Raw genomic sequence first — 144,179 nt, forward strand, 5'->3', positions numbered from 1 at the left:
ATTGAAAGCAATGGAGAGCCGTTGAGAGCCCGACCCCACTTATCTGGCGTGTTCCCCGAGGGACGGCAAACTCCTCAAAGGTGGTTAAATTGCAAGTGCCTGCTTTTAGTCCTCTTAAATAGCTTTAAACTATCTGTTAGTACCTTAATTAACTGGCCCGCCGCTTGGTATCGTGTCTGCGATACACAGGCAGACCCAACAGTTGTGAATCTTGCATGGAGGCGGACTTTCGCCCGCTGTCAATCAGGGCCATTTTGACAGCAGGCCCCGCCTCCAAACCCGCACTCGCAGGGCTGGCAAGATTCCGGCTGATGTGTGGGGTAACACTTCCTCAAAGCAACTCCAATTTAATGAAATTTGAAGCAACATTTTCAGGTTCACCACGATATTGGACTGCTTTCTCGGCTGAATTTGTCTTGTTACTTTAACCAACAGATCACAGGCATACAGTTGTAACAATGCAAGATCAGGTCTGTATTGAGACACCGTACATGATTCCTGTGAGTGATGCTATACAGTGATTCACTCACTCTCTTGTATACCGTTATTACCTTTGGATCTCTAATTGGTGTGCATGGAATGTAAACACCAGTGACGAGAGAATAACATGGACCCAGCAAAAATGTAGTTAATCCATCTGATCATTTTATTACCTTGGTTATATTGCCCTCTATCTGTGGCGATTTAAACCTCCTAACACAGGACATAACTTACAATGTACTGTACCATCATGTGTTGGTCCCACAGCCTGCCCAGGACTTTGAGGCACCTGGGTGATGGACAGAGAATGGGTGAGGGGCTTCAGAGTACATTCTGTGCCCTTGCTGCCCTCCGTGCTTACATAAGAACAAATGGTGTTCAACATGTGGTACTGATTACCAGCTACTGGCTCCCCATCAGCTGATAATCCTTGTTCATGTTTGACCTGATGCCATGAGACTTCATGGGGTCCGGAGTCAATGTTGAGGACTCCCAGGGCCACTCCCTCCCTCCCGACTCTACACCACTGTACTGCCACCTTTGGTGGGTCTGTCCTGCCGGTGGGACAGGACATACCCAGGGATGGTGATGGAGTCTGGGATGTTGGATGAAGGGTATGATTTGTCAGGCTGTTGCTTGACTAGCCTGTGGGATAGCTCGCTAGATGGCAGTGAGGAGGACTTTGCAGGGTTGACTGGGCTGGGTGTGCCTTTGTCATAGGTCGCTGCCGGGTAGTCTATCCAGTTTTATTCTTCTACTTTGCTGTAGGAGTTATGAATGGCTTGCTAGACCATTTCAGAGGGCAGTTAAGAGTGGGTTGAAGTCACATTTTCAGTCACTATGACTGATACTAGCTTCTTCCAGATTTTTATTGAATTAACAATTTAAATTCCCCAGCTGCCGTGGTGGGATTTGAGCTCCCATCTCCAGATCATTAGTCGAGACCTCTGGATTACTAGTCCAGTAATATAACCCCTTGCTACTGTACCGCATGTATATGCAAACACATGCACCGCATCAGCTGCCCTCTGTGGCCTCCTTTTTCTCCCCCCCACTCCCTCCTTGCGGGTAGAGGACATCCCTCCTCCTCCAGGACCACACTGGAAAACCTGGGCACCCCCTCTTCAGCTCCTTCAGACTTCCTTCCACTTCCAGCCAGCACACTCGGCAGGCGACATAGAGCTCCTGGAAAATTGTGTCTAATCAGCGCTTGAGTGCTAAACCTGCCGCTGTCAGTTTCAGCGCCTGCGGGCACATTTAAATCATGCTCAAATTGCGTGCTAAATTTGGACTTTCAGACACGCCAATTAGAGATCCAAAGGTAATAACGGTATACAAGAGTGAGTGAATCACTGTATAGCATCACTCACAGGCGTTTCTTATTACAAAGTGATATACCTATCAATTCGTCCAATAAAAAGCGACGAGTTAGGAACGTAACTAAAGGTTTTTATTGACTAAATAACAGAGCCCACCCTCGTGGGTGATCGGGTCCAACAAGGAGGAATACCAGCCAGTCGACTACCTTTATACCTGGGCAGGTAGGTGGAGCCATGGGCAGAGTCGGAGGTGGTCAGCCCAGGTATAACAGCGCGACAAGAGGCGACCTCGTATAGTGATACAACAGTGATAACTATAGTGTAACGATAGTGAACGATAAAAGTGGTTTACCACATTCACCCCTTGTTTAGATTTGAGTCCGGCGGGGTGAAGTGTACTACCAGTTCTGGTATGTCAGTCTGTCCGGAGGCCTCGTAAGCCTCTCCGATCGCCGCAGCGGCGGTGCTGCATTATCCGGTGTTAATGCTGGTGTCTGCGTGGTCGGCGAAGGCTCGTGGAGTTCCGGCATGCCGTCTACCTGGGCTGGAATTGAGGGGGGTGGTGGGTGGTGGGGGGGGTAGTAAAGGTGGTGTCTCTGGAGTGCCCGAGGGTGCAAGGTCTCGTAAGGAGACAGTGTCCTCTCGCCCGTCTGGGTAAGCCACGTAGGCGTACTGGGGGTTGGCGTGCAGGAGGTTCACCCTCTCGACCAGGGGGTCCGTTTTATGGGCCCTCACGTGCTTTCGCAGCAAGACGGGCCCCGGAGAGGTCAGCCAGGTTGGTAGAGTGGTTCCCGTAGTCGACTTCCTGGGGAAAACAAACATTCGTTCATGGGGGGTGGCGTTAACGGCAGTGCAAAGTAGTGAGCGGATGGAGTGCAGCGCTGTCGGGAGGACTTCCTGCCAGCGGGAGGTTGGGAGGCCCTTAGACGTTAAGGCTAAGAGGACGGCCTTCCATACCGTCGCGTTCTCTCTTTCCACCTGGCCGTTCCCTCGGGGGTTGTAGCTGGTGGTCCTACTTGCTGCAATACCTCTCGTTAGTAGGAACTGACGGAGTTCCTCGCTCATGAAGGAGGAGCCCCGGTCACTATGTATATAGTTCGGGAACCCGAACAAGGCGAAGAGGTCGTTCAGGCACTTGATGACCGTGGTACTGGTCATGTCTGGGCAGGGGAAGGCAAAAGGGAAACGGGGTACTCATCAACGATGTTGAGGAAGTACACATTGCGGTCAGATGACGGTAGAGGCCCCTTAAAGTCGATGCTCAGGCGCTCGAAGGGGCGGGTGGCCTTGATCAGGCCGGCCTATAGAAGTGCGGTTTGCACTCGGCGCAGGTCTGGCAGTTCCTGGTCATGGTCCTGACCTCCTCGATGGAGTAGGTCAGGTTGCGGGCCTTAATGAAATGGTAAAGTCTGGTGACCCCGGGGTGGCAGAGGGTCTGAAGTCTATCAATATGCGCGCTGGCGCATGTAATTCGTGAAAGAGCATCAGGGGGTTCGTTCAGCTTACCTGGCCGGTACAAGATATCATAATCGTAGGTGGATAGCTCGATTCTCCACCTCAAGATCTTGTCATTCTTGATTTTGCCCCTCAGCTTGTTATTAAACATGAAAGCAACCGAACGTTGGTCGGTGAGGAGGGTAAATCGTTTGCCTGCCAGGTAATGCCTCCAGCGCCGTACCGCCTCCACAATTGCCTGGGCTTCCTTCTCGACCGACGAGTGTCGGATCTCGGGGCCCTGTAGGGTCCTTGAGAAGAAGGCCACCGGCCTCCCCTCCTGGTTAAGGGTAGCGGCTAGGGCGAAGTCGGATGCATCGCTCTCCACTTGGAAGGGGATGGACTCATCCACTGCGTGCATTGTGGCCTTGGCTATGTCTCCCTTGATGAGGGAGAAGGCCGCGCACGCTTCCTCCGTGAGGGGGAAGGATGTGGACTTCATGAGGGGTCTGGCTTTGTCCGCATAATTGGGCACCCATTGGGCATAGTAGGCGAAGAGCCCCAGGGTTCTCTTGTGCCTTAGGGCAGTGGGGGAGGGGTAGCTCCATGAGGGGGCACATTCTTTCGGGGTCGGGGCCGATGAGTCCGTTCTCTACTACACAGCCAAGGATGGCAAGGCGCGAGGTGTTAAACACACATTTCTCCTTATTGTAGGTGAGGTTCAGCCGTACGGAGGAAGTTCTCCAGATTCACGTCATGGTCCTGCCAGTCGCGACCGCAGATGGTGACGTTATCTAGATAGGGGAAGGTGGCCTGCAGTCCGTTCTGGTCAACCATCCGGTCCATCTCCCTTTGGAAGACCGAGACCCCGTTGGTGACACCGAAGGGGACCCTAAGGAAGTGGTATAGGCGCCCATTCGCCTCGAAGGCGGTGTACTGGCGGTCCTCGGGGTGGATAGGGAGTTGGTGGTAGGCCGACTTAAGGTCGATGGTCGAGAATACGCGGTATTGTGCAATCTGATTGACCATGTCAGATATGCGGGGAAGGGGGTATGCGTCCAGCTGGGTGTATCTGTTTATGGTCTGGCTGTAGTCAATGACCAGGTGATTTTTACCGCCGGTCTTAACGACCACGACCTGGGCACGTCAGGGGCTGTTGCTCCCCTCGATAATGCCCTCTTTCAGGAGGCGCCGCACCTCCGAGCTAATGAAGGCTCTGTCCCCAGCGCTGTACCGCCTGCTCTTGGTAGCGACGGGTTTGCAGTCGGGGGTGAGGTTAGCGAACAGGGAAGGTGGTGGCACCTTGAGGGTGGATAGGCTGCAGGTGTTACGCGGTGGGCGGTTTAACATTCGCTGGTTGTCGACTGTGAGTGGGGGGAGGGGTCCACCGTATGCTAGGGTTACACTTTGGAGGTGGGATTGGAAGTCCAGCCCTAGTAGGACGGCAGCGCATAGCTGGGGGAGGACGAGGAGTTTAAAATTTTTATACTCCGTACCCTTAACCGACAAGGTCACAACACAGTAGCCGCTAATGTCCATGGCGTGGGACCTCGATGCCATCGAGATTCGGTTGCACGTTGGCAGGACAGGGAGGGAGTAGTGGCTCACCGTGTCTGGGTGGATGAAGCTCTCCGTGCTTCCGCTGTCGAACAGGCAGGTCGTGGCGTGGCCGTTTACTTTGATGTCCATCATCGAATTGGACCAGTGGTGTGGGCGGGCTTGATCCAGAGTGACGGAGGCTAGTGTGTAGGTAAGCGAGTCGTTGTCGTCGGGTCCGGAGGCCCGGTGGCAGTCGGGCGTGGTGGGTAAAATGGCGTCTCCCACGAGGTAGGACAAAATGGCGGAGAAGATGGCTGCTCCCATAACTCACATGAGGCACTATTGGGGTCGGTTGCCTTGATCAAAGATGGCCGCCCCCATGACTCACGTGTGGGGATGCTGGCCTCAGTTGCCTTGAAAGAAGATGGCTGCCCCCACAGTTCGCATGAGGCACTGCTGGCCTCTGAAGATCCGCTCCTGCAGGCCTTAGAGAAGTGGCCTTTCTTCCTGCAGGTTGAGCAGTTAGAGTTCCTGGCTGGGCAGCGCGACCTCGGGTGCTTCTGGCCGCAAAAGAAGCAGCCGGCGGCCCGATCACGGGTGCCCGATGTCGGAGCCGGTACCGGGGGTGGCGGTCCCGGTCGGGTCCGGGACGCCGACGCTGAGGTAGGTCCCGGGGGCGGCGCTGCAAAGGGTATTGCGGTAGGGGTCGGGCCCGAGTCCCAGGGTCGCGAGCAGTACCTGGAAAACGCCTCCTGGTCCTGATGGGCCACCTCTAGGGAGAGAGCGAGGGCTTCAGCTTTGTCCAGGTCGAGGTCTTTAGCTTCAAGCAGTCTTTGCCGTGAGTAGTCGGACCATAGGCCTTTCACAAAGGCATCGCGGATATTATCTTCCGTATTTTCAACAGCCGTCACCGCTTTAAAGTCACAGTTCCTGCCGAGTGCTCTTAGCGCCCGTAAAAATTCAGCTACAGACTCTCCTGGCTGTTGCGGGCGGGATCTTGGGAGGTGCCTGGTGTACATGTAATTTACCGGGCTCCGGTACTGCTGTTTCAGTAGGTTGATAGCGGCCTCGTATGTAGTCGTGTCCTGGATGAGTGCGTATACTCTCGGGCTCGCTTGGGCGTTCAGAACTCTTAGTTTGGATCTCTGAGGGATGCCGGATTCTTCCAGGTAGGATTCGAAGCAGCCCAGCCAGTGTTTGAAGTCGAGGGCTGAGTTTGCTGCCTGTGGGTTTAGATCCAGGTACGGTGGTTTGAGGGCTTGCAGCCAAGGTGGCTGGAGTAGCCCGGTGTCTGAAAGCTGCTGTGGCTGTGCTTCTGGGAGGGCTTCTGGCTGGCCAGTAGTAGACATCTTTAAAATTTAGTCAATAAAATTGACATACCTATCAATTCGTCCAATAAAAAGCGACGAGTTAGGAACGTAACTAAAGGTTTTTATTGACTAAATAACAGAGCCCACCCTCGTGGGTGATCGGGTCCAACAAGGAGGAATACCAGCCAGTCGACTACCTTTATACCTGGGCAGGTAGGTGGAGCCATGGGCGGAGTCGGAGGTGGTCAGCCCAGGTATAACAGCGCGACAAGAGGCGACCTCGTATAGTGATACAACAGTGAGAACAGTGATAACAATACAACAGTGATAACTATAGTGTAACGATAGTGAACGATAAAAGTGGTTTACCACACAAAGATACAACGAGCAATGACGGCCAGGTAAAGACCCTCTGGTCCATCCAGTGGTGGTGGGCCTCTGCCTCCAACCAGTCCAGTCCTTTGCAGCCGAGAGGCTTGCTAGTCCAATTCAGAAGCCAGTTAAGAGGCAAACACATCGGTATGGGACTGGAGTCACATATAGGCCAGATGGGGTAAGGATGGCAGGTTTCCTTCCCTAAAGGGCATGAATTGATTATTTACAGCAATCCGACAGCTTCATGGTCACTTTCATTTCCAGGTTTTTACACTGAGTTCAAATGCCCAAACTGCCGTGGTGGGGTTTGAAATCACGTTCTGTGGATTATTAGTCCAGAAACATAACCACTACACTACCGTAGCTCAGTGTTTCCCATCCATCTCTACTCCATGTTGAAACTCACCTCCACACTTGATTACACCAATATTCTCCTGGTTGGCCTCCCACCCTCTGGCCTCCATAAACCCAGCTGATCCAAAACTCTGCTGCACATCCCCTACACCAAGTCCTGCTCGCCCATCACTCCTGTCCTCGGTGACCTGGATTGCCTGCCAGGCCCCCAACACCTGAACTTTAATATTCTCATCCTCATATTTAAATGCCTTCATGGCCTCGCCCCTTCCTATCACTGAAACCCCTCCATTTCTACTATCCCACCGCCCCCCAACCTCAAACTCTCTGTTCCTCTTACTCTGGCATCTAGTACTTCGCCCCCCCCCCTCTTTGCCACACCGATGGCAGCCATACCTTCAGCCATCTAAGTCCTTCAAGCATCCCTCCCTAAACCCTCTGCCACCTTCTCCTCCTTTGAAGCCCTCCTTAAACCCAGCTCTTTGACCAAGCCTCCTCCTAATATCTCCTTCCTTGGCGTGATGTATGTTTTTCCTCACACCTCTGTGAAGCCCCTTGGGATGTTTTCCTACATTAAAGGCGCTGTACAATTAAAAGTTGTTGCTGTTGAGGCAGTAACAAGACTCAAATGGCTGCACATAGTATTTGAGCAGGAGGTGGCAACAAAAGCTGACTTATATCCTCCTGTCAAGACGTCCTTAACCCTTTCAATTATTTAACATTTCATCTCACACACTGTAAATTTCAATACTCAATATTAAAAATGGTACGGGGATATTAGGAGTTGCTATAGTCCTGTAATATTAGAATATAGATCATAAATTTATGAACAGTTGTAAAACATTACTTATCCTTCCACTCCCTCCGAGCTTTCTTCGATATTCTCTAAGTTACCTTTTTTATGTATTTATCTCAAAGTTGTTTTTTGTGTGTCTGTACCAATCATTTAGGACCACATTGCTCCCCTTTTTTTACAACCAAAACAAGTTAACAAATAAACTAACACAAATCCAATAACCCTTTAAATAACCCTTCACCAATCAAATTAAAATTTGGTTGTCTAAACTAATTATGCACTCCAGTCCCCGCGGCGCCCACCGGTCACGAAAAAGCTCGAGCGCGCCGGCGGACACCGCGTGCTCCATCTCAAGGGCCACCCGGGCGCGAACATGGCCACGGAAGAGGGGGAGGCAATCCGGTCGGACGACCCCCTCGACCGCCCGCTGCCTGGACCAATTAATGGCTTTCTTGGCCAGGCCCAGGAGCAGGCCCACGAGGAGGTCCTCCAACCTGCCCGCTCCCCTCCACACGGGGTGACCGTAGATCAGGAGCGTGGGACTGAAGTGCAACCAAAATTTGAGCAGCCGCCCCCTCAAAAAATGGAAGAGGGGCTGCAACCTCTCACACCCCATATATGTGAAATACGGACTCCTCCAGACCGCAAAACAAACAAGCGGTCTGGGAGTCCGTAAACCTGCTTAAAAATCTATTGCACGGAACTGCTCTGTGCAACACCCTCCAGGCCAAATCCCCGATAGAACAGGGGAGGACTCCCGCATAGAGAGCCCCCCATTGGGGACCTCCGCCTCCGTCCGGAGGTAAAACGGCACGCCACGGCGTGTCCGGACGGCAGGCGAAGATGGCAAAGTGGAAGGTGTGCAAGAGCAGCCCGTACAGGAAACCCCTCCGCGCAGAATGAAAAAGCACGGAGGGTATTTCCTCGAGACGGCTCAAGTTGTGAGGCGCCGATCCCCGAGGGGAGTCTCGGGGCAAGGCGCCGATAAGGAATTCCATCCGAACGGGAGTAAGCTCGGACGGGATCTCCCCACGTGCCCGAGCCGCCTCGACGCACCTCGTGGCGCCGGGGGGCAACATCGCTTTCACCGCCCCGATGGCATCGACCGCGAGCCGGACGTCGACCCACGACATGCGTCGTGCCAGCTCCTCTGGCGCCATCCAGCCCGCTCCTCCGCCATCGAGTAGGTCCCCGACTCTAGTCACCCTGCCAGGCACAGCCCTGCGCTCCGCCAGCCACCCGAACTCGCGGACGTGGAGGTGCGGATTCCTGAACAGCGGCTCCCGGAGGACAGCCGCCGCTCCTGACGGGGGAGAGCTCCGCCTGGAGGCGACGGAGTTCCAAACCCATAGTAGTTCCTGGTAAAAGACAGGCAGCTCCCGCAGGCTCTCACGCCTGCCGCTCACCTCCAAAAACAGGAGCTGCGTGTCGTAATTGAGGCCGTGCAGCTGGCGGAAAAAATACGTCGCCAGCGCACACCATCTTGGAGGATTCTCGACGTACAGGTATCTCTGCAGCGTCCGAAGACGGAAAGTCGCAGCCTGGGTGCGGAGGCACACCAACGCCTGACCGCCCTCCCTAAGCGGGAGACTCAGAACCGCGGCAGCGACCCAGTGTATCCTGTTGTTCCAGAAGAAGTCGACGAGCTTCTTCTGTATCTTGGCGACAAACGCAGGGGGGGGGATCAGAGTAACCAACCGGTACCACAACATGGCGGCCACCAGTTGGTTTATGACCAACGCCCGACCCCTGTAGGACAACACTCGGAGCAATCCTGTCCAGCGTCCTAAGCGAGCGGTGACTTTGGCCTCCAGCTCGTGCCAGTTCGCCGGCCAGGCGTCCTCGGCCGGGCTGAGGTAGACTCCCAAGTAGAGGAGGTGCGTGGTACTCCAGGCGAAGGGCCCGAACTCCTCCGGCAGAGAGTCCACCTGCCACTGACCCACCAGGAGTCCAGAACATTTCCCCCAGTTGATCCTGGCGGAGGATGCGTCCGAGTAAATCTGCTGGCATTCCCGCATCCTCCGCAAGTCAACGGGATCCGTGACCACGAGGAGCACGTCATCGGCGTAAGCCGAGAGGACCACCTCCACGCCCGGCCCTCGCAGAGCCAATCCCGCCAACCTCTTCCGCAAGAGGCGCAGGAAAGGCTCCACGCAAATAGCATATAACTGGCCGGACATGGGGCATCCCTGACGCACCCCCCTCCCGAAGCGAAGGGGCGCCGTCAAGGACCCGTTAACTTTAATCAGACACTCCGCGGCAGCGTACAGAAGTCGGATCCGGGCGACGAAATGCGTCCCGAACCCGAAAGCGCGCAGAGTCCCGAAAAGATACTCGTGATCCACCCTGTCGAACGCCTTCTCCTGATCCAGGGAAAGGAAGGCGACCGACAGACCAGCCCTCTGGGAATGGTGGACCAGGTCCCGGACCAGATGGATGTTATCGTGAACGGTCCGGCCCGGGACCGTGTAGGACTGGTCGGGATGGATCATGCGGGCCAGCACGGCGCCAAGGCGAACAGACATGGCCCTGGCGAAGATTTTGTAATCCGTGCTGAGGAGGGAGACCGGGCGCCAGTTCTTGAGGAGGCGGAGATCACCCTTCTTAGGCAGCAGGACGATCACCGCCCTGCGCCACGAGAGGGGCATCTCCCCGGTCGCCAGACATTCCCCCAGGACCCGCACGTAGTCGCCCCCCAGGACGCCCCAGAACGCCCTGTGGAACTCCACGGTCAGCCCGTCCAGCCCCGGGGACTTCCCCCTGGAGAGCTGGCGGAGGGCGCCGGACAGCTCCTCCAAACTCAGAGGAGCGTCCAGTTTTTCGGCGCCCTCCAGGCCGACCTTCGGCAGGTCCTCCCACAAAACTCCGCGCGCGTCCTCGCTGGACGGATCCGGAGAGAACAGAGCCCCGTAATAGGCGCGGGTCTCCGTGCGGATTCCCTCCGGATCCGAGACCGGAGATCCGTCGTCGGCCAGCAGCTCCAAAAGCTGCTTACGGACCCCCCGTCTTTTTTCCAGCGAGTAGAAGAAGGGGGAGCCGCGGTCCAGGTCCCGCAGGAACTGGATCCGCGACCTCACGTACGCGCCTCGGGACCCGACGAGCCGCAGGTCCTTCAGCGCGCCCTTCTTCTCTTCGTACGCCAGCCGCAGGGCCGGGTCCTCGGCGACTTGACCGAGACGGGACTCCAGGTCGAGCACCTCCTTCTCCAACTGCCCGACCCGGGCCTCCCGCCTCTTGGTCGACCCCTTCGCGTACTCCTGACAGAAGAGACGGATGTGAGCCTTGCCCACATCCCACCATAGCCTCAAGGAGGGGAAGCCCCCCTGCTTCCTTCTCCAGCCGGCCCAGAAAAGACCGAACGAATCCCGGAACCGCGCGTCCTCCAGCAGCAGGTTGTTAAAGTGCCAGTACGCGGACCGCCCCCCGGCGCGCGGCGGCACGCGCTCCGCCCACACCAGGTGGTGGTCCGTGCACGGCACCGGCCGCACGGAAGCCGTCGGAACGCAGGAGACGTACGCCCGGGAAATGTAGAGGCGGTCGATCCTGGACGCTCCTCCCCCAGACCTCACAAAAGTGAAGGCGCTGGAGTCGGGATGAAGATTACGCCAGACGTCCACCAAGTCGAGGGACCCGACCAGGTCCCTCAACTTCCCCACCGACGCCGGGCTCGGCTGGGTACCCGTGCGGTCCCTCGCCTCGAGGGTACAATTAAAATCCCCCCCGAGGACGACGCACTCGCCCGCGTCGACGGAGCCCAAAAGAGTGGACACTTCTTCAAAGAAGCGCGCTTGCTGCGCACCGGCCTGAGGGGCGTACACGTTCACTAGATGGAACGGCACGCCCCCCAGGCGAACAGTGACCTGGAGCAAGCGGCCCGGCACGAGCTCCTTGACCCCCAAGATCTCCGGCTGAAAATGCGGTGCCAACAAGATAGCCACCCCACTGGAAACACTGGAGAGGTGACTCATGTTGACCCCTCCTTGCCACTCCAGGAGCCACGTAGCCTCGTCTCCCGGAACGGTGTGGGTTTCTTGCAGGAAGCACACCGCATACTTCCCGTCCCGAAGGACCGAAAAGTTATGAAATCTGCGGCTAGCCTCCCTGCTGCCGTTGACGTTGAGGCTGGCTATGGTTATCTTCATTTCAGAAGCACAACCAACCCCTACTTAAAACTAACGGGGGAAGGGAGGGCGGCCGCTAGTCGACCGCCACTCCCTTAGCAGCCCGGTGAGGAATGCTCGGAACCGACACAGCTCGGACGGGCTCACGCCCGCGTCCGCACCCATGGTCTTGTAGGCGACGCGGGCCGACCCGACGAGCAGCGCCAGCCCCGACCATCTGTCGAGGGCCTGCTGGGTCCTGCGGCGACCCTGGCTCGTGGCCACAAATTCCCGGAGCTCCCTGATGGGAATAAGAACGAGGGGGGGCCCGGCGAGGGGCGCGAGGTCATCCATCGCCTCGTCGGCGATGGACTCTAAGTCTTCCTCCGCCCCCACCACCGAGTCCCCGTCCTCCTCCGGGGGGTCGCCACCGGCGGCCGAACCGTCCGCCACGCAGTGCGCGTCGGGCGGCCCGGCCGCGACAGCCGGCCCCGCCTCCGCCCCGATCCCACCCCCAGGATCGGTAGCGGAGGATTCCCCCCCGGGCTCCTTTAGGGGGGCCGGGCCAGAAGGCGGCGGCGGCCCGGAGACCCCCTCCGCCCCAGGCACCGGAATGACCGGAGAGACGGGAGAACACGTGTACCCGATCGTCTCCAAGTCGCCCGGCGCCGGAGACACAGACGGAGGGTCCCCCTCCGCCACGCCACCGGCCTCCGACCCAGCAGATGGGGTAATTTTCCCACACACCTCGACGAAGTCGAGCAGCACCTGGGAAAGGTCCGGGCCGCTCTGGGCGAGCTCATCATCAGAGGACTCGCCCGGCCCGGTCCCCCGGCCGCCCGACCCGTCGAGGGGCAAAGCCACCAGCAGTGGATCTATTTCCGCCGCGGCTCGTTCCGCGACCCCCCCCACGGGCAGGGTCTCGTCCCCATCCCCGGGAGGCACGAGCTGGGCAGACGCTTCTGCCTCAGCCTCCTCAGGGACAGGCGACACCTGCCGTTCGCCCGTAATGGTGTCAGCGGTGGGGTGGGGCGCAGCGCCCGCGGCGGGCGATGACTCCCCCCGACCGGAGGGACCTTCCTCCTCCCGGTCCTCCTCCTCATCCAGGGGGTCGCGCCTTCTTTTGAGCGCGGAGGGGTAAAGGGAGGCCTCCATTTCTTCAGGGGCCTCCCCTGCTCCTTCTGGAGGAGCGAGTTCTTTGGGACCCCCAGGCCCGAGCCCGGCCGCAGGTTCTGGCATTACCGCCTCGGCGGTCGCGGCCACAGGCTCGGCCACGAGGGCCCCCCCCCCCTCCGCACTCCGCGATTATCGCGGCGACGCTCTCCGGCGTCAGGGGCTCCATAATGTGGGGGACGCCCTCCACGGGGGGACCCACCCTACGGTGTTTAGTCTTGCCCAGCGCCTTCTTCGCGACCGGACCTCCCTCCTCCCCCCCGCCGGAGGCCAGGATGGCATCGACCTCCGACGACGACCGCGCCCCGGTAGCGTTGGATCGAGCGGGGGCGCGGCTAGACCCGGAGGGAGGAGCGGCGGCGGCGCCAGCCTTGGCCACGCCAGATGACTTGGCGGCCTTGGAGGCGGGGCAGTTTTTGCGCACGTGCCCCACCTCCCTACAGGCGTGGCACCGCACGCCGTCCGTGGTCCAGAAGACGCGGTACGAGGTCCCCCCGTGGAGGACCGTGAAAGCCCCGTCCGTCTCCCCCTCCCGCGCCAGCTGGACGAAGGCCTGGCGCCGGAAGGAGAAGACATGGCGAAGGCTGCCTTCCCGGAGCCCGAGCGGGATCGGGGAAATGCCCGACCTCACCTCCCCGAGTTGACGTAGGTGGGGGAGGAGGAGCTCACCGGTGATATAGGGCGGGACGTTTGACAAGACGACCCTCTGCGCGGTGGCCTCCAGCGGGTCCACCGGCAGGAAAGTCCCGCCCACGGTGAGCCCCTGGGCGATGGCCAGGGCCACCGCCCGCTCGGACTCCAGGAAGAAGACAGCCTTCCCGTACATTTTTGAGGCGGCGACTATGGCCGGAGGGCCGACAACCCCGGCCATAGCCTTGACGCACGCCTCAATAGTCATGTCGGGGTGGGTGTAGCTCTTCACCCCGAGCTTGATGGTCATCAATCGGAACGGCGACGGGGCAGCAGCAGCAGCGGGAGCGGCCGAGGCTTTGGCCGCCGCCGCCGCATATGTCATCGCCGGCCCCGTCGCCGCCGCGGATGTAGATGCCATAGTGGGGTGGATCTTAAACAAGAGCTACACACACCCCAAAAGTCACAGGCCTGAAGGTGTTAATGGCCTCGGTTATTATGTTTTTCCCAGAGCAGAGGGAGTGTAAATTAACTGGCCCGCCTCTCCCCTTGATGGTATTAATTGGGAGGGGGGCCCTTCCTTCCCTCTGCTCAATGGGTAATTAGAAAAAATAAGAAAAAGAGGTGCCTTTTGGAGAGGCAGAGAGAGGACAAGGAGAGAGAAAGAGGGGGATGGGAAGGAGGAGGGGGGGGGCCGCAAAGGCAGGGTCCCCACTTAAGGTGTTGGTCGGTGGGTGGGCGTCGGCTGGGTGCACTCCCCCGATGGAAAACAAAGTCTTAAGCAGGTCTTCGGGCAGGGGGAGAAGACGTCTTCACCTGGGCAGGCTGGAAAAAGCCCAGGCTCAGCCCACACCAGGTCTTCTTGATGCGCTGGAAACAAGCTTCACCTGGGCAGGCTCCAGCCAACCCAGGCCAGGCTTCCGGCCTGTCTTCTTTTCTCCCCCCGCCTGGAATGCAAAGTCTTTAAGGGGGAATGCACTAACACCCACCTGCAGATGTTCAAGATGCAGCAGCAGCTCCTCCCCTCCTTCCGAGTTGTAATGGAGTGGTATTCTCTCCCTCTCTCCCTCTCCTGGGCTGGAGGCCAAATGGGAGGCAGTGATGGAAGGCCTCTCCAGTTGTAAAGCTGGCCTCCTCCTCTGTCCTCTACTCCTCCCTCTCCAGGCACCTCTGTAGATGATGTTGGTTGGTTGTAGCTAGGTTGCTGGTAGTGGTGGCCTGGGGTCACTCCTTCCTTCCACTCTACTCCCAGGCCAAGGCAACCACACACTCTCTCCCCACAGCAGCAGGAGCAGCTCAGCAGCACAGCCTTCTCCACTCAGAGCTGGAAGAGAATGAGCTCTAATTGTCCTCGTCTCCTGTGTTAATTGTTCCAAGTCTTCCTCTCTCCCTCACTGGAGACCAAGTTGGAGGCAGTGATGGAAGTTGGCCTCTTGTTGTAGTAGGGCCGTCCTCTCCAGGCACCCGGTAGTTGTGGTGGTGCTCCCCACAGCAGCAGGAGCTCAGCAACAGCCACAGCACAGCCTTCTCCTCTCACTGCTGCAACACGTCAGGAGCCGTTCCTTGGGGAGGGGGTCCTGTGAGGGTGCCAGTCAGTTCCTTTTTGTAACCTCTAGATGGCACCTTCACTTGTTTGTTCCTTTGTTAATTGTCCTAGTCTCTGGTGTTAATTGTTTCTAACCCTGTGTTAGTTTTTAATCACCTCTTTTGTTGGAACCCAAAAAAAATAAACCCTTAAAGAAATAAACCCTTTAAATAACCCGATTAATCAAATTAAAATTTGGCCTCTTAGGTCGATTACGCACTCCAGCCCCCGCGGCGCCCACCGGTCACGAAAGAGCTCGAGCTCGCCGGCGGACACCGCGTGCTCCATCTCCAGGGCCACCCGGCCGCGAACATGGCCGCGGAAGAGAGGGAGGCAATCCGGCCGGACGACCCCCTCGGCCGCCCGCTGCCTGGACCAATTGATGGCTTTCTTGGCCAGGCCCAGGAGCAGGCCCACGAGGAGGTCCTCCGACCTGGCCGCTCCCCTCCGCACCGGGTGACCGTAGATCAAGAGCGTGGGACTGAAGTGCAACCAAAATTTGAGGAGCAGCCCCTTCAAATAGTGAAAGAGGGGCTGCAACCTCTCACACCCCGTGTACACGTGAAAAACGGACTCCTCCAGACCGCAAAACAAACAAGCGGTCTGGGAGTCCGTAAACCTGCTTAAAAATCTATTGCACGGAACTGCCCTGTGCAACACCCTCCAGGCCAAGTCCCCGATAGAACAAGGGAGGACTCCCGCATAGAGAGACCCCCATTGGGGACCTCCGTCTCCGTCCGGAGGTAAAACGGCACGCCACGGCGTGTCCGGACGGCAGGCGAAGATGGCAAAGTGGAAGGTGTGCAAGAGCAGCCCGTACAGGAAACCCCTCCGCGCAGAATGAAAAAGCACGGAGGGTATTTCCTCGAGACGGCTCAAGTTGTGAGGCACCGATCCCCGAGGGGAGTTTCGGGGCGAGGCGCCGATAAGGAATTCCGTCCGAACGGGAGTAAGCTCGGACGGGATCTCCCCACGCGCCCGAGCCGCCTCGACACACCTCGTGGCGTCGGGGGGCAACATCGCTTTCACCGCCCCGATGGCGCTGACCGCGAGCCGGACGTCGTCCCACGACATGCGTCGCGCCAGCTCCTCTGGCGCCATCCAGCCCGCTCCCCCGCCATCGAGTAGGTCCCCGACTCTAGTCACCCTGCCAGGCACAGCCCTGCGCTCCGCCAGCCACCCGAACTCGCGGACGTGGAGGTGCGGATTCCTGAACAGCGGCTCCCGGAGGACAGCCGCCGCTCCTGACGGGGGAGAGCTCCGCCTGGAGGCGACGGAGTTCCAAACCCATAGCAGTTCCTGGTAAAAGACAGGCAGCTCCTGCAGGCTGGCACGCCTGCCGCCCACTTTCAGAAACAGGAGCTGCGTGTCGTAATTGAGGCCGTGCAGCTGGCGGAAGAAATACGTCGCCAGCGCACACCATCTCGGAGGATTCTCGACGTACAGGTATCTCTGCAGCGTCTGAAGACGGAAAGTCGCAGCCTGGGTGCGAAGGCACACCAGCGCCTGACCGCCCTCCCTAAGCGGGAGACTCAGAACCGCGGCAGCGACCCAGTGCATCCTGTTGTTCCAGAAGAAGTCGACGAGCTTCTTCTGTATCTTGGCGACAAACGCAGGGGGGGGGGATCAGAGTAACCAACCGGTACCACAACATGGCGGCCACCAGTTGGTTTATGACCAACGCCCGACCCCTGTAGGACAACACTCGGAGCAATCCTGTCCAGCGTCCTAAGCGAGCGGTGACTTTGGCCTCCAGCTCGTGCCAGTTCGCCGGCCAGGCGTCCTCGGCCGGGCTGAGGTAGACTCCCAAGTAGAGGAGGTGCGTGGTGCTCCAGGCGAAGGGCCCGAACTCCTCCGGCAGAGAGTCCACCTGCCACTGACCCACCAGGAGTCGAGAACATTTCCCCCAGTTGATCCTGGCGGAGGATGCGTCCGAGTAAATCTGCTGGCATTCCCGCATCCTCCGCAAGTCAACGGGATCCGTGACCACGAGGAGCACGTCATCGGCGTAAGCCGAGAGGACCACCTCCACGCCCGGCCCTCGCAGAGCCAATCCCGCCAACCTCTTCCGCAAGAGGCGCAGGAAAGGCTCCACGCAAATGGCATATAACTGGCCGGACATGGGGCATCCCTGACGCACCCCCCTCCCGAAGCGAAGGGGCGCCGTCAAGGACCCGTTAACTTTAATCAGACACTCCGCGGCAGCGTACAGAAGTCGGATCCGGGCGACGAAATGCGTCCCGAACCCGAAAGCGCGCAGAGTCCCGAAAAGATACTCGTGATCCACCCTGTCGAACGCCTTCTCCTGATCCAGGGAAAGGAAGGCGACCGACAGACCAGCCCTCTGGGAATGGTGGACCAGGTCCCGGACCAGATGGATGTTATCGTGAACGGTCCGGCCCGGGACCGTGTAGGACTGGTCGGGATGGATCATGCGGGCCAGCACGGCGCCAAGGCGAACAGACATGGCCCTGGCGAAGATTTTGTAATCCGTGCTGAGGAGGGAGACCGGGCGCCAGTTCTTGAGGAGGCGGAGATCACCCCTCTTAGGCAGCAGGACGATCACCGCCCTGCGCCACGAGAGGGGCATCTCCCCGGTCGCCAGACATTCCCCCAGGACCCGCACGTAGTCGCCCCCCAGGACGCCCCAGAACGCCCTGTGGAACTCCACGGTCAGCCCGTCCAGCCCCGGGGACTTCCCCCTGGAGAGCTGGCGGAGGGCGCCGGACAGCTCCTCCAAACTCAGAGGAGCGTCCAGTTTTTCGGCGCCCTCCAGGCCGACCTTCGGCAGGTCCTCCCACAAAACTCCGCGCGCGTCCTCGCTGGACGGATCCGGAGAGAACAGAGCCCCGTAATAGGCGCGGGTCTCCGCGCGGATTCCCTCCGGATCCGAGACCGGAGATCCGTCGTCGGCCAGCAGCTCCAAAAGCTGCTTACGGACCCCCCGTCTTTTTTCCAGCGAGTAGAAGAAGGGGGAGCCGCGGTCCAGGTCCCGCAGGAACTGGATCCGCGACCTCACGTACGCGCCTCGGGACCCGACGAGCCGCAGGTCCTTCAGCGCGCCCTTCTTCTCTTCGTACGCCAGCCGCAGGGCCGGGTCCTCGGCGACTTGACCGAGACGGGACTCCAGGTCGAGCACCTCCTTCTCCAACCGCCCGACCCGGGCCTCCCGCCTCTTGGTCGACCCCTTCGCGTACTCCTGACAGAAGAGACGGATGTGAGCCTTGCCCACATCCCACCATAGCCTCAAGGAGGGGAAGCCCCCCTGCTTCCTTCTCCAGCCGGCCCAGAAAAGACCGAACGAATCCCGGAACCGCGCGTCCTCCAGCAGCAGGTTGTTAAAGTGCCAGTACGCGGACCGCCCCCCGGCGCGCGGCGGCACGAGCTCCGCCCACACCAGGTGGTGGTCCGTGCACGGCACCGGCCGCACGGAAGCCGCCGGAACGCAGGAGACGTACGCCCGGGAAATGTAGAGGCGGTCGATCCTGGACGCTCCTCCCCCAGACCTCACAAAAGTGAAGGCGCTGGAGTCGGGATGAAGATTACGCCAGACGTCCACCAAGTCGAGGGACCCGACCAGGTCCCTCAACTTCCCCACCGACGCCGGGCTCGGCTGGGTACCCGTGCGGTCCCTCGCCTCGAGGGTACAATTAAAATCCCCCCCGAGGACGACGCACTCGCCCGCGTCGACGGAGCCCAAAAGAGTGGACACTTCTTCAAAGAAGCGCGCTTGCTGCGCACCGGCCCGAGGGGCGTACACGTTCACTAGATGGAACGGCACGCCCCCCAGGCGAACGGTGACCTGGAGCAAGCGGCCCGGCACGAGCTCCTTGACCCCCAAGATCTCCGGCTGAAAATGCGGGGCCAACAAGATAGCCACCCCACTGGAAACACTGGAGAGGTGACTCATGTTGACCCCTCCTTGCCACTCCAGGAGCCACGTAGCCTCGTCTCCCGGAACGGTGTGGGTTTCTTGCAGGAAGCACACCGCATACTTCCCGTCCCGAAGGACCGAAAAGTTATGAAATCTGCGGCTAGCCTCCCTGCTGCCGTTGACGTTGAGGCTGGCTATGGTTATCTTCATTTCAGAAGCACAACCAACCCCTACTTAAAACTAACGGGGGAAGGGAGGGCGGCCGCTAGTCGACCGCCACTCCCTTAGCAGCCCGGTGAGGAATGCTCGGAACCGACACAGCTCGGACGGGCTCACGCCCGCGTCCGCACCCATGGTCTTGTAGGCGACGCGGGCCGACCCGACGAGCAGCGCCAGCCCCGACCATCTGTCGAGGGCCTGCTGGGTCCTGCGGCGACCCTGGCTCGTGGCCACAAATTCCCGGAGCTCCCTGATGGGAATAAGAACGAGGGGGGGCCCGGCGAGGGGCGCGAGGTCATCCATCGCCTCGTCGGCGATGGACTCTAAGTCTTCCTCCGCCCCCACCACCGAGTCCCCGTCCTCCTCCGGGGGGTCGCCACCGGCGGCCGAACCGTCCGCCACGCAGTGCGCGTCGGGCGGCCCGGCCGCGACAGCCGGCCCCGCCTCCGCCCCGATCCCACCCCCAGGATCGGTAGCGGAGGATTCCCCCCCGGGCTCCTTTAGGGGGGCCGGGCCAGAAGGCGGCGGCGGCCCGGAGACCCCCTCCGCCCCAGGCACCGGAACGACCGGAGAGACCGGAGAGACGGGAGAACACGTGTACCCGATCATCTCCAAGTCGCCCGGCGCCGGAGACACAGACGGAGGGTCCCCCTCCGCCACGCCACCGGCCTCCGACCCAGCAGATGGGGTAATTTTCCCACACACCTCGACGAAGTCGAGCAGCACCTGGGAAAGGTCCGGGCCGCTCTGGGCGAGCTCATCATCAGAGGACTCGCCCGGCCCGGTCCCCCGGCCGCCCGACCCGTCGAGGGGCAAAGCCACCAGCAGTGGATCTATTTCCGCCGCGGCTCGTTCCGCGACCGCCCCCACGGGCAGGGTCTCGTCCCCATCCCCGGGAGGCACGAGCTGGGCAGACGCTTCTGCCTCAGCCTCCTCAGGGACAGGCGACACCTGCCGTTCGCCCGTAATGGTGTCAGCGGTGGGGTGGGGCGCAGCGCCCGCGGCGGGCGACGACTCCCCCCGACCGGAGGGACCTTCCTCCTCCCGGTCCTCCTCCTCATCCAGGGGGTCGCGCCTTCTTTTGAGCGCGGAGGGGTAAAGGGAGGCCTCCATTTCTTCAGGGGCCTCCCCTGCTCCTTCTGGAGGAGCGAGTTCTTTGGGACCCCCGGGCCCGAGCCCGGCCGCAGGTTCTGGCATTACCGCCTCGGCGGTCGTGGCCACAGGCTCGGCCACGAGGGCCCCCCCCCCTCCGCACTCCGCGATTATCGCGGCGACGCTCTCCGGCGTCAGGGGCTCCATAATGTGGGGGACGCCCTCCACGGGGGGACCCACCCTACGGTGTTTAGTCTTGCCCAGCGCCTTCTTCGCGACCGGACCTCCCTCCTCCCCCCCGCCGGAGGCCAGGATGGCATCGACCTCCGACGACGACCGCGCCCCGGTAGCGTTGGATCGAGCGGGGGCGCGGCTAGACCCGGAGGGAGGAGCGGCGGCGGCGCCAGCCTTGGCCGCGCCGGATGACTTGGCGGCCTTGGAGGCGGGGCAGTTTTTCCGCACGTGCCCCACCTCCCTACAGGCGTGGCACCGCACGCCGTCCGTGGTCCAAAAGACGCGGTACGGGGTCCCCCCGTGGAGGACCGTGAAAGCCCCGTCCGTCTCCCCCTCCCGCGCCAGCTGAACAAAGGCTTGGCGCCGGAAGGAGAAGACATGGCGAAGGCTGCCTTCCCGGAGCCCGAGCGGGATCGGGGAAATGTCCGACCTCACCTCCCCGAGTTGACGTAGGTGGGGGAGGAGGAGCTCACCGGTGATATAGGGCGTGACGTTCGACAGAACGACCCTCTGCGCGGTGGCCTCCAGCGGGTCCACCGGCAGGAAAGTCCCGCCCACGGTGAGCCCCTGAGCGATGGCCAGGGCCACCGCCCGCTCGGACTGCAGGAAGAAGACAGCCTTCCCGTACATTTTTGAGGCGGCGACTATGGCCGGAGGGCCGACAACCCCGGCCATAGCCTTGACGCACGCCTCAATAGTCATGTCGGGGTGGGTGTAGCTCTTCACCCCGAGCTTGATGGTCATCAATCGGAACGGCGACGGGGCAGCAGCAGCAGCGGGAGCGGCCGAGGCTTTGGCCGCCGCCGCCGCATATGTCATCGCCGGCCCCGTCGCCGCCGCGGATGTAGATGCCATAGTGGGGTGGATCTTAAACAAGAGCTACACACACCCCAAAAGTCACAGGCCTGAAGGTGTTAATGGCCTCGGTTATTATGTTTTTCCCAGAGCAGAGGGAGTGTAAATTAACTGGCCCGCCTCTCCCCTTGATGGTATTAATTGGGAGGGGGGCCCTTCCTTCCCTCTGCTCAATGGGTAATTAGAAAAAATAAGAAAAAGAGGTGCCTTTTGGAGAGGCAGAGAGAGGACAAGGAGAGAGAAAGAGGGGGATGGGAAGGAGGAGGAGGAGGAGGGGGGGGGCCGCAAAGGCAGGGTCCCCACTTAAGGTGTTGGTCGGTGGGTGGGCGTCGGCTGGGTGCACTCCCCCGATGGAAAACAAAGTCTTAAGCAGGTCTTCGGGCAGGGGGAGAAGACGTCTTCACCTGGGCAGGCTGGAAAAAGCCCAGGCTCAGCCCACACCAGGTCTTCTTGATGCGCTGGAAACAAGCTTCACCTGGGCAGGCTCCAGCCAACCCAGGCCAGGCTTCCGGCCTGTCTTCTTTTCTCCCCCCGCCTGGAATGCAAAGTCTTTAAGGGGGAATGCACTAACACCCACCTGCAGATGTTCAAGATGCAGCAGCAGCTCCTCCCCTCCTTCCGAGTTGTAATGGAGTGGTATTCTCTCCCTCTCTCCCTCTCCTGGGCTGGAGGCCAAATGGGAGGCAGTGATGGAAGGCCTCTCCAGTTGTAAAGCTGGCCTCCTCCTCTGTCCTCTACTCCTCCCTCTCCAGGCACCTCTGTAGATGATGTTGGTTGGTTGTAGCTAGGTTGCTGGTAGTGGTGGCCTGGGGTCACTCCTTCCTTCCACTCTACTCCCAGGCCAAGGCAACCACACACTCTCTCCCCACAGCAGCAGGAGCAGCTCAGCAGCACAGCCTTCTCCACTCAGAGCTGGAAGAGAATGAGCTCTAATTGTCCTCGTCTCCTGTGTTAATTGTTCCAAGTCTTCCTCTCTCCCTCACTGGAGACCAAGTTGGAGGCAGTGATGGAAGTTGGCCTCTTGTTGTAGTAGGGCTGGCCTCCTCCTCTGTCCTCTCCTCCGTCCTCTCCAGGCACCCGGTAGTTGTGGTGGTGCTCCCCACAGCAGCAGGAGCTCAGCAACAGCCACAGCACAGCCTTCTCCTCTCACTGCTGCCACACGTCAGGAGCCGTTCCTTGGGGAGGGGGTCCTGTGAGGGTGCCAGTCAGTTCCTTTTTGTAACCTCTAGATGGCACCTTCACTTGTTTGTTCCTTTGTTAATTGTCCTAGTCTCTCCTCTTGTGTTAAATCAAATCAAATCAAAAAACAAATATAACTAAAAAACCAGTAACTTTTAAAAACTCAATCCGAAATTAAATTAAAATTTGGTCATTTGGACCTATTATGCACTCCAGTCCCCGCGGCGCCCACCGGTCACGAAATTGCTCGAGCGTGCCGGCGGAGACCGCGTGCTCCATCTCCAGGGCCACCCGGGCGCGAACGTGGCCGCGGAAGGGCGGGAGGCAATCTGGCCGGACGACCCCCTCGACCGCCCGCTGCCTGGACCGATTAATGGCTTTCTTGGCCAGGCCCAGGAGCAGGCCCACGAGGAGGTCCTCCAACCTGCCCGCTCCCCTCCGCACGGGGTGACCGTAGATCAGGAGCGTGGGACTGAAGTGCAACCAAAACTTGAGGAGCAGCCCCTTCAAAAAATGGAAGAGGGGCTGCAACCTCTCACACCCCATATATACGTGGAACACGGACTCCTCCAGACCGCAAAACAAACAGGCGGTCTGGGAGTCCGTGAACCTATTTAAAAATCTATTGCACGGAACTGCCCTGTGCAACACACTCCAAGCCAAGTCCCCGATAGAACAAGGGAGGACTCCCGCATAGAGAGACCCCCATTGGGGACCTCCGTCTCCGTCCGGAGGTAAAACGGCACGCCACGGCGTGTCCGGACGGCAGGCGAAGATGGCAAAGTGGAAGGTGTGCAAGAGCAGCCCGTACAGGAAACCCCTCCGCGCAGAATGAAAAAGCACGGAGGGTATTTCCTCGAGACGGCTCAAGTTGTGAGGCACCGATCCCCGAGGGGAGTTTCGGGGCGAGGCGCCGATAAGGAATTCCGTCCGAACGGGAGTAAGCTCGGACGGGATCTCCCCACGCGCCCGAGCCGCCTCGACACACCTCGTGGCGTCGGGGGGCAACATCGCTTTCACCGCCCCGATGGCGCCGACCGCGAGCCGGACGTCGTCCCACGACATGCGTCGCGCCAGCTCCTCTGGCGCCATCCAGCCCGCTCCCCCGCCATCGAGTAGGTCCCCGACTCTAGTCACCCTGCCAGGCACAGCCCTGCGCTCCGCCAGCCACCCGAACTCGCGGACGTGGAGGTGCGGATTCCTGAACAGCGGCTCCCGGAGGACAGCCGCCGCTCCTGACGGGGGAGAGCTCCGCCTGGAGGCGACGGAGTTCCAAACCCATAGCAGTTCCTGGTAAAAGACAGGCAGCTCCTGCAGGCTGGCACGCCTGCCGCCCACTTTCAGAAACAGGAGCTGCGTGTCGTAATTGAGGCCGTGCAGCTGGCGGAAGAAATACGTCGCCAGCGCACACCATCTCGGAGGATTCTCGACGTACAGGTATCTCTGCAGCGTCTGAAGACGGAAAGTCGCAGCCTGGGTGCGAAGGCACACCAGCGCCTGACCGCCCTCCCTAAGCGGGAGACTCAGAACCGCGGCAGCGACCCAGTGCATCCTGTTGTTCCAGAAGAAGTCGACGAGCTTCTTCTGTATCTTGGCGACAAACGCAGGGGGGGGGATCAGAGTAACCAACCGGTACCACAACATGGCGGCCACCAGTTGGTTTATGACCAACGCCCGACCCCTGTAGGACAACACTCGGAGCAATCCTGTCCAGCGTCCTAAGCGAGCGGTGACTTTGGCCTCCAGCTCGTGCCAGTTCGCCGGCCAGGCGTCCTCGGCCGGGCTGAGGTAGACTCCCAAGTAGAGGAGGTGCGTGGTGCTCCAGGCGAAGGGCCCGAACTCCTCCGGCAGAGAGTCCACCTGCCACTGACCCACCAGGAGTCCAGAACATTTCCCCCAGTTGATCCTGGCGGAGGATGCGTCCGAGTAAATCTGCTGGCATTCCCGCATCCTCCGCAAGTCAACGGGATCCGTGACCACGAGGAGCACGTCATCGGCGTAAGCCGAGAGGACCACCTCCACGCCCGGCCCTCGCAGAGCCAATCCCGCCAACCTCTTCCGCAAGAGGCGCAGGAAAGGCTCCACGCAAATGGCATATAACTGGCCGGACATGGGGCATCCCTGACGCACCCCCCTCCCGAAGCGAAGGGGCGCCGTCAAGGACCCGTTAACTTTAATCAGACACTCCGCGGCAGCGTACAGAAGTCGGATCCGGGCGACGAAATGCGTCCCGAACCCGAAAGCGCGCAGAGTCCCGAAAAGATACTCGTGATCCACCCTGTCGAACGCCTTCTCCTGATCCAGGGAAAGGAAGGCGACCGACAGACCAGCCCTCTGGGAATGGTGGACCAGGTCCCGGACCAGATGGATGTTATCGTGAACGGTCCGGCCCGGGACCGTGTAGGACTGGTCGGGATGGATCATGCGGGCCAGCACGGCGCCAAGGCGAACAGACATGGCCCTGGCGAAGATTTTGTAATCCGTGCTGAGGAGGGAGACCGGGCGCCAGTTCTTGAGGAGGCGGAGATCACCCCTCTTAGGCAGCAGGACGATCACCGCCCTGCGCCACGAGAGGGGCATCTCCCCGGTCGCCAGACATTCCCCCAGGACCCGCACGTAGTCGCCCCCCAGGACGCCCCAGAACGCCCTGTGGAACTCCACGGTCAGCCCGTCCAGCCCCGGGGACTTCCCCCTGGAGAGCTGGCGGAGGGCGCCGGACAGCTCCTCCAAACTCAGAGGAGCGTCCAGTTTTTCGGCGCCCTCCAGGCCGACCTTCGGCAGGTCCTCCCACAAAACTCCGCGCGCGTCCTCGCTGGACGGATCCGGAGAGAACAGAGCCCCGTAATAGGCGCGGGTCTCCGCGCGGATTCCCTCCGGATCCGAGACCGGAGATCCGTCGTCGGCCAGCAGCTCCAAAAGCTGCTTACGGACCCCCCGTCTTTTTTCCAGCGAGTAGAAGAAGGGGGAGCCGCGGTCCAGGTCCCGCAGGAACTGGATCCGCGACCTCACGTACGCGCCTCGGGACCCGACGAGCCGCAGGTCCTTCAGCGCGCCCTTCTTCTCTTCGTACGCCAGCCGCAGGGCCGGGTCCTCGGCGACTTGACCGAGACGGGACTCCAGGTCGAGCACCTCCTTCTCCAACCGCCCGACCCGGGCCTCCCGCCTCTTGGTCGACCCCTTCGCGTACTCCTGACAGAAGAGACGGATGTGAGCCTTGCCCACATCCCACCATAGCCTCAAGGAGGGGAAGCCCCCCTGCTTCCTTCTCCAGCCGGCCCAGAAAAGACCGAACGAATCCCGGAACCGCGCGTCCTCCAGCAGCAGGTTGTTAAAGTGCCAGTACGCGGACCGCCCCCCGGCGCGCGGCGGCACGAGCTCCGCCCACACCAGGTGGTGGTCCGTGCACGGCACTGGCCGCACGGAAGCCGCCGGAACGCAGGAGACGTACGCCCGGGAAATGTAGAGGCGGTCGATCCTGGACGCTCCTCCCCCAGACCTCACAAAAGTGAAGGCGCTGGAGTCGGGATGAAGATTACGCCAGACGTCCACCAAGTCGAGGGACCCGACCAGGTCCCTCAACTTCCCCACCGACGCCGGGCTCGGCTGGGTACCCGTGCGGTCCCTCGCCTCGAGGGTACAATTAAAATCCCCCCCGAGGACGACGCACTCGCCCGCGTCGACGGAGCCCAAAAGAGTGGACACTTCTTCAAAGAAGCGCGCTTGCTGCGCACCGGCCCGAGGGGCGTACACGTTCACTAGATGGAACGGCACGCCCCCCAGGCGAACGGTGACCTGGAGCAAGCGGCCCGGCACGAGCTCCTTGACCCCCAAGATCTCCGGCTGAAAATGCGGGGCCAACAAGATAGCCACCCCACTGGAAACACTGGAGAGGTGACTCATGTTGACCCCTCCTTGCCACTCCAGGAGCCACGTAGCCTCGTCTCCCGGAACGGTGTGGGTTTCTTGCAGGAAGCACACCGCATACTTCCCGTCCCGAAGGACCGAAAAGTTATGAAATCTGCGGCTAGCCTCCCTGCTGCCGTTGACGTTGAGGCTGGCTATGGTTATCTTCATTTCAGAAGCACAACCAACCCCTACTTAAAACTAACGGGGGAAGGGAGGGCGGCCGCTAGTCGACCGCCACTCCCTTAGCAGCCCGGTGAGGAATGCTCGGAACCGACACAGCTCGGACGGGCTCACGCCCGCGTCCGCACCCATGGTCTTGTAGGCGACGCGGGCCGACCCGACGAGCAGCGCCAGCCCCGACCATCTGTCGAGGGCCTGCTGGGTCCTGCGGCGACCCTGGCTCGTGGCCACAAATTCCCGGAGCTCCCTGATGGGAATAAGAACGAGGGGGGGCCCGGCGAGGGGCGCGAGGTCATCCATCGCCTCGTCGGCGATGGACTCTAAGTCTTCCTCCGCCCCCACCACCGAGTCCCCGTCCTCCTCCGGGGGGTCGCCACCGGCGGCCGAACCGTCCGCCACGCAGTGCGCGTCGGGCGGCCCGGCCGCGACAGCCGGCCCCGCCTCCGCCCCGATCCCACCCCCAGGATCGGTAGCGGAGGATTCCCCCCCGGGCTCCTTTAGGGGGGCCGGGCCAGAAGGCGGCGGCGGCCCGGAGACCCCCTCCGCCCCAGGCACCGGAACGACCGGAGAGACCGGAGAGACGGGAGAACACGTGTACCCGATCATCTCCAAGTCGCCCGGCGCCGGAGACACAGACGGAGGGTCCCCCTCCGCCACGCCACCGGCCTCCGACCCAGCAGATGGGGTAATTTTCCCACACACCTCGACGAAGTCGAGCAGCACCTGGGAAAGGTCCGGGCCGCTCTGGGCGAGCTCATCATCAGAGGACTCGCCCGGCCCGGTCCCCCGGCCGCCCGACCCGTCGAGGGGCAAAGCCACCAGCAGTGGATCTATTTCCGCCGCGGCTCGTTCCGCGACCGCCCCCACGGGCAGGGTCTCGTCCCCATCCCCGGGAGGCACGAGCTGGGCAGACGCTTCTGCCTCAGCCTCCTCAGGGACAGGCGACACCTGCCGTTCGCCCGTAATGGTGTCAGCGGTGGGGTGGGGCGCAGCGCCCGCGGCGGGCGACGACTCCCCCCGACCGGAGGGACCTTCCTCCTCCCGGTCCTCCTCCTCATCCAGGGGGTCGCGCCTTCTTTTGAGCGCGGAGGGGTAAAGGGAGGCCTCCATTTCTTCAGGGGCCTCCCCTGCTCCTTCTGGAGGAGCGAGTTCTTTGGGACCCCCGGGCCCGAGCCCGGCCGCAGGTTCTGGCATTACCGCCTCGGCGGTCGTGGCCACAGGCTCGGCCACGAGGGCCCCCCCCCCCTCCGCACTCCGCGATTATCGCGGCGACGCTCTCCGGCGTCAGGGGCTCCATAATGTGGGGGACGCCCTCCACGGGGGGACCCACCCTACGGTGTTTAGTCTTGCCCAGCGCCTTCTTCGCGACCGGACCTCCCTCCTCCCCCCCGCCGGAGGCCAGGATGGCATCGACCTCCGACGACGACCGCGCCCCGGTAGCGTTGGATCGAGCGGGGGCGCGGCTAGACCCGGAGGGAGGAGCGGCGGCGGCGCCAGCCTTGGCCGCGCCGGATGACTTGGCGGCCTTGGAGGCGGGGCAGTTTTTCCGCACGTGCCCCACCTCCCTACAGGCGTGGCACCGCACGCCGTCCGTGGTCCAAAAGACGCGGTACGGGGTCCCCCCGTGGAGGACCGTGAAAGCCCCGTCCGTCTCCCCCTCCCGCGCCAGCTGAACAAAGGCTTGGCGCCGGAAGGAGAAGACATGGCGAAGGCTGCCTTCCCGGAGCCCGAGCGGGATCGGGGAAATGTCCGACCTCACCTCCCCGAGTTGACGTAGGTGGGGGAGGAGGAGCTCACCGGTGATATAGGGCGGGACGTTCGACAGAACGACCCTCTGCGCGGTGGCCTCCAGCGGGTCCACCGGCAGGAAAGTCCCGCCCACGGTGAGCCCCTGAGCGATGGCCAGGGCCACCGCCCGCTCGGACTGCAGGAAGAAGACAGCCTTCCCGTACATTTTTGAGGCGGCGACTATGGCCGGAGGGCCGACAACCCCGGCCATAGCCTTGACGCACGCCTCAATAGTCATGTCGGGGTGGGTGTAGCTCTTCACCCCGAGCTTGATGGTCATCAATCGGAACGGCGACGGGGCAGCAGCAGCAGCGGGAGCGGCCGAGGCTTTGGCCGCCGCCGCCGCATATGTCATCGCCGGCCCCGTCGCCGCCGCGGATGTAGATGCCATAGTGGGGTGGATCTTAAACAAGAGCTACACACACCCCAAAAGTCACAGGCCTGAAGGTGTTAATGGCCTCGGTTATTATGTTTTTCCCAGAGCAGAGGGAGTGTAAATTAACTGGCCCGCCTCTCCCCTTGATGGTATTAATTGGGAGGGGGGCCCTTCCTTCCCTCTGCTCAATGGGTAATTAGAAAAAATAAGAAAAAGAGGTGCCTTTTGGAGAGGCAGAGAGAGGACAAGGAGAGAGAAAGAGGGGGATGGGAAGGAGGAGGAGGAGGAGGGGGGGGGCCGCAAAGGCAGGGTCCCCACTTAAGGTGTTGGTCGGTGGGTGGGCGTCGGCTGGGTGCACTCCCCCGATGGAAAACAAAGTCTTAAGCAGGTCTTCGGGCAGGGGGAGAAGACGTCTTCACCTGGGCAGGCTGGAAAAAGCCCAGGCTCAGCCCACACCAGGTCTTCTTGATGCGCTGGAAACAAGCTTCACCTGGGCAGGCTCCAGCCAACCCAGGCCAGGCTTCCGGCCTGTCTTCTTTTCTCCCCCCGCCTGGAATGCAAAGTCTTTAAGGGGGAATGCACTAACACCCACCTGCAGATGTTCAAGATGCAGCAGCAGCTCCTCCCCTCCTTCCGAGTTGTAATGGAGTGGTATTCTCTCCCTCTCTCCCTCTCCTGGGCTGGAGGCCAAATGGGAGGCAGTGATGGAAGGCCTCTCCAGTTGTAAAGCTGGCCTCCTCCTCTGTCCTCTACTCCTCCCTCTCCAGGCACCTCTGTAGATGATGTTGGTTGGTTGTAGCTAGGTTGCTGGTAGTGGTGGCCTGGGGTCACTCCTTCCTTCCACTCTACTCCCAGGCCAAGGCAACCACACACTCTCTCCCCACAGCAGCAGGAGCAGCTCAGCAGCACAGCCTTCTCCACTCAGAGCTGGAAGAGAATGAGCTCTAATTGTCCTCGTCTCCTGTGTTAATTGTTCCAAGTCTTCCTCTCTCCCTCACTGGAGACCAAGTTGGAGGCAGTGATGGAAGTTGGCCTCTTGTTGTAGTAGGGCTGGCCTCCTCCTCTGTCCTCTCCTCCGTCCTCTCCAGGCACCCGGTAGTTGTGGTGGTGCTCCCCACAGCAGCAGGAGCTCAGCAACAGCCACAGCACAGCCTTCTCCTCTCACTGCTGCAACACGTCAGGAGCCGTTCCTTGGGGAGGGGGTCCTGTGAGGGTGCCAGTCAGTTCCTTTTTGTAACCTCTAGATGGCACCTTCACTTGTTTGTTCCTTTGTTAATTGTCCTAGTCTCTCCTCTTGTGTTAAATCAAATCAAATCAAAAAACAAATATAACTAAAAAACCAGTAACTTTTAAAAACTCAATCCGAAATTAAATTAAAATTTGGTCATTTGGACCTATTATGCACTCCAGTCCCCGCGGCGCCCACCGGTCACGAAATTGCTCGAGCGTGCCGGCGGAGACCGCGTGCTCCATCTCCAGGGCCACCCGGGCGCGAACGTGGCCGCGGAAGGGCGGGAGGCAATCTGGCCGGACGACCCCCTCGACCGCCCGCTGCCTGGACCGATTAATGGCTTTCTTGGCCAGGCCCAGGAGCAGGCCCACGAGGAGGTCCTCCAACCTGCCCGCTCCACTCCGCACGGGGTGACCGTAGATCAGGAGCGTGGGACTGAAGTGCAACCAAAACTTGAGGAGCAGCCCCTTCAAAAAATGGAAGAGGGGCTGCAACCTCTCACACCCCATATATACGTGGAACACGGACTCCTCCAGACCGCAAAACAAACAGGCGGTCTGGGAGTCCGTGAACCTATTTAAAAATCTATTGCACGGAACTGCCCTGTGCAACACACTCCAAGCCAAGTCCCCGATAGAACAAGGGAGGACTCCCGCATAGAGAGACCCCCATTGGGGACCTCCGTCTCCGTCCGGAGGTAAAACGGCACGCCACGGCGTGTCCGGACGGCAGGCGAAGATGGCAAAGTGGAAGGTGTGCAAGAGCAGCCCGTACAGGAAACCCCTCCGCGCAGAATGAAAAAGCACGGAGGGTATTTCCTCGAGACGGCTCAAGTTGTGAGGCACCGATCCCCGAGGGGAGTTTCGGGGCGAGGCGCCGATAAGGAATTCCGTCCGAACGGGAGTAAGCTCGGACGGGATCTCCCCACGCGCCCGAGCCGCCTCGACACACCTCGTGGCGTCGGGGGGCAACATCGCTTTCACCGCCCCGATGGCGCCGACCGCGAGCCGGACGTCGTCCCACGACATGCGTCGCGCCAGCTCCTCTGGCGCCATCCAGCCCGCTCCCCCGCCATCGAGTAGGTCCCCGACTCTAGTCACCCTGCCAGGCACAGCCCTGCGCTCCGCCAGCCACCCGAACTCGCGGACGTGGAGGTGCGGATTCCTGAACAGCGGCTCCCGGAGGACAGCCGCCGCTCCTGACGGGGGAGAGCTCCGCCTGGAGGCGACGGAGTTCCAAACCCATAGCAGTTCCTGGTAAAAGACAGGCAGCTCCTGCAGGCTGGCACGCCTGCCGCCCACTTTCAGAAACAGGAGCTGCGTGTCGTAATTGAGGCCGTGCAGCTGGCGGAAGAAATACGTCGCCAGCGCACACCATCTCGGAGGATTCTCGACGTACAGGTATCTCTGCAGCGTCTGAAGACGGAAAGTCGCAGCCTGGGTGCGAAGGCACACCAGCGCCTGACCGCCCTCCCTAAGCGGGAGACTCAGAACCGCGGCAGCGACCCAGTGCATCCTGTTGTTCCAGAAGAAGTCGACGAGCTTCTTCTGTATCTTGGCGACAAACGCAGGGGGGGGGATCAGAGTAACCAACCGGTACCACAACATGGCGGCCACCAGTTGGTTTATGACCAACGCCCGACCCCTGTAGGACAACACTCGGAGCAATCCTGTCCAGCGTCCTAAGCGAGCGGTGACTTTGGCCTCCAGCTCGTGCCAGTTCGCCGGCCAGGCGTCCTCGGCCGGGCTGAGGTAGACTCCCAAGTAGAGGAGGTGCGTGGTGCTCCAGGCGAAGGGCCCGAACTCCTCCGGCAGAGAGTCCACCTGCCACTGACCCACCAGGAGTCCAGAACATTTCCCCCAGTTGATCCTGGCGGAGGATGCGTCCGAGTAAATCTGCTGGCATTCCCGCATCCTCCGCAAGTCAACGGGATCCGTGACCACGAGGAGCACGTCATCGGCGTAAGCCGAGAGGACCACCTCCACGCCCGGCCCTCGCAGAGCCAATCCCGCCAACCTCTTCCGCAAGAGGCGCAGGAAAGGCTCCACGCAAATGGCATATAACTGGCCGGACATGGGGCATCCCTGACGCACCCCCCTCCCGAAGCGAAGGGGCGCCGTCAAGGACCCGTTAACTTTAATCAGACACTCCGCGGCAGCGTACAGAAGTCGGATCCGGGCGACGAAATGCGTCCCGAACCCGAAAGCGCGCAGAGTCCCGAAAAGATACTCGTGATCCACCCTGTCGAACGCCTTCTCCTGATCCAGGGAAAGGAAGGCGACCGACAGACCAGCCCTCTGGGAATGGTGGACCAGGTCCCGGACCAGATGGATGTTATCGTGAACGGTCCGGCCCGGGACCGTGTAGGACTGGTCGGGATGGATCATGCGGGCCAGCACGGCGCCAAGGCGAACAGACATGGCCCTGGCGAAGATTTTGTAATCCGTGCTGAGGAGGGAGACCGGGCGCCAGTTCTTGAGGAGGCGGAGATCACCCCTCTTAGGCAGCAGGACGATCACCGCCCTGCGCCACGAGAGGGGCATCTCCCCGGTCGCCAGACATTCCCCCAGGACCCGCACGTAGTCGCCCCCCAGGACGCCCCAGAACGCCCTGTGGAACTCCACGGTCAGCCCGTCCAGCCCCGGGGACTTCCCCCTGGAGAGCTGGCGGAGGGCGCCGGACAGCTCCTCCAAACTCAGAGGAGCGTCCAGTTTTTCGGCGCCCTCCAGGCCGACCTTCGGCAGGTCCTCCCACAAAACTCCGCGCGCGTCCTCGCTGGACGGATCCGGAGAGAACAGAGCCCCGTAATAGGCGCGGGTCTCCGCGCGGATTCCCTCCGGATCCGAGACCGGAGATCCGTCGTCGGCCAGCAGCTCCAAAAGCTGCTTACGGACCCCCCGTCTTTTTTCCAGCGAGTAGAAGAAGGGGGAGCCGCGGTCCAGGTCCCGCAGGAACTGGATCCGCGACCTCACGTACGCGCCTCGGGACCCGACGAGCCGCAGGTCCTTCAGCGCGCCCTTCTTCTCTTCGTACGCCAGCCGCAGGGCCGGGTCCTCGGCGACTTGACCGAGACGGGACTCCAGGTCGAGCACCTCCTTCTCCAACCGCCCGACCCGGGCCTCCCGCCTCTTGGTCGACCCCTTCGCGTACTCCTGACAGAAGAGACGGATGTGAGCCTTGCCCACATCCCACCATAGCCTCAAGGAGGGGAAGCCCCCCTGCTTCCTTCTCCAGCCGGCCCAGAAAAGACCGAACGAATCCCGGAACCGCGCGTCCTCCAGCAGCAGGTTGTTAAAGTGCCAGTACGCGGACCGCCCCCCGGCGCGCGGCGGCACGAGCTCCGCCCACACCAGGTGGTGGTCCGTGCACGGCACTGGCCGCACGGAAGCCGCCGGAACGCAGGAGACGTACGCCCGGGAAATGTAGAGGCGGTCGATCCTGGACGCTCCTCCCCCAGACCTCACAAAAGTGAAGGCGCTGGAGTCGGGATGAAGATTACGCCAGACGTCCACCAAGTCGAGGGACCCGACCAGGTCCCTCAACTTCCCCACCGACGCCGGGCTCGGCTGGGTACCCGTGCGGTCCCTCGCCTCGAGGGTACAATTAAAATCCCCCCCGAGGACGACGCACTCGCCCGCGTCGACGGAGCCCAAAAGAGTGGACACTTCTTCAAAGAAGCGCGCTTGCTGCGCACCGGCCCGAGGGGCGTACACGTTCACTAGATGGAACGGCACGCCCCCCAGGCGAACGGTGACCTGGAGCAAGCGGCCCGGCACGAGCTCCTTGACCCCCAAGATCTCCGGCTGAAAATGCGGGGCCAACAAGATAGCCACCCCACTGGAAACACTGGAGAGGTGACTCATGTTGACCCCTCCTTGCCACTCCAGGAGCCACGTAGCCTCGTCTCCCGGAACGGTGTGGGTTTCTTGCAGGAAGCACACCGCATACTTCCCGTCCCGAAGGACCGAAAAATTATTAAATCTGCGGCTAGCCTCCCTGCTGCCGTTGACGTTGAGGCTGGCTATGGTTATCTTCATTTCAGAAGCACAACCAACCCCTACTTAAAACTAACGGGGGAAGGGAGGGCGGCCGCTAGTCGACCGCCACTCCCTTAGCAGCCCGGTGAGGAATGCTCGGAACCGACACAGCTCGGACGGGCTCACGCCCGCGTCCGCACCCATTGTCTTGTAGGCGACGCGGGCCGACCCGACGAGCAGCGCCAGCCCCGACCATCTGTCGAGGGCCTGCTGGGTCCTGCGGCGACCCTGGCTCGTGGCCACAAATTCCCGGAGCTCCCTGATGGGAATAAGAACGAGGGGGGTCCCGGCGAGGGGCGCGAGGTCATCCATCGCCTCGTCGGCGATGGACTCTAAGTCTTCCTCCGCCCCCACCACCGAGTCCCCGTCCTCCTCCGGGGGGTCGCCGCCGGCGGCCGAACCGTCCGCCACGCAGTGCGCGTCGGGCGGCCCGGCCGCGACAGCCGGCCCCGCCTCCGCCCCGATCCCACCCCCAGGATCGGTAGCGGAGGATTCCCCCCCGGGCTCCTTTAGGAGGGCCGGGCCAGAAGGCGGCGGCGGCCCGGAGACCCCCTCCGCCCCAGGCGCCGGAACGACCGGAGAGACCGGAGAGACGGGAGAACACGCGTACCCGATCGTCTCCAAGTCGCCCGGCGCCGGAGACACAAACGGAGGGTCCCCCTCCGCCACGCCACCGGCCTCCGACCCAGCAGACGGGGTAATTTTCCCGCACACCTCGACGAAGTCGAGCAGCACCTGGGAAAGGTCCGGGCCTCTCTGGGCGAGCTCATCGTCGGACGACTCGCCCGGCCCGGTCCCCTGGCCGCCCGACCCGTCGAGGGGTAACGCCACCGACAAAGGATCCGTCCCCGCCGCTGGTCGTCCCGCGACCCCCCCCACGGGCAGGGTCTCGTCCCCATCCCCGGGAGGCACGAGCCGGGCAGACGCTTCTGCCTCAGCTTCCCCAGGGACAGGCGACCCCTGCCGTTCGCCCGTAGTAGTGTCAGCGGTGGGGTGGGGCGCAGTGTCTGCGGCGGGCGACGACTCCCCCTGACCGGAGGGGCCTTCCACCTCCCTGTCCCCCCCCTCGTCCCGGGAGTCGCGCCTTCGCTTGAGCGCGGAGGGGTAGAGGGAGGCCTCCATGTCTTCAGGGGCCTCCCCTGCTCCTTCCAGAGGAGCGAGTTCTTTGGGTCCCCCGGACCCAAGCCCGGCCGCAGGTTCTGGCGGTCCCGCCTCGGCGGTCACGGCCGCGGGCTCAGGCACGGGGTCCCCCCCCGCTCCGCACTCCACTATCAGCGCCGCGATGCTCTCGGGCGTCAGGGGGTCCATGTTAAAGGGTACGCCCTCCTCGGGGGGACCCACCCTACGGTGTTTATTTTTCCCCAGCGCCTTTTTCCCGACCGGACATCCCTCCTCCCCCCCGCCGGAGGCCTGGACGACGATGGCCTCCGACGACGACCGCGCCCCGTTAGCTTTTGTTTGGGAGGGAGCGCGGCTAGACCCGGAGGGAGGAGCGGCGGCGGCGCCAGCCTTGGCCGCGCCGGATGACTTGGCGGCCTTGGAGGCGGGGCAGTTTTTCCGCACGTGCCCCACCTCCCTACAGGCGTGGCACCGCACGCCGTCCGTGGTCCAAAAGACGCGGTACGGGGTCCCCCCGTGGAGGACCGTGAAAGCCCCGTCCGTCTCCCCCTCCCGCGCCAGCTGAACGAAGGCTTGGCGCCGGAAGGAGAAGACATGGCGAAGGCTGCCTTCCCGGAGCCCGAGCGGGATCGGGGAAATGCCCGACCTCACCTCCCCGAGTTGACGTAGGTGGGGGGGGAGGAGCTCACCGGTGATATAGGGCGGGACGTTCGACAGAACGACCCTCTGCGCGGTGGCCTCCAGCGGGTCCACCGGCAGGAAAGTCCCGCCCACGGTGAGCCCCTGAGCGATGGCCAGGGCCACCGCCCGCTCGGACTGCAGGAAGAAGACAGCCTTCCCATACATTTTTGAGGCGGCGACTATGGCCGGTGGGCCGACAACCCCGGCCATAGCCTTGACGCACGCCTCAATAGTCATGTCGGGGTGGGTGTAGCTCTTCACCCCGAGCTTGACGGTCATCAATCGGAACGGCGACGGGGCAGCGGCAGCAGCGGGAGCGGCCGAGGCTTTGGCCGCCGCCGCCGCGTATGTCATCGCCGGCCCCGTCGCCGCCGAAGAAGTGCTCGCCATCGTGGGGTGGTTTTCAGGAAGAGCCACACACACCCCAAAAAGTCACAGGCCCCAAGATGTTCAATGGCCTTGGTAATTTATGTCTTTCCCAGAGCAGAGGGAGTGTAAATTAACTGGCCCGCCTCTCCCCTTGATGGTATTAATTGGGAGGGGGGCCCTTCCTTCCCTCTGCTCAATGGGTCAATTGGAAAATAAAAAAGAGGTGCCTTTTGGAGAGGCAGAGTGAGGACAAGGGGAGAGAAAGAGGGGGATGGGAAGAAGGGGGGGCCGCAAAGGCAGGGTCCCCACTTAAAGGTGTTGGTCGGTGGGTGGGCGTCGGCTGGGTGTACTCCCCCGATGGAAAAGCAAAGTCTCTTAAGGTGGTCTTCGGGCAGGGGGAGAAGATGTCTTCGCCTGGGCAGACTGGAGACAGCCCAGGTTCAGCCCACACCAGGTCTTTTTGGTGAGCAGGAAAAGCAGCTTCACCCGGGCAGGCTCCAGCCAACCCAGGCCAGGCCTTCGGACCGTCTTCTTTTCCTCCCCCCGCCTAGAATGCAAAAGTCTTTAGGGGGGAATACACAAGGACACCCACCTGCAGATGTTTGGAATTGCAGCTCCTCCCCTCCTTCCAAGTGGAGCTGTTCGAGTCCTCTCTCCCTCTCTCCCTCTCCTGGGCTGGAGGCCAAGTTGGGAGGCAGTGATGGAAGGCCTCCTGTAGTTGTAAAACTGGCCTCCTCCTCTGTCCTCTACTCCTCCCTCTCCAGGCACCTCTGTAGATGATTTTAGGTTGCTGGTAGTGGTGGCCTGGGGTCACTCCTTCCTCTCCACTCCCAGGCCAAGGCAACCACCACCTCCTAAGCAGCAGGAACAGCAACAGCACAACCTGCTCCACAGGCAGCAAGGAACAGACTGAGCACCTTCACTTGTCAGTCTCCTCTGTTAATTGTCCTAGTCTCTCCTCTTGTGTTAAATCAATCAAATCAAAAAACAAATATAACTAAAAAACCAGTAACTTTTAAAAAACACAAATCAGAAATTAAATTAAAATTTGGTCATTTGGACCTATTATGCACTCCAGTCCCCGCGGCGCCCACCGGTCACGAAATTGCTCGAGCGTGCCGGTGGAGACCGCGTGCTCCATCTCCAGGGCCACCCGGGCGCGAACATGGCCGCGGAAGGGCGGGAGGCAATCAGGCCGGACGACCCCCTCGACCGCCCGCTGCCTGGACCGATTAATGGCTTTCTTGGCCAGGCCCAGGAGCAGGCCCACGAGGAGGTCCTCCAACCTGCCCGCTCCCCTCCGCACGGGGTGACCGTAGATCAGGAGCGTGGGACTGAAGTGCAACCAAAATTTGAGGAGCAGCCCCTTCAAAAAATGGAAGAGGGGCTGCAACCTCTCACACCCCATGTATACGTGGAACACGGACTCCTCCAGACCGCAAAACAAACAGGCGGTCTGGGAGTCCGTGAACCTATTTAAAAATCTATTGCACGGAACTGCCCTGTGCAACACCCTCCAGGCCAAGTCCCCGATAGAACAAGGGAGGACTCCCGCATAGAGAGACCCCCATTGGGGACCTCCGTCTCCGTCCGGAGGTAAAACGGCACGCCACGGCGTGTCCGGACGGCAGGCGAAGATGGCAAAGTGGAAGGTGTGCAAGAGCAGCCCGTACAGGAAACCCCTCCGCGCAGAATGAAAAAGCACGGAGGGTATTTCCTCGAGACGGCTCAAGTTGTGAGGCACCGATCCCCGAGGGGAGTTTCGGGGCGAGGCGCCGATAAGGAATTCCGTCCGAACGGGAGTAAGCTCGGACGGGATCTCCCCACGCGCCCGAGCCGCCTCGACACACCTCGTGGCGTCGGGGGGCAACATCGCTTTCACCGCCCCGATGGCGCCGACCGCGAGCCGGACGTCGTCCCACGACATGCGTCGCGCCAGCTCCTCTGGCGCCATCCAGCCCGCTCCCCCGCCATCGAGTAGGTCCCCGACTCTAGTCACCCTGCCAGGCACAGCCCTGCGCTCCGCCAGCCACCCGAACTCGCGGACGTGGAGGTGCGGATTCCTGAACAGCGGCTCCCGGAGGACAGCCGCCGCTCCTGACGGGGGAGAGCTCCGCCTGGAGGCGACGGAGTTCCAAACCCATAGCAGTTCCTGGTAAAAGACAGGCAGCTCCTGCAGGCTGGCACGCCTGCCGCCCACTTTCAGAAACAGGAGCTGCGTGTCGTAATTGAGGCCGTGCAGCTGGCGGAAGAAATGCGTCGCCAGCGCACACCATCTCGGAGGATTCTCGACGTACAGGTATCTCTGCAGCGTCTGAAGACGGAAAGTCGCAGCCTGGGTGCGAAGGCACACCAGCGCCTGACCGCCCTCCCTAAGCGGGAGACTCAGAACCGCGGCAGCGACCCAGTGTATCCTGTTGTTCCAGAAGAAGTCGACGAGCTTCTTCTGTATCTTGGCGACAAACGCAGGGGGGGGGATCAGAGTAACCAACCGGTACCACAACATGGCGGCCACCAGTTGGTTTATGACCAACGCCCGACCCCTGTAGGACAACACTCGGAGCAATCCTGTCCAGCGTCCTAAGCGAGCGGTGACTTTGGCCTCCAGCTCGTGCCAGTTCGCCGGCCAGGCGTCCTCGGCCGGGCTGAGGTAGACTCCCAAGTAGAGGAGGTGCGTGGTGCTCCAGGCGAAGGGCCCGAACTCCTCCGGCAGAGAGTCCACCTGCCACTGACCCACCAGGAGTCCAGAACATTTCCCCCAGTTGATCCTGGCGGAGGATGCGTCCGAGTAAATCTGCTGGCATTCCCGCATCCTCCGCAAGTCAACGGGATCCGTGACCACGAGGAGCACGTCATCGGCGTAAGCCGAGAGGACCACCTCCACGCCCGGCCCTCGCAGAGCCAATCCCGCCAACCTCTTCCGCAAGAGGCGCAGGAAAGGCTCCACGCAAATGGCATATAACTGGCCGGACATGGGGCATCCCTGACGCACCCCCCTCCCGAAGCGAAGGGGCGCCGTCAAGGACCCGTTAACTTTAATCAGACACTCCGCGGCAGCGTACAGAAGTCGGATCCGGGCGACGAAATGCGTCCCGAACCCGAAAGCGCGCAGAGTCCCGAAAAGATACTCGTGATCCACCCTGTCGAACGCCTTCTCCTGATCCAGGGAAAGGAAGGCGACCGACAGACCAGCCCTCTGGGAATGGTGGACCAGGTCCCGGACCAGATGGATGTTATCGTGAACGGTCCGGCCCGGGACCGTGTAGGACTGGTCGGGATGGATCATGCGGGCCAGCACGGCGCCAAGGCGAACAGACATGGCCCTGGCGAAGATTTTGTAATCCGTGCTGAGGAGGGAGACCGGGCGCCAGTTCTTGAGGAGGCGGAGATCACCCCTCTTAGGCAGCAGGACGATCACCGCCCTGCGCCACGAGAGGGGCATCTCCCCGGTCGCCAGACATTCCCCCAGGACCCGCACGTAGTCGCCCCCCAGGACGCCCCAGAACGCCCTGTGGAACTCCACGGTCAGCCCGTCCAGCCCCGGGGACTTCCCCCTGGAGAGCTGGCGGAGGGCGCCGGACAGCTCCTCCAAACTCAGAGGAGCGTCCAGTTTTTCGGCGCCCTCCAGGCCGACCTTCGGCAGGTCCTCCCACAAAACTCCGCGCGCGTCCTCGCTGGACGGATCCGGAGAGAACAGAGCCCCGTAATAGGCGCGGGTCTCCGCGCGGATTCCCTCCGGATCCGAGACCGGAGATCCGTCGTCGGCCAGCAGCTCCAAAAGCTGCTTACGGACCCCCCGTCTTTTTTCCAGCGAGTAGAAGAAGGGGGAGCCGCGGTCCAGGTCCCGCAGGAACTGGATCCGCGACCTCACGTACGCGCCTCGGGACCCGACGAGCCGCAGGTCCTTCAGCGCGCCCTTCTTCTCTTCGTACGCCAGCCGCAGGGCCGGGTCCTCGGCGACTTGACCGAGACGGGACTCCAGGTCGAGCACCTCCTTCTCCAACCGCCCGACCCGGGCCTCCCGCCTCTTGGTCGACCCCTTCGCGTACTCCTGACAGAAGAGACGGATGTGAGCCTTGCCCACATCCCACCATAGCCTCAAGGAGGGGAAGCCCCCCTGCTTCCTTCTCCAGCCGGCCCAGAAAAGACCGAACGAATCCCGGAACCGCGCGTCCTCCAGCAGCAGGTTGTTAAAGTGCCAGTACGCGGACCGCCCCCCGGCGCGCGGCGGCACGAGCTCCGCCCACACCAGGTGGTGGTCCGTGCACGGCACCGGCCGCACGGAAGCCGCCGGAACGCAGGAGACGTACGCCCGGGAAATGTAGAGGCGGTCGATCCTGGACGCTCCTCCCCCAGACCTCACAAAAGTGAAGGCGCTGGAGTCGGGATGAAGATTACGCCAGACGTCCACCAAGTCGAGGGACCCGACCAGGTCCCTCAACTTCCCCACCGACGCCGGGCTCGGCTGGGTACCCGTGCGGTCCCTCGCCTCGAGGGTACAATTAAAATCCCCCCCGAGGACGACGCACTCGCCCGCGTCGACGGAGCCCAAAAGAGTGGACACTTCTTCAAAGAAGCGCGCTTGCTGCGCACCGGCCCGAGGGGCGTACACGTTCACTAGATGGAACGGCACGCCCCCCAGGCGAACGGTGACCTGGAGCAAGCGGCCCGGCACGAGCTCCTTGACCCCCAAGATCTCCGGCTGAAAATGCGGGGCCAACAAGATGGCCACCCCACTGGAAACACTGGAGAGGTGACTCATGTTGACCCCTCCTTGCCACTCCAGGAGCCACGTAGCCTCGTCTCCCGGAACGGTGTGGGTTTCTTGCAGGAAGCACACCGCATACTTCCCGTCCCGAAGGACCGAAAAGTTATCAAATCTGCGGCTAGCCTCCCTGCTGCCGTTGACGTTGAGGCTGGCTATGGTTATCTTCATTTCAGAAGCACAACCAACCCCTACTTAAAACTAACGGGGGAAGGGAGGGCGGCCGCTAGTCGACCGCCACTCCCTTAGCAGCCCGGTGAGGAATGCTCGGAACCGACACAGCTCGGACGGGCTCACGCCCGCGTCCGCACCCATGGTCTTGTAGGCGACGTGGGCCGACCCGACGAGCAGCGCCAGCCCCGACCATCTGTCGAGGGCCTGCTGGGTCCTGCGGCGACCCTGGCTCGTGGCCACAAATTCCCGGAGCTCCCTGATGGGAATAAGAACGAGGGGGGGCCCGGCGAGGGGCGCGAGGTCATCCATCGCCTCGTCGGCGATGGACTCTAAGTCTTCCTCCGCCCCCACCACCGAGTCCCCGTCCTCCTCCGGGGGGTCGCCACCGGCGGCCGAACCGTCCGCCACGCAGTGCGCATCGGGCGGCCCGGCCGCGACAGCCGGCCCCGCCTCCGCCCCGATCCCACCCCCAGGATCGGTAGCGGAGGATTCCCCCCCGGGCTCCTTTAGGGGGGCCGGGCCAGAAGGCGGCGGCGGCCCGGAGACCCCCTCCGCCCCAGGCACCGGAACGACCGGAGAGACCGGAGAGACGGGAGAACACGCGTACCCGATCGTCTCCAAGTCGCCCGGCGCCGGAGACACAGATGGAGGGTTCCCCTCCGCCACGCCACCGGCCTCCGACCCAGCAGACGGGGTAATTTTCCCGCACACCTCGACGAAGTCGAGCAGCACCTGGGAAAGGTCCGGGCCGCTCTGGGCGAGCTCATCGTCGGACGACTCGCCCGGCCCGGTCCCCTGGCCGCCCGACCCGTCGAGGGGTAACGCCACCGACAAAGGATCCGTCCCCGCCGCGGGTCGTCCCGCGACCCCCCCCCACGGGCAGGGTCTCGTCCCCATCCCCGGGAGGCACGAGCCAGGCAGACGCTTCTGCCTCAGCTTCCCCAGGGACAGGCGACCCCTGCCGTTCGCCCGTAGTGTCAGCGGTGGGGTGGGGCGCAGTGTCCGCGGCGGGCGACGACTCCCCCTGACCGGAGGGGCCTTCCACCTCCCTGTCCCCCCCCCTCGTCCCGGGAGTCGCGCCTTCGCTTGAGCGCGGAGGGGTAGAGGGAGGCCTCCATGTCTTCAGGGGCCTCCCCTGCTCCTTCCAGAGGAGCGAGTTCTTTGGGTCCCCCGGACCCAAGCCCGGCCGCAGGTTCTGGCGGTCCCGCCTCGGCGGTCACGGCCACGGGCTCAGGCACGGGGTCCTCCCCCGCTCCGCACTCCACTATCAGCGCCGCGATGCTCTCGGGCGTCAGGGGGTCCATGTTAAAGGGTACGCCCTCCTCGGGGGGACCCACCCTACGGTGTTTATTTTTCCCCAGCGCCTTTTTCCCGACCGGACATCCCTCCTCCCCCCCGCCGGAGGCCTGGACGACGATGGCCTCCGACGACGACCGCGCCCCGTTAGCTTTTGTTTGGGAGGGAGCGCGGCTAGACCCGGAGGGAGGAGCGGCGGCGGCGCCAGCCTTGGCCGCGCCGGATGACTTGGCGGCCTTGGAGGCGGGGCAGTTTTTCCGCACGTGCCCCACCTCCCTACAGGCGTGGCACCGCACGCCGTCCGTGGTCCAAAAGACGCGGTACGGGGTCCCCCCGTGGAGGACCGTGAAAGCCCCGTCCGTCTCCCCCTCCCGCGCCAGCTGAACGAAGGCTTGGCGCCGGAAGGAGAAGACATGGCGAAGGCTGCCTTCCCGGAGCCCGAGCGGGATCGGGGAAATGCCCGACCTCACCTCCCCGAGTTGACGTAGGTGGGGGAGGAGGAGCTCACCGGTGATATAGGGCGGGACGTTCGACAGAACGACCCTCTGCGCGGTGGCCTCCAGCGGGTCCACCGGCAGGAAAGTCCCGCCCACGGTGAGCCCCTGAGCGATGGCCAGGGCCACCGCCCGCTCGGACTGCAGGAAGAAGACAGCCTTCCCATACATTTTTGAGGCGGCGACTATGGCCGGTGGGCCGACAACCCCGGCCATAGCCTTGACGCACGCCTCAATAGTCATGTCGGGGTGGGTGTAGCTCTTCACCCCGAGCTTGACGGTCATCAATCGGAACGGCGACGGGGCAGCGGCAGCAGCGGGAGCGGCCGAGGCTTTGGCCGCCGCCGCCGCGTATGTCATCGCCGGCCCCGTCGCCGCCGAAGAAGTGCTCGCCATCGTGGGGTGGTTTTCAGGAAGAGCCACACACACCCCAAAAAGTCACAGGCCCCAAGATGTTCAATGGCCTTGGTAATTTATGTCTTTCCCAGAGCAGAGGGAGTGTAAATTAACTGGCCCGCCTCTCCCCTTGATGGTATTAATTGGGAGGGGGGCCCTTCCTTCCCTCTGCTCAATGGGTCAATTGGAAAATAAAAAAGAGGTGCCTTTTGGAGAGGCAGAGTGAGGACAAGGGGAGAGAAAGAGGGGGATGGGAAGAAGGGGGGGCCGCAAAGGCAGGGTCCCCACTTAAAGGTGTTGGTCGGTGGGTGGGCGTCGGCTGGGTGTACTCCCCCGATGGAAAAGCAAAGTCTCTTAAGGTGGTCTTCGGGCAGGGGGAGAAGATGTCTTCGCCTGGGCAGACTGGAGACAGCCCAGGTTCAGCCCACACCAGGTCTTTTTGGTGAGCAGGAAAAGCAGCTTCACCCGGGCAGGCTCCAGCCAACCCAGGCCAGGCCTTCGGACCGTCTTCTTTTCCTCCCCCCGCCTAGAATGCAAAAGTCTTTAGGGGGGAATACACAAGGACACCCACCTGCAGATGTTTGGAATTGCAGCTCCTCCCCTCCTTCCAAGTGGAGCTGTTCGAGTCCTCTCTCCCTCTCTCCCTCTCCTGGGCTGGAGGCCAAGTTGGGAGGCAGTGATGGAAGGCCTCCTGTAGTTGTAAAACTGGCCTCCTCCTCTGTCCTCTACTCCTCCCTCTCCAGGCACCTCTGTAGATGATTTTAGGTTGCTGGTAGTGGTGGCCTGGGGTCACTCCTTCCTCTCCACTCCCAGGCCAAGGCAACCACCACCTCCTAAGCAGCAGGAACAGCAACAGCACAACCTGCTCCACAGGCAGCAAGGAACAGACTGAGCACCTTCACTTGTCAGTCTCCTCTGTTAATTGTCCTAGTCTCTCCTCTTGTGTTAAATCAAAAACAACTAAAAATCCAGTAACTTTTAAGAACTCAAATCAGAAATCAGAAATTAAATTAAAATTTGGTCATTTGGACCTATTATGCACTCCAGTCCCCGCGGCGCCCACCGGTCACGAAATTGCTCGAGCGTGCCGGCGGAGACCGCGTGCTCCATCTCCAGGGCCACCCGGGCGCGAACATGGCCGCGGAAGGGCGGGAGGCAATCAGGCCGGACGACCCCCTCGACCGCCCGCTGCCTGGACCGATTAATGGCTTTCTTGGCCAGGCCCAGGAGCAGGCCCACGAGGAGGTCCTCCAACCCGCCCGCTCCCCTCCGCACGGGGTGACCGTAGATCAGGAGCGTGGGACTGAAGTGCAACCAAAACTTGAGGAGCAGCCCCTTCAAAAAATGGAAGAGGGGCTGCAACCTCTCACACCCCATATATACGTGGAACACGGACTCCTCCAGACCGCAAAACAAACAGGCGGTCTGGGAGTCCGTGAACCTATTTAAAAATCTATTGCACGGAACTGCCCTGTGCAACACCCTCCAGGCCAAGTCCCCGATAGAACAAGGGAGGACTCCCGCATAGAGAGACCCCCATTGGGGACCTCCGTCTCCGTCCGGAGGTAAAACGGCACGCCACGGCGTGTCCGGACGGCAGGCGAAGATGGCAAAGTGGAAGGTGTGCAAGAGCAGCCCGTACAGGAAACCCCTCCGCGCAGAATGAAAAAGCACGGAGGGTATTTCCTCGAGACGGCTCAAGTTGTGAGGCACCGATCCCCGAGGGGAGTTTCGGGGCGAGGCGCCGATAAGGAATTCCGTCCGAACGGGAGTAAGCTCGGACGGGATCTCCCCACGCGCCCGAGCCGCCTCGACACACCTCGTGGCGTCGGGGGGCAACATCGCTTTCACCGCCCCGATGGCGCCGACCGCGAGCCGGACGTCGTCCCACGACATGCGTCGCGCCAGCTCCTCTGGCGCCATCCAGCCCGCTCCCCCGCCATCGAGTAGGTCCCCGACTCTAGTCACCCTGCCAGGCACAGCCCTGCGCTCCGCCAGCCACCCGAACTCACGGACGTGGAGGTGCGGATTCCTGAACAGCGGCTCCCGGAGGACAGCCGCCGCTCCTGACGGGGGAGAGCTCCGCCTGGAGGCGACGGAGTTCCAAACCCATAGCAGTTCCTGGTAAAAGACAGGCAGCTCCTGCAGGCTGGCACGCCTGCCGCCCACTTTCAGAAACAGGAGCTGCGTGTCGTAATTGAGGCCGTGCAGCTGGCGGAAGAAATGCGTCGCCAGCGCACACCATCTCGGAGGATTCTCGACGTACAGGTATCTCTGCAGCGTCTGAAGACGGAAAGTCGCAGCCTGGGTGCGAAGGCACACCAGCGCCTGACCGCCCTCCCTAAGCGGGAGACTCAGAACCGCGGCAGCGACCCAGTGCATCCTGTTGTTCCAGAAGAAGTCGACGAGCTTCTTCTGTATCTTGGCGACAAACGCAGGGGGGGGGATCAGAGTAACCAACCGGTACCACAACATGGCGGCCACCAGTTGGTTTATGACCAACGCCCGACCCCTGTAGGACAACACTCGGAGCAATCCCGTCCAGCGTCCTAAGCGAGCGGTGACTTTGGCCTCCAGCTCGTGCCAGTTCGCCGGCCAGGCGTCCTCGGCCGGGCTGAGGTAGACTCCCAAGTAGAGGAGGTGCGTGGTACTCCAGGCGAAGGGCCCGAACTCCTCCGGTAGAGAGTCCACCTGCCACTGACCCACCAGGAGTCCAGAACATTTCCCCCAGTTGATCTTGGCGGAGGATGCGTCCGAGTAAATCTGCTGGCATTCCCGCATCCTCCGCAAGTCAACGGGATCCGTGACCACGAGGAGCACGTCATCGGCGTAAGCCGAGAGGACCACCTCCACGCCCGGCCCTCGCAGAGCCAATCCCGCCAACCTCTTCCGCAAGAGGCGCAGGAAAGGCTCCACGCAAATGGCATATAACTGGCCGGACATGGGGCATCCCTGACGCACCCCCCTCCCGAAGCGAAGGGGCGCCGTCAAGGACCCGTTAACTTTAATCAGACACTCCGCGGCAGCGTACAGAAGTCGGATCCGGGCGACGAAATGCGTCCCGAACCCGAAAGCGCGCAGAGTCCCGAAAAGATACTCGTGATCCACCCTGTCGAACGCCTTCTCCTGATCCAGGGAAAGGAAGGCGACCGACAGACCAGCCCTCTGGGAATGGTGGACCAGGTCCCGGACCAGATGGATGTTATCGTGAATGGTCCGGCCCGGGACCGTGTAGGACTGGTCGGGATGGATCATGCGGGCCAGCACGGCGCCAAGGCGAACAGACATGGCCCTGGCAAAGATTTTGTAATCCGTGCTGAGGAGGGAGACCGGGCGCCAGTTCTTGAGGAGGCGGAGATCACCCTTCTTAGGCAGCAGGACGATCACCGCCCTGCGCCACGAGAGGGGCATCTCCCCGGTCGCCAGACATTCCCCCAGGACCCGCACCTAGTCGCCCCCCAGGACGCCCCAGAACGCCCTGTGGAACTCCACGGTCAGCCCGTCCAGCCCCGGGGACTTCCCCCTGGAGAGCTGGCGGAGGGCGCCGGACAGCTCCTCCAAACTCAGAGGAGCGTCCAGTTTTTCGGCGCCCTCCAGGCCGACCTTCGGCAGGTCCTCCCACAAAACTCCGCGCGCGTCCTCGCTGGACGGATCCGGAGAGAACAGAGCCCCGTAATAGGCGCGGGTCTCCGCGCGGATTCCCTCCGGATCCGAGACCGGAGATCCGTCGTCGGCCAGCAGCTCCAAAAGCTGCTTACGGACCCCCCGTCTTTTTTCCAGCGAGTAGAAGAAGGGGGAGCCGCGGTCCAGGTCCCGCAGGAACTGGATCCGCGACCTCACGTACGCGCCTCGGGACCCGACGAGCCGCAGGTCCTTCAGCGCGCCCTTCCTCTCTTCGTACGCCAGCCGCAGGGCCGGGTCCTCGGCGACTTGACCGAGACGGGACTCCAGGTCGAGCACCTCCTTCTCCAACTGCCCGACCCGGGCCTCCCGCCTCTTGGTCGACCCCTTCGCGTACTCCTGACAGAAGAGACGGACGTGAGCCTTGCCCACATCCCACCATAGCCTCAAGGAGGGGAAGCCCCCCTGCTTCCTTCTCCAGCCGGCCCAGAAAAGACCGAACGAATCCCGGAACCGCGCGTCCTCCAGCAGCAGGTTGTTAAAGTGCCAGTACGCGGACCGCCCCCCGGCGCGCGGCGGCACGAGCTCCGCCCACACCAGGTGGTGGTCCGTGCACGGCACCGGCCGCACGGAAGCCGCCGGAACGCAGGAGACGTACGCCCGGGAAATGTAGAGGCGGTCGATCCTGGACGCTCCTCCCCCAGACCTCACAAAAGTGAAGGCGCTGGAGTCGGGATGAAGATTACGCCAGACGTCCACCAAGTCGAGGGACCCGACCAGGTCCCTCAACTTCCCCACCGACGCCGGGCTCGGCTGGGTACCCGTGCGGTCCCTCACCTCGAGGGTACAATTAAAATCCCCCCCGAGGACGACGCACTCGCCCGCGTCGACGGAGCCCAAAAGAGTGGACACTTCTTCAAAGAAGCGCGCTTGCTGCGCACCGGCCCGAGGGGCGTACACGTTCACTAGATGGAACGGCACGCCCCCCAGGCGAACGGTGACCTGGAGCAAGCGGCCCGGCACGAGCTCCTTGACCCCCAAGATCTCCGGCTGAAAATGCGGGGCCAACAAGATAGCCACCCCACTGGAAACACTGGAGAGGTGACTCATGTTGACCCCTCCTTGCCACTCCAGGAGCCACGTAGCCTCGTCTCCCGGAACGGTGTGGGTTTCTTGCAGGAAGCACACCGCATACTTCCCGTCCCGAAGGACCGAAAAGTTATTAAACCTGCGGCTAGCCTCCCTGCTGCCGTTGACGTTGAGGCTGGCTATGGTTATCTTCATTTCAGAAGCACAACCAACCCCTACTTAAAACTAACGGGGGAAGGGAGGGCGGCCGCTAGTCGACCGCCACTCCCTTAGCAGCCCGGTGAGGAATGCTCGGAACCGACACAGCTCGGACGGGCTCACGCCCGCGTCCGCACCCATGGTCTTGTAGGCGACGCGGGCCGACCCGACGAGCAGCGCCAGCCCCGACCATCTGTCGAGGGCCTGCTGGGTCCTGCGGCGACCCTGGCTCGTGGCCACAAATTCCCGGAGCTCCCTGATGGGAATAAGAACGAGGGGGGGCCCGGCGAGGGGCGCGAGGTCATCCATCGCCTCGTCGGCGATGGACTCTAAGTCTTCCTCCGCCCCCACCACCGAGTCCCCGTCCTCCTCCGGGGGGTCGCCACCGGCGGCCGAACCGTCCGCCACGCAGTGCGCGTCGGGCGGCCCGGCCGCGACAGCCGGCCCCGCCTCCGCCCCGATCCCACCCCCAGGATCGGTAGCGGAGGATTCCCCCCCGGGCTCCTTTAGGGGGGCCGGGCCAGAAGGCGGCGGCGGCCCGGAGACCCCCTCCGCCCCAGGCACCGGAACGACCGGAGAGACCGGAGAGACGGGAGAACACGCGTACCCGATCGTCTCCAAGTCGCCCGGCGCCGGAGACACAGACGGAGGGTTCCCCTCCGCCACGCCACCGGCCTCCGACCCAGCAGACGGGGTAATTTTCCCGCACACCTCGAAGAAGTCGAGCAGCACCTGGGAAAGGTCCGGGCCGCTCTGGGCGAGCTCATCGTCGGACGACTCGCCCGGCCCGGTCCCCTGGCCGCCCGACCCGTCGAGGGGTAACGCCACCGACAAAGGATCCGTCCCCGCCGCGGGTCGTCCCGCGACCCCCCCCACGGGCAGGGTCTCGTCCCCATCCCCGGGAGGCACGAGCCGGGCAGACGCTTCTGCCTCAGCTTCCCCAGGGACAGGCGACCCCTGCCGTTCGCCCGTAGTAGTTTCAGCGGTGGGGTGGGGCGCAGTGTCCGCGGCGGGCGACGACTCCCCCTGACCGGAGGGGCCTTCCACCTCCCTGTCCCCCCCCTCGTCCCGGGAGTCGCGCCTTCGCTTGAGCGCGGAGGGGTAGAGGGAGGCCTCCATGTCTTCAGGGGCCTCCCCTGCTCCTTCCAGAGGAGCGAGTTCTTTGGGTCCCCCGGACCCAAGCCCGGCCGCAGGTTCCGGCGGTCCCGCCTCGGCGGTCACGGGCTCAGGCACGGGGTCCCCCCCCCGCTCCGCACTCCACTATCAGCGCCGCGATGCTCTCGGGCGTCAGGGGGTCCATGTTAAAGGGCACGCCCTCCTCGGGGGGACCCACCCTACGGTGTTTATTTTTCCCCAGCGCCTTTTTCCCGACCGGACATCCCTCCTCCCCCCCGCCGGAGGCCTGGACGACGATGGCCTCCGACGACGACCGCGCCCCGTTGGCTTTTGTTTGGGAGGGAGCGCGGCTAGACCCGGAGGGAGGAGCGGCGGCGGCGCCAGCCTTGGCCGCGCCGGATGACTTGGCGGCCTTGGAGGCGGGGCAGTTTTTCCGCACGTGCCCCACCTCCCTACAGGCGTGGCACCGCACGCCGTCCGTGGTCCAAAAGACGCGGTACGAGGTCCCCCCGTGGAGGACCGTGAAAGCCCCGTCCGTCTCCCCCTCCCGCGCCAGCTGAACGAAGGCTTGGCGCCGGAAGGAGAAGACATGGCGAAGGCTGCCTTCCCGGAGCCCGAGCGGGATCGGGGAAATGCCCGACCTCACCTCCCCGAGTTGACGTAGGTGGGGGAGGAGGAGCTCACCGGTGATATAGGGCGGGACGTTCGACAGAACGACCCTCTGCGCGGTGGCCTCCAGCGGGTCCACCGGCAGGAAAGTCCCGCCCACGGTGAGCCCCTGGGCGATGGCCAGGGCCACCGCCCGCTCGGACTCCAGGAAGAAGACAGCCTTCCCGTACATTTTTGAGGCGGCGACTATGGCCGGAGGGCCGACAACCCCGGCCATAGCCTTCACGCACGCCTCAATAGTCATGTCGGGGTGGGTGTAGCTCTTCACCCCGAGCTTGATGGTCATCAAGCGGAACGGCGACGGGGCAGCAGCAGCAGCGGGAGCGGCCGAGGCTTTGGCCGCCGCCGCCGCATATGTCATCGCCGGCCCCGTCGCCGCCGAAGAAGTGCTCGCCATCGTAGGGTGGATCTTAAAAAAGAGCTACACACACCCCAAAAGTCACAGGCCCCGAGATGTTAATGGCCTCGGTTATTATGTTTTTCCCAGAGCAGAGGGAGTGTAAATTAACTGGCCCGCCTCTCCCCTTGATGGTATTAATTGGGAGGGGGGCCCTTCCTTCCCTCTGCTCAATGGGTAATTAGAAAAAAAATAAGAAAAAGAGGTGCCTTTTGGAGAGGCAGAGAGAGGACAAGGAGAGAGAAAGAGGGGGATGGGAAGGAGGGGGGGCCGCAAAGGCAGGGTCCCCACTCAGGGTGTTTTTCGGTGGGTGGGTGTCAGCTGGATGCCCTCCTCCGATGGAACACAAAGTCTTAAGCAGGTCTTCGGGCAGGGGGAGAAGACGTCTTCACCTGGGCAGGCTGGAAAAAGCCCAGGCTCAGCCCACACCAGGTCTTCTTGATGCGATGGAAACAAGCTTCACCTGGGCAGGCTCCAGCCAACCCAGGCCAGGCTTCCGGCCTGTCTTCTTTTCTCCCCCTGCCTGGAATGCAAAGTCTTTAAGGGGGAATGCACTAAGACACCCACCTGCAGATGTTAAAGATGCAGCAGCAGCTCCTCCCCTCCTTCCAAGTTGTAATGGAGTGGTATTCTCTCCCTCTCTCCCTCACTGGAGGCCAAGTTGGAGGCAGTGATGGAAGTTGGCCTCTTGTTGTAGTAGGGCTGGCCGCCTCCTCTGTCCTCTCCTCCGTCCTCTCCAGGCACCCGGTAGTTGTGGTGGTGCTCTGCACCAGCACAGCCTTCTCCACTCAGAGCTGGAAGAGAATGAGCTCTAATTGTCCTCGTCTCTGGTGTTAATTGTTCCTAACCCTGTGTTAGTTTTTAATCAGCTTGTTAGCTGTTTATGGGTGGCACCTGGTTTTCTTGGTATATAAGTTCTGTTGTTGTTTCACTCAGGGCTCAGTCCTCACTAGGGTGAACCAGGGAGTTAGTCTTGACAATGTTCCTTGTCTTGACTAGCCTTTCCTCTATGGCAGCTTGCCTTCACAAGCTGGCTGCCATAGTTCTCTCGAGCTATGTATCTAAGTTTGTGTTCTAGTTCTCTCGAGTTATGTATCTAAGTCTGTGTTCTAGTTCTCTCGAGCTATGTACCTAAGTCTGTGTTCTAGTTCTCTCGAGCGATGTATCTAAGTCTGTGTTCTTGTCTCTGGATTTAAGATGTATTTAAGTCTTGTTCTGTTAAGCTGCTTGTCTTGGTAAGGTGCTGTTTGGACTAGCGTGTTGCTATGTGGGAGCCGTTGGGATCTTGTCTTGAGCTTTGCATTGCTAAGCCGATTACCCTTGGGGTAGCTTGTCTGGAGTTTAGCCTCGGCAAGCCGGTTGCCCCTTGTGGTAGCTTGTCGCAAGCTCCGTATAGACAAGTGGGCTTTCTCATGGAAGCTGTCCTGAGTTCCTATCTTGACTAGCTGTCTTGTAACTTGTCTCTAGTTCTTATGTTTCTGTCTCGAGTTCTCTTGTCTCTGGTTCTTATGTATGTTGCTGTGTCCCTTGTGTTAATCTAGTTATGTGTGAATCTAGTAAAGTTCAAACAAAGTACTGTATATGTGATGCGCTATCAATTACTCATAAAAGACTGAGAGTTAGAAGAGTAACTAAAGGCTTTTATTAACAACAGAATGGAGGTCTGCCTCGAGTGGTCGACCGGTCCAGGATACAAGGGCTGGGGAGCAGTCACCTTTATACTAGGACCTGTGGGAGGAGTCAGCCGAGGCATGTCCAGGCATGTACACAGTGGAAGACAAACAGGAATACAAACAGTGGTTTACCACATTCACCCCTTGTTTAAAATTGAGTCCGGCGGGGTGAAGTGTATTAAAAGTTAGTGTATTGGAGTCTCTCCGGAGGTCTTGTCTGCCGCTGTGATCGGCGTGGCGACGGCAGGGGTAGTGAAGCTTCCGGCGTCGAGTCCAGCGTAGGCTGTGGCACAGGCGTGTCGTCCTCGTAGATGTCGAGCGGGTCGCGGGGCCCAGGCCTGCCGTCTGCTGGGGCTGGATATCGGATCGTGGGGGGGGGGTGGTAGTGGGTAGTGGGTTACTGTGGTCCCCGAGGGTGCAAGGTCTCTTATGGAGACTGTGTCCTCCCGCCCGTCCGGTTATGCGATGTAAGCATACTGGGGGTTGGCGTGGAGGAGGTCGACCCTCTCGACCAGGGGGTCCGTTTTATGGGTCCTCACGTGTCTTCTCAGTAGGACCGGCCCTGGGGACGTCAGCCATGGCGGTAGCGATGTCCCTGATGTGGACTTCCTTGGGAAGACAAACATTTTCTCATGAGGGGTGGCGTTAGTGGCAGTGCAGAGCAGTGACCGAATAGAGTGGAGCGCATCGGGGAGCACATCCTGCCAGCGGGACGTTGGAAGGCCCCTAGACTTTAAGGCTAGCAGGACGGCCTTCCAAACTGTCGCATTTTCTCTTTCCACCTGTCCGTTCCCCCGGGGGTTGTAACTGGTGGTCCTGCTTGTGGCAATACCCCTAGTTAGCAGGTACTGACGGAGTTCGTCGCTCATAAACGATGAGCCCCGGTCGCTATGGATATAGCTGGGGAAGCCGAACAGGGTGAAGAGGTTGTTCAGACATTTAATGACCGTGGCACTGGTCATGTCCGGGCAGGGGAAGGCGAACGGGAAACGGGAGTACTCATCAATAATATTGAGGAAGTACACATTGCGGTCGGAGGAGGGGAGAGGCCCTTTAAAATCAACGCTCAGGCGCTCGAAGGGGCGAGTGGCTTTTATCAGGTGGGCCCTGTCTGGTCTATAAAAGTGTGGTTTGCACTCAGCGCAGACTTGGCAGTTCCTGGTCATGGTCCTGACCTCCTCAATAGAGTAAGGCAGGTTGCGGGCCTTGATGAGGTGGAAGAACCTGGTGACCCCCGGGTGGCAGAGGTCATTGTGGAGGACCCGTAGTCTATCGATCTGCGCGCTGGCGCAGGTGCCACGCGATAGCGCATCCGGGGGTTCATTTAGCTTCCCGGGCCGGTACAAGATCTCGTAGTTGTAGGTGGAAAGTTCGATTCTCCACCTCAAGATCTTGTCATTTTTGATTTTGCCCCTCTGCTTGTTGTTAAACATAAAAGCAACTGAACGCTGGTCAGTGAGCAGGGTAAATCGTTTTCCGGCCAGGTAGTGCCTCCAATGACGCACAGCCTCCACAATCGCCTGGGCCTCCTTCTCAACAGCGGAGTGTCTGGTCTCCGGGCCTTGGAGGGTTCGTGAAAAGAAGGCCACGGGTCTCCCCGCCTGATTGAGGGTAGCGGCCAGGGCAAAGTCGGACGCGTCGCTTTCCACCTGGAAGGGGATGGATTCGTCCACTGCGTGCATGGTGGCTTTGGCAATGTCCTCCTTGATACGGTGGAAGGCTAAGCGGGCCTCTGCCGTCAAGGGAAAAGAGGTGGACTTGATCAGCGGACGGGCCTTGTCCGCATAGTAGGGGACCCACTGGGCGTAATAGGAGAAAAACCCTAGGCACCTCTTCAGGGCCTTGAGGCAGTGGGGCAGTGGAAGTTCCATAAGGGGACGCATCCGGTCGGGGTCGGGGCCGATGACTCCGTGTTCCACAACACAGCCAAGGATGGCGAGGCGGTTTGTGCGGAATATGCACTTCTCCTTGTTATGTCAGGTTTAGGAGTTGGGCGGTGCGGAGGAATTTTTCGAGGTTTGCGTCATGGTCCTGCAAGTCACGGCCGCAGATGGTCACATTGTCCAGATATGGGAAGGTGGCCTGCAACGCATTTTGATCTACCATCCGGTCCATCTCCCTTTGGAAGATGGAGACCCCGTTGGTGACGCCAAAGGGAACCCTAAGGAAGTGATAGAGGCGGCCGTTTGCCTCAAAGGCAGTGTACTGGCGGTCCTCAGGGCGGATGGGGAGCTGGTGGTACACTGATTTCAGGTCAATGGTCGAGAAGACGCGGTACTGCGCGATCTGGTTGACCATATCAGCTATACGGGGGAGTGGGTAGGCGTCCAGCAGGGTGTAGCGATTTATTGTCTGGCTGTAGTCGATGACCAGGCGCTGCTTCTCGCTGGTCTTAACGACCACAACCTGGGCTCGCCAGGGGCTGGTGCTGCCCTCAATAATCCCTTCTTTCAGGAGCCGCTCCACTTCGGTTTTAATGAAAACCCTGTCCCCGGCACTGTATCGCCTGCTCTTTGTGGCGATGGGCTTACAGTCGGGGGTGAGGTTAGCAAACAGTGGTGGGGGGGTGACTCTGAGTGTGGAGAGGTTGCACCTGGTGCGCGGCGGGCAATTTGGAAGCTGCTGGCTGCGGACTGTGAGTGGGGGTAGGGGTCCACTGTACGCCATCGTAACACTTTTAAGGTGGCACTGAAAATCTAACCCCAGCAGGACGGCAGCGCAGAGGTCAGGCAGGACCAGAAGTTTAAAATGATCGTACACGGTCCCGTCTACTACGAGTGTCACCACGCAGTAGCCGCCGATGTCCGCCGACTGGGACTCGGAGGCCATAGAAATCCGCTGTTGCGCAGGCAGGACTGGGAGAGAGCAACGCCGCGCCGTGTCGGGGTGGATGAAGCTCTCCGTGCTCCCAGAGTCAAAAAGGCAGATTGTATCGTGACCATTTACCTTAATGTCCATTGTGGAACTGGCCAGTTGGTGCGGTCTCGCTTGGTCCAGTGTAACGGATGCCAGCGTAGGGGTCGGTGTGTCGCTGCGGGTATCAGATGAGGCGGTGTCGGGGGCCTGCTGCGTCCCGGCTGTCGTCCAAGATGGCGGCGTCCATGATCCCCATGTGGCTGGAGGCGTCCAAAATGGCTGCTGTACCGGTGATTCGCACACGGCCGGGGAGGTCCAAAATGGCGGCCCGCATGGCCCACACGCGGCGCTGCTGGGGTTCGGGGTGGCTTTGGCCCTGCAGACGCTAGCGTAGTGTCCCTTCTTCCCGCAGCCCGAGCAGATCGCATTTTTCGCCGGGCAGCGCGCTCTGGGGTGTTTTGCCTGGCCACAGAAGTAGCATTTCTGGCCTTGGGACACTGCTGCGGTAGTTGGGCCGTTGTTGGGGTGTGGCTGGGGTGGCACGGCGCTATGAGGCGGTCCTACCGTGTCCCAGGCTGTCATTCCCCGCGGCGTCCACGGTGCAGAGGAGTAGGCATCCATGCCCTGGTAGGCTGCATCCAACGATAGTGCGAGTTCAGAGGCCTTGTTGAGGTCGAGGTTACTCTGCTCCAACAGTCGCTGTCGTGTGTAATTGGATCTGTGGCCCGCTACAAAAGCATCCCGGATAAGTTCCTCTGTGTACAGGGCGGCCTTTGCATCCTTACAACCACAGGCCCGGCCAAGCACAGACAGTGCCTGAAGGTACTCCACGGTCGATTCCCCAGGTTGTTGTTTACGACTCCCCAGGAGGTGCCTGGCGTACACTTCGTTCACTGGGCGCGTGTACTGGTCCTTGAGGAGCTTGATAGCATCCGCGTACGAGGTCGCGTCTTGGATGACCGAGTACACTCGGTGGTTCACTTTGGAGGTCAGGACATCCAGTTTGTCCTCGTCCGATTTGATTGCTTCGGAGGCGGTCAGGAATTTTTCGAAACACTTAAGCCAGTGAGTAAACTTGGTGGATGAGTCCGCCTCCCGATGATTTAAGTCCAGGCATGCTGGTGTGAGGATCTTCTCCATTATAAAAATGTTGTTAATAAAATTGATGCGCTATCAATTACTCATAAAAGACTGAGAGTTAGAAGAGTAACCAAAGGCTTTTATTAACAACAGAATGGAGGTCTGCCTCGAGTGGTCGACCGGTCCAGGATACCAAGGGCTGGGGAGCAGTCACCTTTATACTAGGATCTGTGGGAGGAGTCAGCCGAGGCATGTCCAGGCATGTACACAGTGGAATACAAACAGGACAAACAGGAATACAAACAGTGGTTTACCACAAGGGCCTCCAAATTCAGTGGGACGCCCTCCGCGGGGGGACACACCCTACGGTTTCTTGTCTTGTCCCGCGCCGCCTTTCTGACCGGACCTCCCTCCTCCCCCCCGCCGGAGGCCTGGATGTCGTTGGCCTCCGACGACGACCGCGCCCCGGTAGCGTTCGATTGAGCGGGGGCGCGACTAGACCCAGAAGGAGGAGCGGCGGCGGCGCCAGCCTTGGCCACGCCAGATGACTTGGCGGCCTTGGAGGCGGGGCAGTTTTTGCGCACGTGCCCCACCTCCCTACAGGCGTGGCACCGCACGCCGTCCGTCGTCCAGAAGACGCGGTACGAGGTCCCCCCGTGGAGGACCGTGAAAGCCCCGTCCGTCTCCCCCTCCCGCGCCAGTTGGATAAAGGCCTGGCGCCGGAAGGAGAAGACATGGCGAAGGCTGCTCTCCCGGAGTCCGAGCGGGATTGGGGAAATCCCCGACCTCACCTCCCCGAGTTGGTGTAGGTGGGGGAGGAGGAGCTCACTGGTGATAAAGGGCGGGACGTTCGATAAAACCACCCTCTGCGCGGTGGCCTCCAGCAGGTCCACCGGCAGGAAAGTCCCGCCCACGGTGAGCCCCTGAGCGATGGCCAGGGCCACCGCCCGCTCGGACTCCAGGAAGAAGACAGCCTTCCCGTATATTTTTGAGGCGGCGACTATGGCCGGAGGGCCGACAACCCCGGCCATAGCCTTCACACACGCCTCAATTGTCATATTGGGGTGGGTGTAGCTCTTCACCCCGAGCTTCATGGTCATTAGGCGGAACGACGACGGGGCAGCAGCGGGAGCGGCCGCGGCTTTCGTCGCCACCGCCGCGTATGTCCTCGCCGGCCCTGCTGCCGCCGCAGATGTAGACGCCATAGTGGGGCGGATTTGAAAGAGCTACACACACCCCAAAAGTCACAGGCCTGAAGGTGTTAATGGCCTCAGGTAAAAGAGTCCTGAGCAGAGGGAGTGTAAATTAACTGGGCTGCCTCTCCCCTTGATGGTGTTAATTGGGAGAGGGCCCTTTCCTCCCTCTGCTCAATTGGCAATTAATAGGTGAGGTGAAGAGGTGCCTTTTGGAGAGGCAGAGAGAGGGCAAGGAGAGAGAAAGAGGGGGACGGGAAGGAGGGGGGGGCCACAAAGGCAGGGTCCCCACTCAAGGTGTTGTTTGGTGGGTGGGTGTCGGCAGGGTGCACTCCCCCGATGGTATGACAAAGTCTCTAACGATGTTCTTCGGGCAGGGGGAGAAGATGTCTTCGCCTGGGTAGACTGGAGACAGCCCAGGTTCAGCCCACACCAGGTCTTCTTGATGTGTAGAAGCAAGCTTCACCCAGGCAGGCTCCAGCCAACCCAGGCCAGGCTTTCGGCCCGTCTTCTTTCCTCCCCCCGCCTAGGATGTAAAGTCTTTAGGGGGGGAATGCACATATACACCCACCTACAGATGTTTCAAGTTGCAGCTCCTCCCCTCCTTCCACGTGGAGCTGTTTGGTCTCCTCTCTCCCTCTCCTGGGCTGGAGGCCAAATTGGGAGGCAGTGATGGAAGGCCTCGCCAGGTGTAATGCTGGCCTCCTCCTCTGTCCTCTCCTCCGTCCTCTCCAGGCACCTCTGTAAATGATGTAGGCTGCTGGTACTTGTGGTGGTGCTCCCCACAGCAGCAGGAGCTCAGCAACAGCACAACCTTCTCCTCTGACAGCAAGGAACAGACTGAGCACCTTCACTTGTTTGTTTCTAGCTCTTTGTTAATTGGTCCTAGCCTCCTGTGTTAATTCTTAACGGCCTGTTAGCTGTTCATGGGTTTCACCTGGTTTTCTTGGTATATAAGTTCTGTGGTTGCTTGCCTCTGGGCTCAGTCCTAACCGGGGACTAGCCTTCGCTCTGTGGCTGCTGGCTTTGACTAGCTGACTGCCATGGTTCTCGAGCTCTGTATTTAAGATGTACCTAAGTCTGTGTTCTTGTTGTTCTTAGTCTTGATAAGGTGCTGGGCTGGACTAGCGTGTTGCCATGTTGGCGCTTGTCTTGAGCTCTGTATTGATAAGCCTGTTACCCCTGTGGCAGCCCCTCGTGATAGCTTGTCTCGAGTCTCATCTCGGCAAGCTGGTTGCGCTTGTGGTAAGCTTATCCCAGCTCAGTATGGACAAGTAGGTTGCCTCATGGAAGCTGTCCTGAGTTCCTATTCTTGACTAGCCGTTTTGTAACTTGTCTCGAGTTCTATGTATATTGTTGTGTTCCTTGTATGAATCTAGTTATGTGTGAATCTAGTAAAGTACCTTAAAGATTGTATACTTGCCTCTAGCCTGGTTTCTGCACTTGGGTCCAGAACCTACCTTGCCCGGAGAGCACGGCCCCGTATCTACATGGCCCCGTGGCTCCCCACCACATGACAACTTGGTGTGTTTTCCACCATCTCCATCCTGTTCTCTGCTCTGCAATTTTCTGCCTCTTCCTATGCTCTTTTCTCCTTCAATTCAACAGCTGTGCCCTCCGCCTGCTCCGCTCCTCCAGCTGTTCCACTCACCACCTGCTCCTTCTTCCATCTGCTCATCACTCAGAGCTTCCTTCTGCCTCGCACTCAGTGGGTGGGGCCTTTGTGATACACACCACAGCTCTCCGCCTTGCAGCTCCGAGTGATGTGTTCAGACTCACCGCAATTAAAGCAGTACAAGTCCGGACAGTTTCTTAAAAAGATGGTCGTGTCCAAGACAATAATAACAAACCTTCACTTGTTTATCATGCAGCACTCGGAAGTACTGCACTCCTTCCATTGCCTCAAATTTCATGCTGTATGGTAATGACTTCACCCCCTCTGGGAACCGCACCTTTACGTAACGGGTTCTATCTGCTACCCGTGTTCCTGGATAGTATCTCTCTATTGCTGAGCAAATTTTAAAGTCCCATGCCTCCAACTTTTTGATTAGCACACAGTCCTCAATATAAATTGGCAAGTTTAAGAATGAGACCAGGTCCTCTTCCGAATATAGCAGAGGTGCCTCCAAGAACTTATCACCAGCCTTCAAATTGAGAGTCTTTCCGCCTCTTCTCGGCCACTGACAGTTACCTCGAGCCCAACATTCGGCTTTGGTCGGCAGGCAAAGCAGCTTCCCTCGCCGCAGTCTTCATGTACCACTTGGAGAATATCTCAAGCTCGTATCTCCTTATCTTCGCACTGAACCACCACCGTGTTTTCTTTTCCAAATCTCCTAGGGTCCCGGCCCAAATCTTTGGATCTTTTTCTCTCCCTTCCAACAACAGTTTCTCCCCTGATTAAATTTATCTTGGGAACACTGTCCTCTGAAGGGCCCAGAACTCCAGGCCACTCAGCAGCCATCTGGCTGCTGTTTGTGGGCCAAAAAGGCCCCAAAACCTTATTTAAAAAAAAACACAAACCCACCACCAACTTTTTACAAGCTCACTCCAACTCCCTGCAGTAATCAGGCAACCAGCAGCGCCTGCTTACTCCTAGCCCCTCCCACCTAGAGTGCGCTACCCGACTGAGCCCCTGCTGACACTGTCTTATCGCAGATGGTATTAGGCTGGGGAGTCCAGAACCAGGGGTCACAGTCTCAGAATAAGGGGTCAGCCATTCAGGACTGAGATGAAAAGAAATTTCTTCACACAGAGGGTGGTGAATCTTTGGAATTCTCGACCCCAGAGGGTTGTGGAGGCTCAGTCATTGGGTATATTCAAAACAGAAGTCGATAGATTTCTGACGAGTAAAGGCATCAAGGGATATGGCGATAGGGCCGGTGAATGGAGTTGAGGCAGAAGATCAGCCATGATCTGATTGACTGGCGGAGCAGGCTCGAATGGCCGACTCCTGCTCCTATTTCTTAAGTTCTTATGTAACACTGTGGGAGTACCTTCACCACACGGACTGCAGCGGTTCAAGAAGGTGGCTCACCACCACCTTCTCAAGGGCAACTAGGGATGGGCAATAAATGCTGGCCTTGCCAGCGACGCCCAGATCCCATAAGCGAATTTTTAAAAAAAACGTCCCATTTGCACCTCCTAGACCCATCTTTGGCCTCTTTATTTGTCCCATTACAATCTCCTTTTGTCATTTAATCTCTCCTGCCTTCCACCCTATCACCAGACCTTCCCTTTTGTTCTCTTCCACCCCACAGCCCCCACCCTGCTTTCCCAGCTCCTCTACTTGCTTACAACCTGTTACATCTCTAACTTTTTCCAGTCCTGATAAAAGGTCATCGACCTGAAACGTTAACTGTTTCTCTCTCCACAGAGGCCGCCTGACCCATTGGATTCCAATTCTTTGATATTTTTGGTTCATCTCTTTCCTTGATTGTATAGGAAGGTCTTTTTTGATATCATGTGGAACCCAGCGGTCTTATTGATCAATTTCTAACCCAGTTTCTTTTCCAGAATGACTCTCAAATGGATAGGTCTTTAATCGTTCCTGCGTGAGGATCACTTATGATTGCAGGTCACCTGCGAATGTTAAAGCCGTACATTTTGTGGATCTGTGGTTCCTGAGCCAGCTCTCTGTAATGAGCAGAGTAGAGGATTCATGGCTATGTTAAATAGAGGAGAGTGGGGGGTCGCCTTGTTTGAACCCTTTTATTGATTTATTGGTTGTTTTTTCCCGGTCTCCTTCGATTGTGGTAGTGAGTGTAGAGAATCCATAGCATAGATGCTTAGAAGGAGACAAAGATGGAGTGAGGTTGCAAGACCAAGGGCCCTCCCTGTGTGTTGTAAGTTGTTTTCTTAGCATCAGAGTGATGGGGAGTGTGAGGGCTGCATGGTGGAATAGTTGTGTGAATGTGACCATAGAGAGAGAGGGAATGGGTAAAGGTACATGGACGTCAGTGTCAAGTGGGATACGGAGGAAGCAATTGCTAAAGTTGAGTGCTGGTGAGGAAAGACAATGGGGATCAGATTGAGGGTGATGGGAAATTCATGCACTCATTTCCAGTGCGTTGAGGGTCATGAAATCTTTTCCTGCACTGTGTCCATGTTCTGCGGGTGACTCCCAAGGAGTTGACCTCCTCAGCCACCTGCATCCACACTGCCTTGGTCTGAGTGGGAGGCCTCTTCCTCCCTGATGAAGGGAACAGCACCTCCCTGTTGGCCCTAGCCCCATCGACTAATGCCTGCAGTGCCGCCTCGTCAAAGCGAGGAGCTGATCTTGCCCTCCCGCTTGTCATCTTTCCTGCAGGTCCCTCTGACACCAAATGGAGAAAGCTTGGAAGCCTGCAGAAGAAGCAAGGCTTGCTGTGGACCTTAAATGCAGCAGCAATGATGATGTCATCGGAGGGGACTTTCAATCATGAAAAACCCATTTGCAAAGGCTTCTCACGTGTTGGAAATCAATTGGCCAATTCAGTTAAAATTACATCAATCTCCCACATCCATTTAGATTCGTGTGGGAAACACAAAATTCGGATAACACGAAAACAGCCCGCACCGAAGTTAAAATCCAGCCCATACTGCTTATATTGGAAAGCCTGTTGCTGTAAGGTACAAAGGGCTAGATTTTCAGTTGATAGCGCCAGCAGTTAGCGCCTTAAGAGAAGTGATTTTCGGGCGCTATGCGTGTAGCGCCCGTGCGCAGCGCAGTTTGCGCCCCGCCCCAAATTAAGTTGCCCGTTAGTGCCGGCGCAAAGTTTAGCGCCCGCCCGGATGCGCGCGCAGAAAATGACGTCACATCCTCGTGCAACGCCCTTTGTGCGCCCCGATTCCAAACTTCAGTCGGACTGCCCCATTGTGCGGCTGGCGACCGGAGCGTTTGGAAAAAGGAACGCAACACAACCAGCGCGGGCCCCGGGGGGCGCAAATTAAAGGGGACGTGCTCTCCAGTATAAAGGCCAGCCTTTTTTCAGAAGACACTCTTGTGCAATGCATTTCTGGAGACACAACAAGGAGGATAGCTAACTGGTTTCAAGCAGCAAGGGCTCAGGTATTTTTGGACTCAGGCCAGAGCGCTGCAAGTGGCCTTTTGGAAATTTGAGTGTTTGCCAGGATTTGATGGGGGTTGCATGGGGTGCCAACGCGGAGCTGCAGCTCCATGTCCGTAGGGCTCGCAGACGCATTGTGAGAGGGGCAGCCCTGGCTAGAGGCAGAGGGGGCTACAGGCGTCGGCCACGTAGGCCTTACCCAGTCAGGCTATACCGCCAGCAGCGCTCCTACCTAAACATGAGTGCCGCGCGATGTGTTAAAAGGCTCCGATTCCGAAAGGAGGTGATTGCAGAGATCTGCCACCTGCTTCGCCGAGATCTGCGGCCAAAGCTCAGGTGCAGGACGTCTCTGTCGGTGGAAGTGAAGGTGACGGTGGCATTGAACTTCTATGCCACCGGCTCCTTCCAATACGCTGCTGGGGACATAGCAAACATCTCCCAGTACGGCGCGCATCGCTGCATCCGCCAGGTGACCGAAGCACTGTTCAGAAGGAGAAGCCAATTCATCTCCTTCCCCATGGCCCTGGAGAGCCAGCATCAGCGCGCATTGGGATTTTCCAGACTCGGGGAATTCCCCTTGGTGCAGGGTGCCATTGACTGTACGCATGTGGCTTTGCGGGCCCCTCGAGCATGGCGAGCAGTATCGCAACAGGAAGGGCTAACATTCTCTGAATGTGCAGCTGGTCTGTGACCACAAGCAGCGCATCATGGCAGTCAATGCCAGCTTCCCAGGCAGCAGCCACGATGCCTCTATCCTGCGGCAGAGTACTGTGCATGACATGTTCCAGGCACAGCCTCCCCCAAGAGGATGGCTACTCGGGGACAAAGGCTATCCTTTGTGCACCTGGCTCATGACCCCGCTCCGCGCGCCCAGGACCGCTGCTGAAGAGGCCTACAACGAGAGCCATCAAACCACCCGCAACATCATCGAGCTAACTATTGGGGTCCTCAAGCAGTGGTTCCGCTGCCTTGATCGCTGCGGAGGAGCTCTCCAGTATTCGCCGGACCGGGTCTCCCAATTTGTGGTGGTTTGCTGCATGCTACACAACCTGGCTATCCGCAGGACTCAGGCACTGCCACCTGACGTTGGACCAGCACCTCAGGAGGAGGAGCATGAGGAGGAGCAGGAGTACGTTCCCAGGAGGGAGCGACCAGGGCCAAGGGCCGCACGATGCCACCTTATTACACGGTACTTCTAAGCCCCCTGTCAGGGAATGGCCAGGGGCCATGAGGGAAGATGAATGCAGCCGCTCTGCAACCCCTCAGCCGGCGAAGCCAACAAACACTAAGAAGAACAACCATGGAGACTGCATGAATAAAGAATTTTTTATTACACAAAAATGAAAAGCCCTTCCCACATGAATCCCCAAAAACAATAAACGGGCCCCACAAAAAGCCCAACAAACGACGCACTCCCACAAACTGGGGAGGAGTCACTCCACCTTTCTTCAAACCGGGCCTCAACGTCGGCCTAACGCAAAAAATAAGCCCTCCAACAACACAACCATGGGCAAAATAAAGATGGCCACCGCCATATAAAAGGAAAGCTGGCCACACCCTCTACTGAGTGGCCCGCGAGGGCGAGACCTTGCCCAGCCTTTTGCCTCCCCTGCCCGGCCTGCTGCTCCTTCGCAAGCTCTGCCCAGTGGCTGCTGCGAGGCTGGGGGAAGGCGCCTGAGGCTCAGATGCCCTTCCGCCAGATGCCACTGGGGGGCGGCCTACACGGCGTTTGGGCCTCGAGGGGCCGTCTGCTGAGTGGCGCACCTGAGCCTGGCCACCATCAGCTGCAGCCGCTTGCCCTTGACCCCCCAGTGCGGGAATGGCGGCGACGGATGGCGCAATGTGGGCCAGCTGGCGTCTGGGATGCGCTGGCTGGTGCTGTGGTGCGGTGGCACTCGGCCGGGCCCGCACTGCAGGATCCGCAACAATCAGCCGAGGGGCGGCTTGCTGGGATGGTCCAGCGCGGCGGCTGCCCTGGCGATGCCTGCCTGAGAGCGCGTGTGGCAGCAGTGAGTGCCCCTGTTGTCCTGGTGTGCGCGCGCATCACATCCGCCAGGGTCTTGACGGCATCAGTCAGCATGCGGCCACTCACGGCAGTTGCTGCACCGTGCTCGCGCACACTGGTCGCCAGCGACTCGATGGCCTCAGGCATGCGCCCCACCACGCTCATGAGCTCCGTGTGGCGCCGGTCCGAATCCTCGGCCATCTTATCCAGCTTCCGCACCTCCTCCGAGGTGAAGGTGTCCGGACTGGAGTCGCGACTCTCCCGCTGGGGAGAAGGGGGCCGAACTAAGGGACCCTTGCCACGTTGGTGGCGGCGAGTGTGCCGATCAGCAGCACTCCCCTCTGATCCTTCCCCCCTTTGGGGGGAAGGCCGCGGGCCACGCGCACGGCTCCTGGGTGGCTGGACGCCACTGGTCCCAGAAGCTGCATTGCCCTGCGACAGTTCCTCCAGGCACTCGTCCAGTGAGGAGTTGTCGAGCATTTCCTCCTCTCCTGCGGGACGTGACTGTTCCCCCGATGGTCCGGCTTGCTCCTCCTCCTCCTCCTGCTCGGAGGTGCTGTCACTGGCAGCTTCAGGGTCCTGGTCGTCACCAGCTGAAAGCAGGAATGCACAAGAGTAGCTTCAGAGTGAGGAGACGGCGTCAGCGAGGGAGTTAGGACTGGTGGCATTCAGCGCATTTGGTGGGACAGTGGCAAAGGAGGTAGCTCGGATGGGCCAGTGTGACGCGAGAGGGCCAAAAGGCGAGGTCCTTACCATTGCCGGGCAGTGGAGGGTCGGATACTCCGCACGCTGTGGGGACGATCACACGGGCTCCCATGAGCACACACACGCGGTCCTCCAGCCGAGTGAGCTTCTGCAGCTTGGCGCGGCCACCCCTGGCACGGGCCTGGCGATTAAAGGCTACTTTAGCCTGCAAGAGAAAGGACGGGCTGTAAGTGCGCAGTGAAGCCCTGATGTAGTGTGCACTGCCTCCCATGGTGGAATAGCTTGGCCAGAGTGTAGCCCTGATGTAGTGTGCACTGCCTCCCATGGTGGAATAGCTTGGCCAGAGTGAAGCCCTGATGTAGTGTGCACTGCCTCCCATGGTGGAATAGCTTGGCCAGAGCGAAGCCCTGATGTAGTGTGCACAGCCTCCCATGGTGGAATAGCTTGGCCAAAGTGTAGAGTGCCGAATGGCCATTTGATGCTCATGACTGTCCCAATGCTGCTGGCTGAGGGCTGGCCAATTGGACTTTCAGCTCCCTTTGCCCATCATGTCAGGTGTACATGCAAGAATGAGGAGGAGACTGGAAAGGCTACTCACCTTGACAATCCTGGTCAGGTCGTTGTATTTTTTACGACATTGTTTGTGGGTCCTGGGGGCATCGCCGGTGAACGTCACCCTCTGGGCGATCTGCTTCCAGGCTTTGGTGTAGTCATGGTGGGTTGGATTCCTCCCACTCTCTGGGAACAAGATCTTGCGCCTCACCTCCAGAGCTGTGACCATTATGTCCAGATCACCCTCTGAGAAGCGCAGGGCACGCTGACGGGCCTTCTCTGGCGTTGCCATGACTCCCTGGGGCTGAGCAGCAGTGTTGAGGCCTCTTTGCAAGGCTGCAGTGTGCAGGGCGTGGCAGCAGACCAATTCGTCCCTTCCCCCTTTAAGAGCTGGTCGGCGCCACGGGATCTGCTGTCAGTCCAAAAATGACCGCACCCGCGCTGCGCCCCGCCTGGGCGCTATCCCTCTGGACCGCCGGCTTAGCGCCTAAAGATAGGAGTGGAACGCCTCTTTTAGTGCTCCACCAACCTCTTAGGGTGAAGCCACTGAATTCCCGGCAACGGGGCGCTAACTTCAGGCGGGCGCTAAGGTTAGCGCCCCAAAACTGCCTATACTGAAAATCTAGCCCAAAGAAGTTCGACTGTTTACCCTTAACTCCCCATGTTATCCTACATGTATCTCTCCAGAATGTCCAACATCCCACTTTTCTTTAAATCATGGAGTGACATTAGCAATTTTCCAATCCAAGGGGACAATTCCTGAATCAAGAGAGTTTTGGAAGATAATGACTAAAGTATCTGCAATTTACTCACCTTTTTAATACCCTGGGGTGGAAACCATCAGACCTTGGAGATTTCTCAATCTTCAGTCTCATTATTTTCACCATTACCGTTTTTAAGTTGTAGTAAGTTCCTCCTTTTGATTTCTTTTTCCTCGTATTTCTGGTACTTTATCCTTTCCCTCTACTGTGAAGACAGATGCAAAGCAATTATTTTAACATGTCTGCCATTTCCTTATTATCAACAATTCTGAGCGGCAGTGACTCAAGGCAAAGACATTTCCTGTTGACGTGGCAATCCTGGACAGTCACGCTGTCTGGAAACTCCCACATTCTGCAGTCCTGAGACACTGCCCGTGCTGTCATTGTCTAATGTTTATATAGCAGTTATAAAATCTGGGATGTAGGATTGGATGTACCGAATTGGGTACTCGTAACTTTCTCCGCATTGAGTAGGGACGGGTGATAACATGGAAAACCATTACAGTGGGAAAATGGGACATGATATAGAAATTAGGTATGGTTAGCCATTTAAGGCCTTGATATTCAATTATCTGTTCATTTATCGCCATGCAATATTGGCCGTCCATATTATAGGTTACCTTATTTCTATTACCCTTCCACCTTGGCAATCGATTTTGCAGGCGCTGGAGTCATTAGTACATTTACAGAGGGCAACTCACATTTTTGTTTTTATTCATTCATGGGATGTGGGTGTCACTGAAGCCGGAATTTATTGCCCATCCTGAATTGCCCTTGAGAAGGGGCCCATATGTCAAAGATCACACCTAGGCATCCCTTGCCTCCAGCAACAATCCAGACTGGACACCCTCTGTGCCACACATTAATCGACAAAAGAGAATGGGGCTGTCTTTTGACTCTAGTTTGGCCCATTGGGTGGATAGTGAAGTAGCCCATTTTTCAGATTAAGACTGATGGCACCACTGTTTTCGATTTCTTATCTGTGCTCGAGCACCAACGGGTAAGATCAGAGTCTCTCAGAACATCTGGCACCTCCCTATGCATGAGAAATCCGAGGGGGAGAATTTCAGTACCTTAACGCCTGGCAGGGGTGCTAACGGGACGCTGAGGCAGTAGCGCCGTGGCGAGGTGAATCCAGCGTCTCTCACCAAATTCACCCACCCTGTAGCACCGCCGCTACGAGTTGGCACCGGGCACTTCAGTGCCAAGCAGATCGTGATGTCAGCGAGCATGCAACTCTCACTGGGTGTCCGACCTGCCAAATTGAGTGTCCCCCCTCCCCCCGCCTTTGCGCCTGGTCCCAACAGCGACAGGGAGAGGAGGCATCAAGCAAGCGATGCCAGCTCCAGGGACATTGCTTAAAGGGATCATGAGAAATGAGTCGTAGCTGTCATGTTAATGCTGTTTCACTGCATCCTTGTCAGCTTGAGATAGTTCAAGAATGGAATTCAGTCATGCAAAGGTTGTTTAGTCTCCGGACTGTTGCGGCTTCTAAAAATGAGTTCCATTTATTCTCTCAAAATATCAAGAGTGTTGCACTTGTTTACATTAATGGGGCTGTACTGGCAGATGACCTCGCCCTCCAAGGTCTACGGCAGAGCGAGCGCAGGCAGCGAGAAAGACTGGAACATGTGGCCAGAGGAAAGAGGAGGGTCATGATGGTTCAAAGCAGGAGACCTTACCCTCCGTGGGTATTCTGAGAGCACTTCTATCTCCAATTAAGCGAGGAGCAGTGTATTAGAAGGCTTCGCTTCAGCAAGGAGGTTGTCACAGAACTCTGCCACGTCCTGCAACCAGACCTCCAGCCTCAGATCAAGGTGACCACGGCTCTCTCCTGACAGTCAAGGTCACCGTCGCCCTCAATTTCTTCACCAGCGGATCCTTCTAGTCTGCAACAGGAGACATAGCTAACATCTCACAGTTCGCTGTCCATCACTGCATCTGGGAGGTCATGGGGCTCTCTACAGTAGGAGAAGGGACTACATTTCCTTCCCCATCACCAGAGAGAAGCAGGATGAATGTATATGTGGCTTTGCCAGGATAATGGACTTCCCCATGGTGCAAGCCAGCATTGACTGTACCCACGTGGCTCTGTGGGCACCGCATAACAATCCTTAGGTCTTCCGTAACCGCAAAGGTTACCATTCACTTATTGTCCAATTGATGCGCGATCACAGAAAATGAATCCTCAATGTGAATGTCTGCTATCCTGGCAGTAGCCACAATGCCTTCATCCTGTCCAAGCACTCTTCCAGCCTGGAAGCGACGTCGTTCCAAACCCATAGCAGTTCCTAGTAGAAGGCAGGCAGGCACGTGTACCGCCCTGTTTCACAAACAGGAGCTGCATGTCACAGTTGAGGCAATGCAGCTGGTGGAAGAAATACGTCGCCGGCGCACACCAAGGCGGATTCTTGACCTACAGGTATCTCTGCAGGGTCTGAAGATGGATAATCGCAGTCTGGGTGCAAAGGCACACCAGCGCCTGACTGCCCTCCCTAAGCGGAAGACTCAGAACCGCGGCAGAGACCCAGTGCTTCCTTTTGTCCCAGAAGAAGTCGATGAGCTTCTTCTGCATCTTGGCGACAAACGCAGGGGGAGGGATCAAAGTGACCAACCGGTACCACAACATGGCAGCCACCAGCTTGTTTATGACCAGCGCTCGACCCCTGTAAGACAACACTCGGAGCAGTCCTGTCCAGTGTCCTAGGCGAGCGGTGACTTTGGCCTCCAGCTCTTGCCAGTTCACCGGCAGGGCTAAGGTAGACTCCCAAGTAGAGGAGGTGCGTGGTGCTGCAGGCGAAGGGCCTGAACTGCTCCGGCAGGGAGTCCACCCGCCACTGACCCACCAGGAGTCCAGAACATTTCTCCCAGTTGATCTTGGCGGAGGATGCGTCCGAGTACACCTGGCATTCTCGCATCCTCCTCATGATCCACCCTGTCGAATGCCTTCTCCTGATCCAGGGAAAGGAAGGCGACCGACAGACCAGCCCTGTGGGAATGGTGGAGCAGGTCCCGGTCCAGATGGATGTTATCGTGGATGGTCCGTCCCGGGACCGTGTAGGACTGGTCGGGGTGGATCATATGGGCCAGCACAGTGCCAAGGTGGGCAGACATGACCCTGGCAAAAATTTTGTAGTCCGTGCTGAGGAGGGAGACCAGGCGCCAGTTTTTAAGTAAGCGGAGATCGCTCTTCTTGGGCAGCAAGACAATGACCGCCCTGCGCCAAGAGAGGGGCATCTCCCCGGTCACCAGACTTGCCCCCAGGACCTGCGCGTAGTCACCCCCCAAGACATCCCAGAACGCCCTGTGGAACTCCACGGTCAGCCCGTCCAGCCCCGGGGACTTCCCCCTCGAGAGCTGGCCTAGGGCGCCGGTCAGCTCCGCCAGGCTTAGCGGAGCGTCCAATTTTTCGGCACCCTCCGGGCTGACATTCGGCAGCTCCTCCCAGAAAACTCTGCGCGCATCCTTCTGGACGGATCCGGAGAGAACAGAGCCCCGTAATAGGCGCGGGCCTCTGCGCTGATTCCCTCCGGATCCGAGACCAGAGATCTGTCATCGGCCAGCAGCCCCAAGAGCTGCTTACGGACCCTCCGTCTTTTTTCTAGCGAGTAGAAGAAGGGGGAGCCGTGCTCCAGGTCCCGCAGGAACTCGATCCGCGACCTCACGTACGCGCCTCGGGACCCAACGAGCTGCAGGTCCTTCAGCGCGTCCTTCATCTCTTCGTACACCTTCTGCAGGGCCGGGTCCTCGAAGACTTGACCGAGACGGGACTCCAGGTCGAGCACCTCCTTCTCCAACCACCCGACCCGGGCCTCCCGCCTCTTGGTCGACCCCTTCACGTATTCCTGACACAAGAGACAGACGTGAGCTTTGCCCACGTCCCACCATAGCCTCAAGGACGGGAAGCCCCCCCGCTTCCTTCTCCAGTCGGCCCAGAACCGATGAAACAAATCCCGGAACCGCGCATTCTCCAGCAGTAGGTTGTTAAAATGCCAGTACGCGGATCCCCCGCCGCGCGCGCAGCGGAGCGAGCTCCGCCCACACCAGGTGGTGGTCCGTGCACGGCACCGGCTGCATGGAAGCCGCCGGAACGCAGGAGACGTACGCCTGGGAAATGTAAAGGCGGTTGATTCTGGACCTTCCTCCTCCCAGACCTCGCGCTAGTGAAGGCGCTGGAGTCGGGATGGAGATTTCGCCAGACCTCCACCAAGTCGAAGGACCCGACCAGGTCCCTCAACTTCTCCATCGCCGCCGGGCTTCGCGCGGGACCCGAACGGTCCCTCGCCTTGAGGGTGCAGTTAAAATCCCCCCCCGAGGATGACGCACTCGCCCACGTCGATGGAGCCCAGAAGAGTGGACACTTCTTCAAAGAAGCGCACTTGCTGCGCTACCGGTCTGGGAGGCGTACACTAGCTGGAGCGGCACGCCCCGCAGGCGAACAGTGACCTGAAGCAAGCGGCCCGGCACGTGCTCCTTGACCCCCAAAATCTCCGGCTGAAAATGCGTGGCCAGCAAGATAGCCACCCTCCTGGAATTGTTGGAGAGGTGACTCATGCTGACCCCTCCTTGCCACTCCAGGAGCCACATGGCCTCGTTTCCCGGAACGGTGTGCGTTTCTTGCAGGAAGCACACCGCATACTTCCTGTCCCAAACGACCGAGAAGTTATTAAATCTACGGCGCGCCTCCCTGCTGCCATTGATGTTGAGGCTGGCTGTGGTTATCTTCATGTCAGAAGCATAGTGCAACCTCTACCTGCACCTAACGGGGGGAGGGAGCGCAGCCGCTAGACGGCTGCCACTCCCTCAGCAGCCCAGTGAGGAACGTTCTGAGCCGACGCAGTATGAGCGGGTTCACGCCCTCGTCCGCGCCCATGATCTTGACAGCGGCGCGGACGGACACGATGAGCAGCGCCAGCTGCTTACACCTGTCGACAGCCAGCCGGATCTTATTGTGCCGACCCAGGCACATGGCCATAAAATCCCGGAGTTCCACGACGGGAATGAGGGGAGATTCGGTGAGGGGCACGAGGTCATCCACCGCCTCGTCGGCGACGGAGTCCAAATCATCCTCCGCGCTCATCACCGACTCCCCGTCCTCCGGGGGGGTCGTCACCAGCGGCCGACCCGTCCGTCGCGCAGAGCGCAGCGAACGGCTCAGCCGCATCAGCCGGACCTGCTTCTGCCTGGATCCCACCCCAAGGATCGGCGGCAGAGGATACCTCCCTGGGCTCCTCAAGGGGCGCCGGGCCAGAAGACGGCGGCGGTTCGGGGTCCCCCTCTGCCTCAGACGCCAGAACGTCCGGAGAAACTGGGGAGAAAACAAATCCCAGCTTCTCCAGTACGTCCGGCGTCGACATCAGAGACAGAGTCAGGGGGCCTTCCTCCTCCCCGCCATCAGCCTCCGACCCAGCAGATGCGGTATCATGAATTAAAACTTCAACCAGGTCGAGCAGTCCCTGGGAAATGTCGGGGTCGCATTGGGCGAGCTCAGCTTCTTCGAGCTCACCCGCCCCAGTCCCCGGGACGCCCGACCCGGCGAGGAGTAACGGTTCAGATTTGTCATTCACCGCGGGTTGTTCTGCAACCCTCCCCATGGGCAGGGTCTCTTCCCCATCCCCGGGAGCCACGTGCCGGAGAGAGACATCTGTCTCAACCTCCCGAGGGACAGGCGACCCCTGCCGATCGCCCGAGATGATGACGGCTGGCAGGGGCGGGGGGGCGAAGTACCCGCGGCGGGCGGCGACTCCCCCTGTTCGGAGGGACCTTCCTCCTCTCGGTCCTCCTCCTCTTCCAGGGTGTCATGCCTTTTTAGCACGGAGGGAGCAAGGGAGACCTCGATGTCTGCAGAGGCCTCCTCCTCTGCTCCCTCCGGCGGAGCAGGTTTGTCGGGCTCCTCGGGCCCGAGCCCGGCCGCAGGTATTGACGGTTCCACAACGGCTGTTGCGGGCTCGGGCACGAGGCCACTCCCACATTCCTCAGCCCCGATCAGCTCCGCGAGGAGCGCGGGTGTAAGGGGCTCGAGGTCCAAGGGCTGGCCCTCCACAGGGGGACCCGCCCTAAGGTGTTTTGTTTTTCGTTGCACCTTCCTTCTGCCCAGACACGCTCCCTCCCCCCTGCCGGAAGCCTTGGTGGCATTGGCTTTCGACGTGCAGACAGACCCGGGGGGAGGAGCGGCGGCGGCGGCGCCAGCCTCGGCCACACCAGACGATTTGGCGGCCTTGGAGGCGGGGCAGCTTTTCCTCACATGCCCCACCTCCTTACAGGCGTGGCACCATCCGCTGTCCAGAAGACGCGATAGGCGATCCCCTCCTGGAGGACCACAAACGCCCCGTCGGTGTCCTCCTCCCGCACCAGCTGGATGAATAGCTGGCGCCGGAAGGAGAAGACGTGGCTGGCTTCCCGGAAGCCGAGCGGGATGGGAGTTATCCCCGACCTCACCTCCCCGAGTTGGCGTAAGTGGGGGAGGAGGAGCTCACCAGGAACAAAGGGCGGGACGTTGGAGATGACGATCCTCTGCGCGGTGGCCTCGAGAGGATCCACCGGCAGGAAGGTCCCGCCCACGGTGAGACCCTTGGCGACGGCCAGGGACACCGCCCACTCCGACCCCAGGAAGAGCACAGCCTTCCCGTACATTTTTGAGGCTGCTACGATGGCTGAGGGGCCGACAACCCCAGCCATGTCTTTTACGCAGGCCTCAATCGTCATGTTGGGGTGAGTGTAGCTCTTCACCCCAAGCTTCTTAGTTATTAGTCTAAAAGGTGATGGGGCAGCAGAAGCGGCAGGAGCAGCTTTGGATGTGGCTGCTACTCCCGCATATGTCCTTGCTGGCCCCGTCACAGGCGAAGATGTGGTCACCATTATTGGGTGGTTTTTAAAAAAGGGCTACACTCACCCCAAGTCACAGGCCTAGAGATGTGAATGGCCTCGGTTGTTTTTATGTCTTCTCTTGAGCAGAGGGAGCTGTTTAAATTGAAGGCACACCTCTCCCCTTATTAACTGGAATTAGGAGAGGGGCCTTCTCCCCTCTGCTCAAGTGGCAATTAGTATAGAAGAAATAGAGGTGCCTCTTTGAGAGAGAGGCAGAGAGACAAAGAGAGAGAGGGGGTGGGAAGGAGGGAGGCTGCAAGGGCTGGGTTGCCACTCATGATGGTGGGTGGGTGGGTTGGTTTCGGCAGGGGTGCACTCCCTGATGTAAATTAAAGTCTCTGCTGGTCTTCCGGCGGGGGGAGAAGATGTCTTCACCTGGGAAAGCTGGAGATGCCCAGGCTCAGTCCTACACCAGGTCTTAACGATGTTTAATAGAATTGTAGTCTTCACCTAGGCAGCTCCAGCTGTTCCAGGTCAGGCAATGAGAAGGGATGTTTATTAGTGGTGCGTGTGGCCTAGTTTTTAACAAGAGCCACACACACACAGACACCCCTTGGTATTCCGGCTGCCTTTTCTTTCCTCCCCCCACCTACAATACAAAGTCTCTGGGAGAGTGCACCAAATAACACCCACCTGTAGATGTTATCTTCCCTCCTTCCAAACAGGTGGTGTTGGTTGTTCTGTTGTGTTGTTCTCCCCTCTCTCCCTCTCTTGAAATGGAGGCTAATCGGGGAGGCAGTGATGAAAAGGCCTCCCTTCTGTTGATGTTTATGTTGGCCTTCCTTTTTGTCTTCTCTCCTGTCCTCTTTCCAGGCACCTCAGTTGTTATCGTGGTGGTGGTCTGCAGTCTGGTGTCGATCTCCTCCTCTTCCTGGTCAATGAGACCACCACTTTCCTCCTTCTGCTCCTGGGCTCCTTCTCCCGGGCTCCTGCTGGCTGAGGCAGCTGCACAGCCAGCAACGCTGAGAATGAGGTTCTGCAGCATGAATGAACCTCCCCTTTAAGAACTGGAAAGAGCCTGTGGCAATGACGACTTGCGATTAGACTACACCTGATATTGGTCAGTGCTGTGAGTCTAACGCCACTGAACTAGGCCGTTAGTGCTTGATTTAACGTTACCATCCTTTCTTTGAACGATGACACTGAATTTTGCGTGCAGCGAGATTCATTAGCGCCTGGCGCTAAATCTCAAACTTTTTCAAAGTTAGCGGCCACTCCTGGGCTATAATGAATTTCTCCCCCTTAGTGTCTGGTCAGTACACAAGTTCATAGGCTCCTCACTCTATACAATTTGCTGCTTGTCCTACTGTAGAAGTGCCTTACTTCTTAGCTCTGGGTAATGACTCAATACACACTTGGATTCGTCAGACGGACAGGCCTTTTATTTCACTTCTTGCAAGGGGAATCAGCACCTCTACTCAAGGGGTGAGGCTACTATTCCAATGATACAGCATAAGCGTTCCATATTTATACAGTGTAACAAACAAGTTAGATTGACATTCCTTTGTTCCTCAATCAGGATACATTTTAGATTAATCATTAGGTCTTATGACATATTGACAGAAGGATCCTGGACACAAGTCAACGGTTAAGATATAACAGGATATGAATCGTGTAACCGGAGGTCCTCCTTAATCTTAATCATGTATCTGGAGACTAGGTCTAACAAGTTATTAGGTCACTGGGTACTTCAACCGGAACCCATTGTTTCACTTCTACATGCTCATTAGCTGGGCAGACATCTGTTCTTGGCTGTAATCCAGGTACGTGCAATAGCTCCAGTTACACATCGACTCTTTACCTGTGTCAAGTCTGAAAACTTACACCCAGCAAGAACCTGAAATTAACCCCTTATATCATGTAGATTTCCTCACTACTTTCTGTGATCCTCAGCATAGATTATCACGATCAAACAATTTAGCTCTATCATTCATATTATTCATAGTGTATCTCGCTTCCTGTGCTAGTCCCACGACGCCCTTTAGTACTGGTCGCTCAACCTAATTGGCCACACCAGTTTCATAATAAATGGCACGTTGCTCAGTATTCTCCACATCCACTCTATTCCAGACCGAGACACCTGTTCTAAATACTCCGATTATTGCACCTGCTCCACCCCACCGTGTTTGCTTGTAGTCACCTAGTCCTAAATACATGGTCCTGTGCTCAGGTTTCTACGCCCATAATATTGTCTTCGGATTTTGCGTCGAATTGCGTGACATTGACTACGAGTGTCTCATCATAAAATCCCTTGATGGTTTCCATCGTGGCATGTCCTCGCAGAGCTCACTGTGTCACGTTGCACAGGATGGGCCTGTGGACATCATTATCAGAGAGCCTGAGACTGAAGTGGCTGTTGTTCCACTTTCAGGCCCCAGATCCAATGGGGGACACTGTCTGGTCAGGATGCAGCGGAACAACAACAACTTGCATTTATATAGCGCCTTTAATGTAGTAAAACGTCCCAAGGCGCTTCACAGTAATGTTAAACTACATTTCACACCGAGCCGCATAAGATATTGGGACAGGTGACTAAAAGCTTGAACAAAGAGGTAGGTTTTAAGGAGGAGAGGTGCGGGGCGGTGGGTGGGGAGCGAGGGGTGGAACTCCAGAGCTTTGGGGCCTAGATCGCTGAAGGCAGGCCATCAATGGTAGAGCATAGGAAGTCTGGGATGCACAAGAGGTCAGAATAGAAGGATTGTCAAGTTCACGGAAGGTTGCAGGACTGGAGGAGGTTGGCGAGATGGGGAGGGGTGAGGCCATGGTGGGATTTGAACATCAGGATGAGAATTTTAAATCTGAGGCGTTGCTGGGGCAGGAGCCAATGTGGATCAGCGAGCACAGGAGCGACGTGTGAACGGGACTTGCTGAGATTTAGGATACGGGCAGCAGAATTTTGGATGAGCTGAAGTTTAGCGGATGGAAGATGGGAGGCCGGCCATGAGAGCAGTGGAATCGCTGAGTCTGGAGGTTACAAAGGCAAAAATGAGGGTTTCAGCAGCAGAGGAGCTGAGGCAGAAGCCATCAGTGAATAAAGCACAAGTCATTTCTTTCACATCTGTTTCTTGGAGCTGGTCTGGGGCTTATAACCCAAACTGAAGGACTTCAGTGATGTGGGGAGACTGGAGAAGCAGCGGTAATCCCCTTTGAGCAGAGAAGGTTAAAAGGAGATTTGATGGTGTTTAAAATCATCAACGATTTTGATCCAGTAAATAAGGAGAAACTGTTTCCAGTGGCAGAAGGATCAGTGACCAGAGGACACAGATTTAAATTGATTGGCAAAGGAACCAGAGGTGATCTGATGAAATGACGTGTTGTAACCTGGAATGCACTGCCTGAAGGGGGGGTGGGTTTGCTGGGCTAGGGGAAGAAAAGAGGAGTGGAACTAATTGGATAACTCTACCAAAGAGCACAGGCACGATGGGCCCAATGGCCTCCTCCTGTGCTGTAAGAGTCTGTGATTCTATGGCCGACGTGGCCTCTCTGTACTTGAGTTGGACCAGGTATACCTGCGGTGGATTCCGCCCACAGGGTCTGACAAATCGTGTTGATCCCGCGCTGCTGGCTGATCCTGATCGGGGTCTCCCCGGCTGGGCGGCCCAAGACCCAGAGGGTCGATTGCCCCAGATGTGGAGGGAGCGCTCGGCGAAAGCTGGGTCAGAGGGGAAAGGGTTGGAGAGGGTAAAAAGTTTCAACTGGTTGACATGGAAACATTGAGCTGGCTTTAGCCATACCTGCACCTTATAAACCAGTGGCCTTGCTTCGTCCATAACTGGAACGGTCCAAGGTATTGTGGGGAGAGCGGGCCTGTTGTGTCGAATACCTGTTGTCCTACTTCCCATTGGACCGGTTCAATGTGTGTGTTAATGTGGATCACAATTACCGCCTCAGCGGAATTGATGTTGGACTGATGTCGGGTGGAGACATACGGTTAGTGGGTAATGGCCTGTAATTCAGGCTTTCGCCATCGCTTGTACAGGTGATGCGAGGCACAGGGAAAGCTTCCCCCTATTTGGAGAAAGTGTCCACCATCACTAGGGAAGAACCTTTATTGCAGCAGGGGACCCACAATCAATCTTCCCGGCAGTGGGACGAGTGTGTTGCAGGAAAGCTTTCTTGGTATTGGGATCTGGGTTGAACAAATCAAACAATTAGTGCAATAATGGGTGACATTCTCAGAGAGGGCAACTGTGACCTGTATTAGTCACTAATGTTACTGATTTCCTGCTGTTGGGGAATCGTGCACCTGGTACAAGAACTGATTATGTAAAACATTGGGAACCAACCACACCTGATGAAACAAAAGCCCCGGCATACAGTCAAGGTAGATGTGGGACTGGAGGAAGGTCCAGGCAAAGGGGTTAGTCTGGGTCACCCTGATGGTTTGCATGATGTGATGGTCAAGGTTCGGCACTTGTTGGAGGTCAATGGGCCTGGAGGTGCAGATGGGGTAGACTCAGCAACTGGAGGACCTTGGGGTCCAGTGTAAACGTGGAAGACTCATTGCTCCAGGCCGCAAAAATTGCAGGCAGCTTGGGGAGCCCATGAATCTATTTAAAAACCTGTTGCGCACGACTGCTCCACGCAACACTCTCCCCGCTAGATGCCCAAAGGAACAGGGAGGACTCCTGTGTAAAGAGCCCAGACTGGCGCTCTTCACCCTTCCCCACCTACCCAACACCCCCTATTCCCGGGCTGCCAGAGGCTGTGAAGACGGTAGCCTCTGCTGTTGGCCACACAACTGTTTCCGATGCGAGGGCAGGAGGAGGAGCAGTGGCGGCGCCAACCTCGGCCGTCTCCGCTCTTTTGTCGGCCTGGGAGGCGGGGCAGTTCTTGCACACGTGCTCCACCTCCTTACAAGCGTGGCACCGCACACCATCTGACGTGCAGAAGATGCAGTAGGCAATCCTACCCTGTGCTCCTCTCGCGCCAGCTGGATAAATAGCTGGCACTAGATAGGAAGACGCGACGGTGGCTGGTCTCACTGAAGCTGAGCCGAGCGGGATGGGCGTCATCCCTGACCTCACCTCCCCTCTTCCAGTTGATGTAGGTGGGAGAGGAGGAGCCCACTGGGAATAATGGGCAGGATTTTGGTGATGACATTTCTCTGCGTGGTGGCCTCGAGGGTCCACTGTCAGGACAGTCCCGCCCACAGTGAGCTCTTTGTAGAGGGTCAGGAACAGCACCCGCTCAGACTTCAGGAGGAACACAGCCTTCCTGTGGGACGTATGCCCGGGGGCTGGATCACATGGATCTTTGCCTTTCGGGATTTTACTTGTTCCCACTTCTGGTTCATCCACCCCCTTACCCACTCGTCATTGTGGTTTTCATTGGAGGGATCGTAAGCTTCGTTAATTATATTATATCTTTCATGCACGGCCCCAATAAGGTATTTAATCCGCTGCCTTACTCTGAACCTATCATACTCTCGATCGTGTGCGGGAAAGGCTGCCTGATTGTTTGCAGACAGATTATGGAATCACTTTCGGGGGCTCACTGGCCTCCTGCTTCCATTCCAGCAGGCCTTTTAGGGCACTGCGATCGGACGCTGACCCATGACCAGTGGCTTTCCACATCGCCTCTTTCACCCCTCTCCAGGTCCCAGCCCCTTCCTTAACTGAGGCGGGAAGAGTCTTATACACATCGGGATGGCACACATGGAGTAGCAATTTCACCCTTTCCCCCTCATCGCAATTGTGTAGGTCAGCTACTTGTTCCATTGCGGTTATACTGGGACTCGGGCCCTCCCTCGGCTTAATCTCTGGGATATTCTGGGCTATCTCTCTTCATTGAAGAGCATCAAACGGCACCGTGGTGGTTCCCGCATCCTCCCCTCTTGCGTCTTTCTTTGTTACCTTAAGGGGCAGCATCACCCCATTTCCCTCTAAGCTCATGCCTCTACCACCCTCATCCAGGCCGCCCTGTTCTTTCCTTCTACATTCATATTCCCACGCAGCCCATGCAAGATCATTGCACTCTTTCTCCCGCTGAAGCTCCCTGTTCCCCAATCCGTCGCCCAGATACAGCGAACATAAGACCCCATTGTTGCTCCAGCTGATCTTTCAATTCCCGAATCTCACCCTTTCCAGCAATTTTCTAGTTCTCCACTTGGACTGTCTGTCTTTCTAGAGGTACTTCTCCAAGACCTTTTTGACGTCACCAACTTGGAAAATCTCTTCGCAGCCCTTGGTTCCTCCGAATTGGTGGCGACGCTTCCTATCCAGGGTAACCCAATTTGATTGACTGCAGTTGGTCGATCTTTCGTGTCTTCTACTCTCGCCCAGTTATGGCCTTGATTGGCAGAGTCTAATATTGTCAGCCCTGCAGGAGTGGGTCTGACAGAAAAATGTTGTCTGGGCCTCATTCCAGTTTGAATCCCCTAAGGTCCAGAGTTTGGCACTTCCTTGGCTTGCCCAGTGTCGCGTGGCACACTCTGTCGCGTTGCCCAAGGTGGGCCTGTGTACATCATTTGTCGGAGTGCCTGAGACTGAAGTGGCCATCATTCCACTTTCAAGTCCCAGATCCAGTGTGAGACACTGTCTGGTCGGGACCCTGGTTTACTAAACGGTGCTCACACAACCTCCTGTGTTGGGCTGAATCGTGGGGTCTAATTTGGAACGGAGCCTATAGGAGCCCGTACCGTTTGGACTGGCCTTGTGTGTAGTCAAGGCCGGGGCTCCCTTGCTCGTTCAGTCATTCCCTTGAATTTCAGCACTATAGTCACATTGGGCCTGGCCTGTGTACAGTTCCTCCCCATCCACCAATAGTTGGTCACAATTAGTGCGACAGCTTCTTCTGTTCCTGCCAAAAAGCTCCATCCCAATACACTTGGCCGATCTGTGGGGACCCTCCATTAGATGCTTGTATGAAAATCTCCCTCCCCTACTACCTGATCTTCTGGTTCAGCACATGGCCTGGCTCCCTCCTGTGTTCCTCCCACTGTACAAATACCATCGTTCATCTGGACAGCAACTTGCATTTATATAGCACTTTTAAAGTAGTAAAACTTCCCAAGGTGTTTCATGGGTGATATCAAACAAAATTTAGCACTGAGACACATGAAGACATTGGGCAGGTGACTATCACGGACGTAGGTTTTACGGATCGCCTTGAGAGGCGAAGAGGTTGAGTGAGGCAATTCCAGCGCTTGGGGCCTAGACCGGTGAAGGCACGGCCACCAGTGGTAGAGTGAAGGAAGTCGGGATGCAGAAGAGGCCAGAATTGGAGGAACATAGATTTCTCAGACTGTAGGGCTGGAGGAGGTTGGCGAGATAGGGAGAAGTGAGGCCATGGATGAATTTGACCACTTAGAGTTTCGGGAATAAAACCAGAAAATGCTGGAAATACTCGCCGGGTCAGGCAACATAACGTTTCAGGTCGATCACCCTTCATCAGAACTGCTTTTGCACAAGGGGATGAAGCTCAGGACTTTGCTGAGAACTGATCGTTCGGAGTCAGAGAGGGGATAGTGAAAACACGGCAGGTGATGAGATTGGAAGAAGGGATGCGGTCAGAGGAAAGTGAAGGGGAAGAAGGTTCCGGAGGGGTGTTGTCCAAGAGTTGTTGAAGCTTACGATCCTTGGCAGTTGAAAGGAAGAAAAAAGGTTTTTTGTTAAAGCGTCGGATGAGGCGAAGGATGAAATGGAACTGCGGATCATCACAGCTTTGAGATAGTGAGTCGGTGCTGCTGAAGAGAGAGGTGGAGAGTGTGCATGTGGCGATGCATGGTGTTGAGCGTGGATCTCAGGATATGGCGAGAGCAGTGGTTCAAGGAATGCTGAATATCTCGGATCTCTAATCCTGGGTGGATCCAAAACATGAAAGGTGGAATTTCAGTTGTAATCCATGTGGAATAAGTCTGAGCCGGAGACGGTTGCTGAGGAAAGAGATGTGACTGTGAAAGCGAGTTTTGGTAGATACCAGATCAAACAGGAGAAGGGAGACAGAAAGCAATGAAGACGAACAAGGTAAAAGAGACAAATGTGAATTCCGTCTGAAGAGCAGAAATATTTCAAGGTGGGCATTCCTGGAAGAGAAGTAGCAGTGAATTAAACACTAATACAAAAGCAAAATACTGCGGATGCTGGAAATACTCAGCAGATCAGACAGCATCTGTAGCGAGAGAAACAGAGTTAACGTTTCAGGTCAATGATCCTTCGTCAGAACTGAGTCAGAGTTCCGGGGTTCTGGCTGATTAAATCTTTCACTCCTAAGTTCCGATTGATTCGACTTGACCTGTTTTGGTGACTGTGATTATAATTTATTTAATGTTAGTGAGACTTGATGCAGCATCTGAACAGTAGTTAACAAGGTGCAGTCATGAGTTATATTACCAGTTATGCCCTGGGTAGAAGGTTGTGATCTCAACAATTCCATCCCCAGCGACCCATGTCCCAGTCTCCTCCATCCGTCGATGTGACACATGTGGGTCCTCCTCCAGCCTGTACCTTCCTTGATTCAGTCTGTTGGATGGTTCCAAACCCCTGGCCGAATGGCTCTACACTCTTTGTGCCTGAGATCCCTTCTAATACCTCGTCTACACAGCAAAGCCTATGGAGACCAGGTAACCCAATCATTGACTTGCACCATTTTCCACTGGCGAATTACAGGGATGCCACCTACCCACTGATCCACCTGTCCAGGCCAGGCCATCACTTCCTGACCCCCTGACATCATCTGCTTTTCACCGTTACCATAAAAATGGCTTCAACGAGATATGGCATCCTTGGTAATTAGCTATCTTCTGAGATTGAAAACATCAAGCCTCCTTGTGCCTCTTGGCTTATCTCTGGAATTCTCCTAACTTCGTTGGCCTCGGGTCTCGTGAACTGGCTGCTGTCGTCTTCTGTTGATGTCTGTCTTTAAATTTTGGTTCAAGGAAGGCCTAGTGTCTCGGTTCCCTCCATCTTGCCTTCCAACCGGGTCTGCCCAGGGCATTTCACCACCTGGTCCGCCCAGGTAATGGAGGATGGATAGGTTTAGGAGGATGGGGACACTCTCGTAATGCAGGTCGTTGTAAAGGAATGTTTTTGTAGGGATGACCACGAGCCTGTGAGCACGGTCAGGTTTTACAGTGGGGCACCCTACTTCCATCTGTTGGGTGACACTTGGATTAAAGCGAGAGGGCTGGGGCTGAAGAACCAGCTTGTAGGATTCGCAAAATTGAACATTGTCCTATCAGGGTCTATTGGCAGAAGAGGCCTTAATTTTTAAAGACTGTTTTAAAAGAAGCCCAGAAAAAGGGGCATACAAAATGGCCGCCAGACCCCGTGACCAGCTTTTTGGGACACTTTAAAATGGTTCCTGCAGTCCCCAGACAGCCTTCGTGGATTCAGCCCACAGTAAGTTCTGGAAGGCTGTTTCGGAGAAAACGAAACCAGACAGAACCACATACATATGGATTGGATGCAGATCCAGTCAGATCGGCCTGTAGATAAAGGCCATCTAAATGTTTACCCAGACAAAGGAAAACAGTTTCAAATTCATAGGGGGAACATCAAGAACCGTTAAAGACATCAAGAGGACATTAAAAACAATACAGGGTCATTCCAGACCAGAGATAGCCGTTACCGGCCATCCCAAAGTAGTTTAAAACATAATAACTACCCCGCTGTGCTACAAGCCCGCCAAGAGTTAAACAAAGACTAACCTTGATCTGGCGGGAGAGAAGAGCCTCTTTGAGAAGTATATCTGGGGACCCGGAGTAGCTATCGACAGTCGCACCATCATTACATCGCCAGCCATCGAAAAACGCAGCCCTTTTCGGTATCGGTGCAGAGTTCAAGTGGAGACGACGGAGGATCGAGGTTCGAGATGGGAGATCAAGTCAGTATCTAGCCCCAGGGTAACTGTCGGGAGATCATCGACCAACCCCGGGACGCTGACAAAGATAGGTAGAAACCTATATGAAAACGGTAAACCAACTGGGCTGTGCGACGAAACCCATGCGAAAATGGTAAAACAGTTGGTCTCTCCCCGCACCGACGTCCAGGCCTGCTGACATCCAGCCTGTCCGTGATCTTCACCTCGAGGGAGAAGAAGGTGTGTCGCAGCCCGCTGCGTTCCGCTGACCACGTGGAGACAGGACGCCTGAAAGGATCAAAACGCAGACCTTTTTCAAAACTCTATACTTTCCAACTGGATTGGTGAGCATGTTTCTGGCCCCTCATAATCTGACCGAGATAGGCTTAGGGGGTGGGCATTAAAGGGGTAATTAATTATGAGTTGTTGTCCCTCGATGTTCCGTGTGTTTCCCCCATTTCGTGATGACTTTTGTAAAGTATAATATTCCTGTATATATCTTGGCCAGTACTGTATTATGATTTGCTTTTCCCTCCCATGTAACTTTATTGGCTTATTTTCAATTTTTCCATTGTACAATAAAGTTTCATTTCGTTTTCATTAAACCTGGTCCATAGAGTATTCTCTGCATTGTAGTTCCTGCCTCAAAGTCCAGTGTTTAGAATCTAAGAGGGAGTGGGTCGAACCACTCGAAAGTTACTGTGCAAGAGAGAGAGACCTCTGGGGGGAGAGAGAGAGAGAGACCTCTGCGATCTAAGAACCCCTTACAAGCTTTACCACGTGTATTCCCTGGCCTGAGTGCAGCATATTGGATAATCCCAATGTGTGCACTTACCCGGAGCAGTGCCGGGGAGCAGCACTGACCATCATTCCCAGAGTCTGCATTGTACGTATAACACAAGGATGATGTGTTGCATCGTCCGTAAAATCCCATATCCCCCCCCCCAACTGGGCAGGATGAACTATGACCCCCTGGTGTTCCTGTGATCCGGACACAGGTAACCGAGCGGTGCCTGGGGCAAGGGGGGATAAAACCGATCTGGATGTGTCTCCACGGGCCCTCCGGTGCCGGGGGAGAAAAGCTCTGTTGGTAAGTGGAGCTGGGTTATGCTGTGGACAAACCAGACACCAAACCACCTTGTCAGATATATTCTCCTTCAGCACGAGCCACGATGCTGCCTTAAGGATTTTAGCCACCGTAGCCTTGGTGGAATAGTGGCCGCCTACTATCATCAAGCCTCCTTTTGTCTCTTATCTTGGCCTCTGGAATTCTACTAACTTCATTAGCCTTGGATCTCACGAACAGGCTGCTGTCTTGTTTGAAGAGTGCTGCTGATGTCTGCCTTTCCATTTTAGGTGCTAGACAACTGAAGGCACTGCCGCCAATGGTAGAGCGAAGGAAGGCTGGGATGCAAAAGAGGCCAGAGTTCTGGTAAAGTTGTAGGTCTGGAGGAGGTTGGAGAGATGGGGAGGGGCGAGGCCATGGAGGGATTTGAACACCAGGATGAGAATTTTAAATCTGAAGCATTGCCAGCCGGGAGCCAATGTAGGTCAGTGAGCACTGGGGTGGTGAGTGAACGGGACTTGGTGAGAGTGAAGATGCGGGTTTTGGATTAGCTAAAGTTTCGAGGGTGGAAGATGGGAGGCAGCCATGACAGCATTGGAATCGTCGAGTCTGGGGTAACAAAGTATGGATGAGGGTTTCAGCATCAGAGGAGCTGAGGCAGGGGCCATCTGTGAATAAAGCACAAGTCATTTTCTTTTACATCTGTTTCTTGGAGCTGATCTGGGGCATACAACGCAAACTGAAGGACTTCAGTGATGTGGAGAGACTGGTGAAGCGACGATTGTTCTCCTTACAGCAGAGAAGGTTAAGAGGAGATTTGATCGTGTTCAAGATCATCAACGGTTTTGATTGCGTATATATTTTTTCCTCATGCCACCTTTGGTTCTTTTGCCAACCACTTTAAATCTGTGTCCTCTGGAAACAGTTTCTCCTTATTTACTCGGAGTTGTGATCTGGAATGCGCTGCCTGAAAGGGCGGTGGAAGCAGATTCAATAGTAACTTTCAAAAATGCATTGGATAGTGAATGGAAATAATGTTCAGGCGAGTGGGACTAATTGGATAGCTCTACCAGAGAGTCAGCACAGGCCCAATGGCGACCTCCTGTGCTGTAAGAGTCTGTGATTCTATGGCCGACGTGGCCTCTGTACTTTGAGTTGGACCAGGTGTACCTGAGGTGGATTCCGCCCACAGGGTCTGACAAATCGTGTTGATCCCGTGCTGTTGGCTGATCCTGATTGGGGCCTCCCCGGCTGGGCGGCCCAAGACCCAGAGGGTCGATTGCCCCAGATGTGGAGGAAGCACACGGCGGAAGCTGAACCAGTTTAATGTGTTTGTTAAAGTGGATCACGATTGCGACCTCAGCGTGACCGATGTTGGACGCAAGAAAAATGCAAATCCAATAACTGTTGAGCTAGGGTGGAGACATACGGTTAGTGGGCAATGGACTGTAATTCAGGCTTTTGCCGTCGCTTCTACAGGTGATGGGAGACACAGGGAAAGCGTCCCCCTATTTGGAGAAAGTGTCCACCATCACTAGGGTAGAACCTTTATTGCAGGAGGGGACCTACAATCAATCTGCCCGGCAGTGGGACGAGTGTGTTGTGCGCAAGGTTTCTTGGTATTGGGATCTGGGTTGAACAAATCAAACAATTAGCACAATAATGGGTGACATCCTCAGAGGGCTACCAAGTGACCTGTTTTAGGTGCTCTACTGTGTTACTGATCTCCTTCAGTTGAGGCATCATTCACCTGTAGCAGGAACTGATTATATAAAACAATTGGGAACCACCCACACCTGATGTCATGTTGGAGTGACCCCTCTTGACCCTGTGATTTCTGGTTGGACTTCAAGACAGTCAATGTCTTTGATGTTCTTGATAGGGGAGGAGATGTCTTCACCCAGGATAGCGGAAACTGCCTCAGCTCAATCCCTCACCGGATCTTGTTCTTCACCCCAGACAGCTCCATCTGTACCGGGCCTGGTAATGGAGTTGCGTTGAGAACAGTGTAGCTCAACAAACACACGCACCCTCTCCTGATCATCTTTTCCCCCCTCTCGCCTACTAGAAACAGTCCCCAAAAAAGTTCACCGACCACCTCACGCTTTGATCATCCTCTACCTCCCCTGTTGCTTCACTCCTGCAATTGATGTTTTGTTGAAGGACTTTCAGACTTGCTTCTTTACTCCCTGGTCACGGCCAGCATTTTACATCTACCCCTGTGTTTACCTGAGGCTTCACCACCCCGCCCCCTACAGCCCCAGGTTTTTGGTCTTTGAAAACCCAATGTGGCACTTCTCTGGGTTTGCCCAGAGCCCAGATATCCTCAGGCTGTCTAATGCAGCCCTACTTTGCGCAAAGGTGAACCCCAGTCTGTACTATAGATGATGACGTTGTAGAAATTAATAAGCGGGCTTGGGGTTATTGTCTCTGGCCAGTCAGAAGCCTCTGAGCTGCTCCAGGGACCCCCGTGCGGTTTCGAGTGCTCCCCTATTCCTGGTTCTGACCACCGGTCTTATTCGGTAGCGATGTAGACAGAAAACGTGACTCGTGGTTGGGTGCAGAACAGACCAGTGTTTATTGAAACAAAAAGAAAGAAACAACTTAAAATAATCGATACAACACACCTATGCCTGGTACAGCACTTTTGCTTAACACAGTTCACTTATCGTTTACTGCAGCACTCTTTTGCTTAATAGAACACTGTTGCTTAAATGCAGCACTTTACTTCTTAGTACAACACTTACTTAGATACAGCACATTTTGAATACAGCTACTCAGTGTTCACTACAGCACTTTTCTGCTTAGTGCAACGCTGTTACTTAAATAGGGGAGGAGAAAATGGACACAACGAGGGAAAATTGACTAAAATTACAGTTTTAACAAGATTCCCCTTAATTCCCACCCCTTAATACCTATTCTAAGTTGCCTTGTAATGGGCCAGAAAAGGTGAAAAGGTATGCTCACCAATGAAAACGCCTGCTCCGTGCCCCCTGTGGTCTATGATCGTCACTGCCCCGAAGTAGAGAATACCCCAGTATTTAAATGTAAACTGCTGGTATTCCACTCCTTTAGACAGGCTTCTGAGCTGTTCTTCTGTAGGCAGAGCACGGAGGCGAGGCGGCAGAGAGAGAGATCACTTCCTGAGAAGCAATCTTATACCCCATTTGGGGCCGAAATCTTCCCGCCCAAATCCAGATACATCTGGGCTAAACAAAAGGGATCCGATGTCCCCATTAACTGTGATGGGTTTGTGAATGTATTCCCATTCATCGTACTGGGTTTGAAAAAAAGCATGTCTTTCCTTAATTGCTGAGTAAACAGCCTTGGAAGTTAGTGTAAACAAAATCATTGTCCTGTGGTCAAACTGAAACTGCAGTCTCAAGTGGCTAATCCTTTCTGTAAACATTGTAGCAGTTTCTGTAAACAAACATCGATTGCCTCTGCAGGGAGGGGAACTGCCTTTGATTGGCAGTTTAACTGCTCCATTGCTTCAGGGGCTGGGTTTTTTTCCCCTAAATCCTTTGTCAGCCATCTTTGATCTTCCCCTTTCATATGCACACAGTCTGTGTTCTGCCACGAGGTCGGGCAGCCATCTTTGATTACCCCTTATTCACAGACACACAGGCTGCCTTTCAATCCTCTTTGTCAGCCCCTGCTTTGAAGAGAGACTGTCCTTTTGTCTTCTGCCATGAGGTCTGATGGGCATTTTGATCCCTGGATTTTTAGAGGTATATTCTACCCAGGTATTCTTTAATCAAAATCAATCTTCGGAACTGTAGAAAATTTCAAAATTATTTCAAAATCTTACAACGTCCTCCAAGTATGCTGCCACATAGAGTTTGAGGCCTCAGCACATGGTCCATGAGTCTTGGGAAGGTGGCTGGGGCACGTGAATCCAATGGCATGACAGTGCTCTGGTATAGCCCCTCATGAGCCGCGGAAGGGATTTTCCCTCTCACGGACTCTTAAAGGGATCATTATCCTTTGGTCAGCACTAAGGCGGTGAGATAATTGGCTTTCCCCAGTCTCTCAATCAACTTACCCACTTGGGTGGAGATGTGAATACATCATGGTTCTGATCAACCATGTCCTGAGCCTGGAAACAGCCTTCCAGCCACAAGAACACCCGTCAACCATTACCCTTTGTTTCCTGCCTCTGAGCCAATTTTGGATCCAACTTGCCACTTTACCTTGGATCCCATGGCCTTCTACTTTCGTGACCAGTCTACCATGTGGGACCTTATCAAAAGCCTTTTTTCTGCCCTCGCAGCGCATTCCTATGCAGAGCTAGAAAGGTAGCTAACAACTTGATATCTTGCCATAAATCACAAGGCTTGACTTTTCTTGTAAAGCTTTACTGAAAGATTCTTATTGTAAAACTGAAATACAACACAGAAATGGAAGCACACATTAGTATACAAGCGCATAACTGATATGCATACTCAAATATAGGTACGCCTGAGCAACACAGTACATTTGGCATGTAAATTACCAAACACATGGAAACACAGCTTACTGTGAATATACATTTAGCAAACTGGAAGGCATTCTCTTTAAATTAGCCCTGTACATAGTGCATCAAAATACAGCTACTAGTTAACCAGCTAGACAGAGAGCGAGCACTTCACGGCTAGCTGTGTAAGTTTCCTTACAGAGAAAAGTTACAAACTAAACATTTTCTGCAACATACAGTGTACACTAATCATCTGTAACATTCTCAAGTACTTACAGACAAATAATATCCAAGACTCAGGCATGGGAACAATACAACTTCCCAGAGCATGTGCCGCTGTAGGTCTGTAGTTTACTTTACTGCACTTTACTGTGTTTTTACTGCAGTTGCTAGGTACCAAATAGCCACTAGGTGGCAGCACACATGGGAATCGACCCAACTTACTCAAACCCCTGAATTAACTGTAAAACTAACATAAATTGCTACAGAGAGACAGCACACTCCCCGCTTGGTACAATTCCATTGTACCACTACAGATACAAAATAAACCTAAAGAAAATGTCCTTTAGCTGCAAAAATACTCAGAATCCGTTCTCTAGGTTTCTTCAGAAAGGAGGACTATGATCTCTGAGACTGGCCTCAGAAACACTTTGACAGTCCCCTCCTTGACAATCTTCACCTCCACCTTGCGGACCCTCTTGTCCCTGCTCGGCAGAGTTTTGACAACCAGTCCCACTGGCCATTCATTTCTGTGTGCTTGGCTGTCTTTCAGCAAGACAACATCTCTCACTTTGACATTTGGCTTGTCCTCTGTCCATTTCCTACGACTCTGTAGGGTGGACAAATACTCTCCTCTCCATCTCTTCCAAAAAGTGTCTGCAAGACACTGGACTTGCTTCCACTGCTTCCTGTGCAGCTCAGCCTTGTCAAAGTTTCCTGAGGGGGCTGAAATAGCACTCATCTTTTGAGTCAGGAGCATCGTTGGGGTGAGGACTGCAGGCATGTCTGGTTCGGTGGACACCGGCACCAGGGGTCTTGCATTCATGATCGCCATGACTTCAGCCATGAGAGTGCTTAAGACGTCATGTGTGAGACGAGTAGGTCCCGTCCGAAGCAGCATAGCATCCAGAATATGCCTGGCAACACCGATGAGCCTCTCCCATGAACCACCCATGTGGGATGAATGCGGGGGGTTAAACACCCACGTGCATCCTTTCTTTTGGAGGTAGCTTCCTACCGCTGCATTGTCCGTGTGGATGTCCAACTCCTTACAGGCACCCACGAAGTTAGTCCCTCTGTCAGAGCGGAGAAGTTTGGCTGGACCACGGATTGAGAAAAACCTCCTCAGTGCATTGATAAAGCTGTCTGTTGACATGGATTCGATCAGCTCAATGTGCACAGCTCTGGTAGACATGCACGTAAAGAGCACCGCCCAGCGCTTGCTGCCTGCACTACCTCCTCTTGTGCGACGCGTCGTGATGGTCCATGGCCCAAAGACGTCAAGGCCCACGCTGGTGAATGGAGGCTCTGGAGTGAGTCTGTCAGCGGGCAAGTCTGCCATCTTTTGGTCCTCTAACCTCCCTCATAGCTTGCGGCAGGTAACACACTTGTGGATAACGGAAGAAACCAGACGCTTGCTCCCGATTATCCAGTATCCGGCTGCTCGGATAGCTCCTTCTGTTATGTGTCGTCCTTGGTGAGCCACTTGCTCATGATAGTATCTCACGAGTAGTGTGGCAATGTGATGGGTGCGCGGGAAGATCGGAGGGTGCTTTTCTTCTCTTGACAAGTCTGCGGATGATATGCGCCCTCCGACCCGGAGCAAACCATCTTCATCTGTAACTGGGTTGAGTTTTTTAAGTGGGCTTTGCTTGGGGAATATCTGTCCCTCTTCAAGACATTTGAATTCCTCCTTGAAGACATCATGCTGGACAGAGCGAATTATCACACCTTTGGCTTGTGAAAGCTCACTTGTGCTGGATACTTCTTTAGAACATTTCCATCCTTTGCGTTCTACGTTGTCCGAATTCCCTTTGAAGGATGCTGCTACATGAATGAGTCGGGCTGTGGTTCGGCAGAGTGTTCTCCAGCTTGAGAATCGCTCGAAGTGTTGTGAGCCCAACTGAGATTCTGAGGCTTTGGTGACCAGGGTCGTAACTTCAGGCCGAATCTCAGTATCAGCTTCAGGCTCCACAAGGGTGAAGGGATTGGACTCGGGAGTCTCCTCTGTGTTGACATTAGACAGGAAAGAGTGGCCCGAGAACCAACTGCTTTGCTGTAGGTGTGCTGCTGGTATAGACCTGGTAGCATGGTCTGCAGAGTTCAGGTCTGTGGAGACATAGCACCACTGGTCAGGGTGAGTGGATCGTCTGATACGAGTCACCCGGTTGGAAACATACACATAAAACCTTCTTGTGGAGTTGTGGATGTAACCAAGTACAATCTTGCTGTCCATGAAGAACTTGACGGCGCCCACATCGATGTCAATCTCGTCTCTGATCAACTCGTACAGTTGAACAGCCAACACAGCTGCACAAAGCTCGAGATGTGGAATGGTGTGGGCAGGCCGAGGGGCCAACTTGGACTTCCCCATAACGAATCCCAAATGGTATTTCCCATCGGTGTCAGCTGCTCTCAAGTAGGCCACAGCTCCTATTGCTACTGTGGAAGCGTCTGAGAAGATGCACAGCTCTCTTCTCTGTGTTGAAGACAGCGAGCCTGGAATGTAGCACCTCTCTATGTGCAGGTCTTCGAGAGCCTTCAAGGACTCCTTCCATAGGTTCCATTTTGCTTCTTTTTCTGGGAGGAGTGGAGCATCCCACTCACTCTGATCCGATGAGTGTTCCCGTACTAATGCTTTTCCTTGCATTGTTATGGGAGCTACGAACCCCAAAGGGTCGTACAAACTGTTGACTGTGGACAGGACGCCTCTCCGTGTGAATGGCCTTTCTTCACTGGACACCAGGAATGTGAAGCTGTCTGTTTCCAGGTTCCAGGAGAGCCCCAGGCTCCGTTGAAGGGGGAGAGGATCCACTCCAAGGTGCAAATCCTTCAGATCCTTGGCACGGTCCTCTGCAGGGAAAGCTTCCATCACCTGTCCACTGTTCGATGCTACCTTGTGTAGTCTCAGGTTGGACTCTGCCAACATCGCTCTGGTTCTTGTCAGGAGATCTATTGCTTCTTCAGGTGTGGTAACCGAGGTAAGACCATCGTCAACATAGAACTGTCTCTCAACAAAATGCTTCGCATCGGAGCCATATTCTTGCTCACCTTTCTGAGCGGCTCGCTTCATGCAGTAGATAGCCACAGCAGGTGAAGGGCTGTTTCCAAACACGTGGACCTTCATCCTGTACTCCACCACATTCTTGTTGATGCCGTTGTCCTCATGCCACAGGTAGCGGAGATAGTCCCTGTGGTCTTCTCGGACGACGAAGCAATAAAACATTTGCTGCACATCTGCTGTCAGGGCTACAGGTTCTTTCCTGAACCACAGAAGAACTCCCAACAAGGTGTTGTTCAAGTCTGGGCCGCTGAGGAGTACATCGTTCAGAGACACTCCTTTACATTCAGCACTTGAATCAAACACAACTCGTAACTGATCTGGCTTTTGTGGGTGATACACACCAAATGTTGGCAGGTACCAGTGTTCTTTACCTTCCTCCAGAGGTGGAGCAGGCTCGGCTTGCTCGTTGTCCAGCATCTTCTGCATGAACTCTATGTAATGGCCCTTCATTTCTAGCCTTTTCTCCAGTGTTCTCCTGAGTGAGCAGAGGCGCTTCATAGCTTGTTCCCTGTTACTCGGAAGACGGCGTCTGGGAGAGTAAAATGGTAAGGGTGCCACCCAGCTGTGTCCATCGTCCTGGTAAACCTCCTCATCCATGATGGTTAGGAAAGCTTTGTCGTCCATGGATAGTGCTGGCTTGTCATCATCCTTGGACCTTTCAAACACTGAGCATCCTAGGCTGTCTGTGCTCACAGTGAGGCCTGCCTCTTCCTCACAGGCATAGGAGGTTGACCTATGATGCTGCGTCATGCCATCGTAGTCTTCCTTTACCTGGATCCTGTTTGGGCATGGGCTGAGAAAGGATGTGCGACCGTTGTGCAACACGTTTGCTTTATAGACGTTGACACCCGCTGGTTTGTGGACTGTTCCCAGGCAAACTCCACCCACGAGGACCCATCCCAGGTCAAGCCGCTGCGCATAAGGAGCATTGTGGGGCCCGTTGATTTGCTCACGCACCTTGTGCACCCTTAAGATGTCTCTTCCCAAGAGCAGGTGGATTGGAGCGTCCGGGTCCACAGCTGGAATCTTGTTGGCAACTGGCTGTAGGTGGGGCTGATGGCGTGCGACCTCTGGGGAGGGAATTTCCGTCCTATCATCTGGCATCATGTCACACTCAATTAAGGTGGGGAGGGGAACTGTAGTTTCCCATCCATGGACTCGATCATGAAGTTCCCAACTCTCCTGCCCGTAGTCTCTGTTGTCCCTGCACAGGTTTTTAGCGTGTACGGAGCTGCGCTGGCCTTGACTTCAAAGAGATTGAAGAATTCTGTCTTCGCTAGAGACTTGTTACTTTGCTCATCAAGCACTGCGTACATTTTGATTGCCTTCTCCTTTCTCCCTGCAGGATATGCTTTAACCAAGCAGATTTTGGAGCATGAGCGTGGGCTGCTTGCATTTCCACAAACCTCTGTACACTTGGAGGTGACTGAAGAAGATGTGCTTTCGCTTTGCTCCCCGCTATCCACTTTGTCAACCGCAGCACACTCGGTGGTTGAAGGAGGAGGACCTGGATGCAGGGCTGCGATGTGTTTTTCACTGTTGCACTCAAAGCACTTGATTGTCGCCTTGCAGTCTTTTGCCATGTGCATAGTCGACCCACAACACCTGAAGCAGATGCGATTCTCTTTCAGGTATGATTTGCGCTCATCAATAGGCTTGTCTCTAAAGCTTCGACACTTTTTGAGTGGGTGGGGCTTCTTGTGTATTGGACACTGACTATCTGGGTCATCCACTTTATTCCCAGCAGAACTGGATTGGTTGACTGAGGGTTCGGCTGGAACATCTGTTTTGTGCACGCTCACAGAGGCTTTATTGCTGTACTTTGTGGGTTTCTCTGTTCTTGAAGGAGCGTAACTGCTGGAGGTGGAGAAAGTGAAACTTGGATCATTCCTCACCTTTGCCTGTTGTTGAACGAACCTGGAGAAGAGAGAGAAGGGGGGAAATGCAACTCCATTGTCCTCCTTGTACTTGGATCCCTTAGCTATCCATTTCTCTTGAAGGTTGTAGGGGAGCTTTTCCACTATTGGGTTTACCCCACGAGCTGTATCCAAATACGAGAGGCCGGTCAGGTAACCTTCTCCCTTGGCACACTCCAGTTCGAGGAGAATGTCGCCCAGTTCTCGGAGCTCGACATTATCTTTGTTGGTTAGCTTCGGAAAGTCCTCAATCTTCTTGAGCAGTGCGTGTTCAATGACTTCTGGTGTCCCATAACAGTCTTCGAGACGTTGCCAAACCAGGTTGAGGCCTGCTGTGGGATTGCGGACGTGCGCTGAACGAATTCTCTTCGCCTGTTCTGACGACTCAGCTCCGAGCCACTTTGTCATCAAATCTAGCTCTTCTCTGGCTGACAGATTCAAGTCCTTGGTGGTACTCAGGAAGGACGCTTTCCATGACCAATAATTTTCAGGACGGTCATCAAATTCTAGAAGGCCTGAACTTAACAATTCTCGGCGGATAAGGTACCTAGCGAGGTCTTGTGCACCTTGTGGCTCGGGTGAGGACTGCTTGGCTGGATTGGCCGAGTGCTGTGGAGGTCTCTGCAGGTAAGTCTTACTTGTTTCTTCTCCTTTAAGCTCAGTGTCTCCAAAAACAGGCTGTTTGCTACTGAGGTGAGTAGCTGGTTCTGCATCGAGATACCTGGATGTTTCCTTGAAGAACAATTTGGAGTGTTGTTGGACATACTCACTTGTACGTTGCACTGGACTGAGGGGCTGTTCTAGAACATATGCTTCATGGCTGGGCTCCCCGCCTTCGTTCTCCTCACCTTCTTCATAAGCTGCAGCTTCAGCAGCAGCGGCAGCTCTCTGGCTTTGCAGAATGTGGAGACTGGCATCGAGGTCAGCTCTCTGCTTCATCGCACTAGCGTCGAGGTCAGCTCTCTGCTTCATCACACTAGCTTCGTTTTCAGCGAAGGACAATTGAGCCTGGGCGGCTTTTGCCTTGGCATGTGCTTTGGCGGCTGCAGAAGCTGTCGATGACGACGGTCTGCTGGACCGCCGAGATGATCTAGAGGATGCTTTAGAGGACTGTGACTTGGCATCATTTGCTCGGAGAGGCTCATGCTTCTCGATTGGCTGGTCGACGTCCTCTATGGTATATTGTCTTCCTGAGCGTAGACTCATGGTAGCTGAGTGGTATCTTCTTGTGCTTGAGCCCGCTGTGCTGTTGTCTTTTTACTTTTCTGCCCTCGCAGCGCGTTCCTATGCAGAGCTAGAAAGGTAGCTAACAACTTGATATCTTCCCATAAAAATCACACGGCTTGACTTTTCTTGTAAAGCTTTACTGAAAGATTCTTATTGTAAAACTGAAATACAACACAGAAATGGAAGCACACATTAGTATACAAGCGCATAACTGATATGCATACACAAATTTAGGTACGCCTGAGCAACACAGTACATTTGGCATGTAAATTACCAAACACGTGGAAACACAGCTTACTGTGAATATACATTTAGCAAACTGGAAGGCATTCTCTTTAAATTAGCCCTGTACATAGTGCATCAAAATACAGCTACTAGTTAACCAGCTAGACAGAGAGCGAGCACTTCACGGCTAGCTGTGTAAATTTGCTTAGAGAGAAAAGTTACAAACTAAACATTTTCTGCAGCATACAGTGTACACTAATCATCTATATCATTCTCAAGTACTTACAGTCAAATAATATCCAAGACTCAGGCGTGGGAACAATACAACTTCCCAGAGCATGTGCCGCTCTAGGTCTGTAGTTTACTTTACTGCACTTACTGTGCTTTACCGCACTTTACTGCATTTTTACTGCAGTTGCTAGGTACCAAATAGCCACTAGGTGGCAGCACACAATGGGAATCGACCCAACTTACTCAAACCCCTGAATTAACTGTAAAACTAACATAAATTGCTACAGACAGCACAGCCTTGCTAAAATCCATATAGACTACATCAAATGCACTACCCTCATCGACCCTTCTTGTTGCCTCCTCAAAATTAAATCAAGTTAGTCAGACACGACCTTCCCTTAACAAATCTATGCTGACTGTCCCTGATTAATCGATGCCTTTCTAAATGAGCATTTATCCTGTCCCTCAATTTTCCCACCAACGAGGTTAAGCTGACTGGCCTGTAATTACTCGGTCTGTCCCATTCTCCCTTTTTAAACAACGGTACCACATTAGCGGTCCTCCAGTCCTCTGGCACCACACCTGTAGCCAGAGAGGATTGAAAAATGATGGTCCGAGTCTCTGCTATTTCCTCTCTCACTTCTCTGAACAGTCTGGGATACATTTCATCCGGGCCTTCAAAGATGCTAAACCCCTTGATACTTCCTCTTTCACTGTTTATTTCATCTAATATTTCACACTCCTCCTTCCTGATTGCAATGTCTGCATCATCCCTCTCTTTTGTGAAAACAGACGCAAAGTATTCATTAAGAACCATACCCATGTCTTCCACCTCCACACACAGGTTACCTTTATGGTCCCTAATAGGCCCTACTCTTACTTTAGTTATCCTCTTAATCTTAATTAATTTATTTTACTTGCCAATATTTTTCATGCCCTCTCTTTGCTTCCCTAATTTCCTTTTTAATTTCACCCCTGCAGTTTCTATACTCCTCTCGGCCTTCTGCGGTATTGAGTCCTCGGTATCTGTCATAAGCCTCCCTGTTTCTCGTTATCCTACCCTGAATGCCCCTTGACATCCAGGGAGCTCTAGATTTGTTAGTCCCACCCTTTTTTCTTCAAGGGAACATCCTTGGTCTGAACCCTCACTATCTCCTCCTTGAATGCTTCCCACTGCTTTACCTTCAAGTTTCTGTCTCCAGTCCACTTTGGCTAAATCACCTCTCAGCTTAGTAAAATTAGCTTTTCCCCAATTGAGAAATTTTATCCTGGTCTGTCATTGTCCTTTTCCATAACTACCCTAAATCTAACTGAATTATGATCACTTTCACCAATATGCTCTCCCACTGTTACCCTTTCCACCTGCCCAGCTTCATTCCCTAAAACTAGGTCTAGAACAGCCTCCTCCCTTGGGCTTGCTACGTACTGGCTAAAAAAAAGTTCTCCTGAATGCATCTTTGGAATTCTGCTCCGTCTATACCTTTCCCACTAATTTTATCCCAGTTAATATTAGGGAAGCTGAAATCCCCTACTATTACTGTCCTTTATTTGCACGTCTCAGAAATTTGGCTGCATATCTCCCTCTGACTGTTTGGAGGTCAATTGTACACTCCCAGCAGTGTGACTGCCCCTTTTTTTCCCCCAGTTCGACCCATATGGCCTCATTTGATGATCCTTCTAAGATATCCTCCCTCCTCATAGCTGAAATTGATTCTTTAATCAATATTGCAACCCCCTCCTTTTTTATCCCCCCTCTCTCTCTCGTCTGAAAACCCTGTAACCAGGTATGTTGAGTTGCCATTCCTGCCCTTCTTTCAGCCATGCCTCAGTAATAGCTATAATATCAGACACCCACGTGTCTATCTGTACAAAAACCACCTTTATACGTGCATATGAATTAATGCAAGAGCGTTCTGATACGGGTTTAGCTGGAATTTGCTGCCCTCGAGATGATGAAACATTCTAGCATGACACGGTATGTTTTGATAAATTAAACACATACATAAACCAGCCCAAAAAATGACCCGCGATTAGAAAAATAAATGAACAATTGCTGAACACCGAGGATGTGTCATTTATAAGGGCACATTCATAAACAGAAGAGTTAAGTGTGAACCATGCTATTTGTCAGTTAACTGGTCCTTGGGTCATAGACCAGTATCATGACCTTGTTTCCAACGTGCCAATTGAGCTGGTCAAAGTAGAGCTTTGTTATGGTGTGTTATTAGTTGGTATAATTGTTTAGCTTATTCTTTAATCTCCTACGTATCTGTCCACCTTCTTCCTATCTTCTGTTGGACTGGCTACATCAATGCACATTGTCCTACTTGAAGGAGTTTCTCTTCAATCATGAGGGGAATGAACTGATCCCAACTTTTCCCATCAAGGGCCACATATTTCCTCAACAGGAGTCTGATCAGTTCATTCTACCTGTACTGAGGATTATGGGTGATGGCTTATGTGGAGCCTCGTTTCAATTCCCATGATGTACTTTGTAAAATGACTGCCTCCATCAGTTCCTATTTCAATAGTAAACACTTGTTCTAACATTCTTGTAAAGTAGCACAGACTGTCAAAAAGGTCAGTAATAAATACTGTAGTCAGGTTCCCTGTAGCCATATGGGAAACGAGCTTTCAACAACAATCTCAAGGGAAAACCAGGACCTTCCATTGCATTGTGGGGTTGCCTTGCTCCTTGGGGCTGGGTTGTTTTGGGGGCAGAAACAATTTTAACAGTGCTCTTGAACATTCCTTTCTTCAGCCACTGCCTGCTATCTTATCGATTTGGTTCTTCAGTTCCTGTTCCATGGTTGGGTGTTGGTTTTCTTCCATGCGCGCACCCACCCCCCCTTCTGTATCACTGCGATGTGGTCCCTCAGGGCGTCATCCTTATTTTAATCATTCTTGAGATGCGGGCAAGGCTGGCATTTATTGCCCATCCCTAGTTGCCCTTGAGATGGTGAACTGCTGCAGTCCATGTGGTGAAGCTGCTTCCACAGTGCTGTTAGGTAGGGAGTTCCAGGACTTTGACCCAGCGGCGATGGAGGATCGGTGATCTATTTGCTAGCCTGCATGGGGAGAGACTTGGAGTTCATGGTGTTCCCCTGGACCTGCTGCTCTTGTCTTTCTAGGCAGTGGAGGCTGCAGGTTTGGGAGATGCTGTTGAAGAATAGTTGGCGAGTTGCTGCAGTGAATCTTGTAGATGGTACACAGTGCAGCCACTTGTAAGCGGTGGAGATGCTTTGGGGAGCCTGTGTCCTCAATTCCATGCATTCCCATCGCATGTGATCATCTGCTTCACGGCCTGGGGATCCTGCAGGTCGCACTGGAACACTCAATGGGCTCCCTTTAGATTAATGACCCTGGAGCAGTTTCTTCTCAAGAACTTGATTCCAATTTATCAAATCTTTATTTCTTTCTCATCTCCTCTAAATGATGGACCAGGGTACAGCTCAGAGTATCTGCTACCTGTTTAATCACTTTGCATCTCTCTTTCTCACACCCTGTCCTTAGCCTGCTTGGCTGCTTCACTCAACTCTTCCATTGGTGCAGAAATCCGTTCCCCTTTATGCACAATATACACGAGCTTAAAAGGTTAGAGGTTACCCTGGCTCAGGCATACGATAATTTGAATAAAGGAACAGGAGTACACCATTCAGTTAAATCATAGCTGATCTGTATCTTAATTCCATTTACTCACCTTGGTTCCATATCCCTTAATACCCTTACCTAACACAAATCTATCAATCTCAGTTTAGAAATTTTCAATTGATCCCCAGCTTCAATAGCTTTATTGGGGGAGAGAATTCCAGGTTTCCATTACCCTGTGTGTGAAGAAGTGCTTCCTGACATCATCACTGAACGGCCTAGCTCTAGTTTTAAGGTTCTGCTCCTTTTGATCTGGACTCTCCCCCCATCAGCGGAAATAGTTTCTCTGTATCTACCCTATCAAATCTTTAAGCATCTTAAATTCAAGGGAATACAATCCTGTGCAACCCGCCCTCATTAATTAACCGTTTAAGCCCCGGTATCATTCTGGTGAATCTGCGCTGCCCCTCCTCCAAGCCCAAGATGTCCTTGCTGAGGTGCGGAGCTCGGAACTGAACGCCGTTCTCTAAATGCAGCGTAACTTCCACCCCTTTGTATTCCAGCCCCCGTGAGATAAAGGCTAACATTCCGTTTTCATTTTCAGTTTTTTGTATTTGTTCCCTGGTTTTTAGTGATTTTTGTACATGGACCCCTGGATATTTCTGCTCCGTCACAGTCCGTAGCTTCTCACCATTTAGAAAATACTCTGAATCGATCTTTGTGGGACCAAAGTGGATGACCCCCCTCTTTCCCATTCCATCTGCCAAAGTCTTTCTCCCTCATTAATCAGTCGATGCCCCTTTACAACTTTCTGCTCCCATCCACACTATTTGCTGTGCCCCCTAACTTGGTGTCATCCGCAAACGTGGATATTGTAGTTGGTTTGTCTCGGTGGTTCGAATCACCTCTCCTACTTAGTTCTATAGGACAGGAATTACGGTGAACAGGATTGGAACACAGACAAGCTTTTCAGGCTCAACCGTCCGGTGTTTAATAAGGTTAACACACACACCCACCTCCAGTAGGTAAAATGCCTGGTGGTGTAAAACAAACAGTACAACAATACAACTTGGCCCGTCGAACAGGCCCCTGTCTCGTATTAAGACACCTAAAATCACACTGTGTTGCATACAGAGTATAAAATACACACACAACCTCCCCAATAAACCCCTCTGGGTTGGTTGGGACACACAACAGCTCCTAGAAACATAGAAGATAGGAGCAGGAGTAGGCCATTCGGCCCTTCGAGCCTGCTCCGCCATTCAATGAGATCATGGCTGATCATTCAAATTCAGTACCCTGTCCCTGCCTTCTCCCCATATCCGTTGATCCCTTTAGCCTTAAGAAAAATATCCAACTCCTTTTTTGAATATATTTAATGAACTGGCCTCCACCGCCCTCTGTGGCAGAGAATTCCACAGGTTCACCACTCTCTGGGTGAAGAAATTCCTCATTTCAGCCCTTACCCTTATGACCTCTGGTTCTGGGCTCCCCGGCCACCAGAAACATCCTTCCTGCATCTAGTCTGTCCAGGCCTGACAGAATTTTATAGGTTTCGATGAGATCCCCTCTCAATCTTCTAAACTCCAGTGAGTATAAGCCCAATTGACACAATCTCTCCTCATACGTCATTCCTGCCATCCCAGGTATCAGCCTGGTGAATCTTCGCTGCACTCCTTCCATGGCAAGAACGTCCTTCCTCAGGTAAGACGACCAAAACTGCACACAATACTCAAGGTGCGGTCTCACCAAGGCCCTGTACAACTGTAGCAAGACATCCTTGTTCCTGTACTCGAACCCTCTTGCTACGAAGGCCAACATACCATTTGCCTTCTTAACCGTCTGCTGCACCTGCATGCTTACCTTCAGCGACTGATGCACAAGACCATATTATGATCGCTCCGACGCAAGGGGCCTCGTACAGCAAGATTGCTAATTAATCCTTTCTCGTTACATAATACCCAGTCTAAGATGGCCTGTTCTCAGGTTGGTTCCTCGACATATTGGTTCAGGAAACCATCCCGTAAACACTCCAGGAATTCCTCCTCCACAGTATTGTTACTAATTTGGTTAGCCCAATCTATATGTAGATTAAATTCACCCATGATGACTGCTGTGCCCTTATTGCACGCTTCTTTAATTTCTCTTTTAATGCCATCCCCAACCTCCGCCTTACTGTTGGGAGGTCTATATACCACTCCCACTAATGTTTTTTTCCCCTTAGTATTTCTCAATTCTACCCATACAGATTCCACATCATCAGAGCTAATATCCTTCATTACAATTGTATTAATCCCTTCTTTAACCAGTAATGCTACCCCACCTCCCTTTCCTTTTTGCCTATCTTTCCTGAATATTGAATACGCCTGGATGTTGATTTCCCAGTCTTGGTCATCCTTGAGCCACGTTTCCGTAATCCCAACCAAATCATATTCGTTTACCTCTATTTGCGCAGCCAATTCGTCCACCTTATTACAAATGCTCCTCGCATTAAGACACAAAGGGGGAGAAATTGAGTGAGTAGCGCCACTTGTTAGCGCCTAAAGAGGCAGGCAGTGGCTGTAGCGCCACTGGCTGCGCCTCCCGCGATATTGAGTTGAGGCGATAATGGTGGCGTTAGCCTTTTGCGCTGCGCTGCCACCGATGACGTCATCGGCGTGCGCAGTGCCCCATTCGCGCCCCTTTCACGATATTTGGTTGCTGCGCCGTTCGCTACCCACGCCCGGTTCACGGGGCCTTACTGTGCTGGCAGCGGCGCAAGTTAAGGTGGAGGTGTGGGGCGGCCGCCTGCCAGCACCTCCGTCCCTGGCCTCCTGACCGCCCCCCCGCGGCATTGCTGGCTGTTTCCCGAGAGCCCGGCACTTCTCCTCGGTGCCAGGCTCTTTTGCCGGCATTCGCGATCGGGGATCGCACTGTTGCAGGCCCCTCCCCCTTAACAATGGGAGGAAGGCCTGCAGTACCGCAGCGTGTGGCGCTGCGGCACGTTGCGCTGCGATATTCAGTTTCAGCGCCCTAAGAGGGATGCGGAGCGCCTCGAGCCTCGCCCCGTCTCCCTCTAGGGGCAATGAAACTGAATATCGGACGATCGCTGAAGACTCGAACGCTGCGCTAAATCCTGCGCTCAGGCGAACTTGGCGCCAGTTTGGCGCCTCAACCCAATTTCTAGGCCAAAGCCTTCAGGCTTGTTTTTTTAACGCTCTTAGACCTATTAGAATTATTATTTACTGTTGCCACGTTTGATTTAAACCGTTGATTTCTCTGACTGCCACTTTTGTTTTTCTCCTTCCTATCTTTTGCTTTTATCCCTGTTTCCCTTTCCCCTGTCTCCTTGCTCAGGTTTCCAACCCCCTGCCATTTTAGTTTAAACCCACCCGCAAGGATAAGCTTACTCTCTCTGTCACACTGGATCAGTCTGCAGGTTATCCATCACTCACGTCTCTGCTGACTCGCCCAGCTTCCATCCAGTGACATTAGTCAGCAGGACAGAAAACAATGTGGGCACTTGGAAACAAAAGTTAATAACACAGCTGGAAAAGCTGTGTCCCAAAGAGCTGAGCTCAGGGAACAAGTTGCTGCTCAGATGGTGGTTGGGTTTGGCACAGTTCGAGCTGGAATCAGAGTCGAGTGCAGACAGTGTGGCTGATGATTCACCCAGAGCCTCAAACAGCAACCACAGGATGACAGCAGAGCTTCTGGCCATAGTCCTTCTTGTTCTCCGCTTGGTTGCTGGATGGATCAGTAATTTGTGTCTGTGTGTGTGCGTGTGTGTGTGTCTGGTCTGTATGTGTGTGTCTGTCGTGTGAGTGTGTTCATGTGTGTGTAGGTAAGTGTGTCAATGTGTGTGTTCACGTGTGTGCTGCATACCTTTGTCCCTGGCACATCACACACTCTGAAAACCAAACTAGTATGAGATCTGATGAAAGGTCATCGACCTGAAATGTCAACTCTGTTTCTCTCTCCACAGATGCTGCCTGACCTGCTGAGTATTTCCAGCGTTTTCTGTTTTCATTTCAGATTTCCACCATTTGCAGTATTTTGCTTTTGTAATATGTAGCCTGGCGAAATGGAGCAGCACAGGACACGAACTTTCGTTTTTGGGGTTTTTTATTCTGTATTAATAACTTGGGTCTAGGTTTAGGATGAAATTGTAAATACATAAAACACAGTCGATAAAATACGGCAGTGGCTTGCTGTAAAACAGAACATGAGGTAAACCACAGGTGCAGGTAGTTAATTAACTAACGATCATTATACAAAACAAAACATATCACACCATGCATTCGTATGTCCCGTTATCACTTGTTACCTCTTACAAGCAAACAGAAAGTATTAAACTCGTTCGAAACGTAGCCCCAAGGACTCAACAACAATTTTAACAAAGGTTAACACCAGCACATGGTGGGACAATCTGCAAGCATCCCCGTGATATCGAGTGATTTGGGAAACAATATCACTTTAAAACTATGTCTGGCTGCACTAAATGCTGTTTTAGTTGTACTTTACGCAGACTAAGTTCATTTCAAAAGTCTCATTCACCCCAACTCTCCTCAGAGCACATCCCTCACGCTGGATCTAGAAAATGTAGGCTGTGAAGAAAGGGGAGGTTCCTTTGGCATCACATGGCCCTTCCCATAACCCTTTTCTCCTTTTTTCAAATTCTAAAGGGGAAAATGAACTGTGCCATCTAGTGGACTTAAATATTCACTGCATTTTCCCACTTGGCTACATTCTCCCCTGCTTTAAAGTCAACGTCCTCGGTGACTTAGCACCCGTTTTTCACTTCTTTTACTGCTTCTCGAAAAAATGCAGTACCCAGACTCGATAAAACATGAGAGAACACCTCAGGACTGAGTGAGACTGCATTACAGGCTGACTGAGGCAAGTGGTATGGGTTAGGGTTTACCCCAGCATTGGCTCTTTTAGTTCTGCGAGGAGCCGGAATGGGTACCTCAACCTCAGTCCCACACTCAGAAGGATCTGAATGCTCTGGCTCAGAAACAGCCTCTGATTCCTGTACATCTTGGGCGTTACCAACAGGATCATTGTTTACTTTTTCCTCCTGAGTTAACTCTGGATAGGTGACTTCCTCTACCACAACAAACTCAGTATCAGAGGGCTCTGGCAACGATTCTGTCAAAAGAGTGACAGGGGACTTGGTTCTCGTCCGCCTCGGCTCAGGGACAGGGGTAACACATGGCCTAAGATTAACTCTATGGACCCTTTTTAAAGGACCGCCCTCTACAGGCTCAACTGCATGTGTAGTGCCCTGTACCTCCACCACTCTGTACACAGTAGGACCCCAAGCATCCTGAATTTTGTTCCTACCCAAAGGCCTGTGTCGTAAGTATACCAACTGACCCACCTCAATGGTTGGACAGTACACTTTGTCTTTGTTAAGTTCAATTCTTTGAGCTGATTTCTTTTCAGTGTACTCTCTTGCCCTTGCATGTGCCTCCTTCAAACGCTCTTGGTGGACAACCAACCACTCATGTTTCTTGTCTAACACTTGCTCCTGACCTAATAAAGCATCTACAGGAAGGTGTGGATGAACCCCGAAAAGCAGATAGTACGGTGAGTAGCCAGTCGTAGCATGGGGTGTTACATTGTAGGCATACACCAACTCAGATAAGTGCTCAGGCCAGCGGCGCTTCTTTTCTGGAGGCAGTGTACGCAAAAGATCATGTAAAGATCTGTTGAATCTCTCACATTGAGCATTTCCTTCTGGGTGGTGTGGGGTAGTGCGGGTTTTCTTTACACCATAAAGCTTACACAGCTCGGCAATGATTTCACTCTCAAAATTTCGACCTCTGTCTGAATGCAATCTTTCTGGGACCCCATACTTCATGAACCACTCTTTGAGAAGGACTTTTGCCGTGGTATCAGCCTTTTGGTCCCGAGTAGGGAAGGCTTGTGTGAATTTAGTGAAAACATCAGTCACTACTAACACATTCTCACGACCATCGGAGGCCGGTTCCAGCATGGTGAAATCTACAGCAACTACTTCAAGGGGCCGGGAGGCTAGAAATGATTTCATAGGGGCATGTATCTTGGGGTGGGGCATTTTTGTCAAAACACACCTCTCGCATTTCTTGACCCACTGTTCCACATCCTCATACATCCCAACCCAAAAACATCTCTGTCTCAAAAGGTTCTGTGTGCGCTCTATTCCCTGATGGCCCATACGATCATGCACACCTTCAAGCACGACTTCTTTCAAACAAGAGGGCAGTAGTAGCTGGTGACATTCACCAACATGGACATCCTCGATTACACGGTACAACAAGCCACCTTGCTCACAAATACGGGGCCACTGCTTTAACGTGGATAATACTAGCTTGGATAACTGCGACCTCTCCTTGTAAGTTGGCCTTCGCTGCTCACCCCAAAACTTCCTAAACACGCTGAGGGTGGGGTCTGTGTCCTGAAACTTACGTAGTTCCTCTTTAGAGTAACCGGGAAGTGTTGGTGTGTTACCCTGCAACTCACTACGCTCAGTACTTTCTTCTGCGTCCGAAACACGGATCTGTCTGACTTTACAGCACTTGACTCCTGCTGTCACTAAGTCTGGTCCTAGAGCTGTTCCCTTGTGAGTGACATTACATATGGCCACACGACCATCATAGTCTGCATCCCCACTGTCTGACTCAGGCTCCCCTGCTAACGGCTGCCTAGAGAGGGCATCTGCTGCTGCATTACAGCGGCCTGGGCGGTACTTGACGTCAAAGTCAAAAACAGCTAACTGAGCCACCCATCTTTGCTCAACAGCACCTAACTTAGCTGTAGAAAGGTGACACAGGGGGTTGTTATCTGTTATGACAGTGAACTTGGAACCTAGAAGGTAACCTCGAAATTTCTCTGAAACAGCCCATTTGAGGGCGAGGAGCTCTAGTTTCATACTGCTGTAGTTTCTGTCATTTCTTTCAGCATTCCGGAGCCTCCTACTGGCATATGCTATCACTCTCTTCCTATCTCCCTGCTGCTGGTGGAGGATGGCACCTAATCCTAGGTTACTGGCATCCGTCTCTACAATAAAAGGCTGAGTGAAATCTGCATAACCTAACACTGGAGCACTGATCAGCTTTTCTTTCAGCTGTTCGAAAGCAGCTTGGCACGCAGCTGTCCATGAACCTTCAAACAACCGTTTTGCTTTTGCTGGGCTGTCTTCCCTAAGGCATGCATTGACTACGTCATGGAGAGGGCCAGCTCGTTTAGAAAAATCCTCAATGAACCTCCTGTAATAACTACAGAAACCAAGAAATGACCTCAGATCTTTGACTGTACTGGGGACCGGCCACTTCTTTACGGCGGCAATTTTCTCTGGATCTGTCCCTATACCCTCCCCTGAAATTTGATGCCCAAGGAACCTGACTTCCTGCTGCAGGAAGTGACACTTTTCAAGCTTTACTTTCAAACCTGTCTCTTTCAGTCGTCTTAGAGCTGTCTCAAGCCTCTCTAAATGGTCCGGGAAGGTCTGAGAGAACACAAGGATGTCATCTAAATACACTAATAGGATGTGGAACACTAAGTCGCTCATAGTCGCTTGCAGAAGTCGTTGAAAAGTCGCAGGTCCATTACAGACACCAAAAGGCATTCTGAGGTACTCAAAAAGGCCAAAAGGAGTTGTAAAAGCAGTCTTAGGCCTGTCACTTTCATGAACAGCAACCTGGTGGTACCCACTTGCAAGATCAATGGTCGAGAAGAACTTTGCACCATGAAGGGCATCAAAACTCTCGTCAATGCGGGACAAAGGAAATGCGTCACGTCTGGTTTTTGAGTTTAGTTTCCTAAAGTCAACACATAGTCGTATGTCTCCATCAGTCTTACGAACTACCACTATGGGTGAAGCGTATGAACTATTGCTCTCCTGGATGACACGCTTTCTTAAAAGCTTAGTGATGTGGTCCCTCACCTCTTTGTACAGTGTAGGTGGGATACGACGGTATGGCTCTGTAACTGGTGCGTCATCTACCAAGTTAATCTCATGCTCAACTTTATCAGTGTAGCCTAGGTCCTCATCCTTAAAAGCAAATACTTCCGAATACCTGGCTAAAAGTGCACCTAACTCTGCTTGTTGGCCCTGTGTGCCACCTATGTGTAGTTTGTCCAAAAGCAACTGAATGTCTTGGTCTGTCATCTGTCCTTTTCTGCCAACAGTTACTTCCTCTGTGTCAGCGGAGATGCGTTGAAATCGCACCTCACAGGAGTCCTTGTCTACACACTCTGCCTGAGTCGGAATACCAAGCCTGGTCCTGGGGCTTAACCACACATCCTCCTCGGAGAAATTTACCACCAGCACTGGAAATAAATGTCCCTTTGATTCAACTGGAGTGGGGACAACTACCAGGCCACCTGGCAATGGTGTGTTACCTGGCTCCAACAGCATTTTAGTGCTGCCACCTGACTGAGTTTTAAGTCCCTTTACATAGACTGTAGCTATGGAAGACGCAGGCACATGTACAGCACCCCTACCAGCTACACGGACAGATGACTTTGGAGTGATGTTACACTGTTGTACTTGCTGAAATGCTTCCCTCCAATCTGAATCCAACTTTCCCCCTAGAGTAGTGTCAAACTCAGCATGAACTAGTTGTCTGCATCGGCTGATGATGTTCATACCAATAAGACCTGGTGCTGCAGGCTGTGACTGCTGATGCTCTTTGACTACCAGGAAACCACATTCGGGTAAGGTTATGCCCATAGTTTCAACGTCTAACTCAAGGTAGCCCAAGCAGGGAATGTCCAACCCGTTGGCGGCAGTGATCTTAAGCCACCCGGTTGTAGGCAGCATATCCTCATCCCTCCCAAGTAAGTGCTCTCTGAAAAAAACTTCAGTAATAGTGCTGACTTGGCTCCCGGTATCCAGTAAACAGTTAGCAGTAACCCCCCCAATCTTGAGATCTACTACTGGACATTTACCTACTGCACGGTCAAGAAATCTGTCACGAATACCAGTACTGTTCTGAGAGCCTGCAGGTTTTCCTCGCATTGCCCGGCTCGTGGCAATCGAGGGAGTTTGTTTTCCTGCACCCCAGCCAGCATTGGTGGATGTGTTTGCTACCTCGTGCTTCTGAGGACACTGTTTGGCAATGTGCCCCGCCCCGTTACACTTAAAGCAAATAGGCTGACCTTCATCAGTGAACTTTGGCTTGGCTCTAGGTTTCCCAACCTTGTCATTACCCGTGTTTTCCTTCTGTAGAGCAAGACCCCGTACTGCCTCTGTTAGTTCCCCGATAGCTTTACCCTGTTCCGCCACCACTTTAAGAACATCCTGTAAAGTGACAGCCTGGCTGCCTGGTACCCCAATGGCAGAACACTGAAGGTCCCTCCCCGTACTGTCACACACTACATTCTTGCTCTTTGCAACTTTAGTGCTACAGGGCTGGTCTTCTAAGGACCATAAGACAGCTTCCTCACGTACATCGAACAGGGTAGACTGGGGGTTGTCTCGTACAAACTTGCGCAACTCTCTCCGGAGTGAGGGATCTCTAACACCATCAGCAAATCTGTTTCTGACAACCCGTTTTGTGTCCGGCACAGCATCAGGTGATTGCTTTACCAAAGTTCTAATAATCTGAGAGAGTGCATGTGAGTATTCTCGGAAATCTTCACCCTCTTCTTGCTTGCGTCCATAGAAAGTTTCTAACAGCTGGGACTCACTGCGTTTTTCGGTGAAAGCCCCCCTTAGGTAACTGAACAGGTCACTGGGCTGCTTAGACTCTCCACCCAACCGTAAACTAATTTCCTGTAGGGCTGCCCCCCCTCAACAAAGATCGAATGAAATCTACCTGCTCTGCAGGAGTCTGATCTCTAGCTCGTAGTACACTTTCAACCTCTTCAATGAACTCATCAACTGAACGACTACCTTTGGATACCTCACCACTGAATGGTTGGATCTGACGCGCTCTGGGTACATACACATATGACTTGGTTGCCCCATTACCTAGAGTGGCAATAATTGCCATTGCTTGGTCATGGTTTTTTTTCAACTCTGAAATCTGTGCCTTGAGTTGATCTATCTGGTTGCCCTCACCCACACTAGAGGTATTGTCCTCACCATCCGAATTGTGAGCTCCACCCGCCTCCTCAGGAGGGTCTAACATTTTGACTCAGTTCACAAGTCCCTGACAGTCACTGAATGGGATGGCCACTGCGACGATTCTTCTCCAATGGTGTCCCTCCTCGGTGCCTTGATGGGTCCTCTCCCAGATTGGTCCTGGCGCCCTCTGGATCCCGTCTGTCTGGTCTGGTCCTCCTTAGCAACCCCAGGCAGCACTCTCTGTCCGTCTCCAGGTCCACTTGGCACCACACCGCTCTTCCCCAACTGCCGTATTTTATGTAACTTTCCCAAGCCTGAGAAACTCCAAGCTAACAGACCCCACTCCTGGTACCAAAATGTGTAGCCTGGCGAAATGGAGCAGCACAGGACACGAACTTTCGTTTTTGGGGTTTTTTATTCTGTATTAATAACTTGGGTCTAGGTTTAGGATGAAATTGTAAATACATAAAACACAGTCGATAAAATACGGCAGTGGCTTGCTGTAACACAGAACATGAGGTAAACCACAGGTGCAGGTAGTTAATTAACTAACAATCATTATACAAAACAAAACATATCATACCATACATTCGTATGTCCCGTTATCACTTGTTACCTCTTACAAGCAAACAGAAAGTATTAAACTCGTTCGAAACGTAGCCCCAAGGACTCAACAACAATTTTAACAAAGGTTAACACCAGCACATGGTGGGACAATCTGCAAGCATCCCCGTGATATCGAGTGATTTGGGAAACAATATCACTTTAAAACTATGTCTGGCTGCACAAAATGCTGTTTTAGCTGTACTTTACGCAGACTAAGTTCATTTCAAAAGTCATATTCACCCCAACTCTCCTCAGAGCACATCCCTCACGCTGGATCTAGAAAGTGGAGGCTGTGAAGAAAGGGGAGGTTCCTTTGGCATCACATGGCCCTTCCCATAACCCTTTTCTCCTTTTTTCAAATTCTAAAGGGGAAAATGAACCGCGCCATCTAGTGGACTTAAATATTCACTGCATTTTCCCACTTGGCTACAAATATGAGATACCTCCAACATATCGAAGGTTGGTAAAGCTGGGGTTAATGCTGTATTGGAGTGATGGCGATTGCTACACTTTCCCACCTTTGGCAACATTGTCCCCCCCCACCATCAGATGGAATGATTTTCAATAGTGATGCAGACACAGCAGTAACCTCTGCCAAACTCTGGCTGTCCAGAGATACGTTTATACAGTGTCAGCAATGATTTTCAGTCATTGGATTTATGTTAATCACCTGTGCGTGGGAACCATCACAACCAGCAGACTTAATGTCGAGGTTGTAAGGAATGGGACTGATGAGGACTATGGTAACACATCCTGCCTTGCATAGTCCAAGAATGTCGTGGTCTTTGTCATTAGATCAACTTCACTCCTCTATCAAAAACATTGTGCAGCTCAGCTGGAGAGCTGTCAGTCAGAGCTCGGGGGGATCTGGGCCTTGGGGTAACGTCACGAGGAATTTAAATGGATCCAACCTTCTAATATCGCACAATCGCTTCTTTCTCCAGAAACAAATCCACTTGTTTTCTAATCCCATTTCCATGATAACACACGGCACCAACCTGCATTTATATAGCACCTGTAACATAGAAAGGCATCCCAAAGCGCTTCACAGAGGCTTGACCGAGAAGATGGACGCCAAACCAAAGGAGATATTAGGAGGAGTGAGCAAAAGCTTAAAGGATCATAGGAACAGGAGGGCATTCAGCCCCTCGAGCCTGTTCCGCCATTCAATTAAATCATGGCTGATCTGTATCTCAACTCCATTTACATAAGAAATAGGAGCAGGAGTCGGCCATTTGGCCCCTCGAGCCTGCTCCGCCATTCAATAAGACCATGGCTGATCATCGACCTCAACTCCACTTTCCTGCCTGATCTCCATATCCCTTGATTTCCCTAGAGTCCAAAAATCTCTCGATCTCAGCCTTGAATATACTCAATGACTCAGCATCCACAGCCCTATGGGAATTCCAAAGATTCACCACCCTCAGTGAAGAAATTCCTCCTCATCTCAGTCCTAAATGGTCGACCCCTTATCCTGAGACTGTGACCCCTGGTTCTAGATCTTTACTGAGGCCGAAATTGGCCACTTTGAGAATGGGGTCTCCCGACTTCTCCAAACTCAAGATGTTGTCGGGTTTCAGGTCTCGGGGGATGTGGTTCTTGTGCAAAAAAGCGATGATGTTGGGCACTGTTTTCAAATTTTATAATGGAAAAGAAGTGACTGAACAATAAACTATAAACATCATTATCTATATATTAAATAACCAGTGTACCATTTTTGTAGAATGCTTACGATTTTTTTTTGCATTTTCTGCTTCTATTTCCAGGTATTGAAAATGTAAGAGCAACTGAACACTTAGTTTTGTACTTGCTAAATATAGCATTCAGTTAACAGTTCTTTGTGTAACACTGTTTAAGTGAAAAACTTTGGATTTGCCTGAAATGATTGACATTTACATTATATTGCCGTTCATCAAAGTGAAAGTTTAATAGATTTGACTTGGTGCCGGGTCTGGCCTCCGGGAGAGGGCGTACTGCTTCAAGTGGCCACCGTTGCAGAGCTCCCTGTCGAGCCACATGTAGCGAGGCTCGCCGGCCCCGAGGATCGGCTCGCCTTTCAGCATGCCACTCTCGGAGGAGGCATTGTGGACAATCGGAGCAGCTGGTCTGTGATGGACAGCTGCCTTAACCAATCAGAGCTTCCTACTATGTGAGCGACAGCTGCCTCAACCAATCGCAGTGCTGCCATTGGGGATCTGCCCACCCGGAAGGTGATGGGCCAATGAAGGCGACGCGTAAAGTTTCGACCAGAGGATGCCGAGAAACTCCAGTACGATTTGGACAGGTTGGGTGATTGGGCAGAAGCATGGCAGATACAATATAACGTGGATAAATGTGAGGTTATCCACTTTGGTGGCAAAAGCAGGAAGGCAGATTATTATCTGAATGGCAATAGATTGGGAGAAGGGGAAGTGCAATGAGACCTGGGTGTTCTTGTGCACCAGTCGCTGAAGGTAAGCATGCAGGTGCAGCAGGTGGCTAAGGAGGCAAATGGTATGTTGGCCTTCGTAGCGAGAGGGTTTGAGTACAGGAACAAGGATGTCTTGCTGCAGTTGTACAGGGCCTTGGTGAGACCGCACCTTGAGTACTGTGTGCAGTTTTGGTCGCCTTATCTGAGGATGGATGTTCTTGCCATGGAAGGAGTTCAGCGAAGATTCACTCGGCTGATACCTGGGATGGCAGGAATGACGTATGAGGAGAGATTGGGATGATTGGGCTTGTACTCGCTGGAGTTTAGAAGAATGAGAGGGGATCTCATTGAAACTTATAAAATTCTGACAGGACTGGACAGACTAGATGCAGGAACGATATTCCCGATGGTCGGGGAGTCCGGAACCAGGGGTCACAGTCTAAGGATAAGGGGTAGGCCATTTAGGACAGAAATGAGGAGGAATTTCTTCACCCAGAGAGTGGTGAACCTGTGGAATTCTCTGCCACAGAAGGCAGTAGAGGCCAATACATTAAATATATTCAAGAAGGAGTTGGATATATTTCTTAAGGCAATAGGGATATGGGGAGAAAGCAGGGACCGGGTACTGAATTTGGATGATCAGCCATGATCTCATTGAATGGCGGAGCAGGCTCGAGGGGCCGAATGGCCTACTCCTGCTCCTATCGTCTATGTTTCTATGCATCTCATGTGTTTGACTATATCAAAGACTGTGTGGAAACTATGCTCCCCGACGCGTTGCATTCCATCAGGGGCCTCCTTTCTACATCCACCAATGTTACTCCTCACAAACGATTCTTCGGGTTCTAGCGTCGCTCCACTCATGGTTGGCAGCTCCAGTTTTCTTACGTCAGTATTTATTTGTGAGATTAAAGAGCAGAACCTGGAGATTTTAAATTGTAATGAACGGCATGGTTGGGGCTCACGATGCTTCTGCACAGTGGAAGAAGACAAGGTTGCTCGATATTCCAGTGGGGACATTGAAATATCAAAGGGGGGTCTGTAAGCATCGGCGCAGGCCCCAAGGATTTTTTTTGTATCGGCCATTTTGAAAGACTGTTACTGCTGATTGACCAGCAGCCTGTTTGGTGAAGATGGGAGGGCCCGAGGTGTTCGTGATGGACAGGAGATTCCAACCAGGCCTACAAACTAATTAAGGGAGAATGTCTGGGCAGACAGAATTCTCTGGGAAGACAATGGGTCTGGGTAGGTGACTCATACGGTACGAGCATCAAGATGAGCTTGCCCCGAAAGGCGGGAACTGGACAAAAGAGGGCCATTGTAACTTAATGAGAAGCCACTTAACCCAGGATCAGGTGGGAAGTGCGGCCCATCATCTGCCATTAACAGATAGCCCCGAAAGGCGGGAAACCAGACAAAGAAGACAATGAAGGGTGATTAAAAAGACATCACTGCAACTACACAGACCGGAATGAACTTTTAGGATATAGAGAAGGCAGCTTTGGCCATTCTCGATCTCTCTCGCTTGCTACCAAGAACCGAACACTCCGTCCGGGACAGAGAGAAGAAACCACCACGAGCGACAAGAGCCTTGCCTTGCTCCTCGACTGTAGGAACGAACCTCGAAACTGGGACTTGGATACTGCATTGGCGATATGGAACCAGGAGTCACGCTCTACACAGGGGAGCAGTGAGCAAGAAAATGGACAATGTGGGTGAGCATTGTCCAAACCCACGCATCCTTAAGACCACAGGTAATGTGTGAGGATATGATTTGGTTGGGATTACGTAAACGTGGCTCAAGGATGGCCAAGGCTGGGAACTCAACATCCAGGGGTATTCGATATTCAGGAAAGATAGGCAAAAAGGAAAGGGAGGTGGGATAGCATTACTGGTTTAAAGAAGGGATTAATACAATTGTAATGAAGGACATTAGCTCTGATGATGTGGAATCTGTATGGGTAGAATTGAGAAACACTAAGGGGACAAAATCATTAGTGGGAGTGGTATATAGACTTCCCAACAGTAAGGCGGAGGTTGGGGATGGCATGAACAGGGAAATTAAAGAAGCGTGCAATAAGGGCACAGTAGTCATCATGGGTGACTTTAATCTACATATAGATTGGGCCAACCAAATTAGTAACAATACTGTGGAGGAGGAATTCCTGGAGTGTTTACGGGATTGTTTCCTGGACCAATATGTCGAGGAACCAACCAGAGATCAGGCCATCTTAGACTGGGTATTATGTAACGAGAAAGGATTAATTAGCAATCTTGTTGTACGAGGCCCCTTGGGTCTGAGCGATCATATGATCGAATTCTTCATTAAGACGGAGAACGAAGTAGTTGACTCAGAGACTAGGGTCCTCAATTTAAATAAAGGAAACTACGATGGTCTGAGGAGCGAGTTGGGTCGGATTGATTGGGGAATGGTACTCAAAGGGCTGATGGTGGATAGGCAATGGCAAATATTCAAAGACCGAATGGATGAGCGACAGAATTTGTTCATCCCAGTTTGGCATAAAAATAAAACAAAAAAGGTGACTCAACCGTGGCTAACAAGGGAAATTAGGGATAGCATAAGATCCAAGGAGACGACATATAAATTGGCCAGAAAAAGCAGTAATCCTGAGGACTGGGAGCAGTTTAGGATTCAACAAAGGAGGACAAAGGGATTAATTAAGAAAGGGCAAATAGAATATGAGAGTAAGCTAGCACAGAACATAAAAACTGACTGTAAAAGCTTTTATAGATATGTGAAGAGAAAAAGATTGGTGAAGTCAAGCGTAGGTCCCTTGCAGCCAGAATCAGGGGAATTTATAATGGGAAACAAAGAAATGGCCGACCAACTAAATTCATACTTTGGTTCTGTCTTCACAAAGGAGGACACAAATAACCTCCCAGAGATGCCGGGGAACATAGGGTCTGATGAAAGGGTGGAACTGAAAGAAATCAGTATTTGTAGGGAAATGGTGTTAGGAAAATTGATGGGACTGAAAGCCGATAAATCCCCAGGGCCTGATAATCTACATCCCAGGGTACTTAAGGAAGTGGACCTAGAAATAGTAGATGCATTGCTGGTCATCTTCCAGAACTCGATAGACTCTGGAACGGTACCCATGGATTGGCGGGTAGCTAATGTTACCCCACTATTCAAAAAAGGTGGTAGAGAAAAAGCGGGGAATTATAGACCGGTAAGCCTGACATCGGTAGTGGGGAAAATGTTAGTCTATTATGAAAGATGTAATAGAGCACTTGGAAAGCAGTGACAGGATCGGACAAAGTCAACATGGATTTACAAAAGGTAAATCATGCTTGACTAATCTACTGAAATTTTTTGAGGATTTAACTGGTAAAATAGATAAGGGAGAACCAGTGGATGTGGTGTATTTGGACTTTCAGAAGGCTTTCGATAAGGTCCCACATCAGAGATTAGCGTGCAAAATTAAGGCACATGGGATTGGGGGCAAGGTATTGACTTGGATAGAGAACTGGTTGGCGGACAGAAAGCAAAGAGTTGGAATAAACGGGTCGTTTTCCAAGTGGCAGGCAGTGACTAGTGGGGTACCACAAAGATCAGTCCTAGGACCCCAGCTGTTCACAATATATATTAATGATCTGGACGAGGGAATTGTATGTAATATCTCCAAATTTGCAGACGACACAAAGCTGGGTTGGAGGGTAAGCTGTGAGGAGGATGTCATGAAACTCCAGTACGATTTGGACAAGTTGGGTGATTGGGCAGAAAAATGGCAAATGCACTATAATGTGGATAAATGTGAGGTTATCCACTTTGGTGGCAAGAACAGGAAGGCAGATTATTATTTGAATGGCAATAGATTGGGAGAATGGGAAGTGCAAAGAGACCTGGGTGTTCTTGTGCACCAGTTGCTGAAGGTAAGCATGCAGGTGCAGCAGGCGGTTAAGAAGGCAAATGGTATGTTGGCCTTCGTAGCAAGAGGGTTCGAGTACAGGAACAAGGATGTCTTGCTACAGTTCTACAGGGCCTTGGTGAGACCGCACCTTGAGTACTGTGTGCAGTTTTGTTCGCCTTACCTGAGGAAGGGCGTTCTTGCCATGGAAGGAGTGCAGCGAAGATTCACCAGGCTGATACCTGGGATGGCAGGAATGACGTATGAGGAGAGATTGTGTCGATTGGGCTTATACTTGTAGTGTATGTGCTTTAAGTCAGAACTACTTTTTACAGCTCCTGTATATTGTAGTACCGGCAGTGACCACACCGGTATATAAGCTGTGCGCATGCCTCTGTACCCCAGTCTAGAAATTACCCTCCTCCAGTAAAGACCTGTTATTTGTTTATGTACAGCATCCGTGTAATTATTTATCCACTGAACCACGGATCTAAAAGTGGCGACGAGTGTTGATGCGAATCTACCTGCAACATAAAAAAAAAGTCGAGTCCAGGAACACGGGCGTCGACCGCGAGCAACCGCCCAGCAGTCAGGCAGAGATCCAACTTCGCTGGGGAGGCTGTGGAGAGCCGGGCTTGGTTCCCCAGCCACAACGAGCAGTAAGAGACCGACGACAGGTCCAGAGCAGACCCTTCCCGAGCAGCGGCGGCTGGAGCCGACCGACGGCAGAGAGAGCCGGGCGGCGTCGACGGGGTAAGAAAGAGCACGGTGGCATAGTGGTTAGCACTGTTGCCTCACAGCGCCAGGGACCCGGGTTCAAATCCGGCCTCGGGTGACTGTCTGTGTGGAGTTTGCACATTCTCCCCGTGTTTGCGTGGGATTCCTCCGGGTGCTCCGGTTTCCTCCCACTGTCCAAAGATGTGCAGGTTAGGTTGATTGGCCATGATAAAAATTGGCCCTTAGTGTTAGGGGGGATTAAATACGTGGGGTTACGGGGATAGGGCTTGGGTGGGATGGCTGTCGGTATAGGGACCGGGTGCTAGGGTTTGGATGATCAGCCATGATCTCGTTGAATGGCGGAGCAGGCTCGAAGGGCCGAATGGCCTACTCCTGCTCCTATTTTCTATGTTTCTATGAAGAGAGCAGGGCGCAGCCGGGGGTTGATCACTGAGCGGCGTCGAGGAAAAATACTGCAAACTGGAGAGAGGGTAAGAAACAGCCGGGTTCTAGACTGAGCGGCATCGACAAATATCAAGAGAAGAACGCGCAGAGCACAGCCAGGGATCATGGGCTGAGCAGGGTCCGCGGGGCGAAGCAAGGGGAGACGCCATTGAGCCGCGGAGAAGCAGGGAGAGCGCGGGATGCGCCATTGAGCCGCGGAGAAGGAAGAGCGCGGGAGACGCCATTTTGCGAAGCCGCAGCGGAGAAAACAGGCGAGCGTGGGAAGGAAGGAAAGCGCGGGAGACGCCATTTTGTGCCAGCGGAGAAGAAGGGGAAGCGCGGGAGGCGCCATTGGTGATAGTTAACGCACAACCAAGGATGCCGAAGAGTGGCAGTATCTCTACGTTCGACAATGAAGTCGAAGATTGGGCGACATATGTGGAACGTATTGAGGTGTACTGCAGGGCGAATGAAGTGCCAGATGCTAATAAAGCACTCGGTCTGTTAAATTCCATGGGTGCAAAAACTTATGGGTTACTGCGAAATCTAATAACCCCAGAGAAGCCGGTAAACAAGAATTTTGAAAGCATAGTAGAAATCCTACAGGACCACTTAAACCCCACACCGCTGCTGATAGCAGAACGATTTAACTTCCATAAAAGGAACCAACACAAAGACGAAAGCAATGCTGAGTACCTAACGGAACTGCGCAAGCTATCGAAATACTGCCAGTTTGGAGCGGGACTAGCAGACACGTTAAGGGACAAGTTTGTGTGTGGGCTACAAAGTGAAGGAACCCAGAAATGGCTTCTATCAGAAAAGGACCTTATGCTGGACAAAGCTTTCAGTATGGAAGTATCACACGAAGCAGCCGCAAGGGGCGCTGCAGAGATACAACGGAGACCGCAAGAATATGGCACCAACGGAATGACCTATGGAACAGGGAAGTGCTATCGCTGCGGCAGAACAACACATGACCAGAAAGATTGTTGGTTCAAGGACCAAGTGTGCAGACAGTGTGGGGAAAGCAGGACACATAGCAAGAGTCTGCAGGTCTGGGAAGAAAACCAACAGTAAGAAATCTCCACAGGAGAAGTACAAAAAGGTATATCAGGTGATGGACAGTGGTTCAGACGAACAGAAAAGTGACACAGACTCCGGAAGCAAGGAGCTGGGTTGTCTGATATTACATAATGTAACCGAAATGGAGGATCACCAGACGATCTGGGTTACACTCAAGATAGACGGAGTCCAAGTGGAAATGGAATCGGACACAGGGTCAGCTCTAACAGTCATAAATCAAAGAGACTACAAGCGGCTATTTTCACACATACCCTTGAAAGCTACAGAGATTGTCTTGAAGACGTACACGGGGCAAAATGTCTACCCCAAAGGAAAAATAAGGGTGAAAGTGACATATAAAGGTCAGGAAATACCTAAAATGGATATATATGTATTGCCAAATAGAGGACCACCACTGCTAGGACATGAATGGATCCGGAAGATACATTTAGACTGGCATTACATACAGGCACTGAAGGTGGAGGCCAAAAAGGATGACGACGTCACACCTGGACGACTGTCAAAAATGCTAACTGATGCAAAAGAAGTGTTCCAGGAGGGACTAGGAACACTAAAAGGAATAACAGCAACAATTAAAATAGAGGATAATGCAAGCCCAAAGTTTCTGAAGGCCAGACCAGTGCCTTATGCAATCAGACCAGCGGTTGAAGCAGAGCTGGAAGGGTTGGAACGTTCAGGAGTACTGTCCAAAGTGGACTGGAGCGACTGGGCTACACCCATCGTTCCTGTAATAGAGGTCATTGAGTAATGCGCCTGGGGAACCAAAGAAGGTCCGCATCTGTGGGGATTTTAAGATGACAGTGAACCCAGTCCTTCGCACGGTGCAATATCCGCTTCCACGAATTGAGGATATTTTCGCCTCGCTATCTGGTGGTAAACGCTTCACCAAAATTGATCTAGCCCAGGCGTACTTGCAAATGGAGGTAGAAGAAGCTTTGAAACATTACCTTACGATCAACACCCATAAAGGTCTCTATCAATACAACCGGCTGGTGTTTGGAGTAGCCTCGGCGCCGGCTATCTGGCAAAGGGCGATGGATCAGGTCCTGCAAGGGATTCCAGGGACCCAGTGTTATTTGGATGACATCTTGGTCACGGGCAAAAATGACGGTGATCACCTCGCTAACTTGGAGAAGGTGCTCGCCAGATTAAAGGAATATGGGCTACGAGCTAATCGCCACAAGTGCGAGTTTTTCCAGAAACAGATCGCGTATTGCGGCCACGCCATCGATGAAGAGGGGTTACATAAGTCCCCTGACAAGATAGAGGCAGTAGTCAAGGCTCCAGCACCGGAAAATGTGTCACAACTGAGGTCGTTCCTCGGGCTGGTAAACTATTACCACAAGTTCTTTCCAAATTTGTCTACGGTATTACACCCGCTGAACACACTGCAAACAGGGGTACCATGGAAGTGGGATGACGAACGTAGATGAGCTTTCCAGAAGTGTAAAGAATTGATCGCATCAAAAGAGGTGTTGGCCCATTTCAACCCAGCACTACCAATTCGTTTGGCATGTGATGCATCACCCTACGGCATTGGAGCGGTGCTGTCGCACAAATTCCCAGACGGGCTGGAGAGACCAGTAGCCTTTGCATCTCGGTCACTAACCTCAGCCGAGCGCAACTACGCCCAGATTGACAGGGAGGCCCTCAGCCTAGTATGGGGAGTAAAAAAATTCAACCACTATCTGCATGGACAGAAGTTCACCTTGCTGACTGACCACCAACCACTTGTCTCCATCTTTAATCCTAAGAAGGGCGTGCCAGTAATGACGGCACAGCGGTTACAAAGGTGGTCCCTGTTTCTAGGGGTGAATCAATATGAAATGGAATATAAAGGCACGAGACAGCATGGGAACGCGGATGGGCTATCGCGTCTGCCACTGCCTACTGTGGAGGAAGCACCAGCAGTGGACCCTATCGAGATATTTTATTCGTCGATAATTGAACGATTGCCAGTAACAAACGCGGATATAGAGAAGGAGACCCGCAATGATCCGACGCTGTCACGGGTATATGAATTGACGGTGAGGGGATGGCCAACACATGGCGACTCATTGTTGCCAGCATTCTCATCCAGAAGAGAACAGCTGTCAGTATGCCAGGGGACAGTGATGTGTGGATCCAGAGTGGTGATTCCACCCAAGTTAAGGGAGAGAGTGCTAAATGAGCTACATGAAGGTCATCTGGGGGGAGTGAAAATGAAAAGCCTAGCTAGGGCTTATGTGTGGTGGCCGGGAATCGATCAACAAATCGAAGACCTAACTAAGAGCTGCTTAGGATGCCAGAAGGTCCAAAATGCACCACCACATGCCCCTCTACACCCATGGGAGTGGCCCTCCTCTCCATGGCAACGGGTGCACATTCATTTCGCTGGTCCATTCATGGACTCAATGTTCTTAATAGCAGTGGATGCTCATTCGAAGTGGCCTGAGGTGATAAAGATGTCTTCAACCACTACAGAGAAAACGATTGCAGTCCTACGGACCATATTTGCCAGAAACGGGTTGCCAGAGCAGATCTGCTCTGATAATGGACCACAGTTTGTGTCCGACGAGTTCCAAAAATTCATGAAAAGGAATGGGGTAAGGCATTACACATCCGTCCCGTATCATCCAGCCACCAATGGATTGGCTGAGAGGTTCGTACAAACCTTTAAGAAGGTGATAAAGGCCATGTGCGACGAGGAAATTCCACTACAGCATAAGATGGACAATTTCTTATTAGCCTACCAAAACGCGACACATGCAGTTACCAACCAGACCCCGGCCATGATGTTCTTTAACCGAAGGTTGAGATCTCGTCTGGACTTGCTCAGACCAAATGTGTGAAGAAATGTTGAGGACAAACAATTCCAGCACATCAACGAGAAGCCGACAAGGAGCTTCAATGTAGGGCAACCAGTCTTGGCCCGGGACTATCGAACGGAGAAGTGGCAACCCGGAATGATATGTACAAGGCAGGGGCCATTAATGTACACAGTGGATGTCGGGGAAAACATTGTGAGACGCCACGTCGATCAGATCTTAGCATCACAGGAATGCGTCAACGCCATGTCTCGAGTACCTGGGGATGAACCCGACATACCGGTAGTATCTACTTCAGACCCAGTAGCAGTGGAACCCAATGAACTACCCGATGAAAGGGGGTCAGAATCGCCTCTGCACCAAGAACAAGAACCTCCGGAAAGGCGCTATCCCGAAAGGATCAGGAAGCCGCCCCAAAGACTGAATCTACAAATGGACTTTTGTTATTGAATGTACATGTTAATGTGTTAATTGTTATTTGAATATTATGGGTACTGCTAATCTAAAAGGGGAGGAATTGTGGTGTATGTACCTTTAAGAGAGAACTACTTTTACAGCTCCTGTATACTGTAGTACCGGCAGTGACCACACCTGTATATAAGCCTTGAGCATGCCTCTGTACCCCAGTCTTGAGACTACCCTACTCCATTAAATACCTGTTGATTGTTAAGTTACAGCATCCGTGTGGTTATTGAAAAACATCATACTCTCAGAATCACGGATCTAACAGATGTCAGCTATTAGAAACCTGTTGGTGTAATTGAACAAGCCTGCGCCACTGGTGGGATCTTTGATCACCGACAGTGCTGATTGGAAATTCGGGCACACGCTGCCTGTGGACTTCTGATAGATGCTGCAGGCAGGCGAATGCTCGTATAATCACCCCTAACGGCCAATGAAAGAATGACCAGATGCTGGTCGGAAAACCAGGAGAGCTCCCATTAGGTGCCATGGGATTTTTAATGTCCACAGGCTGACGGGGCCTCAGTTCAACATCTTACCCAAAAGACGGCACCTCCAACAATGCAGCACTGCTCTCTACACTGCCCTGAGGTAACAGCCCAGATTACATGCTCAAGTCTATTGTTGGGCTTCACCCACAACCTTCTGACTCAGAGGCAAGAGTGTTATCAACTGAGCCAAGCTGACATTTAAATGGCTGAATGGGTGAATGCACTATATATGGGCTACTGAACCATATAAACCAGAAGGATGCAGGTCTGGTTCTCGGTCTGTGCTGTGTTTATTGATCTCAGAATTGGCAGCAGTTGGGCCTTACAATTTGCCTCAGTGCTCCTGGCCTAGGGAGTGGTGAAATCAGTCAGTTCCTGTTTCTGTTCCTTACCCAGTAACCCCTACTGGAACACGATCACTATGGGCATTGCACGATGATAGGATTGGGCTTGGCTGAAGAGCCTCCCGACACTCACTGTCCAGATTCAGGTGCCCACATATACAACGGTCCCTTGGGGGTGAGATAGTACAAGACTCTGGACATGTGGAGATGTATCTTGGCAAGAATCAATACCTTTAGGAGACGAAGGGAAAAATAAACCCCTTTGTGATGCTTCAGATAAACAAGGTTAATTTATTCATCCCTTATCCTGAAGCAATGCCTTTTGTGTCAAGCATATGAGTCAATTGGCAGACGTTAGTGATGCAATATGTCAGCATCATGTTTAGGCATTGGGGCAGAATGTAGTCAATCCCACTGCATTGTACGGAGCAAAAGAATTCCAGCTGGTCAAATTGAGGCTATTTGATCATCATTTCCGGCAACAATATTCCACCAGTATGAGTAGAGAAATGTCCTTTATAACTTGTTATTCATATTGGGTTGAACTTTTCTTTTAATGCATCTGGTTTGGGGAAACTCCCTTTGCCTGGTTGACCTGATTGTCCGGGCAGAACTCATGTGCTGTAAGTGGAGACGTTCAGGTGGACAAGAAGGTGACGGGACCATTGGGCGAGGCTGGTCTTCTAACTTGTTCTTTTATTTATTCAGCAAGCTGTGGATTTCCTCGGAGCCCCAAGTCAACTCCTCTTTTGTCTGAACTAAGCCAACAGGGAAATTACTCCCCATTGGCTAGACATACCCCCGACACTCAGTCCACACCAGTCAGTGAGAATCACCTGACTCAGGTAATCACTCCTTCAGACTATTTTCTCTGTCAATTCTTCTCTTTAAGCTTTGTTTGCCTCTAGCTGTTGCCTTTACCCTGTTTGTTTCTCCTTTAACATTGGCTCCCGGTCCGGCAACGCCTCGGTTTAAAAATTCTCATCAATGTGTTCAAATCCCTCCATGGCCTCGCCCATCCCTATCTCTGTAATCTCCTCCAGCCTTACAGCCCTCCGAGACCTCTGCACTCCTCCAATTCTAGCCTCTTGTGCTTCCCTGATTTTCAATGCTCCACCATTGGCGGCCGTGCCTTCAGCTGCCTCGGCTCTAAGCTCTGGAATTCCCTCCATTGGTTCTTTGCTGATGAAGATGTTAAATAAAGGCAATGTCTACCAGCACCATTCTCCACGACCATCTGCACTGCAGCCCCTGGTATTTAAAAGGGCAAGAGACTGGCGAATCTGGGGATGTTCTCCTTAGAGCAGAGGAGGTTAAGGGAAGATTAAATAGAGGTGTTCAAAATCATGAAGGGTTTGGATAGAGTAGATAGGGAGAAACTGTTTCCAGTGGCAGGTGGGTCAGTAACCAGAGGACACAGATTTAAGATAATTGGCAAACGAACCGGAGGGAAGATGAGATTTTTTACGCAGCGAGGAATGCGCTGCCTGACAGGGCGGTGGAAGCAGATTCAATAGTAACTTTCAAAAGGGAATTGGCAGATACTTGAAAAGGATTTTTTTTTTAGGGCTATAGGAAAGTGCTGGGGAGTGGAACTAATTGGAGAGCTCTTTCATAGAGCCGGCACAGGCACGATGGGCTGAATGGCTGTAAGATTCATCGTTACGCAATCGATGCTATATTGTGAAGGTTCATGAAGTCACTTTCATAAATTATTGCTATTCTACGGGAAAGAATTTCCAAGACCCCCAAGTCACTGGCGAGATCTTGCATGTAATGGGAGGCCTATCAGACAATCATGGGCGCAATGTCCATGATTTCCTGTCCACTCTCCCATAAGTGGCCTCCAGCGAGACGCCACATCAGTGGTTTTGGGGTCTCGGAAGATTTAGCCCTAAATGCATTGATAATTCCAGAGAGACAGGGATATATAAAGCTTACAACAGTCTACGGCCATATTAATTCACCATCAGTTCCACACAAAAACAGATCCCATCCCAATGGACAAGGTCCTTCGCATTAATATACAAAATCACAGTGCACCAAATCTGTTCCCAATCATTCTATTGTGTAGAAGTCCTAATGCAAGTATACAATAATCCATAATGTTAAGAAAGAACCTACATTTCTATAGCGTCTTTCACAACCTCAGGACGTCCCAAAGCGCTTTACAGCCAATGATGTACTTTTGAAGTGTAGTCACTGTTGTAATGTAGGAAACGCGGCAGCAAATTTGCGCACAGCAAGCTCCCACATACAACAGTGAGGTAATGACCAGATAATCTGTTTTTGTGATGTTGAGTTTAATGGTTATGCTACTGGACTAATAATCCAGAGAACATGAGTTCAAATGCCCTCACTGGCAGTCTGAGAATTTGAATTCAATTTTAAAAATCTGGAAATAAAAAGCAGGTCTCCGTAAAAGTGACCATGAAGCTGTCGGATTGATGCAAAAACCCAACTGGTTCACGAATGTCCTATAGGGAAGGAAATCTGCCGTCCATGCCTGGTCTGGGCCTATGTGTGACTCCAGTCCCACACCAACATAATTGACTCTTAACTGCCCCCTTTAGAGACCCAGCAAGCCACTCAGTCATAAGAAGGAAACTAGGGATGGGCAATAAGTGCCAGCGATGACCATATCCCGAGAATAATAAAACAAAGTTATGAGCTGGGATTTGAAATCTGGTTGTTCCTTATTTGGGGTTTTCTGTACTGAGTTAATTGCTCTCTGTCAGGATGGTATCTGGGCACGATCCTCGGCCTCAGCACCCTCATTTATAGAAAAGAAACATCAGCCACGGCCCCAGTTTCTTTTCTAGTGACGCCTGCAGGAAAGTGTGCAGGTGTGGCCATCAGGATCAGCTTGGCCCTTAACTCCGCTCCTCTCCTGAAGGCACTCAGTGTTGCTGGAATACAGTTCGACAGTTGCCACCAGTCTGCCACTACCTTAACCACATTCTTCACACTTGAGCCAAGACAATGTGTGTGTGGGTGGGATATTCACCATAGAGGGCATTATAGCGTCTTTCACAACCCCGGGAGTAAAGGTTGGCGAGATCCTCCCAGGCGCTCAGCTCGTTAAGGCAGTGATAAAGATCAGAAAGTCTCAGGTTCCATCCCCAATGTCTGTTGAATGAGCTAATCTCAACGGGGCAGAAGTTGGGGCGCTATAATGGGCTGTGGGTTAGAGAGGAGAAAATCAGAAAATCCTCGTCACTATGCAGTGACCCTGTGGAGGTCTAGACATGAGGAGCCTGGTGAATACAGTGCCGTGTTCATTCATGGTGTCTCACACAGCCTGTCAATGTTCGATATTGAGGAACATGAAGGGTACCCACTTGGCCATGGGACCTGAGAGTGATCGGTGCCCTTGGAACGACGGGGCTGATTCCTGAACAATTGCTCCCCATTGGGACTGTGGGATTGCAGGATCAACCCTGTTAGAATCATAGGGGGAGAAATTCCATATCACCCCGTTTGGGCCGCAATTATCGGCCGGGCGCAAAGTTTAGCACCTGCCGCTAATTATCGGGGTAGATTTTCCCGAACCTGTCGGGAAGAAGGCGGGACTGCCCCTTTCGGGTTTTAAACCCGCCTACGTCGACGTCCGGCCAATCCGCGTGATTTTCCCTTGATTGTCCTTGTTGGACCCGCCCAGCGGGCTCAGCAGGCCAATTAAGGGCCACCCGGCAACAGGTGACGTCACAGACTGAAATTTCATCTGTCAAGAGTTTTTGACAGATGAAATATCAGTGTTTCACAGCTGTTTGAAGCTGTCAAACACTGACAGTCTGAGTTCTACCATGAGTCAGTCTGCACAGACTCAGTTAGAACTCTTACCGGCACTCAAAAGCTGAAGGCTGTCACTTTTCACAGATCGCAGCCGTTCAGCTTTAAGTACCGGCTGAGTGATGCGCTCCCGACGGCTACAGGAAGAAAGGCTGTGAAGGTAAGTACAGGTAAGTAAAAGTTCTTTACACACTTTAGACACACCAAACACACTTACCTTTACACTCATGCACCCATCACTTACCTGAGCGCCAACATCGCGACCCCTCCAACTCCTTCAACCCAACAGCCCGCCTGCTCTAACCTGGCGTGGTTTGGGGCCATCGGGAAACCCCTCAAAATAGGGATTAGGCTAAAAACTGCATGTTAACTACCTGTTAACAGGCAGTTAATTGGCACTAATCCCTTCCCGCCTGGTTTTGGCGGGTCCCAGTGCGGGGCAGGTACCCGCCGCCCCTGAAACTTACGTGGGGCGGTGTTTTGGGCGGGATGGTGTCGGGACCCCCAAATTCGGGATTTCCCCCCCGCCCCCCCACACGCCTGAAACCCCGCCTGATGGTTCCACGAAAATCTAGCCCATCGTCTCTGACTGCAAACTTGGCTTCTATCGCCCCTGGAGGTGATTCGAGCACAAAATCAGGCGCTACACATCTCTCAAGGTGCTAACGCCGAGGAGCGAGGCGCTACCTCAGAGCACTGGCAAAGCTCATGTGATGTCAGTTAGCAATGGAACACAGACACACTGGCGCCGGCCAGTTCTAAAGGGGAGGGTCGATCTTGCTCTCCATCCACATTCTGCTCATTGCAGCCTTGAATCTCAGCCTGGAGAGACCTGTATATCAAATCTGCTGGGAAGAACAATGGAGAGGCCCAGGGAAAGAGCTCAGAGTGCAGCCCCCATAGTCTCTTCTAAATCGATACAAGGAAGGTCAAATCAAAATGAACCTTCAAAGTGCTGCTCAGTACCCAAAACTCCTTCACACAGCGTTGAATCTCTACAGAAGTCTCTCACTCTCTCTCAGAATGCATGGTGCAAAAATGTCGCCGACAAAAAATGGCAGGAAGTGTCTCCTTTTAAGTAGCGCTCCCCCAGTCCCTTCCCAACTACAAAACGCTCCCCTCAACCTGTCGTTGCTAGCGGCAGGCAGTAAGGCAGGGGGCGCCACTCAATATCTGGTCCGGGGCGTTACCGGGTTGTTGCACGCTCGACTGATGTCACGATCTGCGGGCGCAGGAGATCATGGCGGTAGTGTTTAGTGCCGCCGCAAAATGTCTGGTCAATTTCGGGAGCGGCGCAAACATCGGCTTGCCCGTGCGCTAGTTGCTTTGCGCCCCATTAGCGCCTTCTTAGGGTGCCAACGGGAGGCGCAAAGCAACCGAATTTATCCCCCATAGAATCATACAGCACAGAAGGAGGCCATTTGGCCCATCGTGTCTGCGTCGGCTGGTTGAAAGAGCTATCCAATTAGATCCACTCCTTTGCTCTTTCCCCATAGCCCTGCAAATTTTTCCTTTTCAAGTATATATCCAATTCACTTTTTTCAAAGTTACGATTGAATCTGCTTCCACCGCCCTTTAAGGCAGTGCATTTCAGATCATAATAAGAACATAAGGAATAGAGCAGGAGTCGGCCATTCGGCTCTTCGAGCCTGCTCCGCCATTCAAAAAAATCTTGACTGATCTTCGACCTCCACTCCACCTTCCTGCACTATCCCCATGTCCCTGGATTCCCTTAGTACCCAAAAATCTATTGATCCCTGTCTTGAATATACTCAATGACTGAGCATCCACAGCCCTCTGGGGTAGAGAATTCCAAAGATTCACAACCATTTAAGTGAAGAAATCTCTCCTCATCTCAGTCCTAAATGGCCGACCTCTTATTCTGAGACCGTGACTCCTAGTTCTAGACTCTCCAGCCAGGGGAAACATCCTCCCAGCATCTACCGTCAAGCCCTTTAAGAATTTTATATGTTTCAATGAGATCCCCTCTCATTCTTCTAAACTCTAGAGAATATAGGCCTAGTCTACTCAATCTCACCTCATCGGACAATCCCCCCATCCCAGGAATCAGTCCAGTGAACCGTCGTTGCACTCGCTCTAAGGCAAGTATATCCTTCCAAAGAGACCAAAACTGTACACAGTTCTCCAGGTATGGTCTCACCAAAAACCAATATAATTGTAGGAAGACATTTTACACTTGTATTCCAAACTATTTGTAATAAAAGCTAACATACCATTTGCTTTCCTAATTGCTTGCTGTACTTGCATGTTAACTTTCTATGATTCGTTGTGAAAGGTAGGCCTGACAAACCGGATTGAATTTTTTGAAGAGGTAGTGGACAGGGGAATGTCTATGGATGTTCTTTATATGGACTTCCAGAAGGCATTTGATAAAGTCCCACATAAGAGACTGTTATCTAAGGTAGAAGCCCACAGAATTGAGGGCAAATTATTGATTGGTTAGGAAATTGGCTGAGTGGCAGGAGACAGCGAGTAGGGATAATGGGTAGGTACTCTAATTGGCAGGATGTGACTAATGGTGTCCCACAGGGATCTGTGTTGGGGCCTCAACTATTCACAGTATTTATTACCGACTTAGATGATGGCATAGAAAGTCATCTATCCAAATTTGCTGATGATACAAAGATAGGTGGAATTGTAAGCGGTGTAGATGGAAGCATAAAATTACAAAAGGATATTGACAGATTAAGTGAATGGGCAAAACTGTAGCAAATGGATTTCAATGTAAGCAAATGTGAGGTCATCCACTTTGGACCTAAAAAGGATATAACAGGGTACTTTCTAAATGGTGAAAGGCTAAAAACAGTGAAGGTCCAAAGAGACTTGGGGGTTCAGGTACATAGATCATTCAAATGTCATGAAAATGTACAGAAAATAATCAAAAAAGCTGATGGAATGCTGGCCTTTATATCTAGAGGACTAGAATACAAGGGGGTAGAAGTTATGCTGCAGCTGTACAAAACCCTGGTTAGACCACACCTGGAGCACTCTGAGCAGTTCTGGGCACCACACCTTAGGAAGGGTACAAAAGCCAAATACTGCAGATGCTTGAAATATGAAACAAAAACAGAAAATGCTGGAAACACTCGGCAGGTTCGGCAGCACCTGTAGAGAGAGAAACAGAGTTAACGTTTCAGGCCGATGACCCTTCGTTAGAACTGGAAAAAGCTGGAGATGTAAAAGGTTTTTAAGCAAGTGCAGGGGCTGGGAAAGGGGGAGAAAGAACAAAAGGGAAGGCCTGTGATAGGATGGAAGGCAGGAGAGATTAAGAGATGCTGCAAGGCAAAAGGAGGTGGTAATGGGACAAGTTAAGAAACAAAAGATGAGTCTAGATGAAATGTAAATGGCACTGGCAGAATTAGGAAGGATATATTTGCCTTGGAGGGAGTGCAGCGTAGGTTTACCAGAATGATACCCGGACTTCAAGGGTTGAGTTACGAGGAGAAATTACACAAACTAGGGTTGTATTCCCTAGAATTTAGAAGATTAAGGGGTGATCTGATCGAAGTTTTCAAGATATTAAAGGGAACAGATAGGGTAAATAGAGAGAAACTATTTCCGCTGGTTGGGGATTCTAAGATTAGGAGACATAGTTTAAAAATTAGAACCAGACCTTTCAGGAGTGAAATTAGGAATCACTTCTACACACAAAGGGTGTTAGAAGTTTGGAACTCTTTTCCGCAAATGGCAATTGGTGCTAGATCAATTGTTAATTTTAAATCAGAGATTGATAGCTTTCTGTTAACATAAGAACATAAGAACATAAGAAATAGGAGCAGGAGTAGGCCAATCGGCCCCTCGAGCCTGCTCCGCCATTCAATAAGATCATGGCTGATCTGATCCTAACCGCCAATCTACTATCACAGAACCATCTCTTGAATCTAACAGAATTAGACACACGAAATAGGAGCAGGATCAGGCTACATGGCCCCTGGGCCCGCTCCGCTACCCACAGGGCCATGTCCGATCCGAACCTAGATTCATGTCCAAATTCCTGCCCGCTCCCCGTAACCCTTAATTCCCTTTACTTCTAGGAAACTGTCTATTTCTGTTTTAAATTTATGTAATGATGTAGCTTCTACAGCTTTTTGGGGCAGCATATTCCATGGACCTACCACCCTCTGAGTGAAGTAGTTCCTCCTCATCTCAGTTTTGAAAGAGCAGCCCCTTATTCGAAGACTATGCCCCCTAGTTCTAGTTTCAGCCATCATCGGGAACATCCTCCCCGCATCTACCCGATCCAACCCCTTCACAATCTTATATGTTTCAATAAGATCGCCTCTCATTCTTCTGAACTCCAATGAGTAGAGTCCCAATCTACTCAACCTCTCCTCATATGTCCATCCCCTCATCCCCGGGATTAACCGAGTGAACCACCTTTGTACTGACTCGAGAGCAAGTATGTCTTTTCTTAAGTATGGACACCAAAACTGTATGCAGTATTCCAGGTGCGGTCTCACCAATACCTTGTACAACTGAAGCAATACCTCCCTATTTTTATACTCTATCCCCCTAGCAATGAAAGCCAACATTCCATTGGCCTTCTTAATCACTTGCTGCACCTGCATACTGACCTTTTGAGTTTCGTGCACCAGGACCCCCAGATCCCTTTGTACTTCAGTACTTTCCAATTTCTTGCCATTAAGATAATAACCTGCTCTACGATTTTTCCTGCCAAAGTGCATAACCTCACACTTTCCAGTATTGTATTCCATCTGCCAAATCTCTGCCCACTTACTTAGCCTGTCTATGTCCCCTTGCAGGTTTTTTATGTCCTCCTCACTCACTACTTTCCCTCCCATCTTAGTATCATCTGCAAACTTTGATATGTTACACTCGGTCCCCTCCTCCAAATCGTTAATATAGATTGTAAAGAGTTGGGGACCCAGCACCGACCCCTGCGGAACACCACTAGTTACTGATTGCCAGTCTGAGAATGAACCATTTATCCCAACTCTCTGCCTTCTGTTAGATAGCCAATCCTCTATCCATGCCAGAATATTACCCTCAATCCTGTGATTACTTATCTTAAGCAATAATCTTTTGTGTGGCACCTTGTCAAATAAAGGTAATAAGGGATATAGGCCAAAGGCAGGTATATGGAGTAAGGTCGCAGATCAGCCATGATCTCAATGAATGGTGGAGCAGGCTCGAGGGGCTGAATGGCCTACTCCTGTTCCTATGTTCCGAAGGACACCCAGGTCCCTCTGAACATTTCCCAGTCTCTCGCCATTTAAAAACATTCTGCTTTTCTATTTTTCCTACCAAATCATACTTCTCCACATTATATTCCAAATGCAATGTTCTTGCACATTCACTTAACCTGTCTATATCCCTTTCCAGCCTCTTTGCGTCCTCCTCGCTGCGTAAAAAACATTCTCTTATCTCCCCTCTGCATCTTTTGCCAATTATTTTAAATCTGTGTCCTTTATTAAACAACCCTTCTGCCAGTAAGGAAACTGTTCCTCCTTATTTACTTTATTATAAGCCTTCATGATTTTGAACACCTTTTTCGGTTACGGGGCGATTTAATAATCTCCCCATAACCTTCTCTGCTCTAAGAAGAACAACCCCAGCTTCTCCAGTCTCTCCACATAACTGAAGTCCCTCATCCCTGGCACCATTCTGGTAAATCTCCTCTGCACCCTCTCCAAGGCCTTGACATCCTTCCTAAAGTGCGGTGCCCAGAATTGGACACAATACTCCAGCTGGGCCTAACCAGTGTTGTATTAAAGTTGAGCATAACTTCCTTGTCTTTGTCGTCTATGCCTCTGTTTATGAAGCCAAGGAGCCCATATGCTTCTTTAACAGCCTTCTCAACTTGTCCTGCCACCTTCAAAGATTTCAGTACCTAAACCCCCTGGTCTCTCTGTTCCTGCACCCCCTTTAAAATTGTACCATTTATGTTATCCCAACATAGATGGTATCTTCAGAGGAGAAGGGAGAAAATTGTACAAGATAAAACAAATCCCAAACCAAGCATTCACCAGCGAGTGACTCACCCCTCGCGTGTCTGCTTGGCTCACTCGGTAACAATCTTCACTCTGGGAGAGCAGGCTGTGGTTAGAATCTACACACCATGGGACTGAGCTTCTAATCTAGGCTGGCCCTCCAGTGGTTGCTGCTTTTGGCGATGCTGCTCTGCTCCAGCTGTTCAACAGTTCCAGAGGATCCAGGTGGATGTAAACGATCCCATGGCGTCATTTCAAGAAGGGCAGGAACTGCTGGCCAACATTCCTCCCTTAATCATCGCCACCAGAAATACAGAGGATCTGCTTCCTTGTCTCATGACATGTCTTTGGGATGTAGCGAGTGCAGAATGGCTGTCTCACTGTCTAAATAACAATAGTCTGTGCACGTTACACCAAATCAACACCTGAACCGTTTTGACACGTGTCAATGCGATAAGGTGCTATTTAAATGTAACTTTTTTTTGTCCAATTTTTGAGATATTTTCCTTCTTTTCAGGAAGGGGTTAACTCTCAACAGAATGAGCAGAAAGAGGCTTTGACAAGAAGCCAAGGTGAAGATGTTGCTTTGAACATTCAAAACACTTGGATTTCAAAATGTCATGAAAAACCAGAGGTAAACTGGCTCAGAAACCTCTCTGACTTCATTTTTTCCCCTCACAAAATATATCAACAGATCATTCTTTGTACATTCCAGCAGGCGCTATTCTGTGACTGAAGGGAGCTGGGTCACCGACTCGCTGACCTCGGAGGGTGCTGCATCGTTGTCAGCCATTAGGTGGTGGATAAGAGTTACCTGGGTAGACAACAACAACAACTTGTATTTATATAGCGCCTTTAACGTAGTAAAACGTCCCAAGGCACTTCACAGGAGTATTATAAGACAAAAAATTTGATACCGAGCCACATAAGGAGAAATTAGGGCAGGTGACCAAAAGCTTGGTCAAAGAGGTAGGTTTTAAGGAGCGTCTTAAAGGAGGAAAGAGAGGTAGTGAGGCGGGCCGGTTTAGGGAGGGAATTCCAGAGCTTAGGGCCCAGGCAACAGAAGGCACGGCCACCAATGGTGAGCGATTATAATCAGGGATGTTCAAGAGGCCAGAATTAGAGGAGCACAGATATCTCAGGGGGTTGTGGGGCTGGAGAAGATTACAGAGATAGGGAGGGGCGAGGCCATGGAGGGATTTGAAAACAAGGATGTGAATTTTGAAATTGAGGCATTGCTTAACCGGGAGCCAATGTAGGTCAGCGAGCACAGGGGTGATGGGTGAATGGGACTTGCTGCGAGATAGCACACGGGCAGCTGAGTTTTTGGATGACCTCAAGTTATGTAGGGTAGAATGTGGGAGGCCAGCCAGAAGTGCGTCGGAATAGTCAGGTCTAGAGGTAACAAAGGCATGGATGAGCGTTTCAGCAGCAGATGAGCTAAGGCAAGGGCAGAGACGGGCGATGTTATGGAGGTGGAAATAGGATTTCTTAGTTATAACGCCGATATGTGGTCGAAAGCTCATTTCAGGGTCAAAGGTAACACTGTTGTGTATGTACCTTTAAGAGAAGAACTGATTCTATACTGCAGTACCGGCAGTGAACACCCCTGTATATAAAGCCATAGCAGGCTTATGTATTTCAATCTTAAGTTACCCTCTGTTCAGTAAATACCTGTTATTATTGTTCTCCTGCAGTCCGTGTATTATTTATACTCGGACACTACATTGGCGACGAACAGGTTCGAACTCACCTGCAGTACTGCATCACCTCACGGGGATCTTTCCCTGAGAAGAAGCTTCTTGGAGGTCGAAGTCAGAACAACGGGCGTCGACCGCGGGCAACCGCCCAAGGATTCATCGGAGAGTTGCAGGAGAGGCTGTGGAGAGCTGGGCTTGGCTCCCCAGTCAAGGTGTTCCAGCAAATCGTGCTGGTAGCAGGTAGTGCGCGGATCCTTCCGGACTGCGGCGGGCTCGAGCTCGATCGAGCAGCTCTGCAAAGTGGCCATGCAGCATCGTCGGGAGGAGAAGAGAGAGAGAGAGGGTGGAGCACACAGGGCGCAGTTGGTGCTCAAGAACCGGGCAGCGTAGCGAAAATAAAACAAGGGGAAGGAAAAGTGAGACGCGCCGAAGCCGCGGGTCGCCGCCATTACCCTGCAGAACGCTAGGAGCAGTGTGGCAGCAAGGGGAAGAAGGAAAAGTGCGGGAGGTGCCATTTTATTCCATTGGGGAAGAAGGAAAAGCGCGGGAGGCACCATTTTAATCCATTGGTGAAGATGAAAAAGCGCGGGAGGCGCCATTTTAAATCACCCAAGATGCCGAAAAGTGGCAGTATCACTGCTTTCGACAACGAGGTAGAAGACTGGACCACGTATGTGGAAAGAATTGAAGTGTACTGCAAGGCAAATGAGGTGGCCGATGGAAAGAAGGTGTCGGTATTATTAAATTTGATGGGCGCGAGAACGTACGGCCTATTGTGGAATTTAATTACCCCAGCTAAACCAATGGAGAAAAGTTTTGAAGAGATTGTTAATGTGGTGTATGTAACCGTTCCACCTTTAAGAGAACTATTTTAAGAGTTGCACTACTTTATCTTGGCTGCTGTATACTGTAATACCGGCGGTGACGACACCGGTATATAAGTGCTGTGTAATGATTTATTGGGCAGTTCAGCCTGGACCTTCGACTAGTAAAGACCTATTAAAAGTTACTCTTGTGGTCTGTGTAGTAATTCTCATTATAACACACAGACTTAACAGTGGCGACGAGTACGATCTTACCCTGCGGCAGAGATACATCCAAGGCAGTTTAACGGGCGTCGAGAGGAGGCATCCGCCCTCATCATTCTGCTGAGAAAAGACTCGGGTCTGCAGAGCAAAGGAAGAATTCTGACACGAAGCCTTCCATCAGCAACAGGCAGTGATCATCCCTTCTATCACGGTGGTGGGTAAGCCGATCAGCGACGAGCAGCAAGTCGGCCACGTTGGCTGTGAAGTAGGGGAGGGAAAAACGGAGGATATAAGGGCGGAGAACTCGACCACGGCCGGGGAAAAGAGCCGGACAGAAGTCGGGGCCAGAGGCGCTGAGAGTGGGGCAGCGTAAGGCACGGGAACCGCGGTGAATGCAAACGCAGCCGGTGTAAAAGACCGGCCTGCAAGCGGGCTGGGAGACGCAACAGTGTCGAGAGAGAGCTTGACCGCGACAAACGCAGCCGGTGTAAAAGACCGGGCTGCAAGCGGGCTGGGAGACGCAACAGCGTCGAGAGAGAGCTCAACCGCGACTGGTGAGAAAGGCCGGGCAGCAACCGAGGCCGCGAGGTGCAGCGACCGGGACAGCGTAAGGCGCGGGAGAAAATAAAAAAAATAAATAAAAAAAACGCGGAGAACTCAGCCGCAGCCGGGGGAAAGGACCGGACTGCAAGAGGGGCTGGGAGGCACGATTTGAAAACCGCTGGGGAGGGCGAATGCAGCAATACGGCAATCGCCATTACAGCCAGCGGGGGAGAAAGGCAAACGCGGGAAGCCGCCATTTTCGTAGGCGGGGAAGAAGACGAGCGCGGGAAACCGCCATTTTGAAAAAAAAAATAAAAGAAAAATTTCTTTTGTTTCTCCAGAAGATTGCGAGGATGCCTAAGCGTGGTAACATCAATGATTTCGATCCCGATGTTGAAGATTGGGCCACGTATGTAGAACGCATAGAGATATATTGTAAGGCAAATAAAATATCAGATGAAGATAAAGAACTAACCTTACTAAACTCAATGGGTGCGAAGACATACGGGCTATTGAAGCATCTTCTATCACCAGCTAAACCGGCGGATCAGACTTTCGCTAAAATTGTTGCTGTCCTGAAAAATCATTTGAACCCCACACCGCTGATGTTAGCGGAACAATTTAAATTTTATGCGAGAACGCAACTGAAAGAGGAAAGCAACGCGGAGTATTTAATTGAACTGCGGAAGCTAGCGAAATACTGTCAGTTTGGGGAAAGTCTGACAGAGGCACTGAGAAACAAATTCGTGTGTGGATTGTCGAAAGAAGGAACACAAAAGCGGCTGCTTTAAGAGAATGATCTTACACTTGATAAGGCTGTCACTATTGCAGCATCGCACGAAGCCGCAGCGAGAGGCACTGCAGAAATGCAGCTGAAGGCAACGGTACTCAGCGTAGATCAAATGGCTTTGGGTACAACGAAATGTTATCATTGTGGAAAGACAACACACGATCAGAACCAATGCTGGTTTAAAAACCAGGAATGTAGAAAATGTGGCAAGCTTGGTCACATAGCTAAAGTATGCCAGTCAGGAAAGAAGACCAGCAACAAAAAGTCACCGCAGGAAAAGTGCAGAAAGGTACATAAGGTGGCTGAGAAGAGTTCGGATGAACAGAATTCGGATTCAGACTCCAACAGCAAGGAACTGGGTAGTCTGAGAATTCACAATGTGAGTTCGGAAGCTGACCGACAAACTATCTGGGTCACACTGCAGATAGCAGGAGTCCAAGTGAAGATGGAATTGGACACCGGATCGGCGTTGACGGTCATGAATAAGCAAGATTATAAAAGGTTATTCACACATATTCCCCTACGGGATACGGAGATAGTATTGCAGACATACACGGGGCAAAAAGTATACCCCATCGGAAAGATAAAAGTCAAGGTGATACACAAGGGCAAAGAACACCAAGGAATGGACTTATATGTACTACCTGAGGGAGGTCCACCACTTCTGGGACGGGAGTGGATCAGGAAAATAAATATGGACTGGCACTCCCTAAAAGCAATGACGGTAGATTCCGGAAAAAAAATGTCAAACCTGAACGATTGTCCAGAATATTGGATGAGGCTAAAGAGGTGTTCCAACAGGGACTGGGAACACTAAGAGGAATTAAGGCAAAAATCAAGATTGCAGAACATGCAAACCCAAAATTTTTCAAAGCCAGACCGGTACCTTATGCGATACGACCTGCTGTGGAAGCTGAGCTGGAAGGGCTAGAACGTTCAGGAGTACTGTCTAAGGTGGACTGGAGTGAGTGGGCCACGCCCATTGTTCCCGTCATGAAGCGTTCATCGAGTAACAAGCCAGGGGAACCGGGGAAGGTCCGCATCTGTGGAGACTTCAAGATCACAGTTAATCCGGTGCTTCACACGGTGCAATATCCGCTTCTGCGGATTGAGGATATCTTTGCTTCATTGTCTGGCGGGAAACACTTCACCAAGATAGACCTGGCGCAAGCGTACTTACAGATGGAAGTTGAGGAAGAGTCGCGCCAGTATCTCACAATCAACACGCACAGAGGCTTGTATCGATATAATAGACTGGTTTTTGGAGTGGCTTCGGCTCCAGCAATTTGGCAGAGGGCCATGGAGCAGGTATTACAGGGAATTCCAAACACTCAATGTTACTTGGACGATATCCTGATTACAGGAGATGACGATGAGGAACACCTTGCAAATTTGAAACTGGTGCTCACCAGATTGAAGGAATATGGCCTTCGAGTTAATCGCCAGAAATGTGAGTTCTTTCAGAAACGGATCTCGTACTGTGGTCATGTCATTGACCAGGAGGGGCTGCACAAGTCACCAGACAAGATCGAAGCTGTTGTGAAGGCTCCCGCTCCGGAAAATGTATCCCAGTTGAGGTCGTTCCTAGGGTTGATTAACTATTACCATAAGTTTCTGCCAAATCTATCCACGGTGCTGCACCCGCTGAATGCTCTTTTGCAGAAAGAAGTACCATGGAAGTGGAGCGAGGACGGTAAGAAGGCCTTTCGCAAAAGCAAGGCATTGATCACCTCAGAGGAAGTGTTGGCTCATTTCAACCCAACGCTACCTATTCGTTTAGCTTGTGATGCTTCTCCTTATGGTATTGGAGCAGTACTCTCACACAAGTTGCCAAATGGCTTGGAAAGGCCAGTCGCATTTGCATCCAGATCATTGACCTCCACTGAGCGCAACTATGCTCAGATAGATAGGGAGGCTCTCAGCCTAGTGTGGGGAGTAAAGAAGTTTAATCATTACCTGCAGGGCCAGAAGTTTACACTGCTGACAGACCACCAGCCGTTGGTATCCATATTCAACCCTAAAAAGGGCGTTTCCATTATGACAGCGCAAAGGCTACAGAGGTGGTCCCTTTTCCTAGGGGCACACCAATATGACATAGAATACAAAGGATCAAAACAGCATGGGAATGCTGACGGTTTATCGCGCCTACCGTTGCCAACGGTAGAAGAGGCGCCTACAGTGGACCCAGTGGAGATGTTCCACTCAACCATAGTGGAGTGTCTACCAGTAACAAATTCTACCATTGAAAAGGAAACGAGAAATGACCCGACTCTCTCACGAGTCTACGATTTAACGGTGAAGGGATGGCCAGCACATGGCGAACCACTGTTGCCAGCATTCTCGCAAAGAAGAGAGCAGCTGTCAGTGTGCCGAGGAACTTTGATGTGTGGATCCAGAGTGGTGATTCCACCCAAACTCCAGCATAAAGTGCTAAAGGAGCTTCACGAGGGGCATCTGGGTGGAGTGAAAATGAAGAACCTAGCCAGAGCGTTTGTGTGGTGGCCAGGTATCGATGGAGACATCGAAGAAATGACCAAGAGCTGTCTAGGATGCCAGAAGGTCCAAAATGCCCCACCACAAGCCCCTCTACATCCATGGGAGTGGCCCTCATCTCCATGGCAAAGGGTACATATCGACTTTGCTGGTCCATTTATGGACTCAATGTTCTTAATCGCGGTGGATGCACACTCCAAGTGGCTGGAGGTAATAAAGATGTCCTCCACCACCACGGAAAAAACCATCACAGTATTAAGGACCATATTTGCCAGGAATGGGCTGCCAGAACAGATCTGTTCTGATAATGGACCGCAATTTGTGTCCGAAGAATTCAGGAAGTTCTTAAAAAACAATGGGGTTAAGCCCTACACGTCCGCCCCATACCATCCCGCCACCAATGGATTAGCTGAAAGGTTTGTCCAGACCTTCAAGAAGGCCATAAAGGCCATGGGTAATGAAGACATAAATCTACAACATAAGGTAGATAACTTCTTGTTGGCGTACAGGAATGCAACACATGCGGTCACAAACCAAACTCCCGCCATGATGTTTTTCAATAGAAGACTAAGATGCCGGCTGGATTTGATCAAGCCAAACATCAGAAGGGACGTAGAGAACCGACAATTTCAAGGCATGAATGAAAGGCCAACTAGAACCTTCCAGATAGGTCAACAAGTTTTGGCCCGGGACTACCGTACCGAGAAATGGCAGCCTGGAACTATTTGCACACGACTAGGACCGTTGATGTATACCGTGGACATTGGTGAAAGCATAAAAAGGCGCCATGTTGACCAGATCATAGAGTCATCCGAAAAGGGACAACCTACTCCACAACTCTATACGCCTAATGATGAAGCAGAGATACCCATAGTATCTACCTCCGACCCGGTGATACTGGAATCAGATGAACCCGACACTGGCATTCAAGCCGAATCGACCTTGCCAAAAGAACCTACTACACCACCGAAAACTACTACACCACCGAGGCGTTATCCGGACCGAGTCAGGAAGCCTCCAGAGAGACTGAATCTGTGAACTGTTTTTACATGAAGTTGTGTATATATGTTATTATGTTATGTTAATGGGGAATATATACTGTTAAGCTAAAAAGGGAGGATTGTGGTGTATGTAACCGTTCCACCTTTAAGAGAACTATTTTAAGAGTTGCACTACTTTATCTTGGCTGCTGTATACTGTAATACCGGTGGTGACCACACCGGTATATAAGTGCTGTGTAATGATTTATTGGGCAGTTCAGCCCGGACCTTCGACTAGTAAAGACCTGTTAAAAGTTACTCTTGTGGTCTGTGTAGTAATTCTCATTATAACACACAGTCTTAACAGTTAATATCTTACAGGAACACCTAAACCCTACACCGCTGCTGATAGCAGAAAGATTCAAGTTCCATAAAAGAAACCAGCACAAAGATGAGAGCAATGCTGACTATCTTACGGAACTACGCAAGTTATCGAAGCACTGCCAGTTCGGAGCAGGACTGGCAGACACCTTACGGGATAAGTTTGTCTGCGGGCTCCAGAGTGAAGGAACCCAGAAACGACTACTTTCGGAAAAGGACCTGACGCTACGGCATCGGAGCGGTGCTGTCACACAAATTCCTTGACGGTTCAGAGAGGCCAATAGCCTTTGCGTCACGCTCGTTAACCTCAGCCGAGCGTAACTACGCCCAGATTGACAGGGAGGCCCTCAGCCTGGTGTGGGGGGTGAAAAAGTTCAATCACTATCTGCACGGGCAGAAGTTCACCCTACTGACTGATCATCAGCCCCTGGTCTCCATTTTTAACCCAAAGAAGGGCGTTCCGGTGATGACGGCGCAACGGCTGCAAAGATGGTCACTTTTTCTAGGGGCACATCAGTACGACAGAGTACAAGGGTACGAAACAGCATGGAAACGCTGATGGGCTGTCGCGCCTACCATTGCCTACGGTAGAGGAAGCACCTGCAGTGGACCCTGTTGAGATATTCCATGTGACCATAGTCGAATGTCTACCTGTTACAAACGCAAGTATAGAGAAGGAAACCCGAAATGACCCGACACACTCTCGGGTCTATGATTTGACGGTGAAGGGATGGCCAGCACATGGCGACTCACTGTTGCCAGCATTCTCGCCAAAGGGAGAACAGCTGTCAGTGTGCCAGGGGACATTGATGTGTGGATCCTGAGTGGTAATTCCACCCAAGTTGAGAGATAGAGTGCTCAATGAGCATCATGAGGGTCAGCTGGGAGGGGTAAAAATGAAGAGCCTAGCCAGGGCGTTTGTGTGGTGGCCGGGAATTGATAAAGAAATCAAGGATATGACCAAGAGATGCACAGGATGCCAGAAGGTCCAAAATGCTCCACCACAGGCCCCGCTACATCCATGGGAGTGGCCCTCATCTCCATGGCAACGGGTACACATTGATTTTGCTGATCCATTTATGGACTCAATGTTCCTAATCGCTGTGGACGCCCATTCAAAATGCCCAGAGGTCATCAAAATGTCCTCCACCACCACGGAGAAAACTATTGCAGTCCTACGGACCATCTTCGCCAGGAATGGCTTGCCAGAACAGATTTGCTCCTACAATGGGCCACAGTTTGTGTCAGAGGATTTCCGGAGGTTTCTGAGGAATAATGGGGTGAAGCATTATACATCTGCCCCATATCATCCAGCCACAAATGGATTGGCTGAGAGGTTTGTTCAGACCTTTAAAAAGGCAATAAAGGCAATGCATAATGACGACATACCACTACAACACAAGGTGGATAATTTCTTGTTTGCTTACCGGAATGCGACACATGCAGTCACCAACCAAGCTCCAGCCATAATGTTCTTCAACCGAAGGCTAAGATGTCGCCTGGATTTGCTCAAACCAAACATAAGGCGAGATGTTGAGGATAAGCAATTCCAGCACATCAATGAGAAGCCAACCAGGAGCTTCAAGATACGGCAACCAGTCTTGGCCCACGACTACCGAACAGAAAAATGGCAGCCAGGAACGATATGCACACAGCAGGGACCACTAATATACACAGTGGACGTTGGAGAGAGCATCATGAGACGCCATGCTGACCAGATTCTAGAGTCACAGGAACAAGCCAAACCCATACCACGAGCAGGTGCACCTGGTAATCAACCCGAAGTACAGATTGCGTCTACCTCAGAAGCAGTGGCATTGGAAGCTGACGAACCAACCAATGACAATGAGCCAGAATCAACTCAGCTGCAAGAACAGGATACTTGAGAAAGGCGCTATCCAGTCAGGATCAGGAAGCCTCCTCAAAGACTGAACTTATAAATGATTATTTCAGTTGATGTATATAGTACAGGGAAAATTGTAATTGTAATTCGTTATTATTTAGTTGTTAAATGAATGTTATATACTGTTTATCTAAAAGGGGAGGAATTGTGTATGTGCCTTTAAGAGAAGAACTGATTCTATACTGCAGTACCGGCAGTGACCACCCCTGTATATAAAGCCATAGCAGGCTTCTGTATTTCAGTCTTAAGTTACCCTCTGTTCAGCTGCAAGCACGAGCAGAGGGAGCAGCCAGACTTTGGAGAGTGGATTAAAGTGGTGGTCCCCTGACCAGGAAGAGGAGGAGAACGTTGGACCACCACCACCAACTCCACCATCATTACATCAACTGAGGTGCCTGGAGAGAGAGGACAGAGGAGGAAAAGGAGAAAGGAGGCCTACATCAACATCAACCAGGGGAGAGGCCTTTCCATCACTGCCTCCCCAATTTGGCCTCCACTTCAGGAGAGGGAGAGAGGGGAGAGAAACCAACTGCTTGAAAGGAGGGAAGAAAACTTCATCCGGAACATCTACAGGTGGGTGTTATTTGGGGCACTCTCCCAAGACTTTGTATTTTAGGTGGGGGGAGAAAAGAAGAAGCAAGGCCGGATCATCAAGGGGTGTAGTGTGTGTGTGTGCTCTTGTTAAAAGCTAGGCCACACACACCACTAATTAGCATCCCTTCTATTGCCTGCCCTGGGAGAGCTTGGAGCTGCCCAAGGTGAAGTCCTTAATTTAATTTAATTACATCGTTAAGACCTGTTGCAGGACTAAGCCTGGGCTTCTCCAGCTTTTCCAGGTGAAGACGTCTTCTCCCCCTGCCAGAAGACCACCATCACCAAAGACTTTTTCCATCGGAGAGTGCAACCCTGCCTACACCCACCCACCATCCTGAGTGGCAACACTGCCCTTTGCGGCCTCCCTCCTTCCCACCCCCCCACCTCTCTCTCTCTCTCTTTGTCTCTCTCTGCCTGTCTTTCTAAGGCACCTTAGTTTCATCTATTTTATTAATTGCCAATTGAGCAGAGGGGCGAGGGCTCCTCTCCCAATTTAAATCAATAAGGAGAGAGGTGTGTCCTCATTTTAATCAGCTCCCTCTGCTCAATAGAGGACAAAAAAATATATATATATATACACCGAGGCCATTAACACCTTCAGGCCTGTGACTTGGGGTGAGTGTAGCCCTTAAAAAAAAGCACCCCAGAATGGCGACTGCATCTTCGCCGGGGGCGGGGCCAGCCGGGACCTATGCGAGAGTGGTAGCCACAGCTACAGCTGCTCCCGCTGTTCCTGCTGCCCCGTCACCTTTTCGATTAATAACGAAAAAGCTTGGGGTGAAGAGCTACACTCACCCCACTATGACCATCGAGGCCTGCGTCAAGGCCATGGCTGGGGTTGTCGGCCCCTCAGCCATCGTCGCGGCCTCGAAAATGTATGGGAAGGCTGTGTTCTTCCTGGGGTCGGAGCGGGCGGTGTCCCTGGCTGTCGCCAAGGGGCTCACCGTGGGCGGGACCTTCCTGCCGGTGGATCCTCTCGAGGCCACCGCGCAGAGGATCATTATTTCCAACGTCCCGCCCTATGTTCCTGGTGAGCTCCTCCTTCCCCATTTGCGACAACTTGGGGAGGTGAGGTCGGGGATCACGCCCATCCCGCTCGGCTTCCGGGAGGCCAGCCTTCGCCACGTCTTCTCCTTCCGGCGCCAGCTGTTTATCCAGCTGGCGCGGGAGGAGGACACTGAAGGGGCGTTCGTCGTCCTCCATGAGGGGACCGCCTACCGCGCCTTTTGGACGTCGGACGGTGTGAGGTGCCATGCCTGCAGGGAGGTGGGGCACATCAGGAGGAACTGCCCTGCCTCCAAGGCCGCCGGATCATCTCGTGCGGCCGAGGCTGGCGCCGCTGCCGCCGCCCTTCCCCCCGGATCTGCCCGCGCGTCAAGTACGTCTGATGCGCGGTTGACGTCGGGGGCCGATGCCACCAAGGCCTCCGGCGGGGGGGAGGGAGCGTGTCCGGCCGGAAAGAAGGCGCGGGGAAAAAAGAAGCACCTTGGGGCAGGCCCCCCCGTGGATGGTGAGCCCTTGCCCCTTGAGCCCCTTACACCCGCGCTCCTCGCGGAGTTGATCAGGGCAGATGTGAGCGGGAGGGGCCCCGTGCCCGAGCCTGTGTCCGCAACCGCCGCAGCGGTAATGCCAATACCTGCGGCCGGGCTCGGGCCCGAGGAACCCGACAAACCTGCTCCGCCGGAGGGAGTCGAGGAGGAGGCCTTTGCAGACATGGAGGTCTCCCTCGCTCCCTCCGTGCTAAAAAGAAG

Source organism: Somniosus microcephalus, chromosome 24 (assembly GCF_052327205.1).
Source record: "Somniosus microcephalus isolate GS21.2 chromosome 24, FLI_Smic_1.0, whole genome shotgun sequence".
NCBI classification, from domain to species: domain Eukaryota; kingdom Metazoa; phylum Chordata; class Chondrichthyes; order Squaliformes; family Somniosidae; genus Somniosus; species Somniosus microcephalus.